We start from the raw sequence: 111,896 nt of genomic DNA, 5'->3' as shown, positions 1-111,896 counted from the left end.
TAATATTTTTTGCGAGTTTTCACATAGGCTTCTAGCACAGTACAAGTTGTCTTCTAAATGGTATATTGCTGTGTATCGTGCGACGTGCACGCGACCGACACCTGGTGGCATTCGGACATGTTTTTTTCGTCTCACTGACGTCTTTTAGCGAGAAACCACAGTCACCTGCCCTCTGCCGGCGAAGTCTTGCGTATTTTTAATTTGCAACTTGCTTCCGAAAAGCTTTTACCTGAGTAGTGATAGAGCTACACGGGCATGCGGCAACCTGATGTTAAGCTCGCGTAGCTTTTTGAGGTCACATTGCCAAACGGCACTCGTAACTCGACGTACGAGTTTGACGTTGCTCCGCGTGCCAAAAGGACCAGCTGTAAGTTGACCTAACGTTATTCTAAGACCGCCCATTAGTCGCAGAATATGGTTTGGTCTTGTAACCCCGTCCAGCAGTACCCTGTGTAACACGGATTCTTTTCAAGTAAGGGTGCAGTAAAGATTATATCCTAAAACCTCAAGTCATTACTTCAGGCAAAAGCCGGTTAATAATCAAAGTTGCTGCTATTAAGAGATGCGCAGCAAAAGGAGAACAGATACTTTGACTGCTGTATTACACAGCGCTTTGTACGGACGATTCATACCGGGGCACGCACCAATCAATCAAACGCCTTTAGCGTAGGACTAGTTTGGACGGTTACACAAAATCTTTACTTTTACAGCGAATGTGTTGTCCATTTCCTGAAGGCTACCAAAGTGGTAGCAACTCCCATGCAATAGCACATACCAGTTGTGGGGTATTCGACGGTGCTTTCTAAGCAGAAATGTATGTTGCTTTTGCACGATATATGTAGTTTACGGCGCCAACCGGTTTGTCCATTTTTCGTGTTTTTAAAAAGAATCAGACCTAAGAGATTGCTGTGCTTGGCGTCATTCCTTGGCTCTCTAATGTGTGGTGTTAATAGCAGAAAAGCGATCCCGAGAGACACGAACACACACGACTTACCCACGTGTACCATCCGTACAAACCCATGTGTTAAGTTCGGGCCCCTCACTTCACAATTAAAACAGCCGGGCAACTAGATATCTTCCGCTAGGGTTAGCTGAGTTTACCTGTATTGGTTTTGTTTACCCGCCTGCCGAGCTGAGTTAGGCGCGAGGGGCGTAAGGAGAAACCGCGGAGGATTTTGTTATTCGGCGCGCTTTTGTCTCCATACCGCGAGCGGGTCCGGAGACGACGCATACAAACGCGTCGGTAACTCCCTTGTAGCTGAAAGTGATGAAAGCTTTCGAAGAAGGATTTCCTTGCGAGAATCCCCGAAGCAGACGGGAGCTGAAGGTTGATCAAGGGGTCAAACATTGGGTCAGACTTAGGAAGAAGTCACCAGACGTTGAGTCTGGGACGGTTGCACTGCTCAGAGTTACTGGGCGAAGTTTCAGTTCGTCACGCGTCTGAGCCTGGCCACTCGGCGGCTGGGGTGAATGAATGAGTTAGGCGACCAGGCTTTGTTAGGCGATCCTCGTGTTAACAAAGGAAAGGAATTCTGGCGGTGCGGAGCACAAACATTGGCGTGCACGGTATGACAATACTTTGCGACGTGTCGCCCGAGAGCCCATTCCTGGTGTTGGGTCTGCTTTTAGTTGGTTGGTTTTCATTTCTGTTATATTTGTGTTCTGGGGAATACCTTTGGGTTTCTGTATGAGAGCGAGAGAGGTGGGTCACGTGACTATTTTGAACCCACCTAGCTTTGCTTGTCACGATGGCCAATCAGTGGCCTAGACTTCCTTACTCTCAAGTTGTGACGTCCCTTTTGTGGGCGGGGTTTTGTTGGTAAAACCGAGAGTTTGATGTTTTGGAGGTTGGACAGAGAGAGACATAGAGAGAGGGGAGGTGGAAAGTGGCGAGCTCCCGCTACACGCGGGCCTTGCCCGACGCCTTTTTTGTGATCACGAGCCATGAATTGTAAATACGTAATGTAAATACAAATTGCCTCCATCTCCCCGCGAGGGACACCTGGTGTGATGCGGCGCATCTGGGGCTTCAATTGGCGTTTCCATTGGGTTGGTTCTCTACACCGCGTGAAACGTATTGTGAACGCGTAGGATATCTTCCATCACATACGGATGTTCTCATACACGGGACGATGGAGGAAATTTTACATTTTCATGCACATGCATACGCGAAATGAGAGAGTACACGTGATTTAGCGGCCGCCACCCAGCGCGATAGCCGCTTTATATTCATAGCGCTTGAAGGAGAGGAGACCGCGGAGGAGAGTCGCGCATACGCGCACATGCGCACCGGAGCAGCTGTTAACGCAGCGAAGCGCGCGCCAACCAAGCGCGCCAGCTGTCGTTATGCTAATTCGCCGGAGGGAGAGTGTTGCACATAGCTGTGGGAGAGGCGAACGGAGGAGGGCTGCGTACGGACGCCGCCGCCGCCGACGACGACGCAGGAGGGACATGCCTCAGAGCAAGAGATGCGCCACATCTAAAATGTACATGTATATTTTGAGTCTACTTAGAGTAGACTGTCGTCGGCTATGTGCCGTCGGCCAACGAGCCAGCGAGTCGTCCTCTCATCGGACCATCTCTACGAACATCGACGTCGGCGACCGATCCACATACTTTAACTCTATGTCACCACGGGAAGGAAACAACAGCCCAACTGCGCGATATGTCGCATTTCTGGAATTTTTTGAAGTGGGTGCTTGTCGTGTGCGCTGAACTCGTCTTGAGTGTTGCTTTTAACAGAAAACAATATTCCGGTGCCGCCGACCTCCTTTCTCTCAACGATGTAGCTTCTTATCAGCGTTCAGCAATCATTAAGAAGGTGAGGGGCGATGTTGCCGTCCCCAAGCAAACATACTCAAGCGCTCTAAATCATTCACGATGCGTTAAAAAGGAAAAACCTGACACCATGAATGGCAACTATGGAGAATGAACCATTTTGAGAAGAACGGGGTCCATGATCTATGAAAATAGCAAGTTAAAACTTAAGTCTGAATGCATCTCAACACGTCATTGAAACTTTCTATTAGCGAACAAACCTTAATTCGACCGCACTCAGGGCCTGCCAATTAAGTCCTCACTGCAGTTACAAGAATTGTAATCCCCAGAAAAACCAACAAACTTCACTGGCCACGTAATAGTAACCTTCATTCACTGCAATCCACCAGAACCCGTGAGCGCGGGCTTTATTTGATGCACAACGCAGTTGTATGCTGGAATCCCACTCATGTGCCTTAAAATGCTTGGAGTATGGTCCCGGAACAAAAACCTGATATCGACAAAAAATGTTTGACAACACGAACTTGCCACAGTCACGGCCTGATATAAGAAAACCGAACGTACCGCAACAAGCATACTCGAGGGCTTGACAAACATTGCAAGTACAAAATTAAACCATCGTCTTAAAATTTACATTTATACTTAGTCTTACGTTTCTTGTTGCCAGAGGCGCAGAAAAAGCTGGCAACGTTTGCGTTGTACAGCACGTGGTGGCGGCCTGCCGGGGGCGAGACAGTGTTTGTTTGCGGCGGCGTCCCAGGTAAGCTATGCACACCTTGAAACCATCCTCGGCAGCATAGGCGCTAAAACGGTAGCTTAACCGTCCGTGCTGAACCTGCGGGCCTCGCAGCTCTTCGGGCAACAGCGAAGGACAGGACTGTTGGTCCCACAGCCGCTGTGTCTTTTCAACCGCCAGAACAAAAGTAGCGATGGGCGTGGGTACCCCATGACATTTCTTGCTTGGTGTGTCCGGAAATTGAGTATTCGCGGCAATAAATACCTTCAATCAGCGTACCTAGCACTGCTGTGTGGAATCTGATCACATCCGACGAAAGTATTCCAATCAGCTGGAAACTAGGATACTTCTTGCTCACGATTTTATGTCAGCCTTCGATATACCATGCTCCAAAACACTTAAGCAAGAAACATAAAGCTACAATCTTCTCTGCCGAAATAGTTGCAAGAAGAACGGTCACTAACCGTGTACCCGTTAATAAACCAGCCAATAAAAACCCATGTCGCGGATAACAAATAAATAGCCAGGCTGCTTTCCAGGCTCTTCGAAGACACACCTGTATACTTCACTGTAGAAATACGTTTTAGCTCTGGCAGAGCTACAGGTTAGCGTGGCTGACACTTTAAAAATTGTATTTATTTATTGCCATGACCACGCAGTCTTGATTAGTGATTGTTGATACAGCACCGTAATTTCCTGCTTCTATTTCTTCCACCATAGCCTCAGCTCAGCTTGACTTACCATTCCCCTTACAGACTCGCATCCCGCTCAGCAATGGTCAAAATACTCTTTGGATGGCTTCCCAATGTGCTTGCTTCAGCGAGCATTAAAACATTTTTTTAGTCCCGTGTCATTTAGGAGTATAACTTTCTTATAGATCTCTTTAAGCAGTCAATTGACCACTGTTGTAGTCTAAGTGGCTCTCGTCACAAAATTTGCGGTAACAGTTATTCACGCCAACATTTTTACCAGAAGCAGCACGCTCCTTTCACATTTAACTTATCGGTAATCAAGCGACACTGTGCTGACCGCGGCTACTGTTCATAATTTGATTTCCAATGGTTTTCTTGAATAGTGAACCGATGCGAGGCTGGTACTGAAGGCGTCGAGGGCTTGATCAAAAACGTAAGTGAGGTCATTTACATCCGCACCGTCTAGTGTTATGTTTACACTTTTTCGCGTACAAGAAACGCACACATTTTCATACATTTTCCGCATAATGTAAACGTGGTAGTGTAATGCAGTCGCACTCCCGCAGCGGAGCTGAAATAACTTTTTTTCTTTCGCAAGGTGAACCTGAACCATAAATGCACAAAAAAAAATAGTGCTCAGAGCTGGAGGAAGAAATAGTTTAGCCCGGCGGGCTTATAAAACCATATCAAGAGTAACCAGTTACCACTTAGCCCTTTACGTACTATCGTAATGAGTCACATATTTTCGCCTCTGATACACAAACGTTCAGCTGTCATTTCCCACGTGGCGTCGGAAATTCGCCTGGTTGCTTCCGGGACTTCACAAGAAAAACATACCTTTTCTATTTAACGCCACCATGATGGGACTACCCGAAAAACTAAATGAGATATCCACTCTAATTCACAGCCCCTACGCCGACGACGTGACCCTATGGGTCTCCGGCGGCAGCCACGGACATCTGCAAGGCACGTTACAGAGCGGAATAGACGTGGTAGTCCATTATGTCCGCCGCCAAAGCCTCCAATGGTCCCCCCCCACATTCGAACTCTTTATATACATACCCATTAGCAAAGAACGGAAACGGGACCCTGCTACACCTAACATCGAGCTCGGTGAGGTTAGCCAGCTTATTCCTACAGGCCAGTATCCGAGTCCTTGGCTCAAGAAACAAGAAAACCATTAAACAATTAGAGAAAAGCATCCAACGAACCATGCGAGTGATTGCACGGGTTGCAAACAGGCACAGAGGCATGAAAAAAGGAAGCATAATACATCTGATTCAGTCATTCGTGCTAAGCCAACTTACTTATGTGACACTTTTCTCAGATTCGAAGCGGACGAGCCAATAAAAATTCATACAATTCATACAATTCATACAGGCGTTCATACAAGCGATATTCCTTCCATTCATCACTGCAAATGATAGTTTTGAAGCTTTGAGCATTGACCACACGATCGAAGAATTGGTGGAGGCACAGAGAGCGGCCCACTACAAAAGACTGTCCCAGAGCCAGACCGGAAGACACATTCTTTGTTCGCTAGGAATAGCATACGAAGCACAGGGGGCCGAAAGAGGATATCCCCCCTGAAAAGCGAGGGCACCTCGCGTTCCTCCACTCCCAAAAAACATGAATGCTGTGCGGAACGTCGAGCGCAGACGGGAACGAGCGCGCACGCTAGGCAAATGATTTGAACGATTGGAGGACGCGGTCTACGTTGACGCAGCCGAATATCGTGCTCGCGACGCCATGACGGTAGTGATTGTCGATCGTCAGGGACAATTCCTCACGGCCGCATCTTTCGCTACGATGTGACCTACGCAAAGTGAGGAGGAAGGAGATTGCATGGTGTCATACAGAGAAATCACAGATCATTGCAGATTGGCAAGACGGAAATATCCCGCCACGCACCAAACCTCACTTAACGAGACTCGGTATGGTGGAGGCAGTTACAGACGAACAGGTTTCGAAAAGCAGTTGCGCTAAGTCGCTCCTATCCCAAAATATACTCAGGAGATTGTATAATCTATGGGCGGGTCGGGAGGACCTCTACCACATGGCATGGTCGTGCCCCAGAAGACCAAATGAAAATGGTGAAGCAAATGCTAGGCGCCGCTCATTTACTGCAACGATCATGGAGCAATGGGAGACCACTTTGCTGAGCCCCGACCAGGAAATGCAACTTCGGGTCATCGGGATGGCCGAGGCCGCCGCCAGAACCTAAGGGCTTCTGGAAGACGACTAAAGAAGAAGAGGGGGAGACGAATAGCAGACACCACCTTCTGCTTCGTCCCTTTCCTTTTTAACCCCACAACGAGCACACTAAACATTTTAACTACTACTACTCCATGCAGTCAGCTGGAAGTATACAACATTTTCTTTGCACTCCACAGACCTCACTCCCCACATGTGCAGAAATAAACAAGGTTTGTTCCATTGCGTATCACAATCGCTTCAGAAGCCCCATCATACAAACTGTATTTTATGATGTCTGTATCCACGCAAAACCGTATTGTAAGTTATCAACGCCAGAACTTTGCTCCTGCCTCATCCTTCCACAGCTGACACTTTATCGCCCTGTGATTCCACCAAACGGGATTATGCGTTGATGATCCAGGGCCCTGCCCATTAAATCCTAAGTTTCCTTCCACAATTTCCTCAAATCCGCTCAGCGCACTTCTTTCTTCGCACTGACCCCGTACCTGCAACGACGTAACAAAGATTGGTCTCGATCTACCAAGTTTTCTTAGTAGCGAAAAAAAGCACGTCTCTGAATTTTCCTAAGCGCAGTGCCTAGAGAATGTCGTCGGACTGTACCCTGGCCATACGGCAGGCATGGCCAGAGTGCGGTCTGACGACATTTGAATATTTGGGACTGCTCCAGTACCATACGAAGCGTCTGTCGTTGTGGTGCAAATGTTCCGTCATAGTCTCTTGATGCAACGGACGGTGGTTCGAGACCGGCTTTTGCATTGATTATTTGTTTTCGCCGTTGGATGGCAATTTTTATACCTTAAGTTAGGCTTTCGTGTCTTAAATTATTGCTTTGTGTTCCTTAGCATTTATTGTAGGGTTTAACGCGCCGACACAACGCAGGCGATGAGGCGCGCCGTAGTGCAGGGCAACGGATTAATTTTGACCACCTGCGGATATTTAACTTGCACCGAAATCTCGTACACACGGGCGTTTTTGCATTTCGCATCCATCAAAAAAGCGGCCGCAGGGGGCCGCTTATTTTGTTAGGTTGGGGGAATTTATGGGGGGGGGGGGAGGGAGGTTAGCTTTTTTTACGTTATGTAGAGTACGGCATTTTTACACATGGCATTTTTCCGACACGAGGGTAGACGTCATGTACTGGAATGCCTGTAGTACCGTAGGACGGCGCTCTAGACAGAGCCTTTTATAAAACCATGTTTTTTCACGAAGAATCATTGAGACACCACTTTCATTTGCGGTCCGCGTACGTTTTGTCCTGAATCGACAGTATATTCATGTTTTTCATGTCATGCAGACGAAAGAAGGTATTCTCAAGCTGATCGCTTCTAAAAACATCTGAAAAACGCAACCACGTTCCTTAATAAATTTTGCGTCCACTCAAGACTATTCGTACCTGAAGAACGCACTGTTTTTATGTGTACCTAATAGCCTAGCTTGTAAAATTTTGTAAACGTTTGGCATGTTTTTCTGAATTCATTCACTTACACTACTCTCTGTAATGCACTAAGGACGCTGGGAATATTCTTGAATTATTTATTTCCTCAATTTTGCAAGATTGATCGCACACCTCGATTGTGCAAATTTCCAAAAAAAGGGAATTTTTTTATGGGAAAACGAAACGAAATATCCGTGGAGGAGTCTTTTAAATAATACTGAACAAAATTCTCACAGCGGAAAAAAAGCAGGCAAAATTAAAAAACCTTACGCGGACAAGTGCTAACTTCAAACGGATGTTGCTAAAACACCTCTTCAAGGAACGATACATGTTGGGACATGCGCGGATAGGCAAGAAAAAGCCAAGTACCGCCAGTAATAATCAAAAGCCACCCAAGGTATTATCATAACGTGCAGCACAACAAAAGTTAACCCGTAACGTGGGGTGTAAAACACACTGCGGCGGAAGACAAATATTCCAGTTCGTTTTTTAGCAGGCTGAGGGAAGAGATGCCTACATGTGTGTCACCAAGACGCACGATTTTCAGTGTCTCTATCACCTAACTTTGTGAGTAGATTACTGATAATAAAAAATTCACGCATCTCCACTAAGTGAATCGTCACGACTGAGCGAAGCACTGGAGATTGTTCTTACCGTAAATCACACGTGAGAGTGCCTAATGCTGCCAAAACGATTTCCAATCCAATCCATTCAACGTATTTAATCTAATCCAGTCCAAATCCAACCCAATACAATGCTCCTCGCGCACACGCAACACGGCTCTCCAGGAGCTCTCTCTCTCTCTCTCTCTCTCTCTCTCTCTCTCTCTCTCTCTCTCTCTCTCTCTCTCTCTCTCTCTCTCTCTCTCTCTCTCTCTCTCTCTCTCTCTTCTCACCATTTGCGAACCTTTTATTGGCCTTGTTAACCTTTTGCGAACCTTTTGCTCACACATGTTTCGGCGCCGGACGCCGGATAAGCCTCGGTCTTAAGGTATTTCGCCCCTAAAACGATCACACGCATATTGTAAGCGGATAACCGACTACCACCATTAAAAGGACACTAAAGTCTGAATAACAGTTTGCTTTAGCAGAACAATCATACATTTCATAGCACCATTTGGTTTTTTTTTTTCGGGGTAATAATTTCTGAGCAGTAAATAAATCTGGCAGTGCGTGGCACTTGACTCTTCCATTTTCCTTTTATTTCGTTCGTGACAGACACATCGCATCACAAAGCGCCAGCAGGGCGCCGGTGCGGTTCAGATATTCCAAAGCACAGAACGCAGCACTCGGCAGCGTCAAGAGATAGTTGGAACGCTCCCAAGCATGCAGTGATATATTTACGCCCCAGGCAATGGCCGATTCAACAACAAAACTTGCCTAGGAGGTTGGTTGAATTTTATTTATTTGGCGAATACTTGGCATGAAATGCTCGAGTTCTTCGGGTGATTACCTACGGTGGCAATACCGACCACATCGAGCCCTAAGCAAGGACAGCACCTTCTCTGTCGACAAGCATCGGCAATGCTCTGAGTGCGGCTCTACTGCCCGGTACTAACTCCGTTTCATACATCAACTTCAACGCTGTCCGAGCTTCCCCTACTGCTTGGGCTGTGTTTTTCGGCGACCAAAAGTACTGCGTTGCTCGCAGTGAGCGAGAAACAATAAACGCTTCACCGGCAACCTCCAAGCATAAACATTTGTCTTCAGCTTGACAAAAAACGCACGTGGCGGGGAAAAGAATCGAAATATACGAGTTTCAATTTCAAGTTTGCCGCTTTTTGTCTCATCTCTGGTTTTCGTTCTGTGCGCAACCCCGGCCGCCATATTTTGTTACCTTTGAATCAATGTTCTCAAAATGGCGTCCAGCTTCTTTTCTTTGGCTACCTCGTCTGTGCGCATTTTAATACAGAGCTTTCTACCTCTACCAGACAACGGTTCTTTCGTTGCGTGCAGGACAACAAACTGCCTACGCGGCTACGGAGGCGGATGGCGCTTTTCACTCAAGGAGTACAGTGTAGAGTGCGCGCCGAGAGAGCGCTATTACCCAGCGTTCCCCGTGCTCACCCCGGCCGCCGCGTCAGCGAGACACTTCCGTCGGATTTGTCGTCTGTTTTATCGACGGTGTTGGGCCTCTTTTGGCGCAGCTTCGAGTCCATTGCGCGGTTTCTTCGCACGGCTTAACTTGTTCGACAGCACCTCGTGCGTAACCTGGACCCGATAGAACTAAGTGGTCGTGCGGCAAAGATGCGTTAAGGATTGCTTTTTAGGGCGGGAAAACAAAATGTAGAGACCACATTTGTCCGCTACACAAACGCCACCTTTTCGGCACTGCTTGTCACGAATGGGACTGCGTTTTACAAATTGCTGAATACCAATTACGCTGAGTTTTAACAGGTAATTCAAAAGAGGAATGGAGCAACTGGTTCTGATAAATAGCGATTATAAAAGTTCCGTCAGCTTTCTCACAATTCTCGAAATTACGAAACTATTTATTTGAAATCTGTATAAATGGGATTCACTAAGGTCACATGCCGGATTGTTTCGGTGTCCGCGCTTGTGTCACGCAGTGTGCAGCCCCGAGCTAGCACATCAGGATGACTAGGTTCCGCTGTGTGACCCTTCGAAAACGCTCCTTTCCATTTCCTTTCTGCCGATGGACGGCCGGGCTACAGCGTCAGCGTCCGCCGCTCGAGCCCGGCCGTGGCCGACGCTGCTGCGTTCGGGACGGCTTCCCCGCGAATCCCAGGTAACGGCTTGCAGAATCTCTGCTTTCACTCTTTCTAGTGCCAGGTATGTGATTCAAGTGACGTCGCATGTGGAATTGTACACCTTTGCTTTCCAACCCCCTTCACAGCGTGGATTGGAGCCAATTTGTTTTTTGAGGGTTCGTACATCCAAGTTGTGAAGGACCATCAAGAAATTAATTACAAATGTGTATGCATGTACCGCGATGCCTTTTCCGGAGAAAGCTGTCCAGGAAATGCTGAGTGTTGTGAGCGAGGACACCAGCCATCGGCTTCACGTTTGACAAGAGAAAACGGAATGTTGTGCTGACCGAGCGCAGTGAGTCATTGCTTGACGCCGCAGGTACCCGCGGGAGATCAAGGACTACGAATTCACGGCAGGTTGGAATACCGAGATGCTTTCACATTCTTACGCAAAGTGATATCTGGCTTATACTAGACTGAGAGACTCCAGTCCTTCAGTACCCTAAAGGCGATCACTAGATATTTATTTCGAAGTTTTAGTTAATGTCCAAAAATAGAAAGGTGTGCCGAATTTGGACTTTTTTAGGAACCACGTCAAATGCGGTCTCTGAGACTGATTAAAGTTTTGTCTTTGCGACTACCTAAGAATCATTATTACGATATAAATATTTTAAGGGCGGAGAAGATCGGCACTTTTATATAAAAGACGTCTAGTTGCGCATGTAAAACACGATATTGTTACGTAGCAACAAAAAAACGAAACTAACCATCGTAGGTAGACAGTGAACTCATTTATTTACATGGCAGCAATGAGCGATTGCCCACGCAAGCTTTGCGCCGTCAAAGCGGTAATTACTGTTTTTGTCCACCGCTCCCCTCTGCTTGCACTACAGCGACGAGGCGCCATTCACTCCGTCGCCCGGAGCGTATTTAGCAAATACTTCCACAATTCATAGATCTTCCCTACACATTCGCTGTAGTGATATTGGCCGGGGAAAATGTGCGGCTCGTTGCTCACGTTTCTTCATACATAGCAAACGCCCTGGAGGGCAATAGCTGTGCTTTCAATAGACTCACGCAGGTAATTTCTTATGTAATACAAGGGTAATGTGTCACACGCTGTGCGAGCGACCTTTGTGGAAAACGTTGGTTACAACAGTCCATGCCTGCCGTCAAGTTCTAATCTTATCGCGCGTGCTGCGCCGGGGAGTGTTTGAATAACCTTGATCGGTATCGGATGGCACCGCACAGATGTGTGCACGCGCTGTCAGAAAGAGCAATAAGTGTTTCCCAAAAAAGTTATTTGTATCGATGCGCTGCCGCCGTTGCCGCTCGCCGTCTTTCTATTTGTTCGTGATGCTCTGTAGGCTTTTCAAGTTCATTTATGTTGTCGGCATGTAGTGTATGAACATTGTATGAACGATTTATTACATTATAGTTTGTGACTCATAGAATAAAGAAACGCGATGAAACATTGTTTTTCCCAGCGTTATATAAAATTACATAATGTATCGTACACGCACAAAAAGAAAGTATATAGATACCTACATGTATAATGTAGGTATATAATGTAACATATACCAATTTAAATGTAGGCATATGTATGCCAACTTATAAAGTAGACATATAATATGTCATATACCTAAAAAAAAGTGTATCATTCATTCACTTATAGTAGGTGTAGACCCGCCGGGCTGGAGTACGATAGACGAATACATCTTTTAAACTGCATTTGGGACTCGATGCGGCCAGCTATCTAGCCATAGTTTTTTAAAAAGGCTTCGGAGCTATCAGAAATGATACAGTGGGAATTTCTTAGCGGTCGAAAGGTCCAGGTGCGAGTAAAAACAACCGAGAGATGGCGCATCTTATATGATACATCGGGCATTACAGGGTTATCCGCGGTTTCGCACACTCGTTACTTCGAGAATTGGCTCGCCATGCTCCTGATAAGTTGTCAGCACTAAAGTGGGCCCGGTAAAACTGCCAGCACTGCTCAGAACATTCAGGGTGAGCAAGGATCGTATTATTCAGAGCCAAAAGACCAGCCAAGATGTAAGCAATGGCTTAACACTCTCGGTGTCAGTAGAGACGTTCAACTGTAACGCGGTTAGCCCACACTTTAAGAGATGACCTGACTCATCCCTGTTGTAAGCACGAGGCGACAAGTGGTGTTTTCACATCAGGCCAACAGTCGGCCGACTCAGCACCATGTCAGCAAGCTGCCAGCACCCTGTCACATTGAGACGCTGACCATCGGTCTCATGCGGGCGCTGGTGTGTACGCGTAGTCAGAACTCCCCTCTGGAGCAATCGAGGTTGCTGCGCAGAATCACACACAAAAAAGTACTCACAAGTACACTGAAGAAACTACAAAAGAATTTGCCTGTCTGGGATTCGAATCCCGGTAGTACAATAACGCTTGGACAGTGCTTTCTATGACTGAGCGACGGGAACATGTATGGCCACTTCGATAAAACATGTATCATGCGAAGTACTACCCTGTAATGTCGTACATTACGGTTTACTTGTTGAATAGCGGCATCCTGAGCTACTAATCTGAGCTTTTCTTCAAATGATTGAGCAGTTTGCTTCCACTACCCTCCTGAAATATCTTCTACAGCGAATGCACTCCTTCAGTTACATAAGAGATTGCAAATGTGTGCTCATCTGACACACTATGAGTTTAACCTGTCTCAAAAGTGCTTCTTGCAACTTGGTTATATGCTTTGCGCAGAATGTTTTGATTGATTTTAGTTCCCTTGCGCCACAGTGACCTTTGATTAGTTACAATCGTGCCAGCTGCAGACACATACAAGTTTGAAATGTGCTTACGTAAAATCAGCAAAGCGTCTGTAACCAAAATACGTACGGCATGTGTGCTGTGTGGAGTTATTTTAACTTCATGGGCCTTACTAAGCTTAAAAATTTCTGCACACTCACAAAATGGAACCAGAGTCATCACAGCCCGAGTCATGTCTAGGCCCATTTTTCACTTCGCAATCAATTTGATTGGCCTAACAGCAGATCGATTAGCCAACTGCTTTGGTAAGCGAAATTTAACAGCAAGCCTCAGCTAGTCTAGGAAAACTTTATCCGTTAAAAGAAAAAGTCATAACATCAGGAAGAGAAAATGAAGAAAAGGAATACCGCTTTTGAGTTGATTTTTCTTCTAAACAATCTAGCATTAAGAAAACTTCAGTGGTCAAAGCACAATTTCGGGACTACATACTTTATTCAGCAGAAGTAATCCCAAAATGTGCTCGAATCACGTCTAGGTTCCCTTAGCATTCTAGCTATTGTTACTGAAGTTACTGCTTACCCATATTCCTTAATGAGACACTGAGGTGTGCAAATTTTTCATCCCGATATTTTATCCTCCTGAGACCCGGCTATAAGAATTTGTCCAATATTTTCGACTTTAGGTAATGAGGCAATACTCCTTCGACGATCCATCCATCACCATAAAGCCCAGTGTCCATTAATTTTGACACTTGCTGGCGCCATCTATGCAGCATTAGTGAAAATACATCGTTCGAATTCCCGCCAAAACTGTCCCAGAATGGCGGCGTTCGGCACGGCGGCGTTCTTCGGTGCCGACCGAAGAACTAAATAGTGTTTCTCGCATTTCCGCCAGATTTAAATGCATATCTTTGATTCTGAAATAAACTTAATGCAACAGCGACCGCGCAGATTACAGAATTTAAACTGTTCGCCCGCTTACTTTCTTCAGCGCTGCTTTTAATTTTTCGTGTCTATTACGTTGGACGCCAGGACTTTACGCGGAGATTTTAACCGAGTTTTTGTGATGGCCTTGTTATGAAAAGCAAACCACTGTGGTTCTCATTTAGCGGTTTGTGCGCGGAATCGCGTGTCTTTTTTTGCGAGACCGGCCTCGCGTATCTGATGGGACACTTTGTACGAAGGTCGCATTTGCAGAATCATTTTCCAAAGCTCTAAGAGAAACAGCGATTCACTTGTTTTCGCAATGTAATAAAAACGTTTTGTCGCTGAGTTAAAATAAAGTATTTGTTCTGTTTTACACATATCCCCATGTAAAAAAGAAACTAATGCGGCCAGCTATTCACTGACAGGTGGCTGGATTAGTTCTTCTTCTATATGCCGGATTAGTCCTGTTTTTATTCGATTACTTCTTAATCGATATTGCTGCGAAGCATGCATTTTATATGTTTATTTATGTTTTCGCTTTTGTCGCCAGGGTTCGCATGGCTTTAATATATGTGTCCCGAGTGAAGCGCATGTTCAATTCTTTCTTTCTTATGTCGCGCGGATTATCTCATTTGACAGGGATAATGTTTCCTAACGCCAAGAGCCTAGAATAGTCTTCTTTTTTCTGCAGTGTTCTCGACGCACTTCGATGGTTTGAGAAATACCCGCGCCGAAAGATAAATGCCCGCAGAGCAGACGCCGCGGCGTTCGATTCGCCGACACTCGCTTGTGCACGTCACTTTGTTGACAGCTGCTTCGCCGCCTGTGTATTCTTTGAGTTGTTAGGGGAGCACAAGTTCACTCCTATAAACTTGCTTTTCTTTCAAGACAACTGCGTCATCTTTGGCTTCGTGACATGTTGTGGAGGTGCCGGGTACATATAACCTAAACCCTGTGCAAGTCGCCAAGCATTCCCCACTCGTACAAGACGCCAACAGCGAGGGTGCCTACCTGAGTTCGGTGTACTACCGAAGAGAGTGAAGATGGAAGACGTCGCGACCAGCATCGTGGTAAACCAAGCCAATCCTCCCGTCGTTCTGCACCAAACTCGAGAGCCGCGATAATTCCGAAGATTTCCTGGTGAAAACCCTGAAGAGGGGCTGGAAACGCTGGAGCACGTCCGAAGTTTCAACCGATGGCATGAAGAAAAATTTCCGAGGGAAGTGTTTCATAGCGTGAGCTACACTGGCCAAGGTTGAGCAGTTTCGCTTGGGTCGTGGAGAGCCATGCTGCGCAAGCGCGGCACGTGGCTGCCCGGACCACTTGATGATCATGCGGGGGGTCGCCAGGTGTGAAACCGATGGCTCGTGCGTTGCAGCAACACCGGCGTGCGCCTGTGGAACCACATCCCACGCGCCCAGCGTGTTCGCCGACCTCCGTTCCGCACGTGACAGCCCGGTCCACTTGATGATCATGCGAGGGGTGGCCGGTTGTGCAACCGATGGCACATGCGTCCAAGCAACACCGGCGTGCGCCTGTGGAACCAGCTTAGCTCTGGTGCGATTGGTGACGCTGCGCCGTAGCCGCTTGATAAATATACATGTGTTACATAATGTGTATACCGTATGTGTGTCATTGAAGCAGCAGAAAGCATGATAATCAAGCTAACCCTAGGCAACCAAGAAAGCAAAGAATAACCACCTGAACCTTAACTCACCGTACGTATATCCTGGCATAGCCGAGGTAAGCCGCTGCTAATTTTTTTTCTACCGCGGAGACTCAGCTAGAGCCTCGTTTGAAAATCGCGAGACCTCGCTAACATCATGGAGCATCTCCAAAACGTAATTTTTGAAAACTTTCACTACTGTCGTGCGTAAAGGACAAGCTGAGCTGTCGTTGCAGACGTGAATCCAACACCGTTTGGAGGTGTTATAGTGTTCGTTGAGGAGATGAAGGTGCTGTTCCGACAAGCCCATCCCGAAATGGCAGAAGAGAAGAAGCTGCACTTTCTGTTGTGGAGCGTTAAACAATAGCTTTTCGCTGGACTCATTCGCAACGCCCTCGAGGCCGCTCGCAGTGGCGTCATTGCAACGCCAAACGCCCGCCCTATCGGCGCCGTACTTCAAGGCGTGGCCCAACCGGACCCAAAGGTTGACAGATGCAGACGGAGCGCGCCGCCTGAGAAACGCGTAAACACCGAGCAGGGCCGAGTATGCACCAAATGCCAAAAAATGTCCAGACCTATGGAATAGCACAAGCTACAAGCGAAATCGGAGACTGCTACAACAGTAGTTCACCTCTCGCGATAGCCCTCCTGATATCTCTTGCAAGAAAACAACGTCGTACCGAAACTCCCCGTATTGATCCCACACACCTTGTACTAGGGCCGCGACGTCACTTTATTTCGAGATATTATGGTGATACAACAAACCCTGGCAACAACGGTTGAGAACGATTATGGCGTGACGGAGCTTATTCTACAAAAGACTACTGAGGAACGCAGCACATTCCTATTAAACAAGTTTTGCAGCCGAGCAAACAGCAAGAAATGCGGGTTAACAGACCTCCTTCCTAAAGCATTCGTAAAATCGAGTTCTTGGCAGTTCGTCATCTCAGGTGATTTTAACGCGGCTCAATCTGTGGGGGGACGGGGGAGCGGAGGGGTATACGCGTACTCGAACAAGCTGGAACCGAGCTCGCTGTTTCCATTGACGAGAAAACCGCACTCTTCTTAACAACCACTCTTATTAATACATGCGCGTACTTACCTCTTGGCAAGAACGTTCTCCGCACCTTATGGTGGAACTTAGAGGAAGCGATGAAACCGATGATGTATTCATAGAGACTGAACTACGCAGTTCCTCCTACAGGCGACAGCTCGGTGAAGCATGCATCACGTACTAGAACCAACCCAGAGAAATTAGGCAACAGACTACGGTGAACCCCATCGAGGACTTAGAGAGCTGTACCCGGATCCTGCATAATGGCATAGGCCGCAAACTCAGATCATTAAGACTTCCACCCAAACCCCCGGTTCGACATTCGACTCTGACATGCGTGCCACCCGTTTCCGCCTGCATTCTGGTCTGTTCAGCGCTTAGCGGGGCAAGGAAATCACACACCCGGGCATTTTGCGGTTCCTCAGCCGCCTGCGACACGAGCAAAATGCTACGGACGAATGGCTAAAAGCAAGTTTCCGTAGCCAGCAGCCGCCTAAGCAGAGAAAGGCTGTGCGAGGCCCTCTAGTGCATCTAGAACCACCGTGGAAACGTGCCATTAAAGGACTTTTGAGGGCAAATGTTGATTAAATCAGTTACAGGGTTTTCGTACATGTTTATGTCGTTGTACAATGCAAGTACATAAACTACTCATATCCTTGAAAATTGAGCTTTTTTGATTACTGCCAATCGGTTGATGAATTTTACTGCGTCCTGAAAATGTGCGTTTTCTGACAATTTGGGCGGTCAAATACTTTATGTAAACCCAATATCAGAAATCCGGAAGAACGTAAGTAACAACAAACTTCAGTAATCGCAACACAAAAGGCAGCATCACCTGGAACAACTTCAACACGTTGCATGTGCAGTGACGAAGACTTCTGCCTGAAAAATTAGGGGTTTGCTTACGCGACCCTATTGTAGCGAAAGAAGACCGGCGTCAGGCTTCCGATGTGGTGATCCAGTCGATTAGCGAGACAGTGAGCGCGTCCGATCCTCCTCTTCCTCTTCTCTTATCGTAGCCCCCTGCCTGCGCATCTTTATTTCTTAACATACTCCCGCCACCGCCAAGTTGGTTGGGAGCTAGCTGGCAGCTGCACGGGAAGTGGCGAAGTCCGGGCCTCACTACGACCAGTTGTTCGACTTCCGGCGGAGCATAATTCCACAGTAGCGATGCTTGTAGGCTGGCTGGGGGATTCAGATGAGCATTTGGCTGGATTTCTCGGTGCCGTCGATCTCGGTCGACGTGTATAGCCAGCGTCACGGGCAACGAGCGCTTGCTGGGTTGCTCGATCAAAGTGAGTTAGATCTAAAAGTGAAGACTACAAATGTTCATAAGGTAACCCGGGATAACAGGCTGTGCTCGCGGTTTTCAGCCAGAAGGCACCCGCCAGGATCGAAAGGAAACAGATCATGCGGGCAGCCAAGTGCCCAGAGAACATGCAGCGAATGCAGTGGCATTGTGGTCGTGTTCATATCCTGCCCGGCCTCCACAAATCGATCGATGCGCTGAAGTAACAAAGCTGTTTCGTCCGCGGACAAGGAGACTGATGTGGTCGGGCACGTAAGCATAGCAGAAAGGAGCGTCCAGCATGGAATCGTGCTCGCCAGAGAATGGGTCGCGACCATGGAAGCAACCATCCTGTGTCGCCGTGTGGATCTCTCGCCAAGGGGATAGTATAAGAGCGGCCGCTGCTCGCCTCTGGAGTCCAACCTCGCTCACGGAGCGCCGGAGAAGCAGGCGCTTCGTTGTCCCCTGAAGCGAGTCCATCTCCTGCGCGAACCGCGTTTTCATTGCTGGACCCAATGAAAATATATTTGACTCAATGAAAATTTATTTGCTTAAATGCTTGCAAAACGAGAGATGTGTCGCCGACGTAAGGGTCGCAACAGGGAAACTCGGAGGTCTCCAAAACAAGAGTCGCATCATCGACGCTAGGGACGTGGCAGAAAGGGCTGTAGTGACGTCTCCGAAGTTGGAACCGCGTCTGTGATGCCAGCATCCGTCTGGGGCCACTTAGACATCTCCAAAGCAGAAGTCTCGTTGGCTAGGCTAGATTCACGGCAGGACCGGTGGGCTCTCCCAAAAACGATAGCCGCGTCAGCGATGCCGAGGTCCCGGGAGTGTCCTTGAGACTTTTCCGAGACAGCAGTCACAGAAGCAGCAGGAGTGCGCAGTTGCTGAAGCCTCTCTCCCTGGCTGAGCACCTTGGAGTCCTGCTTGGCGTACTGAAAGGCCGCAGCGCATCCGTCATTGTTGTCCTGTTCTTCTACCCCCTCAGCAGTCATTTCCCGGACAGGCGGAACGTTAACCGGGACCATTGTCCGCCGGGCCTTCTTGGGAAGTCGAGGGTGCGATGCGGGTGGTGAACAGGGCCGCATGAGGTTGAAGGACGGGGCTTGCGGAAGAGTCTCGGCTCGCGGGGAAGCGTACGCGCGTTCGCAGGGCGCAGATACGCTCGTCAAAACTGATCGCCTCCAAAACGTCAGCATCACATTCTTCATCCTTCATGTTCTCCTGAACTTGAGCGTCGAGTTCGTGAAGGCTCACCTGGTCATGCAAGATGAGGTCGCAGACATTTTGTCTGTCAAGGGCCGTTGCTGCCTGGCTCCGCAGCAAGGCGTCGAGGACTGTCATGGTCCCGGAGACGGTCGCTCGCAGGACATCTCGGCGAATACGAAGAGCGTCCATGGCACCAGTCCATGAAGCAAGACGCGGGGGTTGCGATAATCAAGGGGAAAAGGGCGGGCTTGGGCACGAGCCGAAAGGGGCGGCGGCCGAGGGCAAGGCTTCTAGGATAAAGCAGCACGAAGGTATCCAAGCCTCGCGTGCCTCGGATCCTCTGCGCCGTCGAACGTAGATTCGCTCGTGCGCCGGTTCCCGGGTTTCACGGCATCAGAAAATGTGCAGCGAAAGAAGACCGGCGTCTGGCTTCCGATGTGGTGACCGAGTCGATTAGCGAGACCGTGAGCGCGTCTGATCCTCCGCTTCCTCTTCTCCTACTGTCGCCCCCCTGCCTGCGCATGTTTATTCCTTAACACCTATATTATAAAGCCTTTCATGCTTCATGCATCTCTTTATGACGAAAAAACTTGAACATTTCTAGCAGCAATACTCATCGCGACCGCAGCTTCCGAACAGCATTTGATTCAACGGGCGACGTCACTTCGATGAAACGGCGTTCGATGAAACGGTTTCAATGAAACGGACATTCCTTCGATAAAACGGCGGTCGATGAAGCGCTGTTCGATGATTTGTCACGTACCCCTGTTACTCCACTAACGAGGTGACCACACGAAGGTGCACCCAGCACCAGCACTGAAGGGGATTTGTCACGTACCCCTGTTACTCCACTAACGAGGTGACCACACGAAGGTGCACCCAGCACCAGTACTGAAGGGGATTTGTCACGTACCCCTGTTACTCCACTAACGAGGTGACCACACGAAGGTGCACCCAGCACCAGCACTGAAGAAGAACACAGAAGTTCATTTTGTCCCATTTGGTTGTGAAAATAGTGGCGATAATCTCGGCGATACCAACACACCGGCTCTCATTTCTTCACTAATTTGCCTTGCAGTCCATCCAGTCGCTCATCAGGGCGTGCACTCGAAATGATTGCCGAGCGCAACAATTGGAAGGGATGGGAACAGTGATTGAAGGCTTCGGATGTTCACGCCAGCGCAAATTTCAGACTTCTTTAGGCATACCTAAATGTTTTCGTTCTTTATGCGCTTCATACTAAAGTGTTTTTTTTTCACAACTCACTTTGTTTGAGCGGATTAAGTCGTAGCTAGTAACTAGGAGTATGCATGGGTATATGTTTTTTGCCGGTCCAGAAACAACATGGAGTTTAACGATCATGTTTTCTGATTTTTTTAATACATTATAGACGGATCGCACTCTTTTCTCCCGTCTCTTCAAATAGCCCCGTAGAGGGACCCGGTGTTTCCGTGTGATCCTCTCGAGCATCTTGGCTTACTGGTCGTCTTTCGTGTTCTAGCAGTCCTCGGTGGATTGGGCACGTTGGATTGATTGCTGGACAGCCTTTTTGATTCTATACTGCTGCTCGTAGCTTGGGCATTTAACTAAACAGTGAGTGAGTGAGTGAGTGAGTGAGTGAGTGAGTGAGTGAGTGAGTGAGTGAGTGAGTGAGTGAGTGAGTGAGTGAGTGAGTGAGTGAGTGAGTGAGTGAGTGAGTGAGTGAGTGACCACGAATCTAACCCGCGTCCTTGTCCTCAGCAGCACAACGCCATCGCCAGTGAGCCACCGCGGCGGGTAATTAAACACTGACGTCTATTCCACAGCAGTATGTTCGGTGAATGGTGATAGCACCCCACCAATAGACGTTGGAGTGCTCCATTAAGATCTCTTCAGTCATATTGAAATAAAGGTTCTAGTGCTTTGAATAAAGGTTCCATTTACAATGTGGTTACATATCTTACACACTGCTAGACCGTATCTTAACATGATTAACATCGCACGCACGTCATTTGGACACATTACCTTTAGCAATGAAGCCATGGTCTGCCAAATGGAGAGATGGCCATCATAGCGGAAGACGCCTTAAATTGTCTTGCACTAGGAACGCCCTCGTGTTCGAGTAATTTACAGGTAAAAGGACACCCCGCATTACCCGATGGCCATTTCCATTCTAAAAAATTTTAGTAGTGAGTTTCATTCAAGCTGACATTCAGTTAGTGATATTCGACACAATATTTCGAATAACCAAGCAAAGTAATTATTGCTACATAGGTAGAAATAACGTTAAATGAAAGAATGCCGGACTGGCCAGCGTTATAGGCATCACACATTTAAGATGGCACATACTGTAAACTTTGAAAGCTGTGGTCATGCATACCTTTTTCGTTATCGGGTGGAATTATCTAGGCGTTTTATTTGTTTGCATGACGGATAATCTTGGTTAGCGGCACATAAAAATAAGGCAAAAGCAAAAATGAAACCACAAACTTACCAGAACATCTTTGAAGGCTCCTTTGAATGAGCACTCCGTATCCACATTAGGACAAGCAGCCGCCAGTTCCCCTAGAGTGTCCCATTCCTCAGTGTTGGTTGTTATCTGAAAAATTAAAACAAATGCCAGAACTGCATCCGCAAGCCTTGCACCATTATGAGTAGGCCCCGAATGCAGCAGATTTTTTGGGACTAGCGAATTCGACGCTACGCCCGCCTCAGGGTGCGTAAAAACCGTCGATTCATACATAAATAAATTTACACCTAAGGTAATCTCACCTTGCGAAGTGGATCAAAGCGGTGACCCTGCGCATAGAGATATTAGAGACCCGGCTGGGCTTTCACGCTAGTGATGGGTTCTTTTCTTAAAGGGACAGACAACCCATTTTTGTCGATCATATTTTACCTATCCTAAATGAAAGCTTATTACTTAAAGCACCTTAACCCAAAACGCGTTTGCTGATAGCGCCTTGAACATTTGAAATCGTAAATTTTAAATCACGAGCCATACGTGTCCGGCCAAAGAAAATGCTGGCAACTGTGACAGTCAGGCGTGTGGCAATATAATTTTAATTGCCCATGAGATAAAAAGAGGCGTTTAAAAGTTTATATCCGGCTAAAACATCAATGTACAGCCTTTGGTATTCCTTTCGACGGTTTTTGAATCACGTGTTGAAACGAACTGTGTTGTTCGGACACGTAATGTCATGGTTACACACTAGATGACACCAACTTTCAACCTTCGACAATTAAAATTATTCACGCCTGTTTATAAGTTCCTTGCGTTACGTCAGCAAATAAAATGAGGAATTTAGTATCAGCTATAAGAGACACACCTGACAAAAGTTGGTTGTCTGTCCTTTTCAACCCACAACTTTACTTTACCCTACCCTATTATGTGAATATTCCATATCGATGAAACAAAACTGCACATCATTTTCCTCCGATCCTCCGAACCATGTGGTCACAGATCGGCCTTTCTGAAAGGTACTGCAGGCAGCTTTGCGTTCTCCGAATTACCAAACCTCCGTGAATCTCGTCCATCTGTCCTCCTAGACAAGGTCAACTTTGTTGGCACGACAACCATCACTCCTGTGTCCTGGCATGGTTCCCTTGTTACACCTATTGCTGATTCAGATTTGTGCGCTTTGATGCATAAAAGCTACACCACAGCTATGAAGTGCGCCATAATGGAAGGCTCAGGATTAATTTTTACGACCTCGGTATCTTGAATTACCCATTTTCTAAACTAGGAAAACTACCAAATGAGCTTGCCAATTACAGCGCCATATCTCTCAAAAGCAACTGGCGAAAGATGGGGGAGCGCGTGGCTCTTGAAAGGCTAGCTGGTGAGAAATAAAGAAGCGTAGGCAGTGGGGGAGTAGAAGAAGAGGACGAGGAGGATCGGGTGCGCTCACTGCCTCGCTAATCGACTCGATCACCACATCGGAAGCCAGACGCTGGTCTTTCGTTACACATTTTCTGGTGCCGTGAAACCCGGGAACCGGCGCACGAGCGAATCTACGTTCGACGGCGCAGCGGCTCCGAGGCACGCGAGGCGTGGATACCTTCGTACTGCTTTATCCTGGAAGCCTTGCCCTCGGCCGCCGTCCCTTTCGGCTCGTGCCCAAGCCCGCCCTTGTCCCCTTGGTATTCGCAACCCCAGCGTCGTGCTTCATCGACTGGTGCCATGGACGCTCTTCGTATTCGCCGAGATGTCCTGCGAGCGACCGTCTTCGGGACCATGACAGTCCTCGACGCCTTGCTGCGGAGCCAGGCAGCAACGGCCCTTGACAGACAAAATGTCATCGACCTCATTGTGCATGATCAGGTGAGCCTTCACAAACTCGACGCTCAAGTTCAGGAGAACCTGAAGGATGAAGAATTTGATGCCGACGTTTTGGAAGCGATCGATTACGACGAGCGTATCTGCGCCCTGCGAACGCGCGTACGCTTCTCTGCGAGCCAAGACTCTTCCGCAAGCCCCGTCCTTCAACCTCAGGCGGCCCTGTTCACCACCCGAATTGCATCCTCGACTATTTGCTCGCTTCCCGAGGAGGCCCGTCGGTCAATGGTTTTGGTTGACGTGCCGCCTGCCCGGGAAACGACTGGTGCGGCGGTAGAAGAAGAGAACAACGACGACGAAGGTGCTGCAGCCTTTCAGGACGCCAAGCAAGACCCCGAGGGGCTCAGCCCGGGAGAGCGGCTCCAGCGACCTCCCAACCCTGGTGTTGCCGTGATTGCCGTCGTGGAGAAATCTCAGGGACCCTGCCGAGACCTCGCCATCGCTGACGCGACTATCGTTTCCGAGATGTCTGCCCGGCTTTGCCGCAGCGCTGGCGTCGCCGACACAGCTCTCACGTCAGAGACGTCGCTACAGCCTTTCCGCAACCCTCGCTCGGACGACTTGACTACCACTCGGGAGACGTCTGACCCGTTCTGCCACGGCCTTAGCGTCGATGATGCGACTCTTGTTTTGGAGATCTCCGAGCGTCCCTGTTGCGACCTTTACGTCGGTTACGCACCTCTCGTTTCGAAAGCTGTTCAGCAACGCGGTTTCGAGTCGAAGATATTTTCATTGTGTCCAGCAACGAAAACGCGGTTCGTGCAGAAGATGGACCCGCTTCAGGGGATAAAGAAGCGCCTGCTCGTCCGGTGCTCCGTGTGCGAGATTCGACCCCGGAAGCGAGCTTCAGTCGCGCTCGTCCAGGCCCGGTGGGGAGGCATCCTCATGTCTAAACAGAACAAATGCTTCTATGGTGACGACCCCTTCTTCAGCAAGCGCAACTTGATTCAGGACGAACCTTTGTACCCTGTTGGGAACGGCGAGAGTGAAGTCCTATGGTTAGCAGAGATAATGGACCGGCCGATGGAACACACACATTTCCTCATGGAAGCAGTATCAGACGTGGAGGCGATTGCAATGCCATCACGCCACCGTGATGCTCTCTGGAAATTTGGCAGTCTACATCAACTGTTCCCGTTTGATCCTGGGGGCTGCCTTTCGAACGAAAACCAGGAGCATGGTCTCTCTTTCCGGTTCACCATATGAACGTTCGCAATCTTCGCTTTTATTCCCTAAGTCACTTTGATCCATGAACTCCGGAAGCGCTCGTTGCCCGTGACGCTGGCTATGGACTTGTACTGCCGCGCTCGAAGGACAACGCTGTCTACAGAGATCGATGGCACTGAGACACCCAGCCAAATGCTCCACTGGATCCGCCAGCCAGCCTACAAGCATAGATACTGTGGAATCATGCGCCGCTACGGAAGCCGGACAACTGGTCGTAGTGGGGCGCCGACTTCGTCACTTCCCGTGCAGCTGCCAGTTAGCTCCTAACCAAGTTGGCGGCGGCGGTAGTGTGTTGAGAAATAAAGAAGCGTAGGCAGTGGGGGGAGTAGAAGAAGAGGACGAGGAGGATCGGGTGCGCTCACTGCCTCTCTAATCGACTCGATCACCACATCGGAAGCCAGACGCTGGTCTTCTTTCGTTACAGCTACCTATATGGTATTGGAACTGGGTAAAAATATGTTATTTACTGATCATGCATTGGGTAGTTCATGCATGTAAGTTTTTTTCAGCATTTGTTTTTGCTGGGGAACTGTCGTATTTGTCACCAAACCTCACTTCCGTACCACCACAAAAGCGAAAAGCCGAGAGCCAGCGACCGGAAGCAGCATCACGTAGATAAGGTGGCCAGCGATGCGGGGCGTTACTCCGCTGTTCGACATTTTTCTGCGTGAGGTTCCGAATTGACCAGACAGGCAACTTACCCTTTATTCATCTTCATTGTGATATGTACAGAAGTTCGGGACTCACGTGTTCTTATGATCTAAGAAACGCATTTTTCTCAAAGAAGTCTAGTTACCGAACCCCTATGTGGCGGTACTTCAGGAGTCAAGGGCGAGCACAATACGCGTTGAACGACGTGGGCGAGAGTTGTTCTACTAGAATCATACGCAACGACTAGACAGTACCTTGTAACTACGAAACGACCCCTCTGCGAGCATATAAAGAATGGGCGGGAAAACACGACGGAACCCTAATCGCAAACCAAATTGAGGCAGTTTGTAAGCACATGGTGTGCCTTAAATATACGTTGGAGAAAATAGGCTTTTACTAATGTTACGTAGGCGAGCCAGCGCTACGCTCTGTAAGGGCAGCTTACAACGGTACCATAATCAGGGAAGACAATGAGGCATTTTTCGGAAGATCGTGGTGAACGTAAAGGATACGCGATGGAGGTCGGGCTCACACTGACCACACAATGGTTCACAAAGCAGTGGCAAAGGCAGACAAACTACCGCACGATTTATCCCCTGTAGTCGAGAACGTACAAAAAAACATGCATTGCACATTCACCAACCCAACTGCGAAAAGCCAGCACCTCTTGTTTTTAAATTAACGAGGCTCTTTGAAAACCACAAAAAGCAGCAGCAAAGTTTGTATGGGTGCTTTAAAGGAAGCTGCCCTAACATGTATATATCCGGTCGCAGAATTCAAAATGGTGGCCATAGTCGACAGCAAGGTCAACGGTGCTCTAAACCGCAATCGCAGACGACTCGGTGCTGCACGATAAAATTTACAACCTCTACAAGGCGCGATCCTACAAAGCGTGGTTTGGATGAAGCTTGCAGAGTAGACGAAACATTAGCAGACTGCAGAAGCAGGGCGTTTGCCTGTGCCGAAATTTCGCTTCTGCAGCGCCGTGCACATCGACAAATCTATGAGACAATTCGAAAAATCGAATAGTCAATATTTAATTCGCAAATCAAATGATTCACGGAGGTATTTGGTTCATACCGGAATATTTAATTTATTGCACACCCATACTGAAAACATTAGAGGACAATACCACAAAAGGATACACTAACCAATGAAAGCGGACCTACCCTTTTGGCCAGCAAAGTTGCCAACACCAATACTGGTTCACAATAGGTCTTCAATAAACGCAGCATAGAATAAAAATCAGTTACTCACGTAGTTTAGTTGCCCTTGCCATCCACAAAGAGAGCATGTGAACTCGTTGCAACTGTCTGTGTGCACCCGGGCACAGCGAAGGCAGAACGTGTGGCCCTTGCCGTCTTTAAGGCCCATGGGTGAAGCAGCAGTGCACATGCAGCACAGGAGCTCTCGCTTCACCTCTCTTTCAAACGGGATAAGAACGCCGTCTTTCAGGTCCTTAAAGTCTTTGAGCTAGTATTTGATGCCGGAAGCCATCTTCAACGTGTACTCGTATCCCGTTTTCTTTTTTGCTCGGACTTGCTGCTGCGAAAGCACGTAAATAATGAGAGATAAACCAGCTGTTAGAAACTTCACTAGCGCATGTTTACACAACACCGGCATAGCCCAAGTCTTGCTTCAGCATTGCGTTCGGTCATGTAAAGCGTGGGTCACATGTATAACAAAGAGACCATGTTTCCCGCGCAGCTAACCAGACCAGCAACCCCTTTGTGCTGTCTATTTAAATGCATATGCAGCATAGATCCACTCCTGACTCCCTCCTGTTTTCCACACACAAACGACTTTCTCGCGTTCCATGTTGTGTGATTGGCTACAGCTACAATCTGGCTTAATACCCATGCAGTGACTGCAAGGACAAAAAGAAATCATCAAGCCTGTTTGAAGAACGCCGGTAGTCTCGCGCAGTCGCTTTATGGCTACCACTCCCTAGAGCACAAAAATGTGCGAAGGAACGCATCACCCTTTGCACATGTCTCACATTTACCAAACTGAAGTAAAAGAACACAACAAACCTCACAGAATGAACTCGCTTAAAAACAACTAAAGGCATAAAGTTGCTCGGAGTCAGCTCAGCAGCTAGAAATTAACACCAAACTATAAAAAATCTTCGAAACTATCACTGCCGCTAGTGATATACAATGGCTTTGAACAGCTAGCAGAAAAGCCATTTAGAATTCGAAATGTAGAGGGTGCCGAGCCTACAAAATGCCAGTTCCTCCCGTTCCTTTCAATACCAGTTCACCAAGCAGCGTAACAACCCGGAAGCTGGTTTTGCAAGCACAAGTTTAAAACAAATAAAAAAAAACTGTCGTATTGACATCCCAAACTAAGTAGGTAGGACACTGCCAAAAACAGCGGTGACCTTCACTTTGCTCTTTATTGAGGAATTCCGGAACAGAATTTCGTAATTCATCAACCATCAACCCATCTCCCAAATATTTTACACTAAAGATGAACATACACTTGCAACAATGATTGGTGTCATTCAGGTGAGCCCATATTCAAGCGTGAGCAAGCAATTGCCGTGTTACATTCATTTTACAGGTAATAACTTCCAACTTTAAAGGCGCCATGAAGACAATATGCAAGTTCGGTTTATTCGAAAGTCTGCCGCGTTATAATAATACTGACATTCATTTTCATGTAAACATCACTCAAGTGAGCTATGCAATTAGGAAAACAGGACAAGCATGTGACTCATCCGGTGCGTTTCCACACTGCGCTTATGACGTAGAATGGGAAGCTGGTTGTAATGGCTGAAACCGACAATATCCTACGGAAATTAAGCAGGAATTATGTCGTTGCAGAACGAGCTATTTGAAGTAAAGTTTTGCGCACATTCCTTTTAGAGCAGTACGAGTGGCGGGGTAAGCAATAAAAGTAATAAACGAGCACGTGCACATAGGACCAGTTAGTGCAGCACTTTGCCAGCCGCACTGCCAAGCGCAGCCGTCGGGCGTGTAGGGCCTGTCTGACGCGACACTGGCCAACTGAAATTGGCAGCATGGCCACGTACATGACTGCCAAGTCTTATTTGATGTTTTACAAAGTGATTACTATCAACCGCAACAAAAATACGGCAGTTATTAAAGTCCGGTCAGAATCAGGGTACAAACAGCGGTCCTTCATTGGTATTTCTGCACAACTACGAGAGCGGAAAATAAAACAGGTGTCTGTGAAATGGCAAAAGCTTCCGCTGAGCATACTACAGTTATTTGAAGGGGGTCATGAAAGGCCTTTTGAGGAGACTAAATGAACACGTGCTGTTCGTGGGTTGTGTGGTCAACGTCATCCGTGCAAAGTATATAACTTCTTTGCGCGCAGCGGAGAGCTCACACTTTAATTGCAGTGTGTCGCCCCTTTCCCACCTCTCCGGCACGTTTTAGGGCCTCCCATTTTAAACGCATCTGCATCATCGATCCTCCAATGTGCGTCAAACAGCAGAGATCCTGATATTTGTCGCCCTTTAATTGTACTTCCGGTGAAGAGAAGCGTCGTGTGCTCAGTGTTGGCAGGTTGTGGCAGCACCCTTGGTTATTAGTGCTTCCTGCTGCACGCTTACATGCTCTCATGCTTGCCCAGATTTGTTTTACTCTATTTCCACGCTTCTTGTTACATGACAAGGGTGCAACTTGTCAAAGCACCCGGGCACCCTGCTTGAGAGCGCCGCTGGTTTGCTTTGGGGCTTCCCAGGAAGGCCATTCCCCGCCACTGCTTAAGCGGTCCGAACCGGCGGGTATCACACATGGGTTCTCTGCCGCTGTCAAACGTGTTCTTCAAATGCCGCTGGCAGGAATTACTGCAACACCACAAAACAAAGCCTTGCACCGGCACGGCGGTGTATGAGACGGTGATTCTCGAAAAAGCAGCGCACGCGCTGGGTGAAAGACAAAAAGGCAAGCACGACCCTTTCCGTGCGGCTGATTAAGCATTTTTAACGGGTAATTCGTCGTCATGCGTTCACTGCTGTAAAATGTTGCTTTGACGCGTCACTGATAGCAGCTACCGCTAGGTGCAGTCAGCCGAGCGCAAAACCGGAGATGGCTGTAGACGCCGCCTCTGAGGAGTGAGGCATAAAGGTAGAGAACGCTCGGACATCAACAACGAGGAGAGTGGTGAGAAGAGGAAACGCGATGCTGCGATAATGGGTGGTTTTTGGTGTACACTTTCCCAGCTAATATTCATCGCTTTAACAAACTTGAAGTAGATGATTGCTCATACACTGCTTTATTTGGTTATATGTACATCCATGTATCGGCGGAGGGTATTCTAGGACGCCTTTCAATACCTCACCCGGATACATCACTGCTGACGTCCCGAAACTTACGATGCACGGCGGCAATTAAAATTTCAGATTACATTGTTAGATATTTTAGTGAATAAAGCATTGTTTGCGGCCGGATAAGTGCGTAGGATACTATGACACTCCAAATGTGGGGAATAAAATAGCCTTGTATTTTGTCATGGCTCCTTAATGGGAACCTGAGATGGATTTCAAAGTTTTTGTTTGTGTGGGAAATCGACTCTAGTTCGTGTAAAGTGATAAGCACAGGAAATAGTCGGCCTATTCATTCACGCTAACAAAATATATTACTCCGACAAGACAGGTATATTTGCTGCATCGGCGGCTTACGATCACGTAGTAGACCGACCTCGTCGAGGCGAAGCACGCATTTCATGGTCGCCCACCTTAATTCGCCTCTATGTCCGCGATGTTTGACGGTGATGCTCCAGCCCACATTTTTCTGAGGCGTCGTCGTTATTGTCGTTTCCGCAAGAAGCTGACACAAGGGGCGATGGTGCTCTCTTTTTGTTTGTGCTATCTTCCCGATTGTCACCTCTAAGCACATATTTATTGCTGAGTAGACATTTCTCCAAGAGAAATATAAGCAGTGTTATATCAAAATATGAAGGCCCTCGCGCGTTCTTATTACTTTTATGATTGTTTACGCTGAAGGTTTACGCGGTTCCATGGTTGGAGTGGGCCCCCAATAGGGTGCTAAGCTCTCGTGGTATTCTTGTCTACATGTCCCTGTGTAGTCGGAGATGGCCTGCTGGACCCTAGCCATAGGCAGCTCCGCTGTAAAAATGAGTGATGGGCGGGGAGAGAGGGGGACGCTTGGCAGCAGTTCGCACAGTTCGCGGAGTGAGGTAAGGCCTGCCCTGTACACAGACACCCATGTGCTGCGTAACACCTGTGCACATTAAATAAATCCTGGTGGGCGAAATATTACAGGGCCCCTCTTCTACGGGAGGTTCCCGTTTGAACCCATTCCCATTTCACCCTTCCCGCTTGTTCCGTCCCGTTTCAACCCGGCGCAAAACGACCTTCCCGTTTCGCCCTTTCTCACTTGGCCCGTTCCCGTTTGAACCCGTTCCCATTTTTAACCTTCCCGTTTGTTCCTTCCCATTTCAACCCGGGGCGATAAAACCTTCCCGTTGCGTATTTTCATATTGAGCCCGTTCCCGGAATAACGTACCCAGTTTATGAAACCTTATAAAAACATTTTCATATTGTTTTTCATTTATTTGCGTTTGTTCACAGCCACTGCGGTAGCATGCTCAGTACATCCAGAGTCCTTGACTGCTTTTCAAACCTGGGCTTCACTTTTTGAATCTAGAGACGACGACATTTGTTTACAATTCGTCATACCAATTAACAAATCTTTTAAATTAAGAAAGCCTAACAAACAAATTAACAATCAACAAATTAATAAACAAATCTTTTAAATTAACAAGCAAATCTTTTCAATTAACAAACTAAAAAATGATGCAATCAAAAAGCCCAGAAAAGCGCCGCCGAAGCACAAATAAAAAATCGCGAAAACACCCTCACTTTGAAAGAAATCGTATTTGGCAGACTAACACATTTAATATTTATAATAGCGCAAGTGTACATCAATGTCGAAAAGAAACAGATGAAAACTATGACAAAAAAAGATGTATAAAAATAAAGTAACCCTATGTATCTAGATACATATGCCACATCTGGCTATAAAAAATCGCATTCATGAGAAGCGGCGAAAATGATAAACTTAGCTTTGCGTTTTATTTATTCTGTTTATTCACGTCACTCTAGCGTACTCGATTTCCATAATAGGGCAAACCTTCAAAAACCTTCAAAAGCAGCGCAGGGTCGTCTCTAGCCTAAATTTTTCTTTACTACAGAAACTTAAAATTGTCGCGGGAATACTACCTCCAAGGGCCTTTCAGACGTTCAGCGAGAAGACATCATAGTAAGACTATTAGGCAGCCAATCAGCTGAATTATTATTCGAAAGTTCTCTTTTTTTCCTCGTGCAATTTCTTACTGGAATAAGTTAACTGAACGAACAGTGAACACGGTATGGTTAGAAGAATTTTCCCCACGTATTGTAAGTATGTGCTCTGGTTGAATCGTCGTATTTTAAAATTGGAATACATTACGAATGCATATCCTTGTTCGGACCCCTTTGCGTCTATTACATATTTATGTTTTTTACTTAGTTGTGTGGGGCGTTTTTAAACTACGCCAACCAATACTGATGTGTTTTTATGTTCACTCCTGCATACGCCCGACCAGGCCGTAAAGTATCGGTAAATAAATAAAAATATCGGCCCATTACTCACGTAGGGAAGGCATTCGTAGCCAATTCTCGGATTTCTGCACGCGTTTTTTGCCTTTTTTAAAGTCTCTTCTACGGACATCTTTTATCTATAGATCTCTCGAACAAGAAGACAAAGCTGCTCTCCAAACAATGAGCATAAGAGCGTCTGATAAATAAATTTCAGCCGCACGTACGAATACCAACTGCAAAAAAAATTCAATGCGTGCGTTCCTCAAGATATTGGGTATCTTTATAGTACACTTTCGCCGCTACAAATTTTGTGTCAAGAGGGCAGTATCGGCCTAAGGCATTCTGAAACTTTTATCGGTCGGAAATATCGGTCGATTCCCGAACATTTGGTGCATACAAGTTTTTAGTGCATGACCCGTTGCTTGTAAGCACATTTTGGGGAACAGTTTCGAAGACGGTAACGCATATTTTGAGAAATTGAAATGGGTTGCAACGAGGCGGGTTCAAATGAGAAGGACGCTTTGGGACTGGGTTGCAACGGGAAGGGCGTTTTGGGAACGGGCTGAAACAGGAAGCGCCCAAACGGGAACGTCGTTTCGGGAACGGGTGCACACGGGCCTTGTCAAGCCGGAAGGGCGTTTCGGGAATCGGTTCAAACGGGAAAGGGTCAAACGGGAATGGGTTCTTTCGGGCTACACCCTCCTCTATAGCGTCTCATTAAACCAAACTAGGCCAATCCTGTAATGTTTGCAACAATACATGCATTTAACTGGGACCGCGGTATTGAAAATAGGGAGCGCTCAGTTGTCAGAAACTACACAACGAGCTGCAGTGAGGAGAGTGCGCTTTCCCGCCACGCGATCGCGGCGCTCGAAGACGCTGGCGATTCGCCTGGCGATTCGCCTCGTCGCGCGACGTTCCGCGATGTCGCAAAGCGATGAGCCGGCCGTCGATTTCGTCACTTTGCGACGGCGGAGCAGATTGCTCTCGGACCGAATTCCCTCGTCGCGCGACGGCCCCGCAAAACCGGATAGCCAATCATGGCCGCGGAGTAGGCTGACGTAGCCGGAAACGAAACGTTTGTTTACATCCGACCAAGCAAACGGCTGCTAGCGAGCCACCGCCGCTGGGCTCGCTCGGCCCGCTTGGACCGCTTGGACCCGCGGCCCGCTTGGACCCCCCACACTGCGCATGCCTGGCAGGGCACCGCTGATGATGATTGTGGCTCGATGCCCCAAGGGATTGGCTAACCAAAAAATCCGTCACAAGATAGTTTCGCGTTCAACCACCGTCGTCATCTTCCCGTAGGGGAACCTCCTCCCGCAACGCAGCGATCACTGCCACGGGCAACGCCGCCGGTAAAGCCACCTGCTACGCCAGCGTCAACGCCAGTTTCAGCGCCGCGGAAAAGAGGGCACAAGAAGAACAAGCATAAGAAGGAGTAGCACCTCCTCCTGCCGTGATCGTCCACTCGGAACACGAAGACGCCGACCTCATTCCGAGCCAAGACTTGGTGCGCCTGATAAAACAGGCGAGTCCGTGCGCGGCCGTGCGCAAGCGCCAGGACATCATGGACCGGGACGAATATAACAACTTGATGAGGATGACAAACGCGGAACAACGTGAGCTACTACGCGAGATCATCCACTGCAGGACCACGCTATCAGCACCTCCGTTGCGGGTCTTCTTCACCGGACCGGCCGGTTCCGGCAAGACGTTCGTCCTCCGGCTTGCCATGGACCTCTAGAACCGGTAGAGCAACACCGGCAACAACACCGCCGAGAACGAGTTCGTCATCTGCGGGAGCACCGGAAAGGCGGCTGTAGCAGTGGGAGGAACCACAGTGCACGCGGCTTTAAAGCTCTCTCGGAAGACCACCGGCCACAACAAGGACGGCGGCATCAACGCCAGCGAGTTGAAAACCTTCCGCATGGCCTTCCGCAACGTGAAATGCGTGATCATAAACGAGGTGAGCATGATGTCTGCGGACAACCTCAACGCAGTCGACTTGAGTCGACCCCATGGCAGCTTCACATACTACTCAGGGTTCCCCTACGGGAAGATGGTGAAATTGGTTTTACGTTTAATTAGCGCGACAAATACTATTGCCTTTAAAACGGCATAGTAAGGGGAGCGTATTTGTATATGCCCCTTGCGCTTAAAATGAAGCAGGCGCGAGAGTCGATTTCACTGTTTTAATAGCCTGTATTCGGTGGTGCACCCTTTCCAGGTGGCGCAGTTTTTATCTTCGTATTATTGCCAACGCGAACTGACCAAGCTGGTACTTAAAAAGGTTGGCTGTTAAAACTGTATTTGTAGGCATCGTACGACCATCGTACGACCATTCGTGTAGCATTATCGCCACAATTTGTGAAAATTTTGATGCTCCCATACGCGATGAATCTCTTTGTCACAAAAAATTACCATTCCGTCAAGGGCCATTGAAGACCACTCTTGGGTATCAAATATGCGCTCTATTAAGGAGTTTTATATCTAGCACACTTTGTAATTTTTCAAGCCCCGCATGCTTTACCTCTCCCTCGGGTAGACAAAAAGAGATGCTAATTTTATACAATATTTACACCAAACACGATTCCCATCGTTTTTGTGTGTTTGCGAACTATACACCAGAGATGGCTATAGGCAGAAGAGTTTCTCCTCAAAGCTGCTTTAGATATAAGCGCGTTCTTCAACGAACGAAAAATACCTTCAGGAAATCGAAAATTTTAATTTAAGTTCTCCTCATTCGGACTACAGTCGGACGTTTGACTAGTCTAATTTTGTATCTGTTAGTAATCTGACGGCATCTGCGTGTAAGAGGATTTTCCCGGTAAACCATACTAACAAGGTCAACGAGTGCGGCATTGTTCCGTTTGATAGTGAAGCGCTCCCAGTCCCAGCCCAGTCCCAGTCCAAATGAGGCATGACAATCTGCAGGGACTTTACGAAGACAATTCAGTTTAGGCTGAACACACAACTCAAAAACATTTATTTCGATCATGGTGCATGGAGCATATTAATGCCCCCATGTGGGGCATGTGAATGGGTTGTGGCAGGATTACTTTATTTCACACACTTTCACAGTAAATTGCAGGCTCAATCCTCTTGAGGGGTTTGATCACGTGTTTTGAAGGTTTTTTTTTTTCAAACGATGTTTAACCCAGAAAATAGGTCGGGTGAGGTTGTCGGGCGGAGCGGCCACTCCGCGGTCAGCGTTGCTGATTTTCCATACAACTGTTCACCGTCGTCGTCCACATTGTATGCAGATACTGAGAAAGAGCAGTTTTGGGGAGTGGTTGTCAGGCCTGTAAAAGGAGTAAACAACAAATGTGAATCCGCAGTTGAAGCAATTCAGCCTAAAATATCATACATGTAAGAGACCAGCAAACCAACTGTTTTACTCAGTGTCGCAATTTCAAAATATTCAACATAGAACCGCTTAAGTGCAGTGGAGCGTGCTAATTGCTTCAAGAATCGACCGATTCTTCTGAAACAGAAGCTTGTTTCAGAGCTTTCCTGGTGTATTTGTGTTGGAATGCGAACGTGCAGCCTAGTTTTGAAAAACCGCAAGATTAACGCAAAATACTAGTTTCCGAAGAACAAAAGAGCAATATCTGGTGTAGAAATTATACTTAGGTTTTACACTAGCCAAGAGAATATTCAGATGTAACGCCTAAGCATCACAGGGTGGACACTTATACTACAAATACCTACTAATGTGTAGATATACATCTGCATCAGGAAGTGCATATGTAAGTTGTAAAATCTGTCAAAAAATTGAAGTGCAAATCAACCCACTGTTGGATAAGCTGTTGTTTTGCTCACGCTTGGTTTATTTTTAAAGTATTCACGTGGGCAGAATATGTTTCATTTTTTCGCATTCTAAAGATTCCCAATTTTACCGCAGTATGTGATTGAAAATATTTCATAGCCCCGCTAAAACTTTGTCTTGTAATGAGGCTGAAATACCCTGTCAGGAGTGACATTCAATAATATTGTATAAAATCTTGTGTCTCGCGCAATACAGAGGCAATCGCTCGAGACCTCACAGAAAGCGCGAATTCAGACGCTCCTGCAATCAACCAGTTAAAGAGGATTAAGCTAAGATAGCTTAAATTGTGAGGATATTGTCCCTCTCTGTTTTGATAATTTCTGGGTCTTTGGTAAAGCCTGTGTCTATGAGGCTTATAAAGAACGACTCACAACCCTGATCTGCCTGTCGGCTGGATACTGAAAATGGCAGGATCTCCACTCCGTGGATGTCGGCGGGGGTGCGGAGTACGGGGACACGAAATGACATCCAAGTTGCGCCCCGAGTGACACCCAATTTGCGCTTCGACCGTCGTTCTATTTGAGCCGTGAGTTGTGCCTTGAATATTCCCTAAATGAAACTGCAAGTCACGGCTCAAATCGAATATCGCTTGATTTTCGCTTGATTATGGTGTGCGGTCGGATGGAGGCGGACGGACATTGGGAGGTCCTAAATTACTCCGCACCGTTACAGACGAGGGAGTAAGTCGTTTGACTCTCTGGTAGTCACTCACGGTCGTATCCCAATGGGTAAGACAACTAACCCTAACTCTGTATGGTCTGCCATATTCAGGCTCGAATCCTGCCGGTGCCTGTGTGATTTCTTGGAACTGTAAATGCTATGCGCATGGACGCGGAGGGACATTGTGTGGTCCTAAGGTGCTCCGCACCTAAAAACGAGTGCCGTCATGAAGGTTTCATATTTAGCGGACAGCTCACATGCGATTGTGTTGCTCCCTCACTCTGTTTACTTGATACATTAAACTATGGTGCTGTAAAGTTCCCAATCTGGTTAAAAGAAGAGGCATTCGGCCTTAAACAAAAACTCTCGCTACCTAAACTCCTTCCCCCAGAAGTTCCTGTTTTTACCACGTATCTGAACTAAACTTTGCGTAAAACTTACCGATACTATACTGAAAGTTGAACGTGAGGTCATTCGTTTCGGCTTCGTAAAGTTTTGTTTCATGTTCCTGGATGTACTGCACATCGTGCACTTTGTTAGGAAACGAACAAGGTGAAATTTTCTGAATGCAGAGAAAGGCTTAGCTTTCAGCCTTAAGAGTACTCTGGAGCTAACAGGTCACCGAAAAAACCGCAGCGACACCACCAGGACGAACATAACCACTCTTGCCATTAACTTGCGACACCTGTTACTGCAAGGCAAGAAGCCGCTCTTTAGATGTTTGTTGAGCTCCCGCCCTCCTATAGGAAAAATCATCGGGTCTAGAGAACCCCCAGTTAAATAAAAATACCAATCAGGGGCAATATTAAGAATCATACCTCTACACAAACGCAGGCGATATAATCATAACACCGGGTAAAATCACCAGCGGGTGCAGTGACAGAGTTATCAAACAGATTTATTCGAGTTAACGTAAATGTTTTTTACGCTGGAGCTGAGCATTCTCAACGTCCCAATAGCCATTAGAAATCTATTAGTAGAGTGCCGTGCTTCCGAGAACCCGCGATCCCCTAAAATGAACATATACGATTTTTTTAACCGAGCAAGTCCACAAAATTGTTCACTAAAACATTTTGGCGCCAATATGTCCATGGAAAATTAACACCGTCACTTGCGTACTCGCAAAAAACGATATCACGGAAGTGTCCTAACGCAGCATACCAAAATACGAAGCTTGTGCATTACCATCCACGTTTGAATATTGCTCGCTTGGCTGGAAACGCGCTAATAAAGAGTTTTTATCGCCTTCACGTAAGTGTAAAACGTATGTGGTGACTACGTATTGTAAACCCAAATGAGCATGCTTTCCTGTATCAGTTCCCACGACCAAAAAAAATTGCACCTACTGGTATTCTGAGCCCAGATAGTGAGATTCCTTTGTTTGGTAGTGTTCACCAGTGTATGTTTATTAGTATTCATACTCAATCTCGGCTATTCTGTTTGTCAGGGCTTCATAGGCAAACGTTTTTGAGACATTTGCCAACACCTCGCTCAGCAAAAGTGTTTCTGCAATATTTAAATACACGCTAGACGTGTTAAAGCGCTTCAAAAAGCAAAGCATGCTCGGCTCTTGCATTTCCATGCTAGAGGGAGCGCTTCTCGTCAGCGGTAATAATCTGCCACCCAAAAGACTATAACAATCGTGCACTACTGGACTTTTACTTGCTATAATCTCCGCAAGAGCCTTTGGCCCTGCTGAAAATTATGCCTATTGACAACGAAGATACTTTGTGTGGTGGCTTTAAAGGGTACTCGCTTCGGTAGTGTGCAAAAAGGAGAACACTACGTACCCTTCTCTCGATGGAAATGTACTATAAATAGAGAAGCTTAAAACTTTGCACTGCAGGGTTTTTGCGTTTTTTGTAACACCTTCCATAAACTTTATTATTTTTCTTGCTACATTATTCCGATTCAGCACCGTAGAGAGGCAACTGTTAGTCCTGCACCTTTTCTGAAGATGTGTTTAGATATTGGATGGTAAAGTATTCTTTTTTCCCCAGAGTAAAACAACCCTTTTTTCAGTAAAACAGTTTCCATAGCACTAAAAACCGTTTCAAACTTTAAGGCTACATGGTGTCCGCGCCAGTGAACAGTTATCTTTACGTCACCCAAACGTCGCAGCTTCAACCCTACCATTAAATGAGTGGGACTAAGACATAGACATGATCAGCTGTAGCAAAATGCCAAGCTGCGCTGGCGCATAGGTATGCATGAGGAGACGTTCAAATGGACTAACAGGAAAAAAGGCGTAACAAAAAAGGTTTCAGTATGATTAACGGGCAGATCCGCAAGTCCTGTCACCCCCTGAAGTGCATCGCATGGTTTTTGATATTTCAGTTAGCAAGCTGCGCCTATGCTTGAACTGCATTTCTTTTCATGGACAGGACTCGAACGTTCAGCAGAGAAATAAGGCCGTAGGTGTCAACACTGAGGGCAATTGAAATTCTTCCTTTCGCATATTATCGGCAAAACGAGAGTGAGTGAGAGTTCGAAACATATAGCGGCCTTCCATGGAGAATAAAATTTTTGCTGTCGACTTTATGAGTAGAAGCCATATGCACCAGCGATATTTTTAAAAAGAAACCGTTCTTAGTGTGACCAATGGTGCCCTGTAAAAAAAACTAACCCGTTTTCACATAGATCGGTTGGTCGACCTAAAAGCTCTGAAGACATCTCTGGACGCACGGGTGACACGGCGCTTAATCAAACACAGCGTCCATAGTGTCGAAACGGTTACTTAAAAACTGCAGAAAAGCAACCGTTCCAGATGAGAGAATACTAACGTCGGTTGTGAAAAAGGAGTACGATGGTATACCCTTTTTCCATAAAACTCGGATCGGTATATAAAGCCGTGTACTGCTGCCGTCCGAACGCGGTTGACGTCCGTCCGTCCAAGCGCAACGTCGGCACAAATCAATTTCCCGACGTTACACTCAGTAGCTCTGAGTGTAACGTAGGTAAATTGCAGATAATATTCCCAAAGTGGCCCGTAAAATACTCCCCCCTTTGGGGCGAGTTTATTTACCTTTATGATTATTTCGTTCCTAATAAAGTTGAAAATGTTACAGAATTCCTGTCAGGTACCAATACGTAAAGATCGACGTAGGAAGCATGCTTACAGAAAACGGCTGTGTTTGTGGTTTTTGAGAACTTTCAGAAATAGATTATATGAGAATCATTCACTAATACCTCTCTAACGTTGCACCTATTGTCCTCAACGTTTTGTAAATTTGCAGTTCCCTTTGAAGCAATTGCAGTTGCGAATATAGCGTCTGGTGTCAATACGTCGGCTTCCATGGGAGGAAAACAGACTGCCCTTCTTCTGCCCCTGAAATAAAATCTTCTTTCCAATCGTTACCGGCGTAACTAACTAGGAAGTCTGTCTGACCTCAATTACAAGAAAACGTGTTTTCTTGCATGCGGAAACCTGCCGGTTGAAGTAAAGCACGCCCGTGCTTTCCTGTTCATTCTTTTTTTGAGAATGGATGGGTTGAGCAATTATCACAGGAATGTAATTTTTATACGAAACATACACACATTAGCAAATTATCTGACACTATTTGGAATATTGACTGGGAAACGGGCTATTTTAGATGTGGGTTTTAAGGACTCCAAATAAAACCGCCTCACACTAGAGTGACAGGCCTTATTGCAAGGCGTTTGCGACCGAATTTGACACAAATCAAATAATATAGCTGCGGATTACGAAAACCACTGATTTACAAGTTATACAGCCACAATACACTAATCCTAAATTCCCGGTGTGTAGAGTGCTGTGTGACGGCGCTCTTGCTCGGCACTTGAGCCATGGCCTGAGTGCCATCTGACAAGGTTCAAATTTGTATGACTATGCCTGTGCGATGTACAACGTTTCGCCTTGTGGTATACAGGTTGCGTTTTATCATCCTGAAACCAAGGGCAGTCGTTCGAGTTCGGCTGCTGCCTCCTGTATCTTTATGTCTTTAGCTTCAAATAATATTTGCATAGCTTAGGTTAATTTTTTCGTTTCAAAATATTTTTTTTTCAATTTCTTAGGTTGTAAGGTGAAGTTATGTTACATTACTTAAGGGAGAGCGACAGTGCAAGAGACAATTTTTTAGTTCTAACGCCTTTGGAGGCCGCCGTTGCGGAATGCTTATCGTACCGTCCGCCGGCAATCTAAACACGGCGTGATAAATGACCTAAATATATGTGCAGGCAGAAGCATCAAGGTCGTTTGGATAGTGCATTCGCCAGTCTGCCGGTGCATCTTCATCATTTTTAGCGCCTGGCTAGTGCTGGCACACTCTCACACAACCACGGCACATGCCGACTGTGAGAGAATCGCACCGAGGTCACTCAAGACTGAGGGGGGGTGAGTTCCAATTCACCCCTCAGATGGCTTCTTTGCCGCCTACGCAGGCAGTACGACATGTTAAGCACCGTTTAAATTCATACCAGTTCATCAACGAAGACTAGTTCGCGGAGACAGCATTGAAGTCTGCAACAATGCAGTATAACTTCCTCCCTAAACTAATAAGTGACGCCAGCGCCGCATTCTTGCTTAAACAATGTCGTTACAAACCAGCTTGTTCCTAATTGAAATATTTCGTATATTTTATAGTGATGATGATACTTTTGTTTAATTTTTAAATTACATAATCTTTGTCTCATTAACGAAGATATTAGTTACAAAACCTGTGGCTTGAGTTTGTAAACATGTCTGCTATGAGGTTGTCGTCCTGCGTTGGTGACGGCTCCGCAGTTGCAATTTTTATTCCTTTGGACGTCTTAGACTGCTTCCTAAGCTGTCTACCAAGAGACCCACAAAGAGGAACGCAGCCTGGGCGATGCTTTCACTTTTATGGTGACCGTTTTCATGTGGCCAAATTTTGGGAATTGAGCACGAAGACAAGATGCCATAAGTGTTCTCACCAGGAACTGCGAAAAAACCCTCAGTTGTTGTTGCAGCCATGGGACGGCCAGTGTCACACTCCCAAGAAACCAGATAGCCCGTGAGCGGCCCTGCTGGCTCCTCCGGTGGCTCCCAGTCGAGGTCAGCTGTCACATTGTCCACAGTGCTGACGTGGAGGTTGAGGGGCTCACTTGGGACTATAACAGAAGCAGTGAACGAAGAGTGAAGAAAACCATGTTTGACTACGATTTGATTGATTGTAGGGTTTAACACGCCGACGCAACGCAGGCGATGAGGCGCGCCGTAGTGGAGGGCTCCGGATTAATTTTGACCACCTGGGGATCTTTAACGTGCGCCGAAATCTCGTACACACGGGCGTTTTTGCTTTTCGCCTCCATCAGAAAAGCGGCCGCCGCGGCCGGGAATCGAACCCGCGACCTTGTTGTTTGACCACGAACTGAGATGCGAAAGATATTTATTCTGCCAAATAATTCTCCAGGCGGGCCTTACATGGAATTTTATCGACTTTCGTACTGCCTGAACGAATTGGAAAGCGAGGAAAAAAAGGTGTGATGAACAAGTGTGATGTGGAAAAGCAGATTACTGTGGAGCTGTTGATAACAGCTTAGGTTTGTATGAAAACCGCGTGTGAGATAGGTCATGTCGAAAAATGTGGCGCCGATAAAACGATACTTGCGACAACGCCAGCTTCCTAGTGAACGTTCTCAGGTTGCTAATATAATGTGAGGTATAGTAATAATGATAGTATAATAGCATCCTCAAAAATTACTGAAATTGTCCACTACGACCATTCTAACACCACCCCCAAAATTCCTTCATTTCTCGTAATTATTCATTTCGCAGTGTAGTTGCAAATGTTACAAAATTCTCGTCTGCTTCCAAAATATAGTTTCTACAGAAAGTCAACGGGCCGTCTATTACTTCCCAACAGAACAAAACTGTACCGCTTCAAACTTCAATCCAGCTAATTAAACAAAACGTATGCCTAGTTACGAATTGCAAAGAAAGTGTCGGTTTATTGAACTAATTCAGGCACCGCCAAGGCCCGTCGGGCATCACTCACACAGTAAACGGGTCCGGCGTTATTATTAAGCGAGCCCGGCGTTCACCTCACTTTTTTTAAAACGGCCGTTCTATAAACGACCAATAACAATTGATATTGAAAACAACTGTATAAAACTCCTGGCCTAATAGAACCATTGACTGGATAGCCTTATTTTAGCACCACGGAGCCTGAAATAATTTATTCGCAAGGACGAGCGCTGCCTTTATCTGGAAGTAACAATTGCAACAAGGCTATACATGACCGTCTGCACGTCAATAAAAAAATTACGTATGTGCTTTATAAAAGTCGCACCACAATTTTTTATAGCACTTCCAAATTACTATATAATAACTAATTATTATTAACCTAGGGATGAGAGCGTGCATGGAGATTTAACGTGATGAATGAGGACCCTTCTATTTATGTAGACTAAGATTCACAATGTTTTTTTTTTGTCGTTTGGAACAACATGATTGTCAGTGAGGGCCATTCTATTTATGTAGAATAGGATTCGTAATGTTTTTCTTGTCGTTTGGGACACCATGATGGTCGCGTTACATTGACCCAAGATACAAGCCTAACAATATGCCCACTAGGGCAGTTGACCTAGTGACGATGACACTGGCAGTCATCGTTTCTCAGTTAGATACGACACAAACGTACTGTACCACACTCTGCAAAACACCGACCAAAAGCTATCGCGAATTACGCTAAAAGCTGCTTTAGAACCTCACGGTCGCTGTCAGAAGCTCACGGCTGATTTGCACATTGCGTTATTGGCGCCATTTATTTCAAGCCGAGATGCTCATGCGCCAGTTCTGAAGAATTGGCGAGTGACGATGAATGCTTTGATAAAGGCTGAAAGCCGAATTTCCCATTCTCAATCGTTTGACGTGAACATACCATAGGTACCATTGCGAGTCGAATTCACGTAGGCAGCGTTGTTGGTGTTGAATAAATGTGCAAAGCTTGCGGACAATATTTAAGTTTAGTACTCCACAAGCCCACTTTTCTATTTTGTCATCTGGTCCCGAAACACGTCACCGTCCGCTACGCCTACTTTCCTAGTGTTTTTGTTGAAAAATCTGTAGCACCCACAATCCTGCATGTCTTAATCAGGGATTTGGTATTCGTATTCGTACCAGCCCTCTTTTGTATTTTCAAATTTCCCGGCATACATGTGCCTTTCCTACACTGCGGACGACTTTTTGAAGCAGACTCTCGCGTGGGAGATTTTGCAAAGAGCTATGTTTGGGCTGATGCAGTAAGCTGCTTCGTGTGGATAAAATCAAACGGTACCTGAAATGCTTGTGGTGAGAATAACGTTGGTTGCGTCACCACACCCGTGGTCGTTGCTACCTCGCAAAACAATATTGTAGGTTTCATAAGGTCGTAGCCCAGAGAGTTGGACGAAGCCAGCTTTAAACGATGAATTCGAGCCGTGCAGCACGTCAATGTCACAGTCCGGCATGGTTTTGCAGCTGACAAATTCGCTGCTGTTCACGCCTACCTGAAAACACAACATAATCGACGTCGTTAGCCGTTGCACAATATTGGCGGCATCTCAGAGTTTGCCGGAGAGCTTCGGTATGGAAGTATATGTGCAATTAGAGTAAGCAAGCATGCAAATAAAGTGATCAGTGTTAACTCGGACGTACTAGTCACACGAGGTTAGGCAAATCGAAACCAAAAGTTTCTGCTAACACGTCGTAGTCCGCAAACAGAAAAATGTTGGGACTTTCTGAAAGCTGTCAAAGCCTAAAGAAGCTTTATCCCTATTACTTCACCATTTCGGTAAATCTTCGTCAAGTCCCTCAATTATCCTTTTGCGCCTAACGAGCGTAGGACAAAGGTGCTTATATTTTTTTTGTAAATACCCGAGACAATAACCATAGAAGCTGCATGACAGTACATGTATTCAGCCTCCATTGCTGCTATTTTCTTCAGAAGCTCCCACTATTCCAAGCAGTAATATTTTAGTCTTGTCTGTTTCTGGCATATCCTAAACGAACAACTAGAGTGAAGGTAGTATCAGAGTCCTTCAATGCTTTACTGGTCACGAAACTGCTCCGTAACTGAATGGGAGAGCTTCATATGCTGCGTTTGGCCGCCGCGCGGTGGCGCCACCCTCTCACTGAGGTCACTCCTCGGGCGGCGTCTCGCTGGCTCGAACGGCGGAGCCGCGGCGAGTTGTGTTTGTTTTGTGCGGGAAAAAAAATGTAACGTGCATATCGCGCTCTTGTGATGTGACTTAAGTAGTGCAACAACGATGCCGAACATGTGTTGCGTCCCCGGATGTCGTTCCTTGTACAACGATACCACAGAAAATGTTTCCTTGTTCTGTTGACCGAGCGACGGGCAGCTGCGTGAGAATTGGAGGCGCGCCATTTCAAGGCAAGCAACCGGAGATTTCAGCTTCGATTATAAGTGTGTGACAGTGTGTGGAAATGCACTGTGTGTGAGAATGGAAAAAGCAATGTACCATTTTGAGAGCATCGTGGACCTAGAATTGTACAAGGCTAACTTAGAGCAGTATTTTTGTCATATCAGTCAGGTTGTAGCGGTGCTCCATTACCTGTTTGCGAACTTGTATTACCTTGCGATCAGGCTCGCGTGTAAAACAGCTTTGGGACGTCCTTGTGCTTTTACTTTTCATATTTCCGCGAATTATCCCTTAGGGTTCGTTTTGTTTGTTTTGTACCCGCGCGTGGCCGATTCCGGTTTCTTATCTGGCGTTTCAACCGGAGCGCCCATTTGTTTTGTTTGTCGTACGTCCCGTCAGGCAATATTGTTTGATATGGAAAGGGTGCCACCTTGTCGCTAACTTGATTTTTGTTTCTTCGACAATGTTCTCGATCCCATTTCCATGGATCTGAAATTAATAACGTTCCGAGAGTAATGCATGCATAGCAAACGCCGCGAAACTCAATTTATCGACGTTCATCTGTGCACGTCACACTGCGGACTGCTTCTTCGACGTTTGTGTTTCATTCTAGTCTTTTGTAGTGCAGGAGATCGCTAGCTCGCTGCGTTCAGAGAAGCTTCGTTCATGGCTACATGGAAATATTCTGTTTTCTCCGTGTGCTGCACATCGCAGCGCGAAAAAATAAATTTTTGTGCGCTGGACCACGCTCTTTTGTCTCCCTTCGTAACATTGAAATTTTTTGTTGCCTGTGTTATGATCAGTTTTATTGTTCTTTTTTCGCTTCCTGTTTTTTCAAGCATTGCAAAGCGTGGATGCAGAAAGACACATGGTGCAACATATATCTCTTCGTGTTTTGATCCTTCGCGTTTCTGCAGCGTGTTTAGATGTTCTCAAGTATGTACCGACTCATCGAAACGACAATACTATTTGGCTATCTCTTTTAGCGTTCTGTGCATCCCAGAGCACTCAACGGATTTATTAAGCGTAGTCTGAACGACGCGTACTTGGTTTCTTTTAGTTTCTTTTTATTGTATTATCGATAGGACCGCAGCAGTCCGGGACTACGGAGCTACCGTATATGTGGTTATTACAACTTTGCTTTACTAAAAGAACCAATATAGATTTAAAAATCCGTAAACACGACGGCGCAGCGCTTGTGCAAGAGCACACAGAAGCCATTGCCGTTCGCGGCCGAAGTCAACGGTAATTTACTTCGAAAAATAAAACCCCATTGAAGGCAGGTAATATTCACAATGACTGGACTATTCATCGCTAACTACTACGCAAAAAAAAAACAGTTAATCAGCGCGCAGAGACCAAAAGCAGCAAGCGTTTGCACGCCAAGCGGCGGTGGTGCCTGTAGCGGCGCGCGCGGTCCATATATAAAACGAGCTGCGAAGGTTCGTGACCAGTAAAGCATTCAAAGACTCTGGTAGTATTAAGGTGGCGGTAAATTTCTTTTATCAATCTCGGCAGTTTCCTGCGGTACTTGCAAGAAAAACTAGGTAACTTAAAAACAACGTGAGAAATTTTCAGTGCTGTCTCTACCTCCCTCATCTGACCCAACTTAGGGTTCAAAATAATGTATCTTCCTGACCGTTTTTCTTGTTTTACCCTATGGGAGCATTTTAACATGGAAATGAGTATCCAGTAAAAAGCAATGCGAAGTGCATAAATCATAATTTTGAACGTCGCTTTGTGGGTTTGCGCACCCTATAACTGTTGTAAACAAGATTCCGGATTCCCGCGCATGTTAGCATCATCTTCATTGTTACGTTGACCTAATTTATGGTTCCCTCTGCTAGTCCCAAGTTTTCTCTTTTTTACCAAATTGGTACAGAAACAAAACCAAACCGCCACCAGTCACTCCGAAGTCTCCTACGTTGAATTCAATATAAACCTGGGTCGAAACCCAGCAATGCTGATGAATTACCCCCATACTGAAAGAATCATAAGACATTTTAGCGATACGAAAGTTCTTGGCGGAATCTTGGTGATGCTCTGATAGCCCCACCTCCAGTGCGCAGAAATACATTTGATGACCAAAAAAGAGCGCCATGTAGGAAACATGCGTGGTAATAAAGTTACTACGATTAAAGAAAAGGCACTTTTATATTAACGCAAAAGTTTTGAGAAGCCAATTCTGCCGTAAACTGCCGACCACCGAATAATGTAGCACTCGCAATCTTTCTCTATCAATACCAAGAACCTAAATACATGCTAAAATTCGACAAAGACCTTCAGCCATAAATTGACACCAAATATGTCGGCGGAGGACTTACTAGCGCTTTGAAATGGAATAGATGATAATCGACCCCAGATCCAGATTTCAGTGTTGTCTAGAGCAAAACCGAATATGTAGGAACTTGTGGCATATTCACTAACATATTCGCATTTTCAGTCGAAAAAAAATGCAGTGGGAAATTGCAACATACCCGTGTTCCAAATTCCTCACTTATGACGCGGGGCCATCATCAACCCCTTAGATGAAGCACTTCTGCTTGAGGCCTGGCCAGTCTATTTCTAAACAGCGAAACCCTCATCCACTCGTCAACAACATTCACAAAAAGCGCCTAACGATAGTCCTTGTACAATTATAAAGGGTACTAGCAACCTTGAACACAAAGAGCTTGGACGTGCAAAAAAAAAACCAGGAATTCTATTTACATACCAGCGATAATATTGTTACATTTATTTGGATTGGAGAATTATTTTCACAATATCTAAGCGTTCCAGTAGGTTTTAGTTCCGCCTAATACATAAAAACCTCAGGCAAGGAAGATATCTTTTCAGAGAACTATCAGAATGGTTGTGATTTCAATAATTCTTCATTCACCCGTGAGACATTATGTTGCAAACAGCTCAAGGGAATCTAGTTCGTACCAGGCACCTAATCTTTCGAAGAAACTAGGATAACTATTTTACGTTCTTTGCGAAGGGTATGTGTACAAAGGGCTAATTTAGGAATAACTTTGTAAGCTACGTAATTACGAACAATCATTATAATATTTACTGAATGCTGCACTGAGAGTCTCTGGTTACTCAACAAAATAATATGTTGCTTAGCGAGTATTCTTTGCAGTCATAACCAAGTTTTCACGAGAAAACCTAAGCAACCCTTAAGCAAAATGTTGAAATACACTGAGTAGAGCACCCTGTGCAATCGGAAAAGAAGAGAGCTGTTTTTCTGTGGCGAAAATATTACTAGACACAAAATTCAAAAACAATCTTTCCCTACATCTCAGCGTGGATAAACAATAGCAGTGGGAATAATTGTCCTGTAACCCCTAAACCACTTTTATGGGCAGCAAGAGTTACCCCACCAATAAAAGCCCCAAACACTCTCAAACGGCCTATGACATAAAACTGGTTATGGTACCTCAACATCAGTGATGGAGCTGTTGACAAACACCCAGGAGACAGAAACGACATCCGGCGCATTTTCAAAGCCCTTGGTTGATAAGGTTGGGGCCAGGGGAACTGTTCAGAGAAACATAGAGACCATGAAAACAAACCTATTTAGTGTTAGGCCAGGTCACAGAAAAAGGCGGTTGCGAGCAAGAAATATACGCTTCTCCTGAAGACAGGAACGCACAGCTAGTTTTTGAATGTGCATGAAAACTGGCGTATCCATGTTGCAATACCAAACTATTTCTTTCATACCTCAAAACTCAATTTTACGTAGGGGGTTCTCCGTTTGTACTATAACATGCCGGTGTCTAGAGCACAATTGTGTTTAGGTGATTTCTTTGTTCACACAAAAAATTTGCAAATTTTATTGCAGTCTACATTAGACTTTTTCTCCAGTGTTCCCAAGAAGCAAAAGAGCCCTTCTTCCCACTTCGTACTGATGAACGGTTGTGGACGTCTCGGGTTGAACTCAAAACAGGAAGAGGTCCGTTTACTCCACGACACCGCATGCCCAACTCACCGAGGGGAAATCATTAGAAGAGAAAATTGAGCTGGGTGGGTTTGACTACTATTAAAAGCGGAAACAGGCCTAACACAAGAAGTAGACAGCACGAACACCCATACGCTGGCCAAGTCGCATTTGTGTTATCGCACTGCGTTTATAATTGGTCGGCGTCAGGATCCTCAACGTTTGCACAAAGCGAAATAAAACCTCGTTGCACATACGAAAATGCTTAGGCGGCAATAACACAACATACAAACCATGTTCCTACAGCTACACATAATAAACCAGTCACACTCAGCATTTATTTCAAAGTAATAGCCGATATTGTGTCCTGGATCTTGTTCACACCCGTTCTCGGTATGAAACTTAATTGCACACAAAAAGATTATGGTTTTCAGTTTCTCTTGCAATCTGCATACAGGTTCGTCTATACTATGACTTACAAAAGAGAAGCTCATTCACAAAACATCTTTCACCGCCTCTGAGCAACCACCTGTCAAAGCAGCACTTAACAAGGTTTGGCAGTGTTTATTTCTCTCGAATTTCCGGCTGGTCTTGTAAGTGCGTAAATTGTAGCCTGAATGCCGCACCCAATCTCTGTGCGACTTCACCTAACACACCCAACTGTGGTGCGTGATGGACACAAATTTTGCCTTCAGTGGCTACCGTGTCATCCCGGTATCCCGGGCCACGTTGTCTCTGTTGAGGTACCTAGAAAATCACACGACCTATATGAACTTCAGGGTTCTCGTACTTTGATAAGGATATCAACCAGCCGAAACTCAATAGGGATCAAAGCTCCCGCTGACGGCTTGGCGGGATATTCTGTATATGTACGGGCCTCTTCACGACATAGACTTGAAACACCATTTTCGGCTTTTCGTCGTCTACCCTACAGTAGTTAGCCTGCTGCACAAGGTACGACTGAATGTTGCGAAAACCAGCATGTTTTTACGCATATGGGCTGGGTAGAATCGCCAATGTGCGAAATATGCTTGAAAACTGCGCACATAAGACACACACCAGGGGATAAAAATCCTATTTCGACTAAAGCACTGACAAGACTTGTGATGGTTTCCGCTAGATAAGTTAGAGAGCTTTAGCTGACCGGTTTCGACAGTCTGCTTCGGTACCAGCGGCTCACAGCGCAAACGAAGCCAATGCCGTTCGCCGCCAACCACGCCATGCATCAAGCACGATGGCGCTCCTGCTCGCTACCGGAGTGAAGCGGACCGTCAAACACGGTCAGCTAAAATTTGCTGTAACACAACATGCAACAATCGCCAAACTATGGGTTAGTGGCCTTCAAAAAAAAGTCCACGGCATGCGTCTTAGCTCTCGTCCTTCGATCTCATCCCTGCTACATGAAAAAGTGGTGGCTGGATAGCCCCATTTTTTGTTAAAGCGATAAACACTCCGATGGTGTCATCTTACGTCACGCATTTCTCGACGCAATTGGCACTGCTTCCCTTTACGTTCATTCCGAGCTAAGCGTGGGACCCACGAATTTTACGGTCTGTATTGCATACGGAGTCGCGTTAGCTCGTGTGATAGCTACTTCACGAAGGACTCATTTGAAAAATGGCCGCGTACTGCTCCTTTTGTAGGAAATTTTGACGAAAGGCGATGGTTGCCTGGCGCCCCTGCCATGTAAACGCCTCCCTTCTCTTTCCCGCTCACCTCTCATGCTGTTCCTCGGCCGTCTCGTTCCTCCCAAGATAACACGCTAGAGGTTCCATAGAATCAATTTAAATTTACCGAGTTCTCTGCTCCTGGCCGGCTTCCACGACGCCAGCGCTGCCGTACGGCGGAGACGCGCTTGATTCAAGGCACCCTACTACAATGTTTATAGCAGCACGTTGCCCTGCTCCACGTGCACTCCAAGCGCAACGTGGGACCTATCTTGTGGAACCTTGAGTTACTGTTCCCGTTTGATTTCTTAAAATTCTGCCAGGAGCCATATTGGGGCGGCCACCAGCAGGCGATGATGTTCTGCAGCGGATGTATAGTAATAAAGACGATAGTCTTTCTCGGGCTACTTAAACCCAGAAATTTCGGTTTGTCTGTATGTGACTCGATTCGGCCTCTCGGCCAAAGCAAACTATATATTGCGCAATAGTCCTATGTACTCACAGCCAAAGGTAAACGACTAAGCCCGGTTTACAAATTCATACTTGTCAACTTTGTTGACAAGAACAAGACATTACGCAAATATAAGACTGGTAATTAGTACACAAGGGATATTTACAGTGTTCCTTTATTAAAAATTCATGGACACTTGGTTTTTCGATACCAAATGATCTTCTACATCTACTGCAGAAAATTCCGCCTGCTGTTGCCTGCGCCAATTTCAGGCGGCATATTAAAAATCACGTGACAAAAGCAACGAAAGATGATGATGACGATGTCCATAAAGATCTTGTCATGCACCCACAAGGGGGGATTGGCAAGGGCTAAATCGGTTGTTCCACCAGCTAGGTTCCACATTCTGCATGGAACGTACTTGAAGAACGGCCACGCGGTTCTATAAACTTTGAAATCGGCCACCTGGATTCTAGCGCGTCACCGCCGTACTGCAGCGCTGGCATCGAGGAATCCGGGCTGTAGCAAAAAAACGCGGTAAATCCAAATAGCCTTGAGCAAAACCTTGGTGTGTTTACCTTGGAATGAGCACGACGGTAAAGGAACAGCATGAGAGGTGAGCGGGAAATCAAAAGGGGGAATTTCCTTTGCAAATGTCGACAAAGAATAGCGTCTTTTGACGGCATTTGCAACAAAAGGAACAGATACGCGGTCACGTTTTTCACTTGTTATCGAAAGAACCAAGCGTCCACGAATTTATAATAATGAAACACTGCATGTATCACTTGTGAAGTGATTTTCTGCCTACCATTTATGTAATGTCATGTTCTTGTTCAACGATGTTGGCAAGTATGAAGAGTGCCACCGCACTTAGACGTTATGATTTTGCTGTGCGTATATAAGACTATTGCGCAGATTAAGTTTCACTTTGACCGGGTGGCTGAATCGAGTCACAGACAGACAGACAGACAGACAGACAGACAGACACAGACAGACAGACCGAAACGTCTGCGTTTAGGTAACCCAAGAAAGACTATCGTCTTTAAAACACCTACGTTTATAGAGTAAGTGTTCGAAAGTAAGATTTGTAGCGTGGCCCACAAGTGGCGCCAAAATGAAAGCACTGCCTTACAAAGAACGGAGCGTGCGCCATATCCTCCACTCTGACGCTTACCTTTTGGCCAGGTTCTCACGACCGCTCGGGCCGGGTTGCTGTATTTTCGCAGTTCCGGTGCCACCTTCAAAGATTGCCGCACCTCAACTTCGTATTCCGTGCCGTCACTTAGGTTGGTGACTGTGAGTGCCATTCCCGTGGTTTTGATCACTTCAAAAATGCCGTTCGTGCCCACCCGAACTTCAAACTGGGGATCAAGGTCCGGCCTTTCTATGGGGCGCCGGAAGCTCCACTCCACATGAATAGAGCTTGTGTCATTTGAGAAGATTGTAGTGATGAATGGTGTGGGGATGCCTGGAATAAAAAGGGCGAAAAAATGTTACAAGGCGAAAATGGTGCTATAGGCTTACACTGCTCGTGGACATCAAAAGCGACCGATGGATCGTTTCTCTAAGCCCTATGTGGTCGTATAATATTTATTGCGTTTATTATTGTTTATGGGATTGGTAATGTTTTTGGAGGAAGATGAGGCACCTGATAGCATGCAATGAGGCCGTTTGACAGCAGATACTTGTTTGTGCCAGTTGGTTCGGTTAGTTATACTTGACTTTGTGGTGGCCGTATAAAGCACAGTGTACTAGAAGGTGAGGGGTCTCGTGCGGGGGAAAACCAATGGAGAGCGGAGGTTCCTTTTGCGATGAATTGCTGTTGCCGCCAGCGCCACCTATAAGTTTTGAAATCGAACTAAACAGTTATTTGACAGGTTTCGCAAAATTTTATATCTTAAAATAAAGTGGTACGATTATTATTTAGAAAAATCAGAAATAATTCAATAAAACAAAACTTCTGAAATCAGCAGTTGAGCAGCGGCCGATTGGGACGCTGCTTACAACACGAGCTCCTAAGCAGAAATTTTCGTACCAAAAGGGACCCCCCTAATCGACACCGAACGACACACCACTCTCTTATAGTACACTGTAGTATTGGGGCGCATTTCTCATTAACATCTTTAATGCCCATAGGCGATCCTATTAAATGTTGGGTTTACGTCTTTTAAGCTTGCAATTTTTTATATACCACCGAGGCCAAAATAAAAAGAATGACAAAAAACAGGCGAAAAAAGTCAAAATTTAATATCTTTTTAAACATTGTTGCGGACAAAAGCTGAAAAACCCCCGGTAAAAAGTTGCAAAACCTAGTGACTGCTAACACGCCCAAATTCGCGTTGAACTCCCTTTTTGAGTCATAATAAATATTCACTTAGAAATGGTAGTCTTTTGGTGAACACTGCTATAGCTGTGAAGCAATAGCAAAGCCTCCATGAAAGACTTCTGAAGTTTTTCGTTTACTCTGTCAGTCTTAATTTATCTTCATGGTTTGAAAGGCATCACAAAGAATATGCAGCCGGGAAAGAATGTATTTGGCTAGGGATTTGCAAATCGCAAAGTAAATCGCAAAGCATGGATAATTTCATTTATATATGCATGCCGTTTCCGCACGATAATTTAAATAAATTCCCGTACAACTCGGAACACCAGCGCTCGCTCCATCTAGCGTGATCGTCCGAACGGGCCGTGGTGCGACGAGAACAGCGATGTCAAAAGTACCGTCTTGTCATGGTGGCCGACTCGGTTGAAACAAATATTAAAATTGGGATTTCAATTTTAACTGAAATCGAAACAAATAAACCCGGCTGTAAATATATATTTACACGGAGGTCGACAATTTAGACAGCCAGTTTACTATTACTGGGATGGTTGGGACGCATAGCAGCAAGAAAAATGTAACCCGAAATGTTGGCGTCAGGACTGCTTCAAGGTTCTTCCGCCTACGATGTGGTACCCAGGATGAGGTTTTCAGCTATACGTGTGTTCAGTTTTTTAAGTGCGCACTTTATAAGCGACCCCAAACCATCCACCGCCGGCGGCGGCGGCGGCGTCCGCAGTCCTCCTCTCTATATAAAAAAAAACAGCATCCGGCGCCAGGTTTCGATCCGAGGACTTTGCGGCCGCAGCGGGACGCTCTACCGACTGAGCCACGGACGCGACGCTGATATCAGTGTTAGTAACGCGCCTTATATCTTTAACGCATTCAAACTACGTCGTCATCGGCGTGCGTTGGCGACTCAGCGGCGTTATAGCGGCTTGATAACTGCGTGGTGTACACGTGATACTACAAACCCGATGGAAGAGATGGAAGAGAAGGCGGCGAGGCGGTGGGCTGCGGGGGCCGAGCGCAAGCGCCACAAGCGGGCCGACAACCGTGCATTCGCACTTTCACATTCTCCCCCTCGGGGAAATGCGGGGGAATTTTTTTTGCAATAAAATATCACTGGACATCCCAATTTTCTTTTCGGCATCAAAAACGTAGACGCCTTTTTGAGAGTAGATAGCAATGCCATGCCCTAATACGATTACATCCAGGTGGCGTCGGCTGTGAGGCTTTGAAACAAAAAGGACTTGGTGGGATGAGCTAGCGAGCAGGCTGAAGCTTAAAGAGTTAACGGAACCCTGGTGTTAGCGGTGGTAGGTAGTTGCGGGCGCAGGTTAGCCGTATGAATAGCTCTTTTGCTACCACGCGGGGACTCAACTTTTTTTTTCTCGTTACAGTACCGTTAGATTTTTGGGTATCCCCTATATACAAGGCGTCGATAAAAAATTATATAAAACCGTCCCAAACACCTGTGCTTCAATGTTTTCAAAAATTGTTCTTACTTGATGGCGATGTTTTGAAAACTGTGGTCGTAGCGTCGCTGCACGCGTCGGCAAGACACGTACGGATGTGCACTGCGTAGGTCCCGCATGGGAGCAGTTCGCACACCGGAAGACTGTGAGAGGACAATGTCATGTGGCTGCCGTCAACCCAAACACTTGCGTTCCGATTGTCTCTGGTTTTTCTCCACAAGACCATCGACGAGGGGCTCTGCATTTTAAGGAGTGCCATTTCAGTGACGTCATTCAAACACGCGTGTCGTTCTAGTTAAAACAACATATTTTGTGTGGTGCTTTATTGCATGTGCAAATCGCCTTAAAACCACAAAAGATAAGCAATTCTTCTCAATATTAATTTGTAATCTATAGGTTCAAACCATGCATGGCTCGGTAGTAAAACCAACTGACAAACGTTTTCATTTTTGTTCATTTTCGTTTATTCAAGGCATTCGTCATTACAAGGTTGTCTTGGGTGGCAGGGCTATAGGCATAATTAACGCCTGAGGGGGCCACGACGCCCATTAAACAACTGGAGACAAAGTGCACTAACTGTGAGCATACAAATATTGACAAACGAAAGCAAATTGTCATTTACGCACAAAACAAGTCAATACACTGTACCACACCGAGAAATCTCTTTAAAAAGATACACGCAATAAAGAGTTCATTTTTCGGCCAGTGGAGATAATATACAATAATAGTGATTGTTTTACGGCAAAGGCAAAGTAACTTACACCAACAAGTCAAAAACTAAACAGTCAGCCAGAACAAAAATTACAAAGGACTATAGGATGACCACACAGTTGGGAGGTTTTCATTCGATATAAAACCAGACAGACAGTACAGTGCGAAATCAATTTTCCGCAAGGAAGAGAGCTTTGATAGTTTTTTTTTTAAACTGTGTTTTGAAACATCGGTATGTAAGAGATCTAAGATCTCAGGGTACTGATTCAGTAACCCGGGTATTTGAGAAGCCAATCGCTGCTCCCCATAACCTGTCCTTGAATATGGTTTCGCGATTAACTGTCTCTCACAGGCCGACAGCCGGCATGAAAAATTGTGAAAGTAAAACCATTGTCCCACTTTTACCATCAGTACGGAATATAAAAATTATTGTTTCTCCTTCTGGTGCTCCTCCTATACTCCTAATGTACACGTTTCTTTTCTCTTCACAATTTCTCCTTGCATGTGATCGTTCGCACTCAACCTTCCTGTAGAATTTAAGTACAAGCACATTTTTGATTTAAAAGCTAAGTTGGAAAAATTTTTGAGTGGCGGCTTTTCCTTGGTTTTAAGAATATTCTATACTGCTAGATGCTCTCATTTACGTGCGAATCGATATATTTCCTCTACAGTGCGACGCGCGTCGGACCGGGATTATCGAGAAGATTGATTGGTTGGCTGTTTATTTAATGAGGTCATAAGCCCTTGGGGGGGATGGGGGATAGTGGGAAAAGGGAATAGGTATGCAAATAAAAGTATTCCAAAATACTTTTGCACTGGTCACATTATAAGGTGAGTTCCCACTTGTGACAGAATTACTCAGCCATAAGGAGAACAAAAAAATATCGAAGCAGTCCCAATCAACGTTACAGCTGTAGAAAGTGCGAAGCAGCGATTCTTCAGTGTTTCTTGTGTTATTCTTTGAAGTACCTTGAGAATGCCGGGCGAAATTTCCAAGGTCGCGGAGACCTTGCCCGGAACAGTCACTCTTCGCTATCATGACACTTCCATCAATGGCGCTCCCCGACGCAAGTCGGTAAAAGGGTTATAGAAGAGAGCCTAAAGCTATTGTTCCCGTGTTTTCGCTGCCACTCATTCAATACCAATATTCATTTCCCCCTCATTTCAAGACGACGCCAGCAAGTCTGTTGATGGTACTGCCGCGATAGAACAGCGCGATGAGCCGAGCAGTGCGGATGAGCGAAAGAGCAGCAGCGGGTGACCCTGCTGGCTGGAAACTTTTTGTCAAAATTTTGCATCGCCGTTCAAAACTGCCGGGAAGAGAAAATCTCTTTTCGACACGCTTGCGGTAATTCAGGCTTGCCTTGAAATATTTTGTGTGTCCTGACTCAGAGAAGGAAGGATGTCAGCGAAAAAAAATCTAAAAACCTGGTGCCCTCATCGCTGCTGTGTGTGGGTCGTCTCGTGTGACAGTCAGTAGGCGTGGTGTAAAAACAACAATGATACAGAATCATACCGCCGGACTCCAAGTGCTGCCAATGTGTATGTGTCCTCCCAAAAACTAAAGGAACGAAAATAACACGCGCAAACTCGGCGTAAAAGTAAAGAAACCTGTTGAAATAATTTTTTTTGTCTTTGTCCTTTCAGTGCCAGTGCAGCCAGGAGAGACACAGAACAAAGAAGAAAACTTCTTACGCGAACAAAAAAGAAAACGTTGTGAAAAGCAAAGGCGGTTTCAAAAACAAACGGCATTGTTCATAATTCCCTCTTACCCCACATTTTTGACTGGAGAAATATTAAGGTTTTCTTTTTAGTGATTTGTCATTTCGGACTCTTATTCTTACACACAGGGCCAAAGCCTCTCCAAACGGATACACTACAAAGAGACGCCACAGCATTGTATAAAGTAGAAAATGCGAAATCGTAAGTGCCAAGATCCCAAGCATATGTTCTCAGTGCATTCTTCAGCCTTGATGGTTTGTATTTCTTGGTTCTCGCTGTTACTATGACTCAGCCTTTGGCGATAGTATTTATAGCCTATATTTATCCTGACAATAACATTGTGCGAAGCAGCGACGCACCAAGCAATGAATGAGAAGTTGTTCCAAATATTCCCCGCAAACTGCAACATGAAAGTAAGCATTTTCAAGAAATCTGTCGCATTGAAAACTTAGAAGCAAGAAATATAATAACACTCTCCAACTAATCACACAGAGAATGGAGAATCGGACGTCTCGAAGCCGTCTCACCTCCTTCCTGAGAGGTGACTGAGGCTGCGCTGCAGCGGCGGCCCTTAACCATTCAGTGTGGCTGCTCTCTCAAAATTCTTTCGCCTCGTAGCACCGTCCGTGCGTGTACACAGACGGCAGGGTCACAAGCCGGTGAAGAGGGCTTTCTTAAGATCACTAGCAGTGCCCCTACTCAAGCAAGACCCTCTTCCTCCAGGTTGGTTTTTAGGTGCCGAGAATCGTAGGACCACACAATGTCCGTTCGAGTCCATTCGCATAGCATTTATAATCGCAAAAATCACACACGCACCAACAGGATTCGAGAATCTGTCTGGTAGACCAGACAGAGTTCGTGTCAGTCGTCTTAAACATTGGGCTACGACTGTGAGTTAGTACCAGGGAGTCAAACGGCTTAATCCCTCGCCTGTAACGGTGCGGAGTACCTTAAGACCTTCCAATGTCCGTCCGCGTCCATCCGCGCGCACACCACCAACGAGCGAAAATCAAGCGAAATTTGATTTGAGCCATTAGTTGCAGTTTTGTTTACGGAATAATCAAGGTGCAACTCACGGCTCAAATCGAATGACGGTCGTAGCCCAAATCGGATGTCACTCGGGGTGCAACTTGGATGTCATTTCGAGTCGCCGTACTCCGCAACTTCGCCATCACCCACGGAGTGGAGATGCTGCCATTTTTTTCCAGGGTAGCCGTTACAGTTAAATCAGTTTTGGTCGTCGAGAGCCTTTTAGTCTCAGGGATTGGCTTGCCCTATACGTTCTATTTGCCCACGTCGTTCTTGTTCTGCCCCATCCTTTCAGGTAGGTTTACAGAATTCGATAAACCACACCGGGTGCTTTGGTCTTGTCGCGCTGTCTTTATGACGAGAGAGTAGTTGGCCTAGAGCCGTCGCAGGCTGAAGGACGATGGGCAAGCTTTCCTTGCTGAACAGTGGGCCCGACATTTTGCTGATTTTGAGGGCGTAATAAACCAGCACGATGTTTCAAAGTTCCAGTGGTCGATGCCTAATAGGGATTTGTCACTCCATTTTCCTCTGCGATGCGGATACCGGAAAATAATAACACCATAAAATAAAACAATAACACCATCACGCAACAAAACGTCATGCGCATAATCCTTTAACAAATGTTATAGAAATGAACCGCCGAGTGCGAGAGGTTTTCAATACGCCGCAAGCTGCACACTCACTCTTAGAGGGAAAAAATGCCGCACTGTGCTTTACAACAATTAAAAACTGACCCCGCATCTATCTTGGAAAAGCTGATTGCCGTAGCTTTAAAATTATTACCGGCCCCTGACGCCCCAGAAGATAGCGACGCAAGAGCTGTGCATTTAAATGTGAAGGGGTCCACATCGTGCACAAGGCTTCGAGGACTACAGACGAGTACACAGCACGTGGTGTGGTTTACCTAATTCCGTGCACTCAGTGCATCTCTTCAAATATTGGTGTAACCATAAATCTATCTAAAAGGATTAGGCATCTGAAAAATGACCTCCGCAAAGAGAACTGAGAGAGGCCGTTGCATTGTGACCCCAGTCAATCATGAGGTAAGAGACGAGACGGCATTGAAACGCTGGAATCTCCAGTCCCTGTACCAGTGGGTGGAGCATGTAATATATCTCGAGCTGCAAAATGCACCACTGAATGGCATGGCTATAGCAAGCTGCTGTGAAAATCGAACATCTGATGCGGTACGTACAGTAAATGTATAACCGGCATGGTGTGGTCACAAAGTCTGCGTCTCAACATAGAATACCCAGCTTGAATGAAATCCGCGGAGTTCTTTTCTTTGCGTTTTACTGGCGCTGCACTCGCTTCGTGAAAACCAAACGAAAAATTCGTTTGCTCGGCAAGTGGTCCCTTCGCAATGTCGTATGTGTTGTCTTACGTCTGCTCGACGTGTCAGTTCTAAGCTAGCCGAAGAACTCACATACCCAAATAACGGGAATAAATGTTCAGAATGTATATGTGGTCGGCTTACCTGACGACGTGAAAGGTGTGAGAACGTGTCTTTTGGATCTTCTCTTCGGCCGGTGTTTTGAAAGGTCAAGGTGACCTGAAACATTTTTGTTCCAGCTATGATGACACATGATATGGCATTGCACTTCATATAAAATATACTATTACCGGGTCGGTTATATTTAGATCCGCGCTGAAATAACAAATACTGGTTTTACTCTACTCCAGAAAAGATTCATTTCTGCAATGGGCGATATTTTGTATTTTCTGGTAATCAGTTCCTAAAAATGATGCGCAATCCTTCTTTTAGCCTCGCATGGTCCACCCTTCCAAAAAGTAGGTGAAATGGTATTGATGTAGTATTGCTCTACGTAAAACATGCTGGCTAATGAAGTGTGTCACGTTAACAATGAAGGACGACATATGTGCTATAGAATGACAGCGAATTATAATCCGGGTGAGGTTAATACGCTACATATAACTGGAAGAGAAGGTGCGGAAAAATGTGTTCATTGAGGTGAACAATTAAGAATGAGGCATCTAGGTAAGGAATAATAGTCTCGTAACTATAAACAGTGCAATTTTTAATACTTGTAACCACATCGAGGCAAGCATCTGAGACAATACAAAATTTCACTACCAAACCATGCTGCAGAAAGCAAATATGTTCAGCTCAATAGAAACCATCGTATCGTAGCGATTACATGGAATGAAAAATAAAAAAAACGCAAACTGCGCTCGCTGGTATACTAACAAAACTGCTACGTTGTACAACACCGGTAGGTCCGTCGTTACAACCAACACGGTTTCGTGCCTAAAGTGGCATTGGAAGGCTTCAAAAACAGGCAAGTGAGGAAAGCGGCGGAGACCACAACTCCCTTAAGGTTGCGGTAACCTATCAGCCAAACTTCGTTTCTATGAAATTTTGCATCTGAAATAAGTAGTAATCCTAAATCCTAAATACGTAGCAATACCATTCGTACCTTTACTGTGAACTAGTAAGGACAACCAGCTTGATATATACATGATTATTTGAAAATAAATAGCCAACCACGCAGTGTTCAGCCTAAGGGAAAAGCCGGTTGATATAACAGACACTTGAGCGTAACCGAATGTAGATGAAAGGGGCGTGTGTTCAGTAAAACTTTTCCGCAGAAATTGCCTCAGTTTGTAGGACAGAGCTAAGCCCAAATTTGGTCCGATGATCAATTAAGAGAAATAAAGACAAAGGCTCACAAAACATGATGACGAAGTGTTCTAGTGACACATCAAGTGAACAAGCTGGTTTTTGAGGAGTAAAAAAATTTAAAGCTAATTGCGGTACAAGGAAGGCGAGTAGTAGATCTCGTTCGAGCTGGGTTATCCTTGGTTATGAATAACTTGTATAAGGAGGCGAGGTATATATTGAGATTCAACTAAAGCACGATGAGTTCTTCGTTAATTACGGTAGATCACCGTCCGCCCACTTAATTGAAACATCGGTCGCGTTATGACATGGCCAAGCAATAGAAATAATTTCATGACAATTAGGTCATCTGTTGCGATACAGGGAATACACGCAATAATTTAGTGTTACAGAAGATGGATCTCAGTCATATAAAGGCTTCAGTAATATGTAATTTATATATTCCGTAATTTATACAGAGGCTGACGTATTTTTAATACTTTTGTACTTTGTGCCTCCTCTGAAGTTTTCGCGGTGTCTATTGGCAATTTAGGAGCCGCGGTCTTTCGCCCTTCCTATTCCAGATGGCCGAGGGTTGTTCATTGCGGAACTGTTTCTGCCAATTTTTATTGTGTGGTACGTAACAGATAAGCTTTACCAATGAAACAGTGAGCTCCACTTATTTACTGGGTGGGCACCCAAAGTGATGCGCTCCACGGACCCAAAAATGAGTAGACTAACCATGGAACATCCGAAAATCCGATGTCCATCTCGAGATTGTAGCAGAACTTTGGGGTATTTAAGCGAGACAACATATTTTCTTGTAGTCTAAAATAAATTTGAAAGGTTCTCTGGTATTTAAAGACTGGAACATCTTGAGGAAAAACAACACAGGAAAAAAGACTACTTTTTTATATGTACCATTTCTTTCCGCTCGGATAAAATGTGTTTCACCAGATGTGCATTATAAAATGTTCAGTTATGAGCTGAGGCACTGTTGCACAATTCTGTAAACACATTCCCTTTACGAACAGGCGCTGGTCATATTTGTGTGAATAAAATATAGGCACACGATGGTATATATTAGCATCCCTAATGGCAGGTTATACTACCCACCTCATATCTTTCAGATGGGCTAGGAGATCGCCACGACACGACTGCACTGTTCGGGTCGATAATATTTGTTGACAGGAGTACTGGTGCTGTTGTAAAAAAGGTATACATCATTCTCAGTGATAGATCACAAGTAAATTTGGTTATTGCAAAAATTATGTATTCAGTCTAGCGAGAAAATTGTATTCTAACCATCTGCACTTAAAAACAATGTGACTGATTCCACTCGAAAATTGGCCGCAACAAAATTGTTTGGAGTTGGTTCACACTAATTTTATAGATATGGTATCAGTTCTATTACTGAATGAAGGGGGTTGTGCCTAACCAGGAACAATCGATGTTAAAGGGACACTGAAGTGAATTTGTCAAGCTCCCGTTTTTGCTTGCACTGCGTAGACTGGCTCAAATTAGCACACTTTTCATCGTTTATCCGGTTGACAAATCGGTAATGATTTTACAAAGCGCGAAAGAAGAAAAACTACCATGCGCGGTTTGCGGCGGCCGCACCAACTGAAGCTGTGACGTTAGGAGGAGCCGCACCGTGATTGGACGATGCCCAAGGTGAGCAACCAAACAAGTTTCGGTTTCGGTTTCGGTTCTGTAAAACACAACCGGTGGCGTTGTTGGATGGGCATTCTCAATAACTCAGTAATCATCGTACCGCGCTTCTGCACTGTTGTCACCTGTAAAAATGCATAAAGATAAGCCTCCCAGGACGGCTTGGAATCGTAGCATTCACTAGCCGAGGCCTATGCAGTGCATGGACGCCCTTTGCGTACCCGCAGACGCCCAAATGTCATGCGCTTTTCCCCCATATTTGGAGCTTGCCTCACTCATGAATGTACCGTAAAAAGCGTGTTCGCACCAGGCCAAGGGTCTGTTCATTCTGGCCTGTGCCCACTGCCCGCAAGCAGTCGGTGCTTATGGCAACAGCACGCCAACGAGAACTCGCTAGCGCCCCAGTGCCAGCCTGCGCGCGTTCTGTGAACTAGTTCGTGGAGCCATGAACGTTTCGGCCCAAAAAAAGGTGAACTCAATGTAGAAAACATCGGCAGAAAACGAAAAAGTTAACTTACAAAAAAAAAAAAGCAGGTACCCACGGGGACTCGAACTCGTGACTTGCAAAACACTTGCGGCGACATACCTAGCGCCTTACAGCACTCGGCCACGGAACGGGCTCTGCTGACCTTGGTAATATAAGGTATATATTGTACAACAAGTTTACACTTTTATTTAGTTTTGGCATTTCAAGCAGCTTAGGTGACTATTTGTTGTATTGCGCTCGTGCAGTAAGCGTCCCCCGAGTTTCCACAATAGCTCACGTCTAGCAATTGCATTTCGTAGACGGAAAAGCGTTCGCAGATGCGTAGTCGTGCTGCTGACCGCTGTGCTTGTTCGCCCAGCGCAAAAAAGTGCTTCCCGCACCCTATTTTTACGCTGTACGGTGAAAATATCAGTTGATTTTATTTCCTTAGTACCTATATTGACTTCGCTGACTCTTCTCCCGCCTTCAAGATGCGTTATATTTTCCTACTGACGTACCAGTCAGCGAAGCGTCGCATGTGCGCTTGTGCAGCGCTTGTGTGAAGCGACCTTGACTTGGAGCTAGATACAGTGTACAAACTAACCAAGTAAAGAAAGGCCCATTCTTCCATTCACAAACGTGTCCTGGCTTCGTTTCAACTGAGCGAACGAATTGCGACGACCCGTCGGCGGCCGGCGGACGAAACGCTGGGCCGACTGACTCAGACTGACTCTGTCTGAAGGCCGGGGAGCCGTGCAGTAGAGCAGCCAATTGCGAGCTCGGCTCCTCTCGACGTCACACGAAAACGCCGCAGAAAATGGGCAAGCGTAAAGAGAGGAGGACAGCATTTTCGAATTAATTTTTCTACTTAATAAAATCGCGTAAACGCGCCCAGAGTGGTCGTAACATGGCCTGGGGACTCCGGACTACAATTTGCGCAAGTAATCCCGCAATGTTTACATATCACTTCAGTGTCCCTTTAAAGCAGACGGAAGCCTTTTAGAGTCCTATTTCAAGCGTATTATTTATCTATGTCTCTATACTGACGAGCCTGAGAGTCCTTATTCAAGCGTATTGTTTAAATATGTTTCTAAACTGACGAGCCTGAGAACCATACAATAAACGTAACTCAAATTTCTATCCTAAAACTGATGACCACCTAACTTAAGATGTTGAAAATGAAGTTGAAGTTTAGAAACAATTACTACCAGATACATTCAGCAAGCAATTAACAAGTGTAGGAAGCAGCAATTGCTACCTAATCAATTTCTCTTTTCGGACCCACCACCTCGGCTGTTTCTAAAGCCTTGTCGCATTTATGCCAGCTGCGCCAATTTTTTTTTCTTTTTTGAACATAATGCCTGCGCATACATCAGCATCACAAAGAGCTGGTACCGCCCTTTTAACCGCCTGGCGTGTATCGTCCATCAAGAAATGACGCAGAACACCCGCTCATACAGAGGGCAGTACCGCTTTCCCCGGTTAGCCTGCTGTTCTTGTTCACACCTTTCTTGCTGCGCCTATAGCCTTCCTTCTTCTATTTGGTATTTTTTGTTTCCTTGCATTTTCAATACCAGAGGCCTGTTCGGCAACCCAAGACACGTGACATGGCCAAGGAGATTTAACTAAGCGTGAACGCGAAGTGCCGAGCTCAGATCTAGCCTTCTCTTTATTCTTAGCTCTGGATGAATTCTTCTCCGCTCGGTGCTCGCTTTACCGAATCATCAAAGTACTTGTGACAAAAAATTTAGTTTAAGTGTGTTATGTCTTTGCATAAAGACTTCTGTTGCTAACATTAACCGATGGCTTTTACACCATGCGTGAGAGCTGCCGTTTGTTTTTCCTCTAGAATGAGGTAACAAATTTGTCGTTAAACATAATTAAGAGCCCTCCACTCAAAATTCCCTACAATAAACCGCAATCGTGGCATTTCCATGCATAACGAAAATAATTTGTTACCTTTGCTATGCAACCTAGAAGCAATGTCTTGCTTGCTGACTTTCGTAATTTCATGTTTTCTTTTATAGAAGGACACTTCCCCCGGTGTTACACTCTACGACATCTTGTGAAAGATCCAATGCGATGTTTACAACTACCTCTTACCCAAAGGAGTGGTTATAAACGTGAACGCAGTTTCGGGTCCTACGAGAGTTTCCTTTAGGTCTCCAACACCACAAGCGCTGACAGAGGCGTTGTACGTGCGTCCAGGTTTAACCAACAAGGTGATGTTGACGTAGTTCGTGCTTCGCAATGCGCTGGCCATAGACGCAGTAAGTTTTACGATGCGCACCATGGCTTCATCAGCGTCAGTCGGCTTCAACTGCACGCGGAAGCTGTCTGGCTTCGAATTCCAAACCTTGGGTCCGAAGATGGCTAGAGAGACTAGATGGCTAGAGGGCTGACGCCACGGTTTGACAGCAGTCGGGGCTGAGGGGGCTGCGAGAGAGTTGACGAAGTTATCGGTCTACTTGAAACCGCACTACATGATGCACAGAAACACATTTGTCATATTTAAGGGCATAGAACCAATGCAAATGAATCCCTACCAAGTAGTTGTCCCTCGACATAAACCAACATGACGCAGTCATGGTAATTTGCTTCGTTAATTTGCGAGGACTGAAATTAAAACTTAAAACTATATTCTTTTTTTGTGCACAAGACGTCGCGTCGCGTCGCTCTAACTAAGATAAGCGCTTCACCTGTGCGCATATCTGCCGTGTCCTGTTTCTTAGCAATGACTTTTCTTTAAAAAACTAGCATTCGAGCAACAAGTGAGCTGATTTCTGGTTTCTGTAAACTTTCTGTTTTTGTTGCCAGTTGGAAATCTTTACCTTGGGTACTTTTATCTCTTTCAGCGAACTTTACAGTGAAATGATAATATTGAACTTATAACACTCGGTCATTTGTCAAAATTACCGTCTGTGCCGGTGCGCTGCCAGCAAAAGTTTGAATATTTCAACCCTTTATTGAGTAGCCTACAGGTACGTATTGCAGGCCGTTCGCCGCCCTTTTCCAATATATTCATATGCTTCAAATGCAGAGAGCAGGAAATAATTCATTAACACCGCGTATAGGGTATAGTTGCTTAGCTGGAGTATTACCACCCTAATGATAATAAACACGCCATGGAACCTTCGCACTGTGTTGTGTGACTTGACTTACATCTAACTCGACAATAATGGTGTACCAAAAATGCGATTCCGCAGCACTTTCTCTCACTGCAGGAGAGAAGTACCAGTCTAGAGAATGTTTCAGCGACGCCTCCAAAATTGCCTCCGCTGTGTTATACACCCAATTTTAATGTGTCTGAGACCATGAGTGCAACTTGTAGCATGTTCAAAGCAGGGGCTTGTGGAATCTTTCTTGCTGTGAATCACATTGTCAATGTGATATTCCAAAATCTGTCATTTGCACTGATTCACTAAGCGTTTACGGGCGTTATCATCCTGAAAGAATTCCAATAATTACTTCATCAATCTTGTTCTTAGGACGATTATGTTAGCATATGGCTCACACCTTGAGGCGACTTTTTGTTGTATCCCAGGCCACTCAGGGATCGCGGGAAACGAGACGGCCGATGACATTGCCCCGGCTGCACTCACAAACACCGTGGACAAAACAACACTACCCTACACCGACTTAAATTAGAGGAGCCATGAAGAGAAAACACAAGTTTGGTTCATTCGAAGGATTGCCTCGTTAGAACCATACTGACACCACTTTTAACACAAACTTCGCTCAACTAAGCTACATAATTAGGAAAAATGGGAATGAGCATGCGACCCACCAGCTCATTTCCCACAACAGAACCTATGATGTCACACGAGAATGCTCCGCGATTGGCGGAGGCCGGCAAAAGCGAACGCAAGTTAGGCAGGGCTTACCACTTTGCATAGTGAGCTATATGCCCGTTAAACATACTGCACATTCCTTTTATGACACTAACAACGGTGGAGTAAACGGTTGAAGTTCCGAACAAACACGAAAACGTGTACGCCAATGCTTACGAAACTACCGCCGGCCTAGCTCGACATCTCGCCGTCGCGCAGACGAATTTTCGGGTTCGAGGCTCTTTGCGGCCAACGAACCATTCCAGCACGTACAGCCGCGATCTTGCTTGGTATCTTAACCAGCCAACCGCCAACCAGCAAACGTATCGCCAACCAGCAAAGGTAAAAATAGAAAAGAGGGGAGTAAGGAACAGCAAGCAGCGACAAGATAGTGCCAGTCGTCGCAGAAATTTCGGAATGGTGTTGGCTTGCTGCTGTCGTTACGAGCTCGTTTCCAGTTTACAACAACTGAAAACTTCAGTTTGTTGAGTACTTTACAATGAAATGTCGTTGCTGCTTTTTGAAATGCCCATGTAGTACGGGCAAATTGTCGAGGGAGTGCGACCTCCCCGCCGGTGAGGAGATCTTTCATGTGCTGCCCAACAACGAACTTCGGCGAAGCAAGTGGCTACGTATTGTGAACTTTGCAAACGGAGGAGAAACTGAGCTAATGGAAGTACGAGTATGGTCGCTTCATTTCCGACGAAGTGACTACGGCAGGGACCCTTGCCTTTGCTCACTCCTGGGACATGCTGGCGCTCGTCGCCGACTTCATCAAATCGCCCTCAAAGCGATCTGAGCTTGGAAAAAAAAATACCGTACACACTACGCATCGACGATCGTATCTTTCTGGTCGGAGTAGAGAGCTCGCGCGAACGGCTTTTCATACACGACACCGGCCAACTGGCATAAGCGATACTGCTACTGAAAATCAACTGTTATTAACCGTAACAAAAATACGGAACATACGTACCAGTCTGTATTCGTCCATCGCGACGGGGCTGACGAGGCAGCGGTGCGACGGCTGGGCGTTCGTCTTTTGTGGCTATCGCGGAATGCTCGCTTTTCGGTCTATACGCGTATCCCACAACTCCTGCCGCTCGTGCACTTAGAAGCATTGAGCGTTCAAGTGGTGTGAGGTTGTTAAATGCAAGCCCGAGCTCCTCGGCGAGAGTTTTGCTCTCCGGATCAGGCCATTCTATGACTAGCGCTGCGGGTGCACTGGGTTTTACTAGTATTTTTAAAATGGCCACCGTCTCGGTTTCGGCACGAGTTCCGGTTCCTGCCTGAATCCCGCGTGTGGGTGCTATATGGAGTCGACATACTAAGTATCTGTTTCATGCACCGGCTCGTATGACGCCATTGCTCACGTCACGAAATGTGCAATTTAGCGGTAGATTCAAAATTGTGGCTTAAATTGCCTTATTTCTCAGTGAATAAAGCGTCATTTGCTTCAGCTAAAGCGCTTGGGGTACTATGAAACACCTAATCTTTCGAATAAAACAAACTTTTGTTTTCTCTTCATGGCTCCTTTAACACATAAAGCAGCAACTACGTAAAAAATGGAAAAAACCTCGAGTGAACAGACAACAAACTTCAACCATACTTGGGACGATACACAGCCGATTCACACAAGAGACACACAGAAGTTGCATGGGCAACGTTTCGTGTAGGCCACGCACATGTAACACGCTCCCACCTGTTTACTGGATCTCGAAGACCCATGTGCAGGGGGTGTGAAGAGGGCCTATCCCTAATCCGCATACTCATTCAATGCAAGACACTTGACATAACATGACCCAAACACTTCCCACAACTTTACAGATGACATGTCCCACAACAGCCGCCATACTTTTTTGGAGACGAGCCCATATTTTGAATCAAACGCGTTTTTGAGTTTCATAGCGACGTGAAAATTTTACATCTCATTTCTTATCATGCATCTTGAAAACCTGGCCCTTTACACCAGTCATCTTCTTTACGCTGTTTTTTTTTTTACTGAAATGCTGTACTTTTTCTTTCATGTCACTCCCATGAAAGGACTTTTGTATAGCGCTCTTTGCCCTTAGTTGGCCTTGCGCCATTGAAATCCAAACATCATCATCATCATTATCGAGCGATAGTAGTAGCAATGCCAGTTGCATGCTTTACAGAGCGCATCATTTTTCTACAATACAAATAATTATCTTGACGCGAGTAAAAGGCTTATTGGGAGGCTCTTTTACTATTAAAGCAAGAAAGTCATGCCATGGGTGGGCCAGACACCTTTGCTGCGCAGGATGACACGGGAGAACTCTGTACAATATATTGCTCCGTTCATCATATCCTTACCTGAAGCAGGAGTCCGTACGCTAAGCGAGATAGGCTTGCCCAGCCTTTCACATGATTGACCTTTTTTTCCGTAGTATGGCCACAAAGTGACCTCGTACTCTGTATAAAGATAGAGTTCGTGAGCCGTGTAGTTGCACAGTGTAGCCGGTAGCGTGGTTTGGAAGGTATGGCCAGAGGAGACTGCCTTGAAATAATATCCCGAGAGTTTGCTGGGCACCACGCCATCACGCCATTTCCAAGAAAAGACCAGCAACGTGTTCTGTTGGGTCGCACTCGTCAGCTGTACAATCTTCCCTTCAAGGTTCTCTGGCATAGGAAGAAAAAACCTTCATGTTAAATGTGCAATAGTAATTATGTGACGTCCCTATGACACGTTGGCTGCTTATTCAGCAAAGCATGTTGTTGGCCTAGTTGGTTCATGCTCATACTTAAAACTGCGCATACGGATGGGACAAGGAAAAAAAGACACAGGAAAGGACTGCGCCCGTCCTGTGTCTTCTTTTCCTTGTCCCGTACGAATGCGCAGTTTTAGGTATGGCGAATATTATTCTTAAAAAAGATAAAAAGCATTACTAGAAACCAGAGGTTGTTCAACAGACGGCATAGAGTTTTGTATAGCCCTAAAACAACAGCAACATGACTGTTTATAATTTTTTTCAACTCTTTCAACCATATACCCGCAGCGGTGGCTTAGTGGCCCTGCCGTTGTACTGCTGACCACAAAGACGTGGGTTAGATTCCCGGCCGCGGTGGCGGCTTTCTGATGGAGGTGAAAATAAAAAACGCCCGTGTGTTCGATATTTGCGCGCCCGTTGAAGATCCCCAGGTGGTCAAAAATAATCTGGAGGTGTCTACTATGCCACGCATCATCGTCTGTGTAGCGTCGGCGCGTTAAACCTTAAAATCAATCGATCAAACTTCAAACACTATTAGTGTACTGCTTAAAAAATAATTAGGCGCTAACACAGGGACGAAGAAGAAACACGTAACACACAACACGGTGCGAAAGCGTGTTTCTTTTTCGGCTCTCTTTCAGCGACGAATTATTTTTTTAGCAGTATGTACCAACTCGCCCACATCAAGCTTTTGTGATTAGTGTACGCCTTACAACTGAAAATGCTTGATGGCCTTGGTGTTTGTTCAGTCTTTTTTAGTGGACTATTTGTTTACACATGCACGAGGGTTAATATCGTATTAATTCTACACTTAAAAAAACAAGTACTGTTGCCTTGCGTAAAATGAGCATTCTACAATAAAATAGGTAGGTGAAACGTTTCATTCGAAGACCCGTATGATCACCAAATTGATGAGGATACTTAGAACGTTCTAAAAATGTAAAGGTGAAAACCTAATTTGTTCTCCCCTTTAGATTGTTACGTTAGTTGGCCCTAACATGAACAGGTTCTTTTATATAGTGGTTTGTTAGCAAAAAATTGCAGCTTTGTACAATTCTTAAGGGTGCACCAAATTTCGGTACCCGGGCTTGTGCATTGTGGGTGAAGGCTTGCATTATATGCTGAACAATCCGCGCACCCCGATAATGACGCTATCTATTGTGTGTGGGGACCAACACCACGGCCACATATTCTGCCACCCTCATAACGATCACAAACAAACCGCCGTCTTTTATACAAAAGAACTAAACAGAAATATTGATTGATTACGAGGTTTAACGGGCCGACGCGACAGAGGCGATGAGGGGGATATATTGTAAGGCTCCGAATGATTTTGACTACCTAGGTATTTTTATTCTGGTCTTAAATCTGGAACACACGGACGTTTTCGCATTTCGCTTCCTTCAGAAAAGCAGGCGCCACGGCCGCGAGTCGTACCCGCGTCCTTGGGCTAAGCAGCGCAACGCCTTTTTCACTGAGCCAGAGCGGCGGGTTTGAACACAAATAGCTATTTGTACTGAGGGCTGCGAGTTCTGCTTCCTGAGCAGCAAACTATGTGGCCGCCATCCACGAAGGAACGCAAGGCCGCCTGTTCACCTTGGAACAAAGCGCTCTTGGCAAGAACCTAACCTAGATGCATATTACCAGCGAAAAAACAGACAGGGACGAAGAAAGAAGCAGACGGGACACTCGCTAGACTTCAACTGAAAAGTTTACTCAAGAAACACGTAATATATGAAAATGCCAACAGACAAGGATGATAGACCTTGCAAGTGATAAAAACAAACAAAAGAGATAAAACCGTCCACAATCTTAAATGCGTATGACCCACACAACCAAATTACATCCCGCGCATGCGGCCTTGCAAAACAAATGCACAGCATTTCCGAGGGGGTGCGCCGGCAAGTCGTATCTCTTGATCGCGGGACCCGTGTCGCCATCTTTTGGAGGCGCGGGACAACTTGTGGCGCTTTCGAAACAAACGACAAATGAGTGAAGGATATAAGGCGCGTTCGGTGCATCGAAATCTGTGTCGGTTTCGTGGCTCGGTCGGTAGGGCGCCGGGCACCTTGCGCTCCGCCCGCGGCGTCATGGGTTCGAAACCGGGCGCCGGAAACTGTTATTTCTTCCTGGCTGCGGACTACGACAAGGCGCGCATGCGGACTACGACAAGGCACGCCAACGCCGCGTGACATTGTGAGTTACTAAAATGCTATGCATTTAAAATTCAGCTCTTTTGCCGTCAGAGCGATGGAAGGCTTACTGATACAGTTAACTGCCTCCTTTTGAATGTAGAAAGCCTCAGAAATTTCGCGCTTTGCTTGGTCGCGCCCGCTATCTAAGACACGTGTAGCGCCAAATGCTGGAACACAACCAGGACACCGTTTACAATGGTCGGCCAAGTGGCCCCCCCCCAGCAAGCGATGAAACTGCAGCCCGATGCTCCCTCAGACGGTCATTTATACATCGCCCCGTCTGCCCTACATAGCATTTACCGCAGGGCAAGGGAATGCTGTAAACAACGCCAGTTCTGCAGGGAACAAACCTGGTGGCATTTTTTTGCAAGGCCGCATGCGCGGGATGTAATTTGGTTGTGTGGGTCATACGCATTTAAGATTGTGGACGGTTTTATCTCTTTTGTTTGTTTTTATCACTTGCAAGGTCTATCATCCTTGTCTGTTGGCATTTTCATATATTACGTGTTTCTTGAGTAAACTTTTCAGTTGAAGTCTAGCGAGTGTCCCGTCTGCTTCTTTCTTCGTCCCTGTCTGTTTTTTCGCTGGTAATATGCATCTAAGTCAACACCAACTAGCCCAACTTTCAGCCTTAACAAGAACCTAACCAAGCGTCCCTCTTTGAATACACAGCTGTAAGCAAAGAAACCGACCAAAACCTATGAAAATGTCTTAATCATAATATGCACGAGGTGTACATCATGCCTAACTAGCACTGGGAAGCTACACGACTGTGTTTACAAAGGCAAACTTTACCAGTGTCATTTCAGTCTGCTATTATCGGACTTACAACATTATGAACGCTGTCTATCAATACTATGATGCAACTTCAGTATTTACCCTATATCGCTGCAAGCTACTTTTCGCTGATATATACCATGTTTATATGCCTACGTTATTTCAGAAGCAAAGGATGAAAGGGTGGTGACGCCATTGTACCTTTACTGCGTTGCCACAGCGAGTTGTTTGTACACATATTTCAAGACCTCTGCACCATAGCTAGACCTTGCAAACAGCTTGCGGGACCTTGTTCGAAGGCCGAGAAGAAACACTTGTTATTGTAACTTATAAAACGAAAGACCATTACCACGTAGAAAAACGGCTGGTAAGAAAACTTTCAATGGTACCGTACGCTGCAGCTTTCGTGCGGCTCCACTGCGGGTAAAGTCTTCCAGAGCTGTCATGACCTGGTAGGTTTGCAAACACTTATCAGAGGCAGTGTGAGCCTGTAATTCACTAATCATATATAACAATCCTTTTTTGCTTTATTTGCGCAGGTAATATCTAAGGCACAAAATGCTCGCGTAAGCATGTGTCTTTAACCTTAGTAAGCAAACAGGTGCTTTCTCTGGATTCTTGAAAACGTAGCTGTACAGTATGTGACTGGCCTTGCTTCCGTACTGGTATATTTTCATGCTTTTTGGCAGTTTCGTTGTATGTATAGTGCTCACTGCGTGTTCATTACCACTTGTATTGTTCCCTGATGTTTGTATTTCGTAATTACCTATGCTAATCGTGGTCTCATGTCGCTTTCCTTTTAAAGCGAAGCTTTAGCTTTCTCGCTGACGGCGTCTGTAACGCGAAAACGGCCTGCATAAAAGCCGTCTTTCTCGGTCAAGTTTTGCCCCGAAAGAGGTACACTTTATCACATAGTAAGGGAATGATCCCACACACCCGACCTCCCTCCCAATCCCAACCCCTCCCCTTCAGAGTGGGCGCCGCAGCTATCCATCTCTCAACCCGTCTCCCAGCTTAACATGGTGAGACGGGCCCGGACTGCCAGCCACAGCCAGGGACTCCTGGACTAAGGAGTCTCCCCACTGGTCTGCCTCCTCACACGGAGTCGGGCTGAGCTTCAATAAAAGTTTTATTCTCTCTCTCTCTCTCTGTTGATAATGATGAATGACCGTGGGCAACGGAAAATTTAAAAAACGCCCTCGCAGTCCGGTATCGAACCTGGGTCCCTGGCACTGTGGAGCCGGCGTCGAACCTATTGCTGCATGTCGACATGATTCGAACTCAGCCCAAACTCAGATTGCAACCAAGAAATTCGTCATAAGAAAGCTTCGCGTGCAACCATTGTGGCGTTAGACGAAGGGGTGCACGATTTTCTTGTTTCGCTTTAGTATTTTGTTGTCGGCCGCAGACAAAGGCGCCCCATGCATTGTGTTTTCTTTCTTTTCCCGTTTCTCAGCGCTGTTTTGATTTCTGCTGAGTGTACACCAACCTGCGAAATTGTCATTTTACTCATACATGTGGGACACAACAAATAAGCCCAAAAGATATGTGTTGTTCTGGCCCAGCCGTCTTTTTACCATTTTTCCTTCCCCTCAAATCATCCAACCTGATTTCTTCTGAGCTGATACCATCATCTTCCCTCTTCTTCTGTTCCCCCTAGGTCTTTTTCAACTCCTTCCATCGCTCTAATCTCTCCATTTTTTTCCCTCTTTTTCTCTTCTCCTCTCCATTTACCCTTTTTTCCATTCTCATTTCTTTTTTCTGACATACCACCCTTGCTAAACCCACTTCTGCCTCTTCTCTCTGCATTTTATCCTTGCCCTCCTCTACACTTCTTTTTTCTTTTCATGAAACCTTCTCCGCAATTCTGCGCAATTCCTGTCGCTTGCCTCCAGCTGAGAACATGGTTCAGTTTACTCCCATTCATTTTTTTCTACTCTCCGGTGAACCCTTCATCTTTGGCTTATCCACCATCAAAATTTTGTTTCTCTCTCTTCAACTCTGCAGTACCTGTTTCCTTTTATAAAGAAATCATGACCCAACTATAGGCCACCTGATCGGGGCGTAAAAAATAAGCTTGTCCTAACTGGGACCCTCGTGAGTATTTTTGCTTGAAATTCTTGTGTGATTCCTCAAGGAGCTGCCACTGGGTGGTTCGAAACGCAATCAAACCATGAGTTTCCAGGCCAGGGTGACGAAATCGTCATGTAGATGGGCCACTAGCAGTCCACAAACTACCAGTCAGTCAGTAAGAATATTGTTGGACTGAAACATATTGTTCGACAGAAATGTAAAACTAAATTATCGCTTACCTAACGCAACCAGTGCCGTGGTGTTTATAAATACTGTTTAGTTTAACTTACCTGGTTTACAATCTCGGTCGTCTGGATGAAGCAAATATCCTGTGCGGCAGGTGCAAGTATGGTTTCCTGGTATATTTGGCTTGCATATGTGCTTGCAGCCACCGTTGTTAACCGCGCACTCGGTATATACTGCAGAAAAAGAAGCAGAGAAAAAAAATTAACCACCACTTTGCGCTTGAGTAAATTCTGCTGAAGCAACGGAGCTGCTGTCCTATTGTGGGGGCTCGATATTCAGTGCCCCTCACCCCAAAAAACGGCATCGTCGTTGCAGCGTACATTCAACGGTTGCTGCAATCAAATAGTTCGCTAAACAAAGTGGCAAGAATCTCCTTTCCATCTCTCTTTTATTGAAGAAGAGAAAGGAATACGCCCATGCAAGACCACTGAGCCCTCTATCCGTGGCACTGACAGTTGGTTTCAGGGAGGCCGCCGGCGGGTCTCGAAACCTCCTCCCACCCATCCGCATACAGCAAGCACAAGGCAGGAAGGCATAACGAGCTTCGTAAGGCCATCGTATAATGTCACAAACCCTTGGCCAAGGTTAGGGGAGGTTCCCATTTGAAACCATTACCCATTTCACCCTCCCCGCTTGTTCCCTCCCGTTTCAACCCGGCGCAAAAAGGCCACACCGTTGCGGCGTTTCCCACTTGCCCGTTCCCGTTTGAACCCATTCCCATTTCAACCTTCCCGTTGTTTCTTCCCATTTAAACCCGGCGCGAAAGAACCTTCCCGTTTTGTATTTTCCTATTTAGCCCGTTCCCGGGATATCACACCCTGTTTATGAACCATTATAGAAAAAACATTTTCATATTGTTTTTCCTTTATTTCTGTTTGTTCACAGCTGCTGCGATAGCATACTCAGTACATCCACAGTCCTTGACTGCTTTTAAAACCTGTGGTTCACGTTTTGAAACTATAGACGACGACAGTTGGTTACAATTAAAGTCATAGCAATTAACAAATCTACACAATTTACACGAAAACAGCGTAATAAATAAGCTAAACGTATTTAGGTCAAGAGGGTCTTAAGCGTCTTCCCTCGTTTGCTGTCATTCGGTCGACTGACCCTCGTCTCTAACTTCTTTAGATCCACCACAAAAACCCTAGACACTTAGGTTTTATTACATCAAAGCGACGTCATCATGGCCGTGTCCCGAAAAAGTGTGATGAAGGGCTGCTAACACACACGGCTATGTCAACCAAAGGTTTAAACACAAACAATTTTTTCATCCACACTCTAAAGTGAACTTTAACTCAATCTTCAAGGTATTCCTGAAAGGACAGGTAAATAACTAATGAAAACCAACCGACCCATTGAAACTCCGACAGCTGGCCATCGACCCTCGCGCGGCCTATAAGTATTGTTCCTACGACGCGCACCGAAAATATGCTCAGCGCCGAAGACATGCCCGGGTTTTTCAAGCAGGCGTGCCCATTACAAAAGCAGCTGTCCGTCCGTCGTCACATATATCCGTTGTAGTGGTGACACTGTAGACCTGTTACGAATTTGAACCTAACTCCGTACCCTGGCCCGGTGCAACTTTTCCAAGCGCCGTGGCGGGACTTTCTCTATTCATCTCTAGCCCCACGAATGATGCCGCATCGAGGGTAACCCCACGGACTAGGACGCACCCGTTCTTTGCATGCTCTAATGCGGTAATTATCCATGGAAACTAGAGAGACATTCCGCCGACGTCACAAGGTAGCCTCGGCGTCGTATAGACCTGAGACGAGAAAGGTGCGGCTCCCCCAAAAGGACATTAATCACACTTCCATGGCTGGGATTATTTTTATCAGCTGGACGCGCTACCCGGCTTCCCCAGAAAAACGATGAAACGTGGAAAGCGCTTCCCCTAGTACACTATACTTCGGCGGGGCCTGCACAAAGAAGCCCCGCAGGTTTTATGCAACAAAAACGCCGTACAAAAAACCACCGGCGTTTTCGCAAAATCGGTTATTGGCTGAGTTAACACATTCAATTGTTATTTTTGCTTTTCTAAGTCTCTCGATGGACATCTTTGATCTATAGATCTCGAACCCGAAGACAAAGCTACGCTCCAAACAATGAGCATAAGAGCCGCTGTTAAATAAATTTCAGCCACACGTACGGACACCAACGGCATAAAAATCCAATGCGTGCATTGCTCAAGATATTGGGTATCTTTCTAGTTTACTTTCGCAGCTACAAATATTTTGTCAAGACGGCAGTATCGGCCTAAGGCATTGGGCAAATATTATCGGCCAAAAATATCGGTCGATTCCGGAAACATTGCTGCATACAAGTTTTTAGTGCATGGCCCGTTGCTTGTAAGCACATTTTGGGGGACAGTTTCGAAGACGGTAACGCATATTTTCGAAAATTCAAATTGGTTGGAACGATGCGGGTTGCAATCAGAAGGATGCTTTGTGAGCGTGTTGAAACGGGAAGGGCGTTTTGGGAACGGGCTGAAACAGGAAGCGCCCAAACGGGAAGGTCGTTTCGGGAGCGGGCGCACACGGGACGGGTGAAGCGGGAAGGGCGTTTCGGGAGTGGGTTCAAACGGGACGGGGTCAAACGGGAATGGGTTCTTTCGGGCTACACCCAAGGTTAGCCTGTGGTATCTGTCAAAAATAGAACGAAATGCGGAGCCTCCGTGATCCCAATTAGGTGCACAGCCCCGAAATAAAATTGTCTGGTATTTAGTCCGTCAGATGTCGGTACCCTCTGCTCCGCCAGCATAGCTACGATGCTTTGGTGTCTGGATTCATTTTTATAGTGACGTTCACTGGTCCCCCTCTAACTTGAGCTGAAATAGACAATTTCCACATCCTATACACAGTCGAATCTTGATATACCGAATTACGCGCGACCACCCAGAATTGTTGGTTATTTTGAAATATCGTTGTAATGAAAAACTTGTGGTTATAAACCAGTCTCATACCTAGGAGTCATAATGAGGTACCTCGTTAGTATACCTGTATGCAGACATGCAAACAGGCAAGTCAAAACTTTGCACGCACTTCAAAGAAGATTTATTTGTAGAAAGCATCAACATCATCATCATTATCACCAGCCTATACAAAGGTCTCTCCCATTATTCCCCAATTGTCCTGATCCTGTGCCAACTGCCACTAATTTATCCCCGCAAACTTCCTGATCTCATCTGCCCATCTAACTTTCGGCCGCTCCCTGCCGCAACTGCCTTCTAAAGAGACCTATTCTGTTACCGTTAAGGACCAACGGGTATTTTGCCTTCGCATTCATACCCTGCCCACACACCCATTCTTCTTCATTTCTACTAATACGTAATCAGCATGCGTTTGTTCCTTGATCCACTACGCTCCCTTCTTGTCCCTTAATCTCACACCTACCATCTTCCATCCCATTGCTCACTTAGTCGTCCTCAATTTAAGTTAAACCCTCTTAGTCAGCCTGCAAGTTTCTGTCCCGTATGTGAGTACCGGTAAGACCAAACGGCTATACCCTTTCTTCTTGAGAGAGAACAGTACGCTGCCCTTCATCACCTGAGAGTGCCTGCCCAATGCACTTCATCCAATTGTTATCCTTCTAATTATCTCTGCCTCATGGTTGGGATCGGCGGGCACCACTTTGCCTGAGTAGATATATTAGCTTACTACTTCCACTGCCCTCCCACCTACCTCAATGCCCTGTTCTCTCCAGAGGGTATTGATCATTAGTTTAGTTATTATACACAATAATTTTGTGGCCCACGGTTCTACTCTGCTTTTCCAGTGCAGCAAGCATTCTTTGCAATTCCTTCCCCGAGTTACTTAGCAAGGCAGCGTGATCGCCAAATCTGAGGTTACTGAGGTATTCTCCATTAGCACTAATTCTCAGGTGTTCCCATTCATATGTTCTAGAAACTTATTGTAAACATGCTGTGTATAACAATGTAGAGACTGTATCCTTGTCTGACTCCCTCCGTTATCGATATTTTACTGATGTCCTTATGGGGGACGATGGTACCTGTGGACCCATTGTAGATATCTTCTAGTATTCTTATATAATGCTCGTCTACACCCTGGTTCCGTAATGCCTGAATGACGACTGCTCAGGTTTCAATTGAGTGAAATGCCTTCTCATAATCTCTGAAGGCTATATATAGGGTTTGAGTATACTCCGCGCACTTCTTCATCACCTGATTGATCGTAATAATATGGTTCATTGTTTAATAGTCTTTACGAAACCGTGATTGTACTTTAGCTTAACTGAAATCTATGGTGGCAGAAATTCAGCTAGTGATTACCTTGGTAAGTACCTTGTAGAAGACTGACAGTAAGCTAATCGGCCTGTAAATTTTCAAGTCCAAATTTCATCTTTGTTATGGATAGGGCGATGTTCCTGTTCTTCCAAGATTCCGGTACACTCGCGGTCACTGGGCATTGTGTGTACAGGTTTGCCAGTTTTACTAGTACAATTTGCCCGCCATCCCTTAAGAGGTCTGCTGTTACCTGATCTTATCGGAAGCCCTCAAGAAAGCGAAGGGTGAAAATATGCCGAAAGTGTAAGGGGGAGAGCACTTTGCCGAGGCCACGCCACAGAAGCCGAGAACACGCTGCGTGCTGTAGGTATATGGGTCCTTTGGCGACCCCCTCAATGCGTAGCCCATCCCAACTCCGTGACATTTGTGAGGGAGGTTAAAGCGCCATTTCCAACAAGGTACTCGGCGGGAGCAACTAGCTGCGGGATAGTGGCACACTTGCCATGAGCTCTTTATTCACGTGATCACTTTGTGAGACACAGCAGCTATTGCCCGTGGCCGAAAACACTACAGTTCACGCTGATCACAAATTCTGCATTAGGAAGTATAGAAATCGTCAGCCAATTCTTTGACGTAAGTTTGTTTCTCTTAACATGATGCTGTCATAAGTCTGGTGACGCTGTATGCAGGTCAGAAGCCTGGCGCATACTTTTTCGATGCCTCAGTTTTTGGGTTATGCGGTCCTATGCTTCAAATTACCTCCTGGCTTATTGCGGTTTGTTTAGCTCATTGTGTAATCTGTTTTTATCAAATCTTCGGAAGGTTAAGGACTGATTGCATTCTGAGAAGACAAAATTAATATATCTTTTTACAAAACTTGTAAGTTGGAAGTTGACTCCTGTACCTGCCGTTTCTCGTCTTGTACGTCTAATCTTAACACCACGTTTTCGTTTTCTTAAAATATGCCTTGCTTGGCGATACAAGGGAAAGACTTCTTTACTTATAAATCAGTCTTTGGTTTTTTTCTTGGTCTGATTGTCTTGTTTGTCGATGTGAAAAGGTTCAGAAGAAAAACTGAGGAAAGTGGGAGTGTCAGCTACTTCAGAATCTTGTTCTGTCTGGCTGGGTTACGCTGTTCTACTCACATGCTTAATGCTGACATATCACCCGCTATAAAGTCAGCACTCCAAGCACTGCGCTACCTCTTGTGCCGCTGTCGACATGCTGATGTTGGGTGGTGACAAATAACCCGCCTACTACTTTGGTGACCCAGGTTCGGTTACAGCACGAATATCAATGTGCCAAACAATTTAAATTAAGTAACGTAAGTTATCGTTGTTAGTCTGCGTATGCTTGTTTGCACACATTCAGATATTTTAAACTACGGTTTTTTTATTTCGAACACCGGCCGATTTTTCTGATGCAAAAAGACGTGAATTTTTTGCAACAATAAAGAAGTTTCCGGCTTTGCTATTTTATCAATGTATAATTAACAGAAGGTAGTGGGCACTGATTCAGTGATTCATCCCTTTACCTAATATTTACACTTTAGTCTTCATGAAAATATGACATCTGCATAATTTCTTCATGACTTCATGCGTCATGACTTCAGCTTAATATTCTCCATGTCATCTCGTGACAATGTTTACTCGCCATACTGAAACGTTTTCATGTAGGTCTCAACTAAATGGCGATAAGAAAATAGCACTCAACTTGGAACGGATAAATACATAACAAATAGCTTGCCCTGTTGATAGTCGAGGAGAAAACCGGTATGCTCGCCGTGGCTTCCCGACTTAAGCTCCATGCGAACTTTGGTTCCTTCGCAAGCGATGTTGCTTGGGGCTCTGCTACCGCAACTTCGTCCATAATTCTTCACGGTGCCAGTGAACTCGGTGCTGTAGACATGGAGGCTGTCATCAGAGCAGTCAGACTGCGAAAAAAAGAGCATAAAACAATCGGTTATTCGTAGAAAGAAATATCTCTGCACATGTTGTACAAACAATCAATTTCGCGTCTGTGCCTTTCCATTATTCCAGAGTTTCCACCGTTCAAGAGCATCCCACTGGCTTGCAGCCAGGAACCAACGACGCCTCCATGAACCCTGAAGCTTTCCTGAAGGGCGAACTAGGAGATGGGAGTGCTCACTGTCGAGCCTCACCAGGTGGAAGGGGAGGACTATGGTGTGGCATTTCCTGTCGGAAATTTGATTAAGATGCGCAGCCGCTAGTCTTCCTCGCTCGCTTCCACCTTAGGTGCATGGTCGCTGGGTGTATGCATGACCCCCCATACTCAAACGAATGGCCTCTTAAGACTTCGAATGCGAAAATGTGACAGCAAACGGTTGATGCAAAGGAAGTCAGGACTAGTAGACGGTATTTTAGTCATACCCCGAGACTATCGACATCTCTATGCTCTCGCGTACTTGATATGGCCTGTTACACACATACATACGATTCCACGAAGATCAGCGAAAATTCTCTTCAGTAATACTATCACAATCCGAATTTAATTGAAGCAATCTCCAACGCCACAAACATATTCCACATCTAATGGCAGCAAAACGCATACATGAAATTCATAGTACAATTTTAAAGAAAATGTTATCAAAACATCTGTAAAGATCTCGACACCGTTTTATCCGGGACGTGACGGTGAATCGAAAAATTGTCAAGTGAGGTGAGAAAACGTATTCAAAAAGTCGTGCATCTTGTGCAGTAATACAGTGCTACTTTTCCTGTTGATTACTAAATCTTCGAAAATAGCCCTCTGTCATTAGCAAGGGCAAGCAGTGAGGGTGGCAACGTCACTGGAGGGGGAGTGCAGCCGCTAGAATCCCGGTGGGCTGACAACATGCTACCTTTGGACAAGCTAGGATACTTCGCGTGGTCTCCGAGGTGATCATTCAGGCATTGACCTCTTTGTCATATGTAAGCCTGACCACACGGCCTTAATATCTGATATTAAAATATTTTATTTTATATATTAGAAGCATTTAAACATTGTTAAGAAAGCATACCTTTGAAAATGCACTACTGAATAGGTGCGGGTACAATTCCGTGAATTATGCACGCGCTTAAAACCAGGCATAAAGAATTCCCAGAGGTAGAGCAATGTCGACAAAATACAAAGACGAGCGAAATACCATACATGTGAACGCAGCTTCCTATCCAACCAACGCGCCCGTGTCGCCTTTGCCAGGTGATAGACAACGACGGCCAATCTCATCAAGCAAAGGCAAGAGCGCAGCGATTGATACCCCCTAAGAAGCCGAAATAGCTTCAACAAAAACTACTGGCTAAGACAAAATGGCCATAAACAAACAATATCAGGAAGGTTTTATGAATTATCAATGGCGACGCACTTCCGAAACGGCGCGTTATGTTCTCCAAAACAGCCTCAACGCTCCTGAAAATCCCATAATAAGTCTTCCCGTTCACGAATCCTTCCGATGGAACATTGTGGCTCACGCCTGGCCTGTAACAGCGAATATAAGAACCAGGCTGTTTCTCTTGAAGAAGGGCCCCTCGAAGTTAATGAAAAACCGCTCCTGCGAAACACGGGCATCTTAGGCAATTATCAGCCCAAACGCAGAATTCCCGGATTAACATTCCACATTTGCAATTATTTTTGATAGAAAAGGAGCTCCTAGTCACTGTGCTTGGCTGTTCTTGTTTCACAAAAAATGTTTTCAATTGTAATCCATGTTACAACGAATGATTGCGTTCTATATAAATGAGCGCAGCGAACGCGGCAGCGTTCTAGTTGTCGCTGCTTCTTAGTGAACACCACTTTGGTGACTGCTTCTCGACGATAGTGTTTTTCAAGTTTATGGAGTAACAAATGCTCGCTCCACTAATCTTTATTGCACCAACAACGCAGCGTCATTTTGGCTACTCGAAAGTACCAGGCGCTATCTACTTGAGCGGTCTCGAATGCTCCGGACAATTGTAGCGGCAACGCTCGTCACACTATGGCAATCTTCCTTCCTGGCGCGAAGTCGTTTTACGTTCCTCATTTACATTCACTGTCTTCTTTGGGATGACAGGTTAGCACGTAAGAATAAACGTTGTAGCGAAAAAAAGTGTCTCCAAGCTCATCTATCAATCGTTCGAATAGTCGAAATCTCCGTAAACATAACACTCAGCCGATATATGGGAAAAGTATGACGAAAATTCGTCAAAGCATTTTATCTAGAAAAAAACTACAACAGAACTTCAACGACACGTTCATGTGTTAGTAAGAAACTAAAGTTTGCTTTTTGAATTTTTCTACAAAAAGTTTTTCACCTTACTTCTTACATGGACATCCTCACCCATTACTGCTACAAACAATAACAGTTCCCCCCACCACATCTCCATTTATCCAGATAGCTATATGAACTTCAAATTCATATAGCCACGACACTCTCCTTCATGCCATCTACCCCGTCATACACTAGGCTACCGCCAGTCTGTGTCCCCAAACTTCCACCCTGTACCACAAGGAATGTGAGTGTGGGAAACCCCATCCCTTACCCACAATCCTCGCACAACGTACGAGCAGAGGGCGGGCCAGCTTGGCAGCGCCGACCTCTCAATGCAGCGTAGACTGGTGGATAGGGCCAGGGCAGCCAGCGCGGATAAGGTTTGCCAGACTAGAGGTGGCCACCTGCCGGTAGGACGCCCAACGATCGACGCCTGAAGCTCGTTATAGTAATGTTTACACTCACTGACACTTCCAGGTAAGAATATTCACTCCGGAAGAACATGACTGCCGCAGTAAATGTACTTTGTGGAATAAGAGGACCAATAGCCGCGACGTCCCGGCGATGCGGTGACGGTGTTCTATTTTACAACATGGCGATGAGATGAAGACGAAGCAGCTCGAGCCTGAGCTGCTCCCGCGAGATGACAGGCACTGATAAGACCATCATCATCGGTGCAGCGAGGATTGTCCATAAAGTTTCTACATACTTCATTTGTCTTGAGAACACCTGTTCCAAAAATGTACTTCACTTTTAGTATTCTCTGTAATGTAATCAGCACTGTGGTTGGCTGCTGTTTTTATCAACTATGTCTCGTTGAATATAATTTTTTGTATAAGATATAAACTATTACTTAAAATACCATAACAGCGCCAAACGCGGCTGATGCCCTTTAAGGTGAAACATGTCATGACGTAGCTCAAGTGATGTGCTTGTCCGCTGTGTCGTGGAAATCATTTCCCTCACTTCGCGAAATTTTGTCTTCCGTAGTTGAATACCCACTTGCCCAACAAGATAATCGTTCTGCTTTGCACGGAGTTTAGGAGTTGGTCAACAAAACTATAAAGAAAATACTTATAATAGCAGTGGCTACGCAATGTTTAAACCGCCTGAATTTAAAACAAAAACAGAACTCCATAAAAGTACAAAAAAAGCACTTCACATATTTGAAGTTTTGCTTGATATTACCAATTTATTGAGAGAACGTTTAATGGTTCATGAACAATGGCAGAGAAAGCGTACTTACTTTCTCACAACTACCCGTTTCTTTTCCTTCTATTGGCTACACAAAATTCACACCCCTAAATTCGAATAGATTTCGGCCGTGATGAATCGCGGACAAGGTTACAACCTATTGAGCGGTTGTGTAAAACACCTGAATGTCATTTCGTTGGCCCGCATAGGATTCGGTAACTTTAGGGAACCTTGTTTAGATCTTTACATGCACAAAAACGCACTTGTAAATTGAATGCCGCTTATTCACTGTCTGAATATTGCAGAACGTAGCCGTAAGCATTCATTATGGGAGTGTGAACACAGAAGGTAACGAAGGGACAACTTTACATGGCTAGAATGCATGAGTTGTAATTTCTAACAAAAGACTGAAGAGGCACTACAAAACCTCACAAGGAGACGACACTTCTGGTGGAATTGCTTGTTTTTGCGGGGTAATTAAAATTTTACCCTCAAGCATTTGAAACTACGACCTCCCCCGGTAGAGTCGCAATAGTTGCTACACCAATTTTCTTCACTTCCCATACTTTGAGGGAAGGGCTAATATTTAAGACACTTCATATTTTATGCTATATCCAATACTTAAACTGTAAGTGTGGTTAAAAATGCTGAACGCCCTATGTATAATATTTGTGCCGAAAACAGACGTCCAGTTCTATAATTACAGGAATTGGATGCAGCGAACGAAAAGCGACAATTGTGATGTTCTTAAGGCGATGTTTTTTGTATCATGAACATACCTTGTACTTGAGGTCGAAACGTGTGAAGCTGAGAATAATGCAGTGTCGGGGAGCAGCAACAATCTCGTAGGTGCACCTCTTGTTTCGTGGATAATACTGAGGGTGTCGCGGGCTTCTGACGGTTCCCTTCATATCCGAGAATACGCCTCCACAGGGTTCTGCAGAATTACAAGCACAGCATTAAAAGCGTGGTCGTCACCATATATTGATGTACACGTGCTTTTCCTATTTCATTTGACTACAGGACAAAGGCCGCTCTGATAAACTAAACTGCACTGTTGCTGCATTATCCATGTACAATAGAAAGGCCCGGAAAATTCACCGCTTTTCGTCAAGGATGATATTGCCCAAAAGGAAAACCGAATAATTTTGTGGTACCTATTGTGTTACCATGGTTATCCACTTCTATTCGCTCTTGTCCCAACCCAGCATGTGCAAGTCACGAAGGTCCGAGGGTATCTTTTATTTTCTAGGTAGATATGTCACGAGATTTTGGTGTATTTCGTGGCGTTCTTTTTCTTGCTTAAGAAAACACTTTTTAGGAACCTTCGGCAGCTTATTGTTCGGATTTCAGGTTTGTCCTGATTTGCTTTGTATTCAATATGAAAAAACACTGTAGATAACTTTTTTCAGAGAAGTAATCAAAAGTAACAATATTTCAGCACCCAAGGCAAATTTTTGCTGGTACACAAAAGCAACACTAATAAACATATATTACTCTGAACAACCACAAACAACCAGAAAAACTAGTTTACTGCAGAAAATTTCCCGAAGAAGATAACAGAAACTCAGGCGACAATTTTGTGGCTTCTCGCTAGTCTGGAGTAGTGCAGAACTGGTAAAAACACACACTCCATAGACAAAACCGCCAAATAATGAGATGCTCAACGCTGACAAATGTGGTGTCATTATTCGTGTAAATAACCTGCACACTGCCTTACATATCAGAACGTTGAGTGGCCCCAAAACTATGTAATATGCAGTGTTATATTTTAGAGCATCTATACTGCGAGAAAAAAGGCCGGGCTGTGTCCTTTATTTTACCTAAAAATACAGTATAAGTAACGCGCTCCATTGTATACAAAACTACTCGCCATTCTTTGTGAGAACGGCTGTTTGTACGCGAAAAGTTTGCAAAAAGCGCTTAGAACCTTATACGTATGGGCTATTACACTGCATTGTTCGCAAAAAAAATTACCATGTGTGTTTTTGTTTACGGGAAAGTATGTTGTTGAGGGTTTTGTATAGTCACACCAGAGCGTCTTAACATCGGTGATTTGTTCAGCAGTGCAAAAAAGGCATAAAAGGAATTAAATATATTCTTCAAACGGCACGAAATAATGATGCGAAAAAACAAGTGTACAAATAGTTGGGCCACGACTTTTTTGCGTTTTCCCAATATGTTGCATTAACAACTCGGCAAGCTTGTCATCCTTTCACAATCACATAAAGCAATTTCGCAGGTTACCGATCCACTGGACTATTCTTGCCGACGCACTGAACTTTTCTTGGAAGACAAATACCCACACATCATAATCCCTTCGCCAGTTGAAGCTCACTAAAACTGTCAGTGTCGAAGAAAAATGAGTACAGAGAACACGTGCAATAGATTAGCCAGAACAAGAAGCAAAAGGTCGAGAGGCAGTAGAAGATTAGAGTGCTACCTGCTTGCAAGTGTGCAATTAGTGTTGCACACTTTCACATTGACGCTGGAGGCAGCATCTTCCCCCATTGTTGAAAACAGAGGGGCGCAGGAGTTCCGCCCTGAGTGCTTGCCTGATTATTATCACCGCTAAAAGTGTACCCTGGGAGACACGGGGCGCGAAACCACTTATATTGAACGCGGGATGGAGCGACCAGTTCTGTGAAAGCTAAAACAAGCCATTCGCAGAAGCGTTGGCATCAGGCGATTGCTAGAATGCGCTGTTCTCTTGAGTTGGATGCGCTAGAATGCATATCTGTAACACGCTGTAAATCACGCCGTTTACAGGGGCAGGCTGGGCAATGCTCGTGGCAGGTTTTTGTACTATTATGAAACCTTATAACAATAAACCGAAAACATTATCTCCTTGTCGTTACGGGAAAGTAACTAGCGCTACAAAATCTAGCAGGAAATATTTGGACGCTATTCAGCTAATTTCGCACGGTTGGCTGCTGTTCTTACATCTTTGCACACCGTCAATAAAATTTCATGGGGTTATCAAACTGCATTTGTTGTTTCTCGATAGAAAACGTTTTTACAGACTATTGATGCAATATTTCGAAAATTTGCTGTCTTGGGATATTATCAACGGAAGTGGAGGGACACTTCAAAAACTAATTTTGTTTCCGAAGTACAACGTGAGACGTAAAATCAAAATCGATAGTTGGCTGGAGACTTACTTTGTTGGTAAGGCGTAAAAGTGTGTGGCGACGAAAGGGCGTGTATTGGTTGCGCACCGGAATTTTAAAGAGTTCGCATTCACAGAACATGCGAAGGAAACCAAGAGCTGCTGCGAATTTACCGCGATGGTGAAGCCTATCAAGCTGATCCAAATCACGCTGACTGCGAGATCAACCCTAGGTTGAGTTCACTAGCATCCAACTGCAAATAATTTGAGGCACAAAGGGCTGTTCTCGCTAGATTCCCCGTTTTGAAAAGCCTGGAATCTGGGCCCTTTTATTGAATTTATCGTAGCTTCTGCAACTTCACATGCAGCTGCAGACGTCTCCCGGAGGTACATGATCCAGGTATTGGCAATAAAGTGCGTCCAACTACTTTCGGTAAAGTAAGCACAGCACACATCTGAGGTGTAGACAAGCCACACTCCCACCATCATATTTTTACTGAGAGCGGGAGGAGACGAAGTGTTTTCTTGCCGATGAGCAACGGTTGCCTTCCGACCCCTCCCCTGTTCTAGTCTGAAGTTCCCCCAATTCCTATCGCCCTAGAGGTTTTGGTAGTGTAAGTGACATCCAAAACTTTCTTCCGGAATGGTTTGTTTTGTCTTCTTTTTATTTGTTTGGCACAGCTGGGTGGCACAGTATAATCCCTGTCGCCCTTTATTTTCTTCCTGCACATGTAGGTGCAAGAGTTTAACTGGATTTATGGACCTGTTTTCAGTAATTGCAATTGAGTGTAAAGATGACTCGCATCTAAAAAAGCGTTTCCCTCTGTAAAACAAAAAAAAAAGCATAACGCAGCCCGAGGCGAAAGGACTGTCAAGGAATCTGAAAAATACATGCCAATATGTCCAAAGCACTAACTACGGGCGTGTTCAAAAAGCCCGTTGTGCTGGATACTTACTCCCGTTCTTTCCTAGCGGCCTTACCTTGTTGCCTGTTTCTTTCTTTCATTGATTTTCTGCGAGACTAGGCTTGAAGCCCCTCCAAATGCGTTTATTAAAAAGCCTTTACTATCTGGTTTTTTAGATGAATCCAGATGCAGCCTTATCAGAGGTACAAAGTATTGCAATTAAAATATACTGAAAACACCAAAAAGTGGTGAAATTATAATAAGGACTACTTTTGATTAGCCGATGACCTCACATATAGGGTTGCTAGTGCGTAGTGGTGTTTTCAATGTTACTTCTGGGTCACGGTGAACTTGCATTAGGACAGCCACTTGCATTGCAATTGAATAAGATGATCTTCACCGGTGGGCAGCTATTTGTAATATTCTATCCGTGCCACTTCCAAATTAAAGCCTCTTTCTTAAGAAAAAGATGGCAAAAAAAGGAAGATGCTTCGACTGTGTCGGAATAGCGCCAACGGACAGTTGCTCGATGTACCTTCACTTGTCATTGTCATCGTTTATTAACCCACTGTGTATATTTGCCTTTCTTGCAAGGCATTTTGGCGTGACATTGTACACCGTAACCGAGGCATAGAAATCACCGCTTCTAAATAGTAATATTTTCTAGCACTGCACGGGCCGAAAACATTCAGAAATGCTCCGATCGGAGCATCTGCGTCGATCGCGCCGCTGAAATACGACGAACGACCACGACGCTGTGGTCAAGTGCCGCAGAAGTATCATGAGACTGGACTACGTTGAGGACGTGTTCCCTCCCGCATGCATTTCTCTAGCGCAGGCCGCAGGAACTATGTTCTAGTGTTATTTACTGGTTTTCAGCAACCTATTAGCGTTGCTGTGCTCCTCTAGGTGTTGTGCAATGTTTTCCGTTTTCCCCAACGTGTTCCATTGCTCTCTAAACGCCAGAAAATGCGGTCGGATCGAATTAACCAGTTTTGTTCAGCCCCACGTGCCACCGCGCTTTTGCAGCTCAAGCTTAGCCTGGTGAAGAGGACCAGGGCGTCCAGCGCGAACCAGGGATTCTCGCACTAGACGAGGCCTCCCCACCGGTGGGGTGTCTAACACTGAGCGCTTGAAGCTCGTCTAAATAGAGTTTATTCCCTCGCTCACTCACTCACCCGCTGTGTTCTAGCTTCGGCGTGTACGGTGTGTTTCTGCGACCAGCGTAATCTGGTTTAACAATCAGATATACGCCTTAATTGAAATTCCAGGGCTGTTGGTATTGAAATTGGGTCGTACCTGCACTTCTGTCTTTGCCCTTATTGCAGGCATATTGTAGACAAATACGCCAATTAACGCGTTGTGTAAATAAAGTTCCAAGTTTTTGTTTTTACTAGGGTGGCAATCAGCTACGTCCTGGGGTACATACAGAAGTACCTATGCTTTTTTTTTCTTTATATGTGGACAATAAGTACTTCTCCAAAAACCCCTCTGCCATGGGGCGCGAAAAAAAATTCAACTCACTTTTTGTGTAGACGGCGGAGAACCCCGGGCCCTGTACACCACTGTCTGTTTTAAATTCGAGTACAAGGTGGTTCTCATACGAAGTGTAGGCATTGGGCGGCGATGTACCGCAGAAAGGCCCGTTAAATATTATCAGGTTATCGGTATATCTGGAGTATGTCTTGACGTAGTCGCAAGAGCAGTTTGTCTGCAACAAAAAGAATAAACGCTTTTGAACTCTCTACTCTCCCAAAAGGAGGGGCAGAAAACTTTTTGATTAGTAGAAAGCTATGGTACTAATTGGAAATACAACGATATCTGCAGGAGCTTCACGTTCGTACTTTTCTTTAGTACCAGGACTTCCTCTTTGAATGCCTGCTACTGATATGCTACATTTCATCTTGGTAAGGCATCCAATATCTATTTGGAACGCGGGGGTTCGCCTACACTCAGGTCGCTTGTTTATCTCCCCTTTCTCGCCTACATAAGTTTGCACCGTGAGCCTTACTAATCGCAGTAAAAAAAGGGGTAACTATCCTCCGATGCCTCTCTCGGCGTTGTTGCATGCCGGCGTTCCTTGCCCTTAATTTTCCTATCTACAAGCTATATATATAGGGAACAATAGCGCTTTCAAGGTGGTCACCAGATAAAAATATTACTTTGGAGAAGGTAGCGGCCTCTGAGGCCGCTGCCTTCTCCAAGGTATTATTTCCTAAAATTACTTCGTGGGAGCAAGCGGGAAGCGCTATGAACCTAATATTGTACACGACGTCCTGAATAACCACTCGAGTCGCGCATACAGCCATTGCCTCGACGGGTTGTTCACTTGCGGTTGGGAGCGATAGTCCATCCAGGGGCGTCTTCACATTGCGAAGGAAACGGCACAGATCAGCGTAAATAACGAAAACGGCGGCTCTTGTGTCGACCAGAGCCAATATGCGGCCGCTGTTGGCGGTTGCCACATGAACGCTGCTCAGCCAGAACTGCCACTCACCTGCCCGTCATCGTCGCTTGAGCTGTTCTTTGCGCGGTTGTGGACGCCCCATGCTTTTAAGAAACAGCAGTGCAATGATGCAAACCTTTCTTAAAATGTGTACGCTCTGAACGCACACGCGTAGAAAAGTCATAACATGAAGAGGTAAAATGTGAGAAATGTTTCGAACTCACTGACTTGAAGGAACAAAATGTGAGAAGTGTTTTTATCTCATTTCCATTTCCGAAGTCTAAATTGGGCTATTATTTCTCCCGAGGTCAAGATCGAAACCTACGCTAGCCGAGGACGTGAGGAAAGTCATCAGAGTTTCCTTTTCACGTACACAAGTTTCGAGGCCTAAGCTCCTGTAGGACACTTCAATTTGCTCCGTTTCAGCAACAGATATATTCCAGCGGCATAAGGTGTTGTCTCTGTACTTTTCTGGAAACGATGGACTTGTTATCACTCCACGTGCCGCGTGCATATCACCTCCACAAACACCTGCACAAAAAAAAAACAGAAATTTGGATCACAACCGAGCACGCTGCTAAGAGAAATAAAACATTCCATTGATGCACTAACTAAACGCAAAAAAGCAGCTAAGCCTTATGTTTAGCGCCCTTAAAATACTGGACAGTAAAAGATGACACAACAAAACTTAGATATGCGCCCCTGAGTTGCCCTGAAGACCCGGGTACTGTTAAAAAGTACGACATTTACAAAGCAAGCACAGTATTACTACTGAAAATTAAACCGACATTATGCTCCACAAAGCTGCATACTGTGAAGGCAAGATGTTTCAGTAATAAAGCCAACGTCAGCATACATTGAGGAAACACGCCGTAACCCCGGTCCGGGCGTAACGTTCAAAAGGGCAACTTCCTCCGGGGGTGCACTTTTTCGAAAACGTACTAGTTCAGTTTATTTCTAGGGGTATCAAAAAACTGTCCAGATATTTTAACCAACAGGGTCGGATCCTAACGTTATTTTTACTAACGTTCATTCTTCTGAGGGCTTTATTTTAATATTGCACAATTCAACCATGTGTGTTGCGTAATATTAAAAATGGCGTGATTGTTTTATTTGTGTGTTTTATGTCCCAGTGGAGAGAAGTATTTCCGTTAGAAAAGGTAAGGTTAGAATAGTATATAAAAGTTGCCTCGTACTTTTCCCTCTGCGCCATTAGTAATGATACAATTTTCAACAGCTGTTCTCGAATGAGTGAATGACGAAAACGTAGGATTTGACGAAGCGTACAAACGAAAATGGTCAATGCGTGCTGACCTCATTCCGAAGACGATAAAGAAGAATTACGATAATGAAGAAATTGGCGCAGCATCCATCTTATCCACACGAAAATGTACTAACTCGCTTTCTAAGGTTTGCTGAGCTGATTGCTAGAAATACAAATGCGTGGATTTTGTATGAACATTTCTAAGAAATAAGCTGACTGCAGTAAATGTGCCACCTACCATGTATTTCACATTTAAACAGATTTCGGCTGCATAACTATTTAGAGGAACAAAATTTTATCAATTATTATCATTTGCAAAAAGGCCACCCATGAGAAATTGTTTTCGCTTCCCAGAGGCTTAGTCGCGTCTTAGCTTTTTCCAATGAAATCTTCCCGGTAGCACATTACCTATTTCTTTTCTCCACCCCACAAAATTTTGCATCATTAAACACTTTGAACATGCAAATACCCACAGAACACTCCACAGTATTTTGTACACTCTACAGAACACGGCCAGGCAAAGGTATTGAAATTTTTTTCATAGAAAATAAAAGAGGTCTTCTTCTAAATTATCAATATCAAAAAAAACAAAACTAGGCCACATAAAACTTCAGCTGCAAGAAAAACTCGCCAAATTTCTCCTAGAAAATATGCTCCCACAAAAAAGGTTGCATGATGCCAAGCAAACGTGTACGCAGAATATATTTCGCCCCGACAATGAGCAGGATCCTGCTGGGGCGCGGATCAAATGAGCCCAATCCATTTGCTCAGTGGGAGTTTGCTTTTGGCGTGATTGTCTGGATGGTTTCGTGGATGTTTTCAGAAGTGTTTTTGCTTTTAAAGCAAAGCTTTCTCCCTCTATCAGCCAACGGTTAATTCGCGGCGTGCGGGACAATAAACTCCCAACACGGTAGGGAGGGCGTAGAGCGCTTTTCACTCACGGAGCACAGTGTAGATGGTGCGGCGATAAGGCGCTATTACCAAGCGTTCGCTGTGCTTATCCCGTCGGGCGCGTCGGCGGGACCCTTCCGTCGGCTTTGTCGTCTGCTTTAGCGACGGTGTTGGGCCTGTTCTGGCGCATTTTCGCGTCGATTGCGCGCTTACTTCGCACGGCTTGATTAACTTGTTCGACAGCACCTCCTGTCGACCCGACAGAAGTAAGTCGTCTACGTTAAGGATTGGTTTTCAGGGCGGGAAAATTAAATGCAGAGGCCACTTACAGACATCTGGCCGCTAGAGAAACGCCACCTTTTGCGCACTTCTTGTCAAGAATGGGCCTGTGTTTTCTAAATTGTTCAATACCAATTCGGTTGTGTTTAGCAGGTATTACAAAAGACGAATGGACCAACTGTTTCTGATCAATAGCAATTATAAAAGTTCTGTCTACTTTCTCGCAATCATGAAACTTACGAAACTTTTTAGTTTACATCTGTATACTTGGAATCACTAACCTTACACCCCAGGTGTTTTGGTGTCTGCGCTTGTGTTGCGCGGTGGTGTAGCCCCGAGCTAGCACATCAGGGTGGCTAGGTTCCGCTGTCTCACCCTTCGAAAGATGCCTTTCTCCGTTTTTTCTCCTTCCGACGCACGACCGAGCTGCAGCGGTGGCGTCCTCCGCTGGAGCCCGGCCGTACTCGACACTGCTGAGTTCGGCAGGGGGCCCCCGCGAATCTCAAGTAACGGCTGGCAGAATCTCTGGTTTCACTTTTTATCTCTGGTTTCACTGGAATTCACCTGTGGGAATTCAAGTGATGTCGCATGTGGAATTGTTTTGGGGGTCGTTTACAGCTTCGCTTCACAGCCTGTCCAGGGTGGATCGGAGCCAATATTTTGAATCTCGCCTATTATTGATTCTGCCGGCGATTGAAAGATGGGCGAAAGATCTGTTCCCTGACGTCGACGACAAAGTGAATAAAAGAAGGGAAAAACATGAAACTGCGAGATGTGAAAGAATCTTTTACTCCCGTCTTTGCAGCTCCTAAGGAGTAAATCTTCTTACTTTTTTTCACTAAATATTTACCATTTTATTTTTAACTAAATAGCTGTCCCTAACAAGCACTGGCTCCTCGCTCATGTGGGTGTACAAGCCACTTCATTATTTTGAATAATAAGGACAAGGTATGATCAGCCTTTTTGATTTAATGATTATGTAAGGTTTTAGTCATAGCGACCTTTTATAGCCTTCTTTCTATCCGTAAACAAATTACAATTAGTGATACGGCCCTGGTATGTCTACCCTTGTGGGGCACGTTTAAACATTAATCCATCATCATCATTATGCCATCATCATCATCCTCGTCATCATCGCCATCATCATCGCCACCATCAGCCCTTTTGTCAAGCGTTTTAGAAATTCACGGGAAAATCATAAACAGCTTGCTCCCTTCGTGAGTATCATCAGGCGCGACCAAGAAATTTATCCTTCGGAATAATGCAAAGCGTATGCTGCCAAGAGGACTCGCTTCTTCTTCATGCATAGTTCTACTCTACTTGAATCCCTGTTGCATATGCTGACGCCTTTTCCGCCAAAACTCTATCGTGCCATTTTCGAGAGTCAATAAAAATAGCTTTCCATAAGAGTGCCGCGTCAAAATCAGTTGAAGTTTAGTATGAGCCAAATCAAAAATTATCATCCTAGTAATGGTGATATCCGCCGCAGAATTCTTAAATACTTGTGGCCGCAAGTTTTCCCTAGCTGATACGTGAAATATATCATATAATACGTTTGAAAGCATTGCAGTTATGTCCGGTAACAAATATTATGCTTCTTTCACAAATTGAATGAAGAGGATATGACTTGTTTTGAAAAGAACAAACGCCTCATGTAGTATCGGCAAATTCATATAATAACTCTACGAGCTACCCTTATGAATAGGGAACATGCCTGCACATTTACGAGAATGGTTATACCACTAACCGCCACAAAGCATAGGCTTCAAATAAAACAAGGTACAGGGAAAGGGTGGACCACCTTTGCTAAGGTTGTAATCGCCAAATACGTATGGCAAGGCCCTGCCATGTCCGGTTCGGTTATCGGCAGTTTCAGTGAGTGTATTACGAGGCAGGCGGGCCCCAGGGCTGTATGAGCGCTCCTCCGGAACAAGAACGAGAGGTTCGTCAGGTGTGCTCGCCGGCCTGGAGGTCCATGAACCTAGCGCAAACTACTGATCGAGCAGCTTCGTTTAGCCCGTCCCTTCTTTCTTCCTGCTCTTCCTCCTCTTTTTACAGCCTGATCCAACCGTGTGACCAACCTAGAGGTTGGCCACACACGCTTTCCGTTCACCTTACCAGAATTACCCCCCTTTTAAGAAAGTTGTTATGACAACTATTCTCAGTTCCGCCGAAAAACTATTGGCCATGGGTCCAGCCGATTTCCATGACGCCTGCGCGACCTCCATGCGGTGATTTTAAGTGCAATGCACTTCTTAAGCGACCCTGAACCTGCGTCCACCGGCGATGCCCGCGCACGTGGAGATGGGCGCGCGCAGCCTGGCCGCTGACATAGCACATACCCACGTGGGGGATTGGCCAGGAATCTGCTCGTCTTCCTTGGCAACGGGGGGAGATGGGCGCGCGCTGCCTGGCCGCTGACATGGCACACACCCACGTGGGGGATTGGCCAAGAATCGGGCGTGAGAAGGGCTAATGCACCTGCTTAAAGGAGTACTGACACGAAATTTCAAAGCTGAGATCCGCTCTAGCAATCAAGTACAACTACAACACAAATAGGTGTCTGTGAATAAATGCATCTTTCTTTCTTTGTAGTTGTGTGTGTGTGTGATCTCTCTTTCGCGAACATTACCGAACCGCGCAAATTCAACTCGTGCATTCGCACTTTCACATTCTTCCCCTCGGGGAAATGCGGGGAATTTTTTCTGGTGAGCATGCTCGCTGAGAGGTGGCGCAAGATGCGACGAAACGCCGCACGTCAACGCTGATGCCAGGCCATTAAACCTTTCTTAGAACTCCGTTAAGCGTTTGCCGTACACCCAGATGACCGGCCGGTGTAAATTCGTGTGAGCTTCGAATGACCGTTTCTCGGAACGGCTTAGGCACAAGAATCTCGTTATACGTTTTACCCGTCACTCGGTGGTACTGCCGGTACAGGATACTGTCTTCCTGTAGGAAGGTGTAATCGTGGCCATTACGGTTATAAACTCGCTTGCCGACTTTTCACTCGCTTGCCCCATTTCAATGAAGGATCGCTGCTCTGTTTTTGAGCTAGGTCATCCTTTGAAAGAGAGCTCATAACTCCTAGCTTCTTGAAAAGAAGGCCGTTGTTCTGCGCCTTGACAATGGCAGAAATCAGCACTGGAATGTCTGGTGGCCTTTCCTCTCAAAGGCCCAATCTGCTTCTCGTCCCGGCTGCTTGTGCTCTCTCAGCACGGATCTGGGTTCAGTGCTGCTCGTACTCCTGGCAAGTTACAAAGGAACAGATCGTACGTGGTGTATGCCATGCAGATGGCGTCGACTTCCCCTGTGAAGTAGGGCGTGTCAACGTGAATCTTTGCCTCTGATAACTGCATCGTCGACCCGTCAAGAAAGAAGACTTCCGTTTTTTTTCCGGAAATGCTCGTGTCGGGAATGAGGCTGCGCCGAAAAATAACGGTGTTGCTGCCCGCGTCTCTTAGAACGCGTACAGGTTCCCCAAGTACACGCCCTACAACAACGGTTAGGCCGTCCGCTAGAAATCGAGGTGCCTTGTAGTCCCATCGTCTATGGAAGCCTGAGGTTTCGTCTGCGTTCCTAGAGGAAGCAGGGGAGACCCGGTTTAGATGACACTAAGAAAACCGTCTGAAAGCGCACGAGACAAAACGTTCCGGGTCGGTGGTTTGTTTTTGCACTCTTCAGCACTGTTCCCTGACTTCCCGCAATTCTTGCATTTTTGCGGACTTCTTGGAGGGACGTGACAGTCAGGGGCAGTGTGGCCAAAGTGATTGCATAAGTAGCATTTTAGCAACTGCTCTTGCGCATCACTTCTGTCTTTGCGTGTCTCTTCTTCACTGTTGTTCCCAACGTTCGAGATGTTTTGGGCCTCGAGGACGCGGTCTGCGTGGTCAGCCAGAGAACTCAGCGTCTTGCAGTCCCACTCCTTCAGGAATACAATGAGCTTGGCGTAGCTAAATCGAAAAAACTGCTCGGAGGCGACAAGGTCACATAGTCCATCGAATTTTTTCGGCACTCCCGCCACCTTAATCCAATGGTCAAAGTATCCTGAGAGCCGGGCAGCCAGCTGTCCTCCAGTCTCGCTATCCATGGCTCACGCTTTCCTGAATTTCTCCTGGTAGCCCTGGGCAGTGAAACGAAAGCGCTGCAAGAGAGCGTTTTTGACCACGGGGGTAATCCAGCGATTCCTCTGCTGTCATACGGCCTATGACGGTTAAAGCTTCCCCAGAGAGGCACATGCTGATGGCCGTGGCCCACTTTCTGGTGGCCATTCTTGTGCAGTAGCTACCCTCTCAAAGCTCTGTAGATACGCATGTAGGACATCGCGGCGCTCGACAAAGATGGGGAGAAGCTTCTGGGGGTTGACCACGACCACAGGGGGTGGAGTGCCGATCGCTCCAACGCCGGTCTCTTGGCTGCCGCTCCCCTGGGACCCCACATTTGCCGGCGTTTCCCGAAGTCGGAGTTCTAGCAACAGGAGCTCTTTGCGCCTTTCCTCCGCGGCCTTCTGCCTTTCGTCCTCCTCGCGACTTGCTTCCCGTTCAGCGCCTCGTTCAGCGTGCTGGTCGCACGTTCTTTCTCAACCCACTGGCGAAGCTCCTGCCCAGATAAGCCGTACTGGACGCCTAGCGCTGTAAGCTTTTCGAGGTCCATGATGGCCTTTCTGTACGGTATGGTCGTCGTATCGGTCAGTATGCTAGCTGGATCCTGGCAGGCTCGGCACATTTGTAAAGATCAGAGGTCCAACTAGCATCTCGACCAGACCTACGACTCGTTCCTCCGTACGCTGCCATCACTTGTATTTCTAACACAGAAACAAGACTACAAAACGAAAGACTGGCGAATAGTTCCCAGGACCTAACACACCCACACGGGCAGTTAGGCAAAACGCAAGTCTCCGGAGAATGCCCTCACGGCGTCTCACCAAACCCCAGTCCAGTCGCAGATGTCAGCATCGGTGACTGGCCGTGACTGCTGAGGGGCTGGTGTTCCTCGGGCCTACGCCGCGAGGTAGGTGGGCACCAGGGCTGTATGAGCGGTCCTCCCAAACAAGAACGAGAGGTACGTCGGGTCTGCTCGCCGGCCTGGGCGTCCGAGAATCAAGCTCCGAACCACTGATCGAGCAGCTTCGTTTAGCCCGTCCTTCCTTTCTTCGTCCTCTTCCTCCTCTTTTGACAGCCTGATCCAACCGTCTGACCGTCCTAGGGGTTGGCCACACACGCTTTCCGTTCACCTTACCACAGTGTTAACGAAAACGTAGTTGCATAGGACTTTTCAGTGTTAGACAGGCAATGTAACATTTTGTTACGTGTGTTTCTTCTGATGCGGCCAAGCATTTTGTTGTTGTGCTATCTCGATATGCTCTTTGCGTTAGGAGAAGCTGAATACGCTGGATTTCATTTATGGGCCCTTTATACTGATTCGAATTTTGGGTAGTTTTTTTTTAGGTGGTGACAGTCCTGCATTTCAGTTTTAGTAGCCTCAGTATTGACAGAGAGTGAGCATCGCTGCAGCTTGAAATGATTGCTTAGTTCTTGGACATTGGAGATAAATTAAGCGGGGTCAGTATATATCTGTCTTGCACCAATAGACTGACTGTATAATACGCCGACCTTACAGGGGTCAACCATCTGACGATAATAAAATGCAGGTAGCGGTGTTAATCGGTTGGGTTCTTACATAGTGACGTCGTAGAACTGCCGTTCTGTACGCTTACTGAAAGATGCAGAATGTTAATTACAGAAGCCACATACAGGTGACAGAGTGAAATGTCCTTGTCAGTGTTGTGGAAAGCGGTAATGTATTAATTTCCTCCTCTTTATGGCAACAATTGAAAAAAATTGTCGATGAACCCGAAATAAAAAGGGAGGCGGAGTGGTGTTCTTTTTAAAAAGCGAGCTCAAATATGTGAATGAAAGTAGTAGGATAGTTGGTTCCTATATTTGTTTTCATCAAGATTTCTTGCGATCACAAGTAGTGTGTCGTTTACACTGGTCATCTGTAAAACAAGCCTTGCAAGTGCGTCTACAGTGTCACCTTAATTTAAATTGTACTGAGACGCATTGTCGAACTCCTGAATGATGGATTGGGTAGGTGTAAGTGTTGGCGAAAAAATCCACCACATATCGTTATAGGCAGCACTGAGCACGTAAAAACTCAACGAACAGCATTCTTAAGGATAAAAAGTCCCCTAGGCCATCTGGGAAAAGAGCGAGAAGGGATTAAATGTTCTGTGCAATCATATTTCGGGTCGAATGGAGCAGCAGCCGCGGATTTAAACTCACACTTCTCTTCCGAGACCGATCGTAATATCGGTTCGGTGTACTTGTCTAATTGTTAAACACAGGGTAGCGTGGAAGTTTACCCAAGGCGGAGGGGGATCGAATGCACCGCAGATTCTGAAAATGGGCTCTGCGTCGTACTGCGAAACAGTTCGGCTGCTTTCCATTATGGTTAGAAATGTTTACAACCCTTCGGAAAAAATTGGCCCCGTATCTGCTCATGTCGTTGCAAATTTCGGCAAAAGACTATAGTCGACTGGCGCCCCTGCCAATAAAGGCTTCCGTTCTCTTTCCCGCTCACCTCTCATGCTGTTCCTTTCCCGTCTAGTTCCTCCCAGGATAACACCCTAGAGGTTTGCTCAAGTCCATTTAAAGGGACACTGAAGTGATATGTAAACATTGCGGTATTACTTTCGCAAATTGTAGTCCGGAGTCCCCAGGCCATGTTTCGACCACCCTGGGCGCGTTTACGCGATTTTATTTAGTAGAAAAATTAATTCGAAAATGCTGTCCTCCTCTCTTTACGCTCACCCATTTTCTGCGGCGTTTTCGTGTGACATCAGGAGGGGATAAGCTGGCAATTGGCTGCGCTACTGCACGGCTTCCCGGCCTTCAGACAGAGTCAGTCGGCCCAGCGTTTCGTCCGCCGGCCGCCGACGGGTCGTCGCAATTCGTTCGCTCAGTTGAAACGAAGCCAGGACACGCTTGTGAATGGTAGAATTTGCCTTTCTTTACTTGGTTACTTTGTACACTGTATCTAGCTCCAAGTCAAGGTCGCTTCACACAAGCGCTGCACAAGCGCACATGCGACGCTTCGCTGACTGGTATGCCAGTAGGAAAATATAAGGCCTCTTGAAGGCGGGAGAAGAGTCAGCGAAGTCAATATAGGTACTAAGGAAATAAAATCAACTGATATTTTTACCGTACAGCGTAAAACTAGGGTGCAGGAAGCACTTTTTTTGCGCTGGGCGAACAAGCACAGCGGTCAGCAGCACGACTACGCATCTGCGAACGCTTTTCCGTCTACGAAATGCAATTGCTAGACGTGAGCTATTGTGGAAACTCGGGCGACGCTTACTGCAAGAGAGCAATACAACAAATAGTCACCTAAGCTGCTTGAAATGCCAAAACTAAATAAAAGTGTAAACTGGTTGTACAATATATACCCTATATTACCGATGCCAGCGGAGCCCGCTCCGTGGCCGAGCGGTCGGGTTGCTAGGTTTGCCACCGCGAGTATTTTGCAAGTCACGAGTTCGAATCCCCGCTGGTACGTGCTTTTTTTTGTAAGTTAACTTTTTCGTTTTCCGCCGATGTTTTCTATATTGAGTTCTCCTTTTTTTTGGCCGCAACGTTCATGGCTCCACGAACTAGTTCACAAAACGCGCGCAGGCTGGCACTGGCGCACTAGCGAGTTCTCGTTGGCGTACTGTTGCCATAAGCACCGACTGCTTGCAGGCAGTGGGCACAGGCTAGAATGAACAGACCATTGGCCTGGTTCGAACACGCTTTTTACGACACAGGCATGAGGGAGGCAAGCTCCAAATATGGGGGAAAAGCGCATGACCTTTGGGCGTCTGCGGGTACGCGGAGGGCGTTCATGCACTGCGTAGGTTTCGGCTAGTGAATGCTACGATACCAATCCGTCCTAGTCGTCTTATCTTTATGCATTTTTACAGCTGACAACATGGCAGAAGCGCGGTACGATGATTACTGAGTTATTGAGAATGCCCATCCAACAACGCCAACGGTTGTGTTTTACAGAACCGAAACCGAAACTTGTTTGGTTGCTCACCTTGGGCATCGTCCAATCACGGTGCCCGCTCCTCCTAAGGTCACAGCTTTAGTTGGTGCGGCCGCCGCAAACCGCGCATGGTAGTTTTTCTTCTTTCGCGCTTTGTAAAATAATTACCGATTTGTCAACCGAATAAACGATGAAAAGTGTGCTAATTTGAGCCAGTCTGCGCAGTGCAAGCAAAACCGGGAGCTTGACAAATTCACTTCAGTATCCCTTTAAAATTACCGCGTTCTAGGGCTCCACGTCGGGTGCCTTGATGCTACCGCTGCCGTACGGCGGAGACGCGCGTGAATTGAGGCACCCTACTACAACATTTGTAGAACCACTATGCCCTCCTGCACCAGCGTTCCAAGCAGAACGTGTATCCCATCTAGTGAAACCTTTAGTTGCTATTTCCATTTGACTTCCTAAATGACGCCAGCAGGTAGCGCTGGAAACAGCAGGTGACGATTTTCGGCGGTTGATGTATTATTTCATTAGCTGTAGCAAAAACCAGGCACTCGTAAGTTTTATAATAAAGGAACACTGTAAATACAACTTCTGTATTGTTTTTTTGCCTTATATATGCGTCATATCTTGATCTTGTTCAACAATGTGGACAAGTATGAACACTGACACAAAGGACTTAACCCTTGGTGGAATCTGCATTCTTTAAACCCTCTTAAGCACATCGCTACTGGGCCTTCCACAGTACATGGCCCTGTACATGGGAACAGGGAACACAACATCGACAATAATATGGTAGAATTTCTTACGCGTAACCGTACCTAAATACTGTTCTGAAAATCTTGCGTGTAAAAACGTCACGCTGGCCACAACCTCCTTAAAATATCCAAAAATACCCTCCGTCATGTATTCAGCCGTAATAACAAAATCGGGTAGAACCCTGCCTAGCCTTAATTGACACACTGTACGAAGAAAAGGGTCACTTAGTTTCTTTCAAAAAACGAAATCTATTTACTAGTTGTCGCACAAATAAATGCGTTAGCCCCACTCCTCTATCTTTTACAAGCCTAAAAAGATTGTTACGACTGCACCTCTCCCAATTCGAGGCCCAGACGAAAACGGCGAACACTCGATGAAACTTTTTCACGTTCGAGCGTGAGCAGTGCAGCACCTGCATCACATACCACAGTTTGCAGACTAAAAACAAATTACACATGGTCGCCCTAGCAAAGGTGGACAAATAAGCCCCCTTCGACTTGTCCGCTTTCGCGCGAGTTTCTTGTGTCTGTTCTCGCCAATATGGTTCGATATCCCTATAAAACCGAAGGGGGGCTCCCAGAATTTCTAACTGGGGTTGTTGTCCAGCCTACGTTGGCAAAAGCGCCGGGGGTGGATTGCCATTCGCCATGCCAGTCTGTGACTTGATTTAGCCACCCGACGAAAGTAAAACAAGGCCTGCGCAGTCTTATGTAGTTACCGCTAAATCTACCCGTCTGAGTGCGGTGTAATGTTCATACTTGTCAACATTGTTGAAGAAGAACAAGAAATTACGCACATATCAGACAAAAAAATTAAATACAGAAGTGATATTTGCAGTATTCCTTTATAAAAGATCATACATGCTTGATTTTTCCAAACTTAAATACTTCATCAACTGCAGAAAAAAAAATTCACTCAGCAATCGCCTGCTGTCACCCGCGCCACTATAGCTTTTGGCGCCTTTTTAAGAAATCAACCGGCAACAGTTACGAAAGGTGCAATAAGATAAGTTCCACGTTCTGCTTGGAACACACTTGGAGTAGGGCAACGTGGTTCTATCAACGTTGAAGTACGGCGCCTCGATTCACTCGCGTCTCCGCCGTACGGCAGCGTTGGCGTCGAGACACAGGCCTGGAGCAGTGAAAACCGGTAAATTTAAAATGATTTATGCAAACCTTTGGCGTCTTTACCTTGAGAGGAGCGCGACGCAAGAGGAACAACATGAGAGATGAGCGGGAAAGCGAAGGGAGGCATTTACTTGGCAAACGTCGATAAAGACTATCGTCTTTTGTCGACATTTGCAACGAAAGGAACAGATACGCGGCCATTTTTTTGCAATTTTTCAGCGTGGTGTGAGAGCGAAAAAATCACGCCCCATCCCTTCCGTCAGATTTTCCCGTCGTAAGTGAAGATTTGGATTCTTAGGTATAATGATAAATGAAAAACGTGAAAAACAGCGCTCACGAAACGCAGGCTACTGAGTAAAAAGGCTCCATCCCAAAGCAATGCTTGCGACACAGTACTATCGCAATAGGAGGCGCGCGCAACCGGATGTTGGAAGACATCCTGGGCAATATTCCAGAAGAGCGCTCGCGCGAAGAGGGACAAATACAAAACGAAGCGGAAACGCGCAGTGAGCGAGACCGCGCTGTTGCAGGTTCCACCAATTGTCATCGAACAAAACTCTTGGAGGATTCATTGGAGGAACCAAACAAAGGATCATCCTATGCACGCTAGGACTGCACGCCTTTAGAGAATCCTAACGAATTCACAATGTAACGCTGCAAACAACACAGCTTTATTTGGGGATCCTTGATTTTCCATATGTTTACTCAGTTTAAAAGCAAAGCTTTCGATGCCTTACCCGGCATAAAAACGCACAGCATGAAATGAAACTTTGCACTATTGCTTTCGCAAACCGATGATGATGATAAACGAAGGCCCATCATGGCATCAAGGAGAAAACTCCTCTCCCGGTGGCAATCAAACTGTGGTCATTCCCGTTATAAACCTGACGTCTACATGATTGCGCCATTACAAGTCGGTCTAAGCAGTTTGCATTTAAAACGAATCTTTGCTTCACTGATGGACGGACGAGATCAATGTATCGAACGAGACAAAGTCCGCTCCATCAGCGATAACATTCGACTACACCGACTACAGCGAACGAATCCCTCAGGAGAACGGCAACAGAAAAAAACAGCTCCTAAGTGCTGTATTACTAGAGTTCTGGGCATTTTCTTAATATATTACACATAAAGGTTGAGTTAGACTAACACTGCAGCCATTGCCAGCGTTCTGTCCTAACAACTCTGCGCCACCGAAATGCCTTCTATCGCTAATATTTTGCTACTTGTTCTAACACCGTAACTCCCCACAAATAGTAACGTGGTATTTATGCGCTTCGTTTTTCAAGTCAAGAAAACCTATATTAAGCGGGAGTGCAATTTCACTGTGCAGTTTAGTAGCAATGATAACGCGGGAATAAAATGAACTCTTGATTCGAGATTTCCCTAACTATTACGGGTTTGAAGTGAAACCGCTATAACAATATTCAGTCCAAACCGAGGGCTCAAGCTATTCCTTAGGCTGTCTCGGTTCGTAGATCTGGTATTAACGTAGGTCAAGCATTTCTAAAGGCTTCATTTATTTGTTTATCAGTTATCTTGTTTTTGCAAAATGACCGCTTCTGAAAGACAACTTCTCTCAATCTAGGTGTTTGATTATAGTGAGAGCGTGTTTCGAAATACTGGTCTGGAGTACACCAACATGCATTTAAAACTTCTGATTTAAAATAGTCTAGTATTGATCTAAGTCGGTTTCCTGTGGTTACAACAAAAGTTTGGCCCTCCAGTTATCTTCTTTGTGTTTGGCGCGGTCACTAAAGCCGACTCAGTGTCCCATTTGTTATATTTTTAGGTGAATTTTCCTGCTTTTTAAAGCCTACGCTATATATGAATAGCGGTCGTAAATACAGTAAGTTTGCTTGCGATATCTACAGATTCAAGTAAACAGATGCTGGTCTGGGCAAAAATTTAGAACTAAAAGATTCTTAGGGAACTAATATCGTCCGGAAAACTTCACTCTGGGGATCCCTACATATAGTGCGGGGTTGGGCGGAGTAACCCATAAAACGTCAAATTTGAAGTTTTATGCTGTATAAAATAAAGCAAAACATCAAGTGATTCTCGTAGAATTTACCGCGTACCGGGATATTCTGATTTACGACACAACTTCTTTGATTCACTTCATTCAAGGAAAGCATTCATGGAGGAAACAGATTTCACAGCACAGGACATCAAAAGGCGTGCCCATCAGGACGGCGTAGCGCTTTCCAGTAACTTGCGGCGATGTCTCAACCATTCGCACCCTACAATTAGCATATGCCACGAACGAGGGGAAAAAGTTGCCGCTACCTGAAAATGCATATCTTCCAAGGAAATTAATGAAGGTTGCAGATCACGTTATTATGCAGCGCACGTTGATATTCAATTCTAGAGCATATCTTCTGGGTTGGCAGTGACAATGCTACGCAAAATAACTAGGTGGGAAGGGCAGAGAGCTCATTTGCACGATATTTCTACACTGTAGAGGCGCAGTATCGTCGTTGGTGGCTACAACAAAAACTGTCCAGCTGTCTTTGGCTGCCCACACGCGCCTAAGGACAATAGCTGGGAAATATTCCACAGCGAAGAAGTGGTCGGGTGTGCGATGCTTATTTCTTGTGCTACTTTCCTGGGGGGGGGGGGGGGGGGACTTCGGGTAGAAATTCGCTTGGCGTTCCCGCACATTTTCCCGCCATTTTTTCGCGGATATCTCACTAGTAACTAAAAAGGAAGTTGGAAAAGCTCTCAAATGCATAAAAATAGAAAAAGCTGCAGGTGGCTGCGGCCTAACCGTAAATCCTCTGAAGGAGGAAGGAGATATTGCACTCGTACAGCTAGCCTGTACTATTTTCGGAATGCTTGAAGATACAAAAAGTGCCCATATCCTGTAAAAACATCAATAATATTGTGATTAATAAGAAGGAAGATCCCAATGAACTCAAGAACTACACACCCATTAGCCTACTTTCAGTTGTTTACAAGGGGTTTACCTTCGTTGTATATTGCCGGAGAGGTGACAGCCTGGTTTCCAACAACCCACAGAGCTGGCTGGGTTTAAGAAATGTTGCTCAACCATGGAGCACATCCATGTCGTCAATCAAGTGATAGAAGAATCCCAAAAATACACTAAACCCCTTTACATAGCGTTTTTAGTTTAGGAGAAAGCTATTCATTCCGTGCTCACTGCAGCCGTTTTAGAAGCACTAAAAGACCAGGAAATAGAGGTAACCTACATAAGGCTTCTAGAAGACATTAAAAAAGCACGTGCAGGGTAACCTTCCAAAAGCAAAGCGACAAATTTACGATCTGAGAGGGAGTAGGAACGGGAGACACCGTCTCTCAAAAACTATTCACAGCACGTCTAGATGAGGTATTTAGAAAGCTTGACTAGCAGAACATAGGATTAAGGATAAACAGGGAATACTTGAGCCATTTAAGGTTTGCGGGCGACAATGTCTTGCTGAGTGAGACTGTAGGACAGATGCAAACAACGCTTAAGGAATTACAATCACAAAGGACGGCCGTTGGGCCGTCCTTTCTGATATAAAGTAATCAGGAGTAACCACTCCAAAAACGTCCCCATTGATTGAAGAAACGAGAGGCTCGAAGTAAAAAAATCAAACTACCTCGGACAGATGGTTAGTGCTGGCACCAACCACGCGAGAGAAATCCTGTGCAGAATGGTTATGGGTTGGGGTGCACTTGGCACGCGCTCCGAAATAAAGAAAAGTAAGCTACTTCTGTCACTGAAAAGAAAAATCTACAAGCAGTGCATACTGCCGCTGATGGCATACAGAGCTGAAACGTGGCGCCTTACTCAACAACTACAAAGCAATCATAGGTCTGCTCAACGGGCCATGGAACGAACAATGTTCCGAATAACACTCAGGGACAGGAAGTGAGCTACCTTGATCAGAGAACGAATTCGAATTTACGATATCATAGTTCAAATAAAGAAAAAGAAATGCACTTGAGCTGGCCTTGTGAGACGAACCGAGGACCGGTGGACAATTAGTGTAGCAGGGTGGATACGAAGAGATGGGTGTAAAAATAACGGAACCCCATTAACCCTATGGAGGGATGAAATAAAAAAATTCGGGGCATACTGTGGACTGAAGCAGCGCCGTAAAAGAGCGGTTGGGGGTGAATAGGAGAGGCCTTCGCCCTTAAGTGGACCTGAGTAGGCTGACGATATTATTGATGATGATGATGATTCCTCACACATAGAACACTTCCACTCTATTCATCTTTGTGCCACACTATAGCTCTCTACTTCTCGCCCAGGGTTCACAGAGGCAACATTGACGGGTACGCCAAAACCGGTTTCGCGGAAATGGTTACTACTGATGACAAAGTAACGAACGTACCTGAAACAAACCGGCTTCCGACGAGCTCTTAGACTCTAATCTCATATTGAAAGTAGAAGACTCATCCAAATGCTGTCTCTGCAATTGCTTAGCTAAGTTTACTTTAAAGTATCTTTTGCTACAACCACGTGACTTTTTTGTAGCTGGAAAAACAATACACAGAGCTTAACACTTACGCAAATTGCGACGACTAAAGTACCCGTCTAAGTCCATATATGGTTAAATAATTAACAACAGTCGCGTTTGAATATATCATAACCCCTAGAAGTAACTTCCATAATTCTCATCCTCGCAGGTGAGTCATGTAAGTCGTATGTACACCGACCTTTGCCATTTTTCTTTCAGCGTACTTCACGCAGCATGAGGACTCAAACCGGTAACCCAAAATTTTTAAGCAATATATTGAAGGCCTTAACTAACGTACTTTAATAAAAGAAACGATAGCCGAATTTTACCAAAACACCTGACGGAAGTTCTGCTGTAAGACTCGAAGTATGTAAATTGTATTTATGTTACCGGTAATCTGGAATCCTCTTCACATCAGGTAGTTTGCGCCCCTATAAGCTCCTACAAGCATTGCAAGTATAGGTAGTTCAAAGTGGATGTATATGATGTTACGTGGCCGAACGCAAATGGGACGAGCCGTGGCGTGGGGGTGAAGCGATCTTTTTAAAGTATGTGAGCCATAATCACTGCACATAGCAAAGCTATGCACCCCACACACCGCTTCGTCCTCCTTATCTTCTATTTATACGGCAATATTACCAATACGAGCAAGAAGCTAAACATTCCCTTAAAGTGCAAAACATAGAGGCAAAACGCAATACGAGCCCGAACACCAAATTTGCGGGATTGAGTTTTGGAACTACAGACCAGCTTTGCAACTACAACAAGTTCAGATATAGCGCCGCCTAAGTATAAAGAAACTCCACCAATAGCGGCCCGTTAAAGAATATAATAAAGTTTTTGTTTCAATTTATGATATAGTGTACGAGTGTAAATCAATGCAGAGTGTTTTTCCAGATTTTCTTTTGCAACGACGTTTTCGCCGATTGTACAAAGCATTTTACATGCTAATTTAAATTCAATAAATACAGTACGTACAGTTATTCAGCAGTAATGAACATGCGAAGTACGATAAAACGCAGCTCATTGGTTCTATTTTGTGAACGATATACGCCTGACACTTTGCTTTTAATGTGGACCTTAAAACCAGCAATCACAACATCACGTCTATGTACAACTTCAAAAAAAAAGAGTGAAAAAAGATGTGGGTGCTATTCCTTTCATAATTTATTTTTGTGGTATATTTTTAGGGATCTTTTCGACAGATTTCTTGCTTTTTGCATCGAAGATCAAGAACAAGGTCAATGTTCGCCCTGTTTCAGGTCAAGATTTGTTAATCCGTCAGTTTTTTTTTAGCTCGCCTTCTGCTGAGCTTTAATTCGTTATATATTTGTTCCTAGGAACTCACATTGCTGGCTCTATACGGCAATCACCATTGTTATTAATTACATTGTGTTTTTTATGTTGCGTAGAGCAAGTATTTGAGACGACATAGGTATTCACCTGAAGAACCAAGACTACATTAAAACAAACAAAATACTTTGCACCTTAGATATTCGATTGAACTACGCTTCCCACTGGTCAAGCCAATCGCAGATAAAGTGAATTCAAACAAAGATATTGCTAAAAGGCGCCGCCTTCACGCTGCCATTACGCAAGGAGAGGATAAGGTAAAGCCTCTGGCTTTAAACGAGCAGTCATTTAAACACAGTGTTGTTATCGCTGTCCTTCTTTTTTCTTTCTCAAGCGGTAAACGTCATTGGCTATCGTACAGCTTTGGACATCCAGTACTAATTACTGGTTGCGGACTGCCAGACAAGCTCACCAGAAAAATACTGCTTCTGGAATCTTGTGCTGGCTGGGCGAGTCCGTGGGTGGTACAGTACTAACACAAACACACGTCTAATTGTAATTTGCTCTCAATGGCCCTCTTAATACAAGCGTTCAGTTCTTCTACCCTGCCAGCAATTTCATTTGGTTCAAACAGAACAAAATGAATTATCATAGAATAGCCGACAATTCATTCATGAAAACGCAGCAACTGATTGCATCGCGTGTATCTATTTAACCACGCTCAAGTTTGTAACCATCGATTGCAAACATCCCGCTGAAACAAAGACGTGAGTTCTAATCTCCCACAGGACATGCAATTGAAAGAACAAAATCAGTGATAACTTACCTCTCTTTACTCGGCTCGTGCGGTGCTGATCAGCGTCGACCTTCATAACAGAAGTTACAGAGTTTTCTTCCGGATATGGTAGTTCGTTGTGTGCGCTGACGTTCCTGGCTGTTCAAGCAAACGCACCAGAAGCAGGGCAAAAACACTAATCATTACAATATAATAATTTGGTTATAGTTTACAATTGTTTTGAGTAATAGTATACAAACCCAAATGTGTGCTACATGTATCTACCAATTGTCAAGCGAAGTTACCTTAACAAAAGTGAAATATATAATTTTTTTTCTACAACGCGAAGGCACAATATAAATAGAAAAAAATTCTAGACAAGCGTGTATTTCCGCAAGCGTTTTTGTCTTCCTCTTGAATTCCTTTGCTGTTTAGTACTTCAAAAAACCCTCAAGGAGTGGATAGATCCCCCATCGCAGGTTGGACCATCGAATGCAGTCCGGCTATGGCGAGCTTTTTTTCAATATTTTAAGGACGAGAGAGGACCCCGCCGTTTCTTGGAAGAGCCGACACCGGAACCACCCCACCTCCAAGACGTGGACAGCAGCCCCCTCCCCTCCACCATAAATTCCCCCATTTCTCTCGCAAGGTTTATAAACTTTACAAAGCAGAAATAAAGACGTCATAAAAAAACGATGCATCCAATATTGCACTAACTAAACAATCTGAAAACCCAGTTCATGATGCTGCTGTAGACCGGTACAAAAATGCGTCTTTAAGGAATGCTGCAGATGGAAAAAATAGCCTACAAGATGAGAACAAAGGAAGGCGTTTGTATCATGAAAAGATCGGGCTGAGCCTGCTGAGAATAACTCCAAGCACGCTGTCTATCGGCACCCTGATGAGAAGTCCCTGTCACGATCATGTTGTACAAGGCAAGCTACTAAACAAAATAAGCAGCGGGGTAGTGGCGCCGCTGCTGTGATGGCGCGAATTCTCAAGTGTTATTTCAAATGTTTCTCATTATGACTAAGTTGTAACACATTGTAAACATTATATTTTATACATTTGTACTGCAATACCATTTACGTAAAAAAGCAGTTGAGTCAGATTTTGTAATAAAGTTAGAGTTGTGTGCGTAAGCAGGCCTACAAATTAGAACGATCCGTAGGAGTAGTGGCCGTTATACTAAAATTCTTTTTGACGCACTGTGTCGGGTTTCAGTTTGCTCCTACAAAAACAAAAAGTTTACAGGAAATGACAGAAAATAGATTTTCCGGTCCGAGTAAATATTGCACTACAACCAAATTCTTAACACTGCTTTACCCTCTGAGCTAAGCTCAACTCAGCTGGACACTGGAAATATTGCTTTTCCATAGTACATGATTACAATGCATGAAGCGCCTTAGAAATTTGTAACTACGGTGGACTTTTCGTAACCTATTGCGAAGTGGTCATAGATCGACAACTGTTTAAAAACCTCCGAGGGTACTTCACAAAGATGGTTAACATCCTTAATCATTTACGGAGAAAAATGAAAACGTACCTATTAGGAACAGGAGGGCCGTCATGAGAAACCAATCGTTCATTTTAAACGATGTGCTCTGAAACGCTCGCAAGTTTCTCGTCATCTTGTGAGCGTCCAGCAAATGCATCACCCTTTTATATCTTGTGGTCAAGGCCTTCTGGGCTGCGCACGCCTCCTGCCACAGTGATGCCTGTCCCCTTCTTTGTCGCGCCCAAGAAAGCTCGTTCCTTGTTCGTAATCTGCAACCGGGACGACAAGCTGAAAGCATACGGACGTTGCCCTTGCTGAAAGCGGAAATGTTAGAGAGTAACATGAAGCGTCTCCTTGAGGCGCCCTCTGATATGAATTCTTGCCGCATGGAGTGGCAACTTG

The 111,896-nt window shown here is 45.6% G+C and overlaps 1 protein-coding gene across 1 annotated transcript; it reads right to left on the bottom strand.

Moving 5' to 3' along the window:
- Window positions 1-35,358: 35,358 nt before the first annotated feature.
- LOC144138731 (uncharacterized) lies at window positions 35,359-111,582 on the bottom strand. Its single transcript, XM_077671149.1, has 17 exons — window positions 111,543-111,582; window positions 110,048-110,155; window positions 91,488-91,645; window positions 90,193-90,379; window positions 85,434-85,591; window positions 80,961-81,147; window positions 75,013-75,141; window positions 69,283-69,588; window positions 65,225-65,557; window positions 62,101-62,186; window positions 59,842-59,916; window positions 54,933-55,140; window positions 52,279-52,572; window positions 48,486-48,586; window positions 43,981-44,191; window positions 41,636-41,812; window positions 35,359-35,534 (listed from the first exon to the last, which is right to left on the bottom strand). Exons 1-17 carry the CDS (start codon window positions 111,565-111,567, stop codon window positions 35,374-35,376), a joined length of 2,904 nt encoding a protein of 967 aa, XP_077527275.1. The 5' UTR covers window positions 111,568-111,582; the 3' UTR covers window positions 35,359-35,373.
- Window positions 111,583-111,896: the final 314 nt, after the last annotated feature.

Source organism: Haemaphysalis longicornis, unplaced genomic scaffold (assembly GCF_048455015.1).
Source record: "Haemaphysalis longicornis isolate Haplotype H1 unplaced genomic scaffold, Haemaphysalis longicornis Haplotype H1 scaffold_5, whole genome shotgun sequence".
NCBI lineage: Eukaryota > Metazoa > Arthropoda > Arachnida > Ixodida > Ixodidae > Haemaphysalis > Haemaphysalis longicornis.
This window is presented reverse-complemented; position numbering and strand designations above follow the sequence as displayed.

What these genes read in the sequence shown, in the direction of transcription:
- LOC144138731 (XM_077671149.1), bottom strand. Translation starts at nt 111,567, where the DNA reads ATGACGGCCCTCCTGTTCCTAATAG. An exon ending in CACACCTTTCACGTCGTCAG is followed by an intron (nt 55,141 to 59,841) that starts GTAAGCCGACCA and finishes CTTAAAATGCAG; the next exon opens with AGCCCCTCGTCGATGGTCTT. An exon ending in TCTCACCACAAGCATTTCAG is followed by an intron (nt 41,813 to 43,980) that starts GTACCGTTTGAT and finishes CTTCTGTTATAG; the next exon opens with TCCCAAGTGAGCCCCTCAAC.